General features: G+C 43.3%; 1 protein-coding gene across 11 annotated transcripts; it reads right to left on the reverse strand.

The window, feature by feature from the left end:
* Positions 1 to 10,761: 10,761 nt before the first annotated feature.
* Positions 10,762 to 110,488, reverse strand: LOC140714203 (NACHT, LRR and PYD domains-containing protein 3-like). Of its 11 annotated transcripts, none has more exons than XM_073025210.1 (12): positions 110,164 to 110,488; positions 82,712 to 82,880; positions 61,519 to 61,555; positions 39,041 to 39,129; positions 38,004 to 38,170; positions 36,915 to 37,086; positions 36,750 to 36,815; positions 14,306 to 16,043; positions 13,005 to 13,091; positions 12,679 to 12,849; positions 12,356 to 12,523; positions 10,762 to 12,190 (listed from the first exon to the last, which is right to left on the reverse strand). In XM_073025210.1, exons 4-12 carry the CDS (start codon positions 39,120 to 39,122, stop codon positions 12,103 to 12,105), a joined length of 2,739 nt encoding a protein of 912 aa, XP_072881311.1. In that variant the 5' UTR covers positions 39,123 to 39,129; positions 61,519 to 61,555; positions 82,712 to 82,880; positions 110,164 to 110,488; the 3' UTR covers positions 10,762 to 12,102. The 11 variants fall into 11 exon arrangements, with proteins under 11 accessions (XP_072881311.1, XP_072881295.1, XP_072881330.1 ...); XM_073025194.1 differs by having other exon boundaries at positions 39,041 to 39,132; XM_073025229.1 differs by lacking the exon at positions 61,519 to 61,555 and adding an exon at positions 100,995 to 101,082 and having other exon boundaries at positions 39,041 to 39,132; positions 82,712 to 82,876.
* Positions 110,489 to 144,179: the final 33,691 nt, after the last annotated feature.

A 144,179-nucleotide genomic window follows, 5' to 3' on the forward strand; every position in this document is an offset into this window, starting at 1 on the left:
TTGGCCTGGTGGAAGGAGCTGTCCCAGAGCCTGTTGGTCCTGGCTTTTATGCTGCAGTACTGTCTTTTGGATGGTAGAAGCTGGAAAGATGTAGTTGGGGTGACAGGCTGCTGGTACCCCTACGGGACATGTTTCCACACCTGTCCTTGTAAATATCCTGAATAGTGGGAATTTCACATCTATAGATGCCCTGGGCTGTCCGCACCACTTTCTGCAGAGTCCTGCGATAGAGGGAAGTACAATTCCCATACGAGGCAGTGATGCAGCCAGTCAGGATGCTCTCAATTGTGACCCTGTAGAAAGTTCTTAGGATTTGGGCCCCATTTCAAACTTCTCAATAGTCTGAGTTGAAAGAGGCGCTGTTGTGCCTTTTCTTCGCCACACGGCCAGTATGTACAGACCACGTGAGATCCTCGGTGATGTTTATGCTGAGGAACTTAAAGCTGTTCACCCTATCAACCCCAGACCCATTGATGTAAATAGGAGCTAGCCTGTTCCATTCATCCTGTCATCCACAATCAGCTCCTTTGTTTTTTTGCCAATGAGGGAGAGGTTGTATGTTGACACAAGACAGATGTTGTTCAGACATCAGGGAATGGAATTATATTGTAGCCATTACTGGAACTTGGTTACACCCAACAGTCTGAGGGATTTAGAGGAACATAGTTGTAGAGAGACAGCAGACTATGCCAAGAAACAATGCTTCATACAGTAAGTGATTTTAACATTCATATTGACTAGGACTCCCATAGTCAAGGACTAGATGGGGTAGAGTATGTCAAATCTGACCTTAATCAGTATAGAAATACAGAAAACCTACAGCACAATACAGGCCCTTCAGCCCACAAAGTTGTGCTGAACATGCCTCTACCTCAGAAATTACTAGGCTTACCTATAGCCCTCTGTTTTACTAAGCTCCATATACCTGTCCAAACGTCTCTTAAAAGACCCTATCGTATCCGCCTCCACCACCGTTGCTAGCTGCCCATTCCATGCACTCACTACTCTCTGAGTAAAAAAACTTACCCCTAACATCTCCACTGTTCCTACTCCCCAGCACCTTAATTCTGTGTCCACTTGTGGCAACCATTTAAGCCCTGGGAAAAAGCCTCTGACTATCCACACAATCAATGGCTCTCATCATCTTGTACACCTCTATCAGGTCACCTCTCATCCTCCTTCGCTCCAAGGAGAAAAGGCTGAGTTCACTCAACCTATTCTCATAAGGCACGCTCCCCAATCAAGGCAACATCCTTGCAAATCTCTTCTGCACCCTGTCTATGGCTTCCACATCCTTCCTGTAGAGAGGCGACCAGAACTGAGCACAGTACTCCAAGTAGGTTCTGAACAGGGTCCTATATAGCTGCAATATTACCTTTCAGCTCCTAAATTCAGTTCCATGATTGATGAAGGCCAATACACCATACACCTTCTTAACCATAGAGTCAACCTGCGAAGCTGCTTTGAGCGTCCTATTGTCTCGGACCCCAAGATCCCTCAGATCCTCCACACTGCCAAGAGTCTCACTATTAATACTATATTCTGCCATCATATTTGACCTACCAAAATGAATCACTTCACACTTGTCTGGGTTGAACTCCATCTGCCACTTCTCTGCCCAGTTTTGCATCCTAGCAATGTCCCGCTGTAACCTCTGACAGCTCTCCACACTATCCACAACACCTCCAACCTTTGTACCATCAACAAACTTACAAACTCATCCCTCCACTTCCTCATCCAGGTCATTTATAATAATTATGAAGAGTAAGGGTCCCAGAACAGATCACTGAGGCGCTCCACTGGTGACCAACCACCGTGTAGAATATGACCCGTCTACAACCACTCTTTGCCTTCTGTGGGCAAGCCATTTCTGGATCCACAAAGCAATGTCCCCTTGGATCCCATGTCCCCTTACTTCCTCAATAAGACCTGTGTTATGTACATAGTAACGAGTTAAAAAGAACCAGCAGAAATGGACACACCTGCAGACTGAGTCTTCCATTATAAACTCTATTTTATTAGTAACTATGTGAATAAAGTAATATAAAACAAGATAAGGTAAACAGGTTAGCAAGGTATATGTGTGTGTGTGTGAGGAAATAAGGTTCCCAAGCTTTCCCAGCTCAGATGATGAGGTGGTACAGTCTTACAATAGTATGGTCAGTAATCAGTTCAGTTCTGGAATTTGGTTTGAGTAGAGTTGGAGAGAGAGAGATAGAGTGTTGGCTTCTCTTCCAATTCCAATGCTGATCCTCCACGTTGTCGTCCTGTTCCCAAAACTTATTTAAAAGTCACCAACTTGTGACCACATAAAAGTGGAATGCCTGTCTTCCACGGTAACGCTATCAACCCAGGCCAGGGTTGAACACACCGATAGTGTTCCACCAGTCACTCTTTTGTCCACACTGTGAGCAAAGCAAAAACCCCAACCTTGTCGTGGGTACACAAAGCTCACCAGTGTCCTCCTTGCCTCTGGAGTCGTGTGTCTCCTGTGTGTCTTGTGTGTCTGATTAAAAAGTCAACTGACCTAGTATATATTTCAGTACTGCGGAAGATGCTGTCCATCATAGAGCTCAGCCTTACAGTCTCCAAGTAAACTCAGACTCTCTCTCCCTGCTGAATTAGTACACAAGCTGTTCGCTCCCTCTCTCTCTTTTTAAAGGAACAGTTGGCTTTAAAATAATCCTTCAGATCTTGTCACACCTTGCATGGGGTACCTTATTGAATGCCCGGCTGAAATCCATATATACCACATCCACTGCTCTTCCTTCATCAATGTATTCAGTCACATACTCAAAAAATTCAATCAGGCTCGTAAGGTAAATTAATGGAAAGTATTCTTAGAGATGGTATATATAATTATCTGGATAGAGAGGGTCTGATTAGGAACAGTCAACAAGGACTTGTGCGTGGAAGGTCATGTTTGACAAATCTTATTGAATTTTTTGAAGAGATTACGAGGAAAGTTGACGAGGGTAAAGTAGTGGATGTTATCTATATGGACTTCAGTAAGGCCTTCGACAAAGTTCCACACGGTAGGTTCAATCGTTAGGTATTAATATTGAAGTAATAAAATGGATTCAACAGTGGCTGGATGGGAGATGCCAGAGAGTAGTGGTGGATAACTGTTTGTCAGGTTGGAGGCCGGTGACTAGTGGTGTGCCTCAGGTATCTGTACTGGGTCCAATGTTGTTTGTCATATACATTAATGATCTGGATGATGGGGTGGTAAGTATGCAGATGATACGAAGATAGGTGGCGTTGTGGATAATGAAATAGGTTTTCAAAGCTTGCAGAAAGATTTAGGCCAGTTAGAAGAGCGGGCTGGAAGATGGCAGATGGAGTTTAATGCTGGTAAGTGTGAGGTGCTGCATTTTGGTAGGAATAATGAAAATCAAACATACATGGTAAATGGTAGGGCATTGAAGAATGAAGTAGAACAGAGTGATCTAGGAATAATAGTGCATAGTTCCCTAAAGGTGGAATCTCATGTGGATAGGGTGGTGAAGAAAGCTTTTAGTATGCTGGCTTTTATAAATCAGAGCATTGAGTATAGGAGTTCGGATGTAATGTTAAAATTGTACAAGGGATTGGTGAGAACGAATTTGGAGTATTGTGTACACTTCTGTTCAGCAAATTATAGGAAAGATGTCAACAAAACAGAGACATTACAGAGAAGATTTATTAGAATGTTACCTGGGTTTCAGCACCTAAGTTACAGAGAAAAGTCGAACAAGTTAGGTCTTTATTCTTTGGAGCATAGAAGGTTGAGGGGGGGCTTGATTGAGGTATTTAAAATTATGAGGGGAATAGATAGAGTTGACGTGGATAGGCTTTTTCCATTGAGAGAAGGGGAGATTCAAACAAGAGGACATGAGTTGTGAGTTAGGGGTCAAAGGTTTAAGGGTAACGCGAGGGGGAATTTCTTTACTCAGGGAGTGGTAGCTGTGTGGAACGAGCTCCCAGTGGAAGTGGTAGAGGCAGGTTCGGTATTGTCATTTAAAGTAAAATTGTATAGGTATATGGACAGGAAAGGAATGGAGCGATATGGGCTGAATGCTGATTGGTGGGACTAGGTGAGAGTAAGCGTTCGGTATGGACTAGAAGGGCCGAGATGGCCTGTTTCCGTGCTGTAACTGTTATATGGTTATATGGTAAGGCACGACATGCCCTTGACAAAGCCATGCTCATTACTCCTAATCATATTATACCTCTCCAAATGTTCATAAATCCTGCCTCTCAGGATCTTCTCCATCAACTAACCAAACACTGAGATAAGACTCACTGGTCTATAATTTCGTGGGGTATCTCTACTCCCTTTCTTGAATAAAGAAACTGAATCTGCAACCCTCCAATCCTCCAGAACCTCTCGGTCCCCATTGATGATGCAAAGATCATCGCCAGAGGCTCAGCAATCTCCTCCTTCGCCTCCCACATTAGCCTGGGGTACATTTCGTCCAGACCCGGTGACTTATCCAACTTCATGCTTTTCAAAATCTCCAACACATCTGCTTTCTTAATACCTATATGCTCAAGTTTTTCAGTCTGCTGCACGTCATCACTACTATCACTAAAATCATTTTCCATAGTGAATACTTAAGTATTCATTAAGTACCTCTGCTATTTTCCCCAGTTCCATACACACTTTCCCACTATCACACTTGATAGGTCCTATTCTTTCACGTCTTATCTTCTTGCTCTTCACATATTTCTAGAATGCCTTGGGGTTTTCCTTAATTCTGCCTGCCAAGGCCTTCTCATGACCCTTTCTGGCTCTCCTAATTTCCTTTTTAAGCTCCTTTCTAGTAGCCTTATAATCTTCTAGATCTCTAACATTACCTAACTCTCTGAACCTTTTGTAAGCTTTTCTTCTTGACTAGATTTATTTCAGCCTTTGTACACCACAGTTCCTGTACCCAACCATAACTTCCCTGTCTCATTGGAAAGTATCTATACAGAACTCTACACAAATGTCCCCTGAATATTTGCCACATTTCTTCCGTACTTTTCCCTGAGAACATGTTTCCAATATAAGTCTCCAATTTCCTGCCTGATAGCCTCATAATTCCCCTTACTACAATTAAACACTTTTCTAACTTGTCTATTCCTGTCTTTCAAATGCTATTGTAAAGCAGATAGAATTATGATCTCTATCTCCAAAATGCTCTCCCACTGAGAGATCGGACACCTGGCCAGGTTCATTTTGCAATACCAAATCAAATACAGCCTCTCCTCTTGTAGGCTTATCTACATATTGTGTCAAGGAACTTTCCTGAACACAGATAACAAACTCCATCCCATCTAAACCCCTTATTCTAGGGAGATGCCAATCTATATATGGGAAATTAAAATCTTCCATCGCGACAACTCTGTTATTATTACACCTATCCAAGATCTGTTTCCCTATCTGCTCCTCGATATCCCTGTTACTATTGGGCGGCCTATAAAAAAACACCCAGTAAATTTATTGACCCCTTTCTGTTCCTAACCTCCACCCACATAGACTCCGTGGACAATCCCTCCAAGGTGTCCAACTTTTCTGCAGCCGTGCCACTCTCTCTGATCAATAATCCCGCGCCCCCACCTCTTTTGCCTCTCTCCCTGTCCTTTCTGAAACATCTGAAACCCGGCACTGAAACCATTCCTGGCCCTGAGCCATCCAAGTCTCTGTAATAGCCACCACATCGTATCTCCAAGTACTGATCCACGCTTTAAGCTCATCCACTTTGTTCACAACACTCCTTGCATTAGACACAGCTCAAGCCTTCAGTCTGAGCACATCCCTTCTCTATCATCTGCCTATCCTCCTCCTCGCCCTGTCTGCAAGCTTTCTCTATTTGTAAGCTAACCTCCTCTTCCCCAGTCTCTTCAGTTTGGTTCCCACTCTCCAACAATTCTAGTTTAAACTCTCCCCAGTAGCCTCAGCAAACCTCCCCACCAGGGTATTGGTCCCCCGGGATTCAAGTGCAACCCATATGCAAGTATGCAACCCTTCTACAAGTATGTCGAATTCCCGACGTAGAAGTGCGCAATAAGTTATTAGCAAACGATCCAGGGCTAATGACAGAAATTAGTGTATGGGAACACTTTGTATCTAGTAATCATAATGCTATGAGATTCCAAGTAATTACAGAAAAACAGTGGCCCGGGCCTCCTTTGAGATTCTGAATTGGAGAAAGGTCAGTTTTAAGGATCTGACAAGTGTGAATTGGGACAGGATGATATTTAGTAAAAGAGTACTTGGTAAGTGGCAATTCTTCAGAAGTGAAATTTTGGTGGTGTAGAGTTTGTATGTGCCTGACAAAATAAAAGTTGAATTGTAACTGGTGCAGGGAACCTTGGCTTTCAAAAGATATTGAGGCCCTGGATATGTTGTTCCTCTAAATGGCTCAGGCAGTTGGGTGCAACCAACTCATTAATGACTACAAGATCATAATTCCACGCACTGAGCTCATATGACCTTTTTTAGTCATCTTCCGTTGGTTTCTCAAAGCTTTCCAACAGTTTTTGCTCTTGTTTGCCCTCTCTTTGGCTTCTCATTTCATCCATGGTTGTGTCTTCCTGCCTTTTGAAGGCTTCCACTTCTTTGGGATATGTCTATCACTCACCTCCCCAATTGCTCCCAGAAACTCCAGCCATTATTGCTCCATTGTTGTTACTACCAGTTTTCCCTTCCAGTCAAGTCTGGCCAGCTTTCTGTCATAGAAACATGGAGAAGGTCAGTACAGAATCAAGCCCACTCTGGAAGATCAGAATGGTAATCTGTACGAGGAGACAAAGTAGATGGGGGAGATTTTAAATATTATTTTTGCATCTGTATTTACTCAGGAGATGAACACAGTCTATAGAAGTGAGGCAAAGCAGCATCAACTTCATGGACCCTGTACAGATTACGGAGGTGGAGGTGTTTGCTGTCTTAAAGCAAATTAGCATGGATAAATCCTCAGGGCATGACAAGCTGTTCCCTAAGACCCTGCAGAAGACAAGTGCAGAAATTGTTGGGGCCCAAGCACAGATATTTACATCATCCTTAGTGACATGTGAGGTACTGGAGCATAGCCAATGTCGTTCCACTGCTCAAGAAAGGCTCTAAAAATAACTAGGAAATAGTACGTTGGTGAGCTTGACATCAGTAGTTGTAAAGTTATTAGAACATATGTGCTGTGCAGGAACAGGATATATTGTATAAGTATTTGGATAGATGTGGACTGATTAAGGACAGGCAGCAAGGCTTTGTGTATGGTACGTCATGACTAACCAATCTTATAGTTTCTCGAGGAAGTTATCAGGAAAGTGCTTGAAGGCAAGGCAGTTGATGTTTCAAGGCACTTGACAAGGTCTCATGTGGGAGGTTGGTCAAGAAGGTTCCATCATTCAGCATTGAAGATGAGATAGTAAATTGGATGAGATACTGTCTTTGGGAGAAGCCGTAGTGTGGTAGCAGATGGTTGCCTCTCTGACTGGAGGCCTATGACATACTAGTGGTGTGTCATAGGGATCAGTGCTGGATCTGTTGTTGTTTGTCATCTATATCAGTAATCTGGATGATAACATGGTTAGCTGGATCAGCAAATTTGTGAATGAAAACAAGACTGGGAGTGTAATGGACAACGAGGAAGACTATCATGGCTTGCAGTGCGATCTGAACCAGCTGGCAAAATGGGTCGAGAAATGGAAAATGCAGACGCAAGTGTGAGGTGTTGCACTTTGGTAGGACCTACTAGTGTGGGTCTTACACAGTGACTGGTCGGGCACTGAGGAGAGTTGTTGAAGAAAGGGGTCTAGGAATACAGGTCTATATTTCACTAAAAGTGGTGTCACAGGGACAGAAAGAAAGGTTTTGGCACATAGGCCTTCATAAACCAAATTACTGAGTACAGGAGATGGATGTTATGTTGACTTTGTACAAGACATTGGTGAGGCCTAATTTGGAATATTGTGTGCAGTTTTGGTCACCAACCTACAGGAAAGATGTAAAAGAGGTTGAAAGAGTTCAGAGAAACCTTGCAAGGATGTTGCCAGGTCTGGGGGACTTTGGTTATAAGGATTGAACAGGTCAGGACTCTATTCCTTGGAACGTAGAAGATTTAGTGGAGATTTGATGGAGGTGTACCAAAATTACATCAAAATTATAGATAGGGTAAATGCAAACTGGCTTTTTCCACTGAGATTGGGTGGGACTACAACCAGAGGCCATGGGTTAAGGGTGAAAGGTGAAGAGTTAAGGGGAACATGAGGGGAAACTTCTTTGCACAGACAGTTGTCTGGGTGTGGAATAAGCAACCAGCACAAATGGTGCACGCGAGCTCAATTTCAACATGTTAGAGGTCTGTTTAGGTACCTGGACGGTAGAGGTATGGGAGTAAAATTTTAAATAGTTCAGCACAAACTAAGTGGGCTAAAGGGCCTGTTTCCGTGCTGTACTTTTCTATGACTGTGACAAGAACCTTAAATAATACTGTAATTCCTTTTAACAGCTGTGCGGTGCAACCATTCATCTCAGCAGGAAATTTTTACGTGGCTTTAAAAATGTGGCACATTAGATTAACAGTATGTAAAAGAAAATCCAAGCTGCAGGACAACAAAGACTATTTGTGTGAGAGTGTTTCAGTTATTGTGGGGCCAGGCACCCATGCAGCTCAGTGGAAACAGGGAATAATACCAATGGAGAGAGACAGATTGAGCCAAGTCACAGATTGGAGAGGGCAGAAACATAGAAAAAAATCATACAGCACAATACAGACCCTTCTGACCGAACATGTTCTTACCTAAGAAATGACCTAGGGTTACCCATCGCCCTCTAATTTTCTAAGCTCCATATACCTGCCCAGGAGTCTCTTTTAAAGACCTGATCAGATCCGCCTCCACCACCGTCACCGGCAGCCCTTTCCCTGATATCTCCTCTGTACCCATTCTTATAGAGACAGGAAGAGCATCAGAGAATTTGATGGGCATTCCAGATACCCGCACTGTGCCCATTTAGAAGATAATTTCTCTCGCCGACTGGGGTTGAATTTTGTTGTAATTGATTTTTTTTATTGAAGTTCATCATCAAACAAATATTTCCATAAGATGTTTTCAGACATAGTACATATATATCATATAATCATATATATCACAATTCTCCACAAAGTATTTATCTGAGGTATAGACTTATAGAAAACAGTGGAAAGAAAAAGCAAGCAAAAGGCAAGAACTATGTACAAGTAGGGAGTGATCTTTTTATTTTACAACAGATTCATTGATTTGTGAGAATAAAATCAGGCCTATGAGGCATTATGTAGTTAAACCATTTTTCCCAATATGAATCAAATTGTTCCAGCTTATGGTTAACAGATGCTGTTACCTTCTCCATTTGAAACAAAGAGAAAACCAAAAAGTTATCATCTCTTAAAAAGAAACACCAGCGCCATCTTATATTTAACATTAAATCCCCTAAAAAATGCTTTAAATTCAGTTATAAGATGCTATAATATTCTATTATATAAAAAACATACTAATATATTGAAAAGAAAAAAAAACAAAAAGAGACATTAATAGCATACTAAATTTTCAAAAATACCAATAATATTATATAAATAATTGAAACCTCTGCTAAGTATATATAAAAGAAGGAAATAACCCCATTAGTAGGAAAAACTACCAGTTGGTTAATTAAGAAAGAAACAAAAAAAAATCAAACTACCGGTAGATATTAGGTTAAAGGAATAAGTCTACCTTCTTTTTCTCAGTTGAATGTCCGAATAACTATTTAAACAGACATACTTGAACCATAAATCTTCTCTCCAAAAAACCCCCAATGATATGCAATAATGAACAAGTCCCCTAATCTTCTTCTAATAGTCTCTCAATGAAATGTCCAAGCATTCATAAATCTTCTTTCTGAAATGCTAATATGCAGATAACCAAGCAATCTTCCAGACAGTTCAATCAGCAGTTGCAGCAGGTATAGTTTGAACAAACGCCAGTGCAACTTTAGGATCAAAAAATGTATAAGGAGGAGAATCAGGAGGAAAAACTATAATTCTTGTTGGGTAAAGCAAGGAAGAAAACAGTTTCTTATCATATGCCTGTTTCATTACCAGAGCAAATTTTGATCTTTTTTCCATTATCTCCTTTGGATAATCGTCATAAAAACGGAGCTCAGTTTTCTCAAATCTAAAAACTCTGTTTTTTTGCCTGTCGCATTATTTGATCTTTAATCGTAAAATGATGAAATCAAACCAGAACAGACCGTGGTTTATTTGAATCTTGAGATCTCAAAGTAAAAGTTCTATGTGCTCTTTCTATATTAGGTGGCTGTGATATATAGTAGGAAATAAAGTATGAAAAAGCTTACCAAAGTAAGCAGTTAAATCTCCATTTTTGACTCCTTTCTGCAGCCCATCAATTTGTACATTCCTTTGGTGAGACCTAGTTTCCAGGTCTATAATCTTATTTCGATATCTTTCCAAACGAGTTGTAGTTTCAAGAAGTTTTTGCTTAGTTATCTTCAATTCCTCTTTGTGTGTAGTGACTTGAGTTTCCAGATCTTTAAGTTTTCCCAGAAATGACATCATTTCATTACTGCAACACACACAAAATGCTGGTGGAACACAGCAGGCCAGGCAGCATCTATAAGGAGAAGCACCGTTGACGTTTCGGGCCGAGACCCTTCGTCAGGACTAGAGATCTCTTACTATCTTTCCTTTCAGTTAGTCCTGACGAAGGGTCTCAACCCGAAATGTCGACAGTGCTTCTACTTATAGATGCTGCCTGGCCTGCTGTGTTCCACCAGCATTTTGTGTGTGTTGCTTGAATTTCCAGCATCTGCAGATTTCCTCGTGTTTCATTCATGACTACTCTTTTCCAATTGGTCTTTAATTGAATTCAGTGTCCATGCCATATCTTCAGCCCACAATGGCATTTCATCAGATCTTTCCTTTTGCATCTTTCCTTTTCCATTGCCTTTATCAGTAGATTCAGACAAGTTCTTCCCACTCCTCAAAGACATATTGTTCCCCCTCAAGAATCAGCAAGTAAAGATTTTAAATTCAAAGTTTAAATTCAGGGGAAAGGAACAAAACTAGGAGCAGCACAGAAACTGCTGTTACTCCATTTGCAGACAGGCGCAGACACCCCATGTTGATTGCTTCTGTTCCATTCTCTTGTTTACAACCTTTGTGGACACAGGACCGATATTATACAGTATATCGGCTTCCAATCTCTTTTGTCATTTTTGTCTGCGAGAGCAAGGAGAGTGTGCAGGAATATGGGGGTCAGAAGAATGCACTTATCTGTGGTGTGAGGATGGGGGATGGGGAGTGAGGAGATCCTGGGAACCAGACACCATGAGACTGACATCCCTCAGACTGGAGATGAGACGCTGCTGTACCAGTGTGAGGAACTCAGACCCATTATTGCAGTTCACTGGGTTCGGGGGCAGCAGTATCCCAAGATCACTGTTTCTCTTCTAATGAGACTCAAGTCCGACACCAAGACAGGAAGTTACAGCGGTTTATTGATTTCATCATGACAAATGTAAATTAAACAATGTGTGAGCTGCTGATGTGCGGGAATAAATAAGCTGCTCCCGAATCACACACAGTCACACACAATTAACTGATTGGCAACAAAGAGTGACATCAGGGAACTGATGAATATAAAATCACATTTCACACATCGCTGCAGATCCAGGGTCACTGCTGAGGCATTTGTTAATTTAACATCATTATATCGGCCAGACTGCTGAATGCATCGTCCTTAGCAAAAGGATCAAATGGATTCTCTCCCTGGGATAATCCCACCCCGGGACACTAGTTTCCCAGACTGAGCCCCGGCCCCTGGGCTCTTCCTGTCTGTATAATTCCCTGGGGTCTCACGTGGAGAAGTCTTGAACACAAACATCCGGTGGAAGTAGCGTCTGTGGACAACAGGTGGAAATACGTCAGTATGGGAACGCTCTGGACGTCACACACAAGACTGAAGCCAGTTCCGTTAGAATTGTTGGGAATTACACCTGGTGCGCGACCATTAAAGGTAAGGGTGGCCGTTAAAGGGAGGGCGGGAAATCGGCCAAAATGTCCCCATCCCGCGGACGGGGATGCTCACACATTCATATGTTCATACAGTCACTCTCAGTCCGGGTCTGGGTTCCTGCAGAGATCTCAGTTCCATCCTCCTGGTCCCACTGAACCGATTCCCCCACACACTGAAAGAGATGGGGGGAATAAAGATGAAGTAAACAAATTACACAACAGTGTCAGTAACAGGGGACTGGGGTTAACATTTCAACAATACTCAGAGACAAATATCACCAGAAAACTCATGAGTCTGCTGATATTTTATCACATTGAACATTAACACAAACACTCACGCGATCCACTTCAGACTCGGGTGGGTCAATATGAGGCAGCGGAGAGCGGGGACAGATAGGTCTGTGAGCGAGTTGAATCCCAGGATCAGCTCAGTCAGTGATGGGTTTGTACTGACAGCGGAGACGAGATCCTCAGCACCAGAATCTGTGAGACCGACATTGACCAGCCTGCAGATGAGAGAGAGTGAGGGTGAAGGACACAGAGAGACAGGAGACGGTACAAACCCCCAGTGTTTATCAGTAACACAATTACTGATCACATTAATATTCAGTGTCAGACACCCAGTGATTGTAAACACAATCTCCCACAGTCTGGTACTTACCACAGTTTCTGTATTTTACACTCCCGGTTCCTCAGAGCCACGGACACCAGTCTCACTCCTGAATCTCCCAGTTCATTATCACTGAGGTCCAGCTCCGTCAGTGATTGGTTTGTACTGAGAGCAGAGACAAGATCCTCGGCACCAGAATCTGTGAGACTGACATTGACCAGCCTGGAGATGAAAGCGAGTGAGGGTGAAGGACACAGAGAGACAGGAGACGGTACAAACCCCCAATGTTTATCAGTAACACAATTAATGATCACATTAATATTCAGTGTCAGACACCCAGTGACTGTAAACACAATCTCCCACAGTCTGGTACTTACCGCAGTTTCTGTATTTTACACACCGGGCTCCTCAGAGATGCAGACACCAGTTTCACTCCTGAATCTCCCAGTTTATTCCGCCCAAGTCTAAACACAGACAGACAAATTGATGAACAAAGTGATTCAAACCGTGGGTCTGAGTGTATTTCTGTCACTCGGATATTTCAGGAAACATTAAACCCTTCAGTAAATCACTGATTGGAGTTCCCATCGCTGGGCAGTCCCTCACTGCCCAGCTCCAGCCCTCACTGCCCAGCTCCAGGGTCTTCATCGAATGTCAGTAATTTAGTCTGTCACTGTGACCCTGTAAACTCCACATATTCTGTCCCATTCCCCGATGGTTGGAAAAGTGTTCCTGACGTATGAGGGTCGGGAGGGGCAGGGTTGAAGGTTGGGAGAAAGTCCCACAGTGAGGAAGATTTGTAACTGGGAAAGTGTCGATGGGAGATGGTGGAAGGACCACAGCTGAGCAAAAGGGATAGGGAGACTGAACCTGCAGGAGGAAGGGTAATGGAAAACTGGGGTCCATCAGGAGGAAGGGAGATGAGGAAGAGAGATCCCACAGGAGTAAGAGTGATCCCACAAGAGGAAGGGGGATGGGGAAGAGAGATCCCACAGGAGAAAGGGGGATGGGGAAGAGAGATCCCACAGGAGGAAGGGGGATGGGGAAGAGAGATCCCACAGGAGGATAAAAATGGGAAATGATAATCCTACAAGACGAGAAGATGCAGAAATAGATTGCACGTGAAGGGTTGGCCTAAACTGAGCCCCACAATCGGGACAGGAGATGGCATAATAGAACCTGGGTATCTGGTGGTGAGCACAGCCACACAGGTGGACTGATGGTGATAGTCAGACACGGGGAAGGGCAGAGAGGACAATCTCACACTGGTATTTCTTTCCTTCTCACTGGGACAGTCTGCTGACCCTCTCTTGTCTGTCATCGAGGAGGGGCAGTGAAACTCTGACCCACCTGCTTCAGTCAGTGTTGGTCTGAGTGTCAGTAACATTGAGAAGGAACATTGTCAATGGACGTGTCACAGGGAGCTAGAAACACCACCATTGCTGTGATTTACTACCATTAAACAAATGGCTGTTGTTCATGATCTGATGAAGTCTCCAAATCCCATCAGAAAGAACCACAGAACCCTCTCATCCTTGGGGAATTACTGACCGATCCCTTGGGCATTTGTCACAATTCTTCACAATTTGATTTGCTACAGTTTTACCCAAATTCTTTCACAATGAAACAACACAATGGAACAGTTTCACAGCTCAGAGTGAGAGATAAATCAAAGTACCTCAAATTCTGGCACTTGTGCAGCCCGGGTCCCAGCCGCTGGATTCCTTCACACTGAATATGGCAGTTCCCCAGGTCGAGGTGTTTTATTGTTTCACAGAGTCCAATGACATGAGACAGGACTGCGCAGTCAATCGGGGTCAGTGTTATTCCACTGAATGAAACTGTTTCAACAGATCCCAGTGCGGTCTGAGCCAGTCCAGGATTCTGAGACTCAAACAGGTAGTGCAACGTGTTCAGGAGGCTCCTTCTACCAGCTTCACTCCATGTGTTTCCACTCTGGCGTTTAACCTCCCCCTTCACCCAGTCAAATACCCGGCAGGTGGTGTCATGAGGAAATGGACCCAGAAACTCCTCCAGACCCCGAGTTGTCATTGGGTTGGAGAGACCAACAACAAAACGGAGAAATACATCAAATCGCCCATCTGTCTTCATGTGGGCTTCAGTGAGGAATTTTAGGATATCCCCGGGATGTGGAGTCAGGAATGGTGCGAGTGCAGCTACAAACTCTTGGATGGTGAGGTGTGGGAATGTGTACACCACACTCCGGGCAGAATCCCCTCGCTCCAAAAGCTCCATCAGAAACCCGGATAGGAAATGGGAAGGCTGCAGACTGTAACTGATCAAATCTCTGTCTGTAAACACAATCTTCCTCTGGGACACTCCTGCGAAGGCCATCTGACCAACCCTGAGTAACACATCACGGGGGTTCTCAATCTCACAGCCGTGGTTTTTCAGGTTGTTGTAAATATAATAGCAATATAATTGGGTGATGGTCTTGGGAATTTGCTGCGGGTCCCTGACTCTTTGTGTGAAGAAGGGGCCCAGTGCAAGAGCAAGGATCAAGCAGCAGGAAGGGTTGTAGCTCATAGTGTACAGGACCTCGTTCTCCTCCACGTGTTTGAAAACAGCTTCAGCTACTGTCTTATCTTCAAAATGCCTGATGAAATATTCCTTCCGTTCCTCACCAACGAATCCCAGGATTTCAGCCCAGACACTGATCTCAGCCTTTTCCAATAAATGTAACACAGTGGGGCGGGTGGTCACCAGCACTGAACACCCTGGGAGCAGCTTGCCCTGGATTAAACTGTACACAATGTCAGACACATGACACCACGACTCAGGATCTGGGCACTGGTGCTTGGGTTCTGTTTCTCTCCGACTGTCAGCAAAATCGATTCTGTGTTTGAATTCATCCAAACCATCAAATATGAACAGCAATCCCTCTGGGTTCTTCCAGACCTCACTCAGGATATTCCCAATGTAAGGATATTGATCCAGAATCAATTCCCTCAGGTTTATTCTACAGTTAATGGAGTTTAAATCTCGGAATTTGAAACTGAAGACAAATTGGAATTGTTGGTATATTTTCCCCGTGGCCCAGTCATAAACAATCTTTTGCACCATTGTTGTTTTCCCGATCCCTGCAACTCCATCTACTGCTGCTGAACTCCCAGATGTGGATTTACTCTGGGAAAAGCTGCTCTGGAATAACTGATCAGTCCAAATTTTTTCCAGCTTTCCGCGGAGATGTTTTTCTCTCCACTCCTCATGGTCTCTGCCTCTTGCCAGCAGCTCATGTTCCACCAGTCTCCGATCTCGAACAGTAGAAGTGAGCGTGAGCTCAGTGTATCGATCAACCAGCTGGAAAACCTTCACCTCCTCTGTCATCAGGATCATGTTCACTCTTAGTGTTTGAGTTTGTGCCCGCAGAGTCTCCTTGTGTTTCTGTTGAACATCTTCAATGGGAACAGACTGTGCTCAAACTGTTGGATGCCTCAACTCAGAACTCAGTATTTAAGTACACAAGAGTTTGCTCAAAGCTATTGCATTAATCAATGGATGCTCATACAGTAAGGTAAATTTGATTAACAGACCCTGACTGGACAGAGAGGCGTGGTCTAGATGAACACCAGATCATCACATTTCCATATTAATCGCGCTGAGAAGTTGAGTATTTCCCTGGTAGTTTATTGACCCCTGACTGTCCCGTACTGGACAAACTCTCAACCACTGCTACAGCTATCATTGTTCCTGTGGAAGAAACTTTTAATTCCCAGTGCTGATGTGGTGTATGGAGATGGCGAAAAGGGTAGTGGGCATTCTGTCAAAGGAACAGGTCGGGGAATCACAGCTCCCCCTCCCACTATCACTGATTCAAAATACAAATGTAGGGTTCTCAGATTGTTAACTGCTAACTGCATATATAAAATGGCTTCTCTGTAACGTTATAATGAAATGGCTTCTGTGTGGGTAACTGATGAGGTACTGCTCTGTTTAGTTGGAATGTTTGAGTTATAATTATTGATAACAGAGAAACTAACCAATGGTAGCAATGTTGTTCTATCTGTATGTGTGGGAACCTGGGGTGAGTGGCAGGTTTTCGGGGAGGAGAACCGAAGAGGAAGGACGTGCTGGATGCACTCTGGTCGACCACCGAGGTTGGTCCCAGGCGGCGGGTCAAGGTCAGAGAAGATCGAACAGTGGACCGAAGACTTTGATAACTGAGCTCCAACGGTTGTGCACGAATTGACTGAACTCTGATAAGTTTTGGCACCTTTTCTTTTTTTATATATTGTAACGCTATTAATTACCTAGTTCTAGTAAGATTTATAAAGTGTACTCTGTAAACATACATGGTTTGATATTGTGTGTGCGAGTTTGTACCAGTGTGCATTTCACAGCATCCACGCAAACGGGAGACACTGTTTGGCGGGTGGACGGATTTTCCCCTAGACGTACATCAGCCGATAGCGTGGGCATTACATTTCTGGGATGCTTGTCCCGGGATTGAATTTGTAGATGCTGGTGACCACTCTGCTTAATTAAAATACAGTTGGGATGGCAGCTGCTGCTTTTCGGCGATAGTGTGCGGCTGCGAAGGTGGCAGAGAGCAATGCGTGTGTATTGAGGGGGGTTAAAACTTTTGGCAAAGTGGAAATTGTATCGCAGAACTTCGATTTTGAGACAGGTACAGATACAGTGTTAGTGCAGACAAGTGAGGACATAACAGAGCAGAGTTGCCAGAGGAGATTGGCGTCCTCGGGGAGGCGGGGACATGGCGCCTGCAGAGTGTCGGGGAGGGAGGGGCCACAGCTCAGTGAGCAGAGTTGCCTGCAGAAAGGGGAGGAGACCTTAGGGAGCAGATTCTTTCGGTGCTGGAGGATGAAGAGAAAGAGTGGTCAGATTTGGAAAAATTGGTCAGTTCCTGTACCACAGAGAAAGGCGAGAGCTTTGAGTTGGCCTCTGCACTTATCTCCTTAGCGAGGAGGGCAGAGGGGCCCCACCAGAAGATAAGAGTTTCCTCGGGGTTAGTGCCCACTCCAGAGGGTGAGGAAGATTAGGAGACATGGGTAGAGCAAACGTCACAGTTGTTGAGTGAGTGGCAGTGTTCGAATGAGGACAAGCGACAGAGATTAGTTTAAAGTTTGTGGGGAGAGGCGGCTAGGGTAGTGTGAGGTGTGAAAGTTAACCAGCCTTTGGTCACTCTGATGCACTATATAGAGGCTTTGGAAAGTGCTTTTGGGTTGACTGGGAGCTCCTCGGTGAGTTTCAAAATAATTATCAGGAGGAGGGCGAGAAGCTCTCTGTGTACCTTTCTAGGCTAGAGAGACAGCTTAATGGATTGTGGCACCGGGGGGGGTGTCATTCGGGCTGAACAGGCGGATCAGTTAAGGATGGATCAGGTATTTCGGGGTGCCCAGTCTGAGGACAAGGTTGCTTGGAGTCTCCATCTGTCTTATAAAACGCCTCCAACATTTGTTCAACTGATCAGAGTTGTGAGGGGGGATGAGCGCGCGTTGAGGCCACCGGAGGACTCTGTCAGCAGGGTGAGATCCTCAGTTGTAGCCCGCGGTGGGGACAGGAAAGGAGCCGGCTCCACCCTGGAACTGATAAAGGAGGTGGTGGCTGAGCTGAGGGCTGCGGGGTCGGGAGGGAGGGCTTCACCCCCCCAGAGGACAGACAGCACAGGATGCAGCAAGTGGCAGGAGGTCGGCGAGAAGAGGGGCGTGTGCTATAACTGTGGGAAAGAGGGACACTTCCGGAGAGACTGTGAGAGGCAGGGGGTGTGCTATAACTGCAGGGAGGGCCACTTCTGGTGGGAATGTGAGCGGCCGGATGGACCTAAGAGGGCGAGTCCCCAGGTATCCAAGAAGGGAGAGGTGTTAGGAAACTTAGAGGGGACCCAGTGAGGGAATGGCCTGGTGTGTCTAAGGGAACACGTTCCCAGCAATGTACCAAGGAACCCCTGAAAGCAAAAGACCCGATTCCAGAAGGATTAGCGGGACCCCGCTCCAGCGTGTCGCCACGGATAGAGGGAATCTCTGCTAAAGCCAAGCTCGACACCAGGTTGCAGGTCACACTACTATACCGTTCATTTTACAATCAGTACTTAAAGCATTTGCCATTGACCCCATTCGGTGCATTGGAGATTTGGGGCGTCAGTACTGGGGATTATCCGTATGATGGGTATTTGTCAGTGGGACTGGAGCTTCCAGAAGCCGATGTAGGAGTGTCCGAAGTTTTGGAGACGTTAGCGTTGGTTTACCTGGACTCAGCTGAGACGGTGGGGTGCCTCAATCCTGGTGGGGACCAACACCCCTGTGGTGCGAAGGCTCGTGGGGGCCTGCCAGGAGAGGGTGAGTGAGAACTGTTTGGGGGCCTGGGCCGTGCACCCAGCATTTTTGAGGAAGTGCGGCGCTGCCCTGAGCCGGAGACTGAATTTAAACGAGGGACTGTGTGGTGCACCTAGTCGAGGCCTGTGATAATAAGGCCCAGGGAAGTAGCAAGAGTGATGGGAACCCCCAGATTTCCCGGAGTGCCTGAAGGTGGGGCCCTTTTAGTGGACACCCCAGAAGACCTCAAGGGGAGACACGATTTCTGGCTGGGATGCTGGTGAGGCCCGAAGTGCGGAGGCCCTCAGTGGTACATGCAAGGTGGATAGCTGTGAGTGTCAGGAAACTACGAAGAGAGAAGTCACCTTTAAGAAAGGGATGCCGCTGGCAATTTGTTCCCAGTGACAGTAATGTCTAGCGCCCCTCTGAGGCCCAGTAGCGGGGGGGGGGGGGGGGGGGAAGGATTGGAAAACAGAAGAACACTGACCGCTGAGGCTTTCAACTTTGGGGACTCTCCTGTGCTGCCAGAGTGGAAATGCAGGCTGGTGGAGAAGATGTTGAAGCCAGAAGATGTTTTCTCTCTTGGCGAGTTTGATGTGGGCTGCTCCAAAAGCACTCGCCATACCATCCGAGTGACTGAGGACACCCCGTTCTGAGAGAGGTCACGGCGACTGGCCCCTGCAAATGTGGAAAACGTGCAGCAGCACTTGTGCAAGTTGAAGGAAGCTGGAATCATCACTGAGTCCCGAAGCCCCTATGAGTCCCCAATAGTAGTGGCCCAGAAAAAGAACGGAAGGGTACGCATGTGTGTGGACTATAGGACCTTGAACCGGCGCACTGTCCCTGACCAGTATACGGTCCTGAGGGTCGAAGATGCGTTGGCCTGTCTGAGTGGAGCGAAGTGGTTTAGTGTGCTGGACTTGAGGAGTGGATATAACCAGCTCCCGATGAGTGAAGTCGACAAAGAGAAGACGGCATTTATATGCCCTTTGGGGTTTTTACAGTTCGAAAGGATGCCCCAGGGCATATCGGAGGCCCCTGCCACCTTCCAGAGGGTCATGGAGAAGACAGTGGGGGATATGAATTTGCTTGAAGTGTTGGTGTATTTGGATGATTGGTAGTGTTTGGAGCCACCTTGGAAGAACACGAAGTGAGGCTACTGAAGGTGCTAAGTCGGCTGAAGGAGGAAGGGTTAAAACTCTCCCTGGACAAGTGTCAGTTCAGCAAGACGTCTGTTAGCTATGTTGGACACATAATCTCGCAGACTGGAGTAGGTACAGACCCGGCTAAGATAGAAGCGGTGACCATGTGGCCAAGGCCCCGGATAGTGAGTGCTCTGCGCTCGTTCTTGGGGTTCTGTGGTTATTATCAGAGATTTGTTAAGAGCTACGCCAAAGTGAGTCACCCCTTGAACCAGCTTCTGCGTGGTTACCCTCCCTTGGGGAAGAAAGGAAAAGGGGGACGGGAGGTTAAAGAATATCTCAACCCGTTGGAGCCCTTCGGACAGAGGTGGGATGCCAAATGTGAGGCGGCTTTTAAATCGCTGAAAGAGTTGCTGAGGTGCTGGCTTTTGCGGACCCCCGATTACCCTATGTACTACACACTGACGCCAGCCAAGAGGGATTAGGGGCTGTCTTGTATCAAGATCAGGGCATCAGGTTGAGACCTGTGGCATCTGTCAGCCGGAGTTTGTCGCCCTCCGAGAGAAACTATCCCACACATAAGTTGGAGTTCCTGGCGTTGAAGTGGGCAGTGGTGGATAAGCTAAGTTTGAGGTGAGGACGGACAACAATCCACTTACTTACATCCTGACTTCGGTGAAACTGGATGCTACAGGCCATCGGTGGTTGGCAGCTTTGTCAGTATATGATTTCAGCCTGAAGTACTGGCCGGGAAGTAGGAATGTTGATGCGAATGCTTTGTCACGGTGGGTGCATGAGGAACAGGAGACAGTTGAGGAGTCGGAGAGCATTCCTGCCCCTGGGGTGAAAGCCATGTGCCAGTTTGCTATCACCGTGAAGGCCGAGGAAAAGGGGAGGCCGGAGCGAGCAGTGGAGCCATTGGGGGCTTCTGATGACACCCTACCCCCAGTTTACTGTGACCTGACTGCGCTGAAGACTAAACAGTTGCCAGAACTAAGCCCAGGGGAAGTGGCAGCTGTTCACCGAGATGACCCGGGCATTGGCACTGTTTGGTGGGATGTGGGGGATGTGGCGTGGGCGGAGAAGACAAAACACGCTTCAGTGCCTCCGTTATTGAGGGAATGGCCTCAGTTGAAGTTGAAGAAACAAGTTTTATATCGGGTACATCACCCCCAGACTGACCTCAGCGTTGGCAGCTAGTCCTACCTGAGAAGTATTGGAAGACTGTGTTGAAGTCCTTGCACAATGATTCTGGACATTTGGAGGTGGAGAAGACCTATGGATTGCTCAGACAGGTTTTACTGGCCCCCAATGAAGGCGGTTGTCGAAGAGTATTGCAAGTCGTGCATTCGCTGCATACGCCGGAAGACGCTGCCTGTGCAGGCTGCTCCGTTGTCACACTTGCAAAGTGAGGGGCCTTTGGACCTGGTGTGTATGGATTTCTTGGCAATAGAATCCAATGCCAGCAATACCGCGAATGTCTTAGTCATCACAGACCACTACACCAAGTATGCTCAAGCATTCCCTACCAAGGATCAAAGGGTGACTACGGTGGCGAAAGTGCTATGGGAGAGACTTTGAGAGTAAGCTCATCTATGAGCTACTGGGTATGTTGGAGGTTGAGAAATTGAGGACTACGCCCTATCATCCGCAGGGCGATCCCCAGCCTGAGAGTTTAATCGGATGTTGCTAGACATGCTCCGAACTCTGGAGACTAGCAAAAAGAGCCAATGGAGTCAACATATTGGGCATCTGGTTCACTGTTACAACTGTACCCAAAATGAAGCTACTGGATACTCGCCCTATTATTTGATGTTTGGGCGTGAGGGAAGGTTGCCCATTGACCTCTGTTTTGGGACAAATGTGGGTGAACTATTGCAAAAGCCCTACTTGAAGTATGTGTCTGATATGAAGAAAGAACTACAAAGAGTTTATGAGCTGGCTAGGGAAGCGGTCGCCAAGCAGAATTGGGAAAATAAGAAGAGGTATGATCAGAAGGTGAAGTTCTCCCAACTCCTGCCGGGAGATCGAGTCCTCATAAGGAATTTGGGATTACCTGGGAAACACAAACTGGCTGATCGCTGGGCGGGCACACCCTATGTAGTAGAGTCAGATGCCAAATCTACCGGTTTTCCGAATGAGGCCCGAGGATGGGAGATTCTCAAGATTCAAGATTCAAGATTCTCCATCGGAATCATCTGTTGCCCCTGGGGCGAGATGTACAGCTAGAGCGGAAGCCTGTGCTGCCGGTTGTACCTCGTACCAGGACTCTGTGTCCACGCAGGGTGGAGGAAGAGCCCACACCAGGAGAGTCGGGCCCAGGCCCAGCCCCTGTGAGGGATACTGACTCGGAGGATGATGATTCGGACGATTGGTACATGCTGCCATTCTCTGATGCCCCTGTGGCGGAGGAGGTGGTTCCTGGCCCTTCCCCTACTGGGTTAGACGGGGTAAGAAGGGCTAGTGGTGGGCAGTCAGGGGTACCCCAGGGCTTTGGGGAGGAGGATGTGGGGCCCAAGCAAGAGATAGAGGGTTCCGAGGTGCAGAGGGGTTTGGGTGACCGCTCATGGGAGGGTTTACCTCTTAGTTCCCGTGAGTCTCCTGTATTGTCCAAGGTGAAGGAGGCAGAAGAGGCAGTGTGCCGGTCTCAGAGAAGTAGGCGTCCCCCAGATAGGTTGGCTTATGTGGCACTCGGGGAACAGGGTGTGATATCCACTGTTTTTGGGAGTTATGCCACTGCTTTCTGCACTTGGATTGGGTTGTGTGTTCTGCAGGAAGGGTTGGCGAATTATCTGCATGTCATGAGGGCATGACTTGATTCGGTGGGGGGAAATGTAGGGTTCACGGATTATTAACAGTATGTTAACTGCTAACTGCATATATAAAATGGCTTCTCTGTAGCGTTATAATAAAAAGGCTTCTGTGTGGGTAACTGATGAGGTACTGCTCTGTTTAGTTGGAATGTTTGGGTTATAATTATTGATAAAGGAGGAACTAACCAATGGTAGCAATGTTGTTTTATTTGTATGTGTGGGAACCTGGGGTGAGTGCGCGAGTTTTCGGGAGGAGAACCGAAGAAGGAGGACGTGCTGGATGCGCTCTGGTCGACCACCGAGGTTGGTCCCAGGCGGCGGGTCGAGGAGGTCAGAGAAGATCGAATAGTGGACTGAAGACTTCGATAATTGAGCTCCAACGGCTGTGCACGAATTGACTGAACTCTGATAAGTTTTGCCGCCTTTTCTTTTCTTTTTTTTATATATTGTATTGCTATTAATTACCTAGTTCTAGTAAGATTTATAAAGTGTACTCTGTAACCGTACATGGTGTGCGGTCTGATATTGTGTGTGCGAGTTTGTACCAGTGTGCATTTCACAGCATCCACGCAAACGGGAGACACTGTTTGGCGGGTGGACGGATTTTCCCCGTCAGCCAATAGCGTAGGCGTTAGACAAAGTATATTTGTTGATCAGCACGTGCATTGTGGGTGGGGGTTATTGGGGAAGAAAACGTCAATGCCTTGTTCAGGAGATTGAGACTGTCAGCATTTTGACACAAAACGCAGACATCCCCCCCCACCCCACTTCCATCATTACAGATGCTGCTCAGCTCACAGTGTTCCTCCAGAAAATGGTTTGAGAGGGCAGATCAAGAGTATGTGTTGCAAATACTCAACAGATTTATGATTCAAGATACACAAGTGTAAAGGAGAAGGGAATAATTGTTATTCCGGATCTGATGTAGCACAAAAAAAAAACTCTGATAAAGAAGGCAATGAAAAACACAAGAAATATAAATAGGGCTGAAATGGCTGCAAGGTGCTGGGGAGCAGGTACAGAGGAGATGCCAGGGGTAAGTTTTTTACTCAGAGAATGGTGAGTGTGTGGATTGGGCTGCCGGCAACAGTGGTGGAGGCGGATATGATAGGGTCTTTTAAGAGACTTTTAGATAGGAACATGGAGCTTAGTAAAATAGAGAGCTATAGGTAAGCCTAGTAATTTCTAAGGTAGGGACATTTTCGGCACATCTTTTTGGATCGAAGGGTCTGTATTGTGCTGTAGGTTTTCTATGTTTCTATAAATACATAGGATTGTTATGTGTGATGAGAAAACCAGATGGAGATGGGGTCCAGAGTTGAACCCCCTGTGAACTATGCTGCTAACGAGAGAGAGAGATGGGGTGGGTGGGGGGGGGGGGGGGGAGGCATCCTGTTCCAGATGGGAGAGAGAGAGAGACAAGGATTAAAATGGATGATTTAGTATTATGGCTTCTTTGCTAATTGTTGACTTTAACGCCAAGTTTGTGTGGATCCCTGCTGACACAGCAGAGTGATGCCAGGTGCCTGCTGCGACAGGAGGGAGTGGCCAGTTTGATGGACATGGACATGATCAGTTGATGGATGGCTGATACCCTGTCAGGGGAGATAAAAGATGGGTCTGCTGAGACACCGGCAGACACGCCACGAGACACTGTAAGAGTGCTGTGCACCCACAGGAAGGTGGGGGCTTGGAGGACCGAATCAGGAGATCGGTCACAAAGCTCACAGTGTGACGGCAGGACTGGTGGGGGCTTGTCTGTGTGTCCACTCACGCCAGAGTGACCAGTCCACCACGGAAGAATGGTCTAGCCGAGAACGGAGGAGTCATAACTGAATGACCACATCAGTACAACGGGACAAGAAGCCAACGGAAGGTTTGCCTGCTGCAGCTGCTCACATCTCGCTCACTCTCTCTCTCTCTCTCTCTCTCCAATGTCACAACAGCAACTACCTCAACTTAAACTGAACTGAACTCAGCATTACCTTAAGACTATTCATTTACCCCTAGACTACGATAGAGCTTGGTTTTGATTCTTAGTTCTACCCTTCTGTATTTATCATTGCTAACCTGTTTTATATGTATATTTGCATTTTTGATACTGTATTACTTAGTTTACTAATAAACACCTTTAGTTACAGTACCACTAGACTCCAACGTATCATTCCATTTCTGCTGGTTTGGTAACCCAGTCACGGGGTACGTGACAGGATACAGAAGTCACTCTGACCTCAGGTGGTTCTAACAGAAAATTTTCAAACCATGCTGGTGGTGGGGTGGGGGTTGTTAGTTGTGGAGGGGTAGCTTAGTCATTGGAGGTGTTGATCAGTCCTACTACTTGAGGAAAGTAACTGATTTTGAGTCTGGTGGTCCTGCTGTGGATGCTGTAGCCTCCCCCCTCATGGGAGAGGGCCAAACAACCCATAAGCAGGATAGGGGGGGATCTCACTGATATACAAGAGGCCATACCAAGATCATCTACACCTCCCTTTGGTGCTCACTCCACCTTCCTTTTCCCTTTCTTCCATGGCCTTCTGTTTCTTTCAGTAACCAACTTTCTAGCTCTTTGCTCATCCCTCCCCCTCCAAGTTTAGCCTATAATTTCAACTCTTTTGCCTTCATCCCTTCTTTATGTTTTTACCCTTCCTGACAAAGGGTCTCGGCCCGAAACGTCGACATCGCTTCTCCCTATAGATGCTGCCTAGCCTGCTGTGTTCTACCAGCATTTTGTGTGTGTTTATGTTTTTTTGTTGTCTTTTGTTAGATTCCCAATCAACTAACTTTTGCTACATTGTACTGAGTTTCCTTTTCTTCTATGCAGTCTCTAGCTGCCTCCTACAGGTTCATTTACATTAATCTCCCTGATAAGATCTGATCTCGCAGTGTGTCAGGACCCTGTCAGGGGTGCATGGGGTCTCTTACAGCGTGTCAGGACCCTGCCAGGGCTGTGTGGGGTCTCACAGTGTGTCAGGACCCTGTCAGGGGTGTGTGGTGTCTCACAGCATGTCAGGACCCTGTCAGGGGTGTGTGGGGTCTCACAGCGTGTCAGGACCCTGTCAGGGCTGTGTGGGGTCTCACAGTGTGTCAGGACCCTGTCAGGAGTGCGTGGGGTCTCACAGTGTGTCAGGACCCTGTCAGGGGTGCGTGGGGTCTCACAGTGTGTCAGGACCCTGTCAGGGGTGCGTGGGGTCTCACAGTGTGTCAGGACCCTGTCAGGGGTGTGTAGGGTCTCACAGCGTGTCAGGACCCTGTCAGGGGTGTGTGGTGTCTCACAGCGTGTCAGGACCCTGTCAGGGGTGCATGGGGTCTCTTACAGCGTGTCAGGACCCTGCCAGGGCTGTGTGGGGTCTCACAGTGTGTCCGGACCCTGTCAGGGGTGTGTGGGGTCTCACAGTGTGTCAGGACTCTGCCAGGGGAGTGTGGGGTCTCACAGCGTGTCAGGACCCTGCCAGGGCTGTGTGGGGTTTCACAGCGTGTCAGAACCCTGTCAGGGGTGTGTGGTGTCTCACAGCATGTTAGGACCCTGTCAGGGGTGTGTGGTGTCTCACAGCGTGTCAGGACCCTGTCAGGGGTGCATGGGGTCTCTTACAGCGTGTCAGGACCCTGCCAGGGCTGTGTGGGGTCTCACAGTGTGTCAGGACCCTGTCAGGGGTGTGTGGGGTCTCACAGCGTGTCAGAACCCTGACAGGGGTGTGTGGTGTCTCACAGCGTGTCAGGGCCCTGTCAGGGGTGTGTGGTGTCTCACAGTGTGTCAGGACCCTGTCAGGGGTGCATGGGGTCTCTTACAGCGTGTCAGGACCCTGCCAGGGCTGTGTGGGGTCTCACAGTGTGTCCGGACCCTGTCAGGGCTGTGTGGGGTCTCACAGTGTGTCAGGACCCTGTCAGGGGTGTGTGGTGTCTCACAGCGTGTCAGGACCCTGTCAGGGGTGCGTGGGGTCTCACTTCAATGTATTCGGCTGTGATAGGGAGCATAGAAAAACATTGATTGTGGACATATTTACTTTACAGAATGTGACAGTGGTAGAAATTATGTTCTTCAATAATCAGGGAGTGTGTCTGTTTCATATTCAGAAATGGCTGTGGGAATTTCATTGTTGTGTCTGTTCCCTTGGTAAACAACATGAGGAATAGTGAAGAAGAAGCTTACAGCGATTTACCAAAGCAATGGTGCAGGGGAGCTGAGGGGTTTCATTGACTGGATGTGGGAGACTTCACCTACTGTCTATGGAGTGACACACAGATTTGTGTGGCTGCAATTAATTCTTCCTTTTCCCCAGTTTAAACTTTGAATTTTTAACTTTTATTTGTCAGATCTTAGAGGGGAATAGTTGTAATTATGTCACAATCTTTAAGAAGTGGGAAGCAGCTTCCTGAATCCAGCAATGGAAAGGGGAAAAAGTCGGATGAAACACCAGCTTGGGTGAGCAATTAGAAAATTCGCTGATGAGTCTTGATAAGAAGATAAGACAACAACACGGTAAAACTTGATGCTACCTCTTCTGAGATGAAGTCGTTAAGAGAGAGTTTTCAATTTGTGCAGGAAAACATTATCTCCCTGAATTCTGAACTTAAAGAGGTGAAGCAGCAAATTGCAGAAATGTCAGCACGTTTGGAGAAGTCACAAAAGATGATCATCAATTTGGAAGCAAGAACTCATTGGAATAATATTAGAATTGTTGGATTTAAGGAAGGATCTGAGACTGGAGATTTATTAGACTATTTTGCTAACCTGTTTCAATCTCTGTTTCCGGATATTTTATCTCAACCTCTCAACATCGAAAGAGCGCACAGAATTTTTACTGCGACACCTCGCCAAGACAGGCCAAGGTCAGTTTTGGTCTCCTTTCTTAATTTTAAAGTTAAAGACCGAATCATAGAATATGCAAGGAAACAAAAAGTTTTTAAATTTAAAGGTTCCTAGCTTCACTTTTATGAAGGTTATCCAGGGGAGGCTAATGGCTTTGCGGTCTAAATTCGTCCCAACCATGAAGATAGCCTATGATAAGGGATTATTCCCATCACTTCAATATCCAGCCCGATTAAAATTATTTCCCAAAGATTCGACTCCACGTGTTTTTCTGGACCCCAAAAAGGCGTTGGACTATGCTAAGTCTATTCCGGTTGAGCCCAGGTTTGAATGGATTTAGGTCAGCTGAATAATCATTATTTCAGAAAGAAGATAAGCTTTGAATATTTTTGATTTGCTTAAGATGTCCTTTGATTGATTGATCATTTAAAGAAGATGTGAACCTTTGGATATGAATGACTTTTCGAAATCTGTTTGGTCTACTGAGTGAATTAAGACAATGGATAGACTGATTATCTGTTTTATTATTTTATTCTCCCTGCTTTTATTAATTAAGTGATAGTTTCCATAGTTCATAAGTTTTATATATATATATATATATGTATATATATATATAGTTGGGAGGGCTTAGTTCATAGATACCGTAGATTCCGGACTACAGAGCGCACCTGATTAAAAGCCGCTGGCTCTAATTTTAGAAATAAAATCAATTTTTTACTTGTAAAGGCCGCACCGGATTTTAGGCCGCACCGGATTTTCGGCCGCAGATGTCCCACGTTGTAATATGAGATATTTACACAGAAAGATATTACACGTGAGGATTTTTTAACTTTTAATTAAATCCATATGGTAACAAAAACAAATACATATTGCAAATGCTTTTTTTCGAACCGTGCCCGTAACGCGGCTACTTTTAAATATACGTTGCGTATACTTCTTTACTGAACAACATTCCAATATCTCCTAACGACTGGTAAAAAATATATATACTGCAGCCTACCAGGAAAAGTTATTGATCGCCTTTAACTTAAAAGCAGCGTTTTGGCTCCGCCGCTCCCCCCCTCCTTTCCGTTTATCGCAAACTGGTATCCCACAAGACGCGGCGAAACCGGGTGTGACGTCATAGCATCCCGCGATGTAGTACAGAAAACAAATATAGTTAAAACTCTTCTAACTTTAACTAGAAAATGAATTACTAAGCGAAAATATTATAAACTAAATAACTGCCATAAAGGCAGCACAATGCTTTTCTTCGAGTGTTTTCCATGTTGATGAGGGTGAGTACAAATGACTGATTTACAATAATTTAATTGTGAAAGTGCGCTTGATTTATCGTACAATTTCATTGGACCTCTGTGAACTACTCATCAATTTTATTGGTCTACTGTTACGAGGCAAAATGTTTACGAGGCGGCATGAAAAAAAAAAATGCATTAGCCGCTCCGTATTAAAGACCGCAAAGTTCAAAGCAGTTCAAAATGTGGGAAAAAAGTAGCGGCTTAAAATCCGGAATCTACGGTAATTAGTTTTTTCTAAAAAAAAGTTTTTCATTGGGCATGTCAGTTAAATGGAAAATGGTGCTGATTTTTCTTTACTAGAGATTACATAGGTCTTTTTCTCTGTTTAATTTTTAGCTTTGGCGTCCTTGAAGATTGGTTTGCATTCCCCAGTGTGTTTTTAAGGATTAAATATAAACACTTTTTTCTCTGAACTTTTATGTTGAATGTGGGGAGCTAGATGTTGTAGAGAAAAACAGAACAGTGCTGGCCTTTTGGCCCATATTGTTCTGCTTACCTTTCAATTTATTTTATGATTAATTTAATGCTTCTGTCCTCTAGAGAATTCTATTCATCTTTCACTATGAGCCTATTTAGGAGCTTCTTGAATGTCCTTGCTGTGACTGCCTCTATGACTACCCATGGTAGATCTTCCCACGTACCCACTGGTCTATGAAAAAAATATCTCTGAAATCCCAATACTTTCTTCTGACCACCATAAAATTGTGTCCTCTTGTATTAACCATTTCAGCTGGGAATCCGTTCCATGTTTTAATGATTACTTAGCCTTACCAGTTTCTAAGGTTTCAGTACAATAATACTCTGTAAAGGAAGGCATTAAAGCAAATTGATATTTAAATTGCATATATATCAGTTAGAAGTAAGGCCTGTAATTGGGCAGAAGAAGCAGTTAACATGACTTGATATGGTGCTTTGTAGAGTTAGGCTTTTTATATTTAGCAAAATATTTTTTTTTCCTTTGTAGGGCTTTTCTATTTTAGGGCCGTATGTTGTCTTTTTTTGTAACTGGGGGGAGGAGTTAAGGAAAGCTTTTTAAAACCACTATTATAAAATGGGCAGCTCATGGAGTCTCCCTCTCTTTTTTTATTCTATGGGGAAGCATTTCGGCTTTTTTTTGCCAAATTTCGGGCTTTTTGGGGTGGTGGGAGGATTGGGGTTAGTCTTGATTTACAGGATTAACTGCAAGATTAATTTTAGTTTTCTTTTTGGTATTTTTCCCACTATGGAGTTCCAGAGCATGCATATTTTGTGTATGGTTGTACTTATCACCGCCAGTTTTGGTTAGCCTGCGCTGGTATGCATTCATATATATGTTAAGTAAAATAATTTTTTAATGGCAATTAAACAGATAAAGGTTATAAGTTGGAATGTACATGGTTGGAATCATCCTATTAAGTGAAAGAAGACTTTTAAAATCATTAACCGATTCCAACCCAATATAATTTTTGTTCAAGAAATTCATATCAAAACAGGCAATCAAAATAGATTTTTTTAAAATGTGGAAGGGCCTTCAATTTCACGCTACTTGTCAAAATAAAACAAAGGGAGTATCTATTTTTATTAAATCTAATATTTTATTTATCCAGGAAGATATTGTGTCAGATATTAATGGTAGATTTTTAATTGTTAAAGGAATAATTTGAAATAGAAAAATTGTTCTGGTTAACCTATATGGACCTAATGTAGATGATTCTTCTCTTTTTAAAAACGTATTTGCTTTATCGCCGGACTTAAATGAATATATGTTGTTAATGGGTGGTGATTTTAACTGTTGTTTAAATCCTTTGATTGACAAGAGTTCAACCAATCAGCGGCTTCCGAGTTGTTCTGAATCACTCATTTACTCTTTTCTAATTTGATTTTGGCCTGGTTGAAATTTGGAGACATCTACATCCTAATGATAGAGATAATTCTTTTTTTCCCACACGTTCACAAAAAATATTCGCGAATCGATTATAGTTGATCCCCGATTTTTGTCCAAAGTCCAGAAGTGTGAATATGATGCTAAAGCTCTTTCGGATCATGCGCCTTTAAGTTTAGCTTTTGAATTGAATGATGTCGCTATTGCAAATTTGCCTTGGCGTTTTCCAGAAAATTTATTACAAAGTCCGGACTTTATCAAATTTATTGAGACTCAGATAAAAGATTTTTTTCTTTTTAACAATACAGGAGATGTATCGGAGATGTATGGGGACACATTTAAAGCATATTTGCATGGTCAGATAATTTCCTATTCAGCTAAGCTTAAGAAACTGGACAGAGTTAGATAAGATTTCCAAACAAATTAAAGACTTGGATAATATTTATGCAGTCTCTCCTAACATTTATTTATTTAAACAAAGAGTTGAACTCCAATCACAATATAATTTATTATTAACTTATCCTGTTGGATGTAATTTGCTTAAATTGAAAAGTCAATTTGATGTGTTTGGAGATAAAAATAATAAGCTATTAGCATCTCAATTAAAAGCAGCTAGAGCTAAAAGACAAATTTTAAAAATTCATAAGGGAGATGGTAGTTTAGCATGCAATTATGAAGATATTAATAACATTTTTCAAGACTTTTATATGGAACTTTATAAATCTCAGTTTCCAGTTGATTCTTCCAAAATGAATGCCTTTTTACAAAAGATTGATTTTCCTCAAATTTCTGTTGAAGATCAACAAACTCTTAATGCTCCTATTACTGAAAGCGAATTTCAGAAAGCTATTTCTTCAATGCAGTCTGGTAAAACTCCTGGACTGGATGGTTATTCTGTAGGATTTTATAAAAATTTGAAAAATTGCTCTCTTCATATATGTTGGAAATGCTTAAAGATTATTTTTTAATAGGAGAGTTACCTCCTACATTTTATGAAGCTTCTATTTCTTTAATTCTTAAGAAAGATAAAGATTCTACTGACTGTGCTTCATCTAGACCTATTTCATTATTAAATGTGGATCCGAAAATTCTCTCAAAAATAATGGCCAATCGGCTAGAGAACATTATAGCTAAAATTATTTCTCAAGATCAAACAGGTTTTGTAAAGGGCCATTATTCCTTTTCTAATGTTCGGAGACTGTTAAATGTTATACATTCATCCTTTTCTAAGGCTCCCCAATGTGTCGACCCTCTTGATGCTGAAAAGGCATTTGACAAGAGTTGATTGGAAATACTTAATTAATGTTTTAGAGAAATTTGGCTTTAGTATTAACTTTAATAAATGGATTAGAATGATATATAAAAGCCCCATTGCTACTGTTATTACTAACAATTGCAGATCTCCTTTTTATCGGCTTTCACAGGGTAAGAGACAAAGATGTCCGTTAAGTCCTTTGTTATTTAATTTGGTGCTGGAACCCTTGGCTATTGCACTTTGGGAAGCTAAAGATATTCATGGAATTCTTATAAATGGGACTGTTCATAAGATCTCCCTTTATGCTGATGATCTTTTAGTTTATATTTCGAATCCTGAAGAATCTATTCCTAGTTTATTGAAACTATTAAACAATTTTGGAAAGTTTTCAGGATTATAAACTAAACCTTCATAAAAGTGAACTATTTCCCCTAAATGATTCTGCTTCTATATATGATGACATTCCTTTTAGAGTTACGGACTCATTTAAATACTTAGTTATTATTATCACTAAAAATCATGAAGATCTTTATAAAGCTAATTTGGTTCCTTGGATTTTATGAAGCAATTATTTTGTAGATGGAATCCAGTTACACTTTTGTTAGTTGGCTGAATTCATGCAGTTAAAATGATGATTTTAACAAAATTTTATATGTATTTCAAAATATCTCTATTTTTTTAACTAAGAAGCTCTTTGATCAGGTTGACTCCATTATTTCATCTTTTGTTTGGAATAATAAAAGACCAAGAATTGCTAAATATCATTTACAAAAAATAAAAGAAGATGGAGGTCTTGCTTTGCCTAATTTAAGAATGTATTATTGGGCTGTTAATATACATTATACGCATTTCGTTATATTGGGCTGATAGAGATGAACAACCTCCGTGGGCTGATTTGGAATTGAATGCTGTGAAACAGTTTCACTTAACCTCATTATTAGGAGCTTCTCTGCCTGTACAACTGGCCAAAATTACTAATTTAAATTTATATCCTGTGACTAAATAGTCATTACAAATTTGGTTCCAGTTTCGTAATTTTTTGTTATGACCTCAGCCCCCTCCTTTGTGAGAATCGCAAGAGCCCTAGTCAAGGGGGGGGGGGGTCAACTGACCCAAGAGGGGGAGAGACGTGCTGAATAGACACAGGAAATGGGAGAGAGAGGGAGGGAGACGTGCGGAAGACCACGTTCTCCCGAGAAGCAGAATAAAGTGACTCTGACTATTGTCTCATGAAGACCACTTGTAAAGCCCTAGGGCAACGTGGGCTGGGTGATGGGGGAAGGATTGCCTCACCCCCCACCCTGATTGACATCTACAACCCTGCCAGTCCAGATAAAAGGTGGGCTGCCGAGGTGGGGCCTGAGACGCACCAGAAGACACGCTAGAAATCCTGCAACATCGTTTTGATAGCGATAGCCGGTGGTGGGGTTCGTGTGCGTCTTTTCCTTGCCTGGGATTGGCGACCCCACAACGGAAGAACGGCTTAGCTACAGGGGAGGCCACAGATGAGCGTTCATTCCCCCAACGAGGCTCCGACAAACCGAACTCCTCCAGGTTGGAAAACCGGTCGGGTAACTGTTTCATTCAATCTCTCTCTTTCTAACAAAAGTGCACCAACGCGACACCACAACCGACGGCAGCTGGTGGAACTGCAGTGACCGTAAAAGACTTTTAGATATCCAGCAAACAATATATAACTACATTACCCCTAGACAACGATAGAGCTTATTTCTGATTGATTATTACTATACCTGTGCTTTAGATTGAGTTGTGACGACGTATACAATCTGAATGTTTTGTATTAACCATACGTTTGTGCCCCTTTATAAATAAAAACGTTTGAAAATAGTAGCACCAGGCTTCAGCGGACCTATCTATCTTTGCTGGTAAGTCACCCGGTTACTGGGGAACGTAACACTAAACAGTCATTACAAATTTGGTTCCAGTTTCGTAATTTTTTTAATCTTAAAAAATTTAAACTTTTTAGTTTAATTTATCAAAATTATTTATTTAAACCTTCATTAAGTGGTCCTACTTTTCTTCTTTGGAGGAATAAAGGAGTTTATTCCTTCATGGATTTGTTTCAAGATGGCCGACTGATGTCTTTTGAGAAATCAGTAACGAAATACTCTCTCTCATATTCACATTTCCTGCAATATCTTCAGGTCAGACACTTCTTACAAAAATACTTAAGTAATTTTCCATATATACATGATTCTGACCTGTTAAAGATATTATTTTTAAAATGAATCCTTTAGTGAAGGGTTTTATTGGTAAAATTTATGATTTATTGTTACAACAGCACAATTAATCCTTCACTTAAGATTAAGCAAGATTGGGAGACAGAGCTTAACATGAATGACCCTGATAACAGATTGGTTGCGGATTTTGAAGTTGGTCAATTCTTCTTCGATTTGTGCCAATCACTCTTTAATTCAATTTAAAAGTGTACATTGTTACTATCTGACAACGGAGATACTGTCAAAAATGTTTCCTAATGTTGATAGTGTGACAGATGTAAAACTGAGACAGCCACATTAACATAGAACATAGAATAGTACAGCACATTACAGGCCCTTCGGCCCACAATATTGTGCCGACCCTCAAACCCTGTCTCCCATATAACCCCCCCCACCTTAAATTCCTCCATATACCTGTCTAGTAGTCTCTTAAACTTCACTAGTGTATCTGCCCCCACCACTGAGTCAGGCAGTGCATTCCACGCACCAACCACTCTCTGAGTGAAAAACCTTCCTCTAATATCCCCCTTGAACTTTCCTCTCCTTACCTTAAAGCCATGTTGTCTTGTACTGAGCAGTGGTACCCTGGGGAAGAGGCGCTGGCTGTCCACTCTGTCTATTCCTCTGTCTATTCCACATTGACACATGTTTTGGTCGTGCTCTGTATTGAAGCATTTTTGGAAGTCTATTTTCTCTACAATTTCTAAAGCTTTAAACATTAATTTACAACCTAATAAATTGACAGTTTTATTTGGTATAATTCCTCAATATATTCATGGTATTTCTCCATCAGACCAACATGTAATTTCATTTTTACATTGTTGTCCAGAAGGGTTACTTTGTTGAAATGGAAAGATGCTTCTGCTCCTACTTTGATACAATGGTTTTCTCAGGTGATGTTATGTCTTAGTTCGGAGAAAATCAGAAGTCGAACTTTTGAACGTCGATTTGATTTTGAGAAAAGGTGGGGTTCATTCACTGGCTACTATCATCTGATTTGAGTTAATTAATATGGTTACCTTCCGATTTTTCTTTAAGTCGATTTGAGTTGGCGGATTGATTTTTTTTCTGTAAGCTTGTATGATGTATAGCTCCGGGGTTGTGCTCCCAATGGGTTTATTTTTGTGTATTTTTCAGTTAGCAGGGTTTTTTTTTTCTTCTTTTTCTTTCAACAAAATATTCTTAACACTTAATTTTTTCTTATTATTATTGATATATTGCTTAGCTTTGTTAATCAGTTATTTGCTAATTTAATTCTTTATTGTACATAATGACATATTGACTTAATATATCTTTTTTTGTTAATCTTCAATAATAATTAATAAAAAAGATTTAAAAATGAAAATGATTGGATGTGGACTGGAACAACATTGACAGAGCTGACAGAGACGTGAGTAGTTTGTAAACTTCCTGATTCGTCTATCTCTGTTCCCATATTTAAATTATCATCTTTGGGATTTGTTCTTGTAAATGAGAGACTGAACCAGGGTTCTGGCCGAGATTCCTTATATTTCTGTTAAGAGCTTTGAATAATCAGATAAAACATGGGCTGATGCAATATTAGTAAGTTTTCTGATATTTGTCTTTCCTGCACTCTCTCCTCTGTTAAATGTGCAGTTGAGTGATCCTGAGTTGGTTTCTGCGATGATGAAACCTTACAATCTCTAGAGCCCATGCACTGCCCGGGCTCCATTTTCACAGACGTGATGGGCTTATGGATGTAGTGAGCTTCCCATCCAGATGGTCACAATTTAACTGATTGCAATTTATTTATAGATATTTTCAGTCCTTTCCACCTTGCTTGCCGCAATCCCACAACCCTCGATTTCCCTGAACTCTGCTTCAGCCTCATCTGGGCTACTGCATACCATTCCGATCACCCCACTACCGGAGGGATGTGGAGGCTTTAGAGAGGGAGCAGAAGAGGTTTACTAGGATGCTGCTTGGTTTAGAGGGCATGTGCCATCATGAAAGGCTGGATAAAATTAGCTTGTTTTCTCTGGACCTGGGAGCTCTGACACAGGTTGACAACATTATGAGAGGCATGGATAGAGTGGACAGAGAGAATCAGTTTCTCACGTTGAAGTGTCTATTACCAGAGGGAATATATTGAAGGTGAGAGGGTGTACAGTGAAGGGGGATGTGAGGGGTAGTTTTTTTAAATCAGAGAGTCATGGATGCCTGGAATGCACTGCCTGGAAAGGTGGTTGAGGTAAATTATTAGAAGCTTTGAAGAGATGTTTAGATAGGCACATGGATGTAAGGAAGATGGAGGCATATGGACATGGTGTAGGAAAGAGAGATTGGAGTTTGGGTGTGTTTGATTTACTTCTTAGCTGGACGGCACAATATTATATGCCTAGTGGCTGATTCCTGTGTTATACTCTTCAATGTTCACTGCACGTTCACTTACCGTTCAGCGCACTGAGAACCGTCAGTAAAAGTTGAGCAGGAATTGGTCGATGGGAAGGATCACAACCTGATTGAATTTAAACAAATTGAGGAAATCATTTTTGTAAAATTTTAAAGTGTGCTGTGTTGCAATACAAATTTAAATTAATCTCTGATATAATCTCACCATATATCTGTATTTCCTTCAGTATTTTGTCCAAATTGGGGACACCAATCCGCATTTTCACAAACGTTTCCCACATCACCCTCCGGGTGCGGGAGTCTTTCTCCATCACCAGGCTCAGGAGGAGTTTAGAACTGTCCACCCGCTCTCCCTTAATAGCGAGATCGGAGATTTTCTGTGAAGAGTAACAGTGAACATTTTGGGGACTGACAGATTCACATAGGGAATGTGAAGTAACTGACGTGCTCTGTAACGGGGTCACACTGAGTAGTCACCCGGACGGGTGCTGATCCTGTCTGGACATGGACTGTACATTCTGAGTGCAGAGCACACGGAGGGACATTTACTGTGAACCTGGTCCACCAGTCAATGAGATCCTGGCTGGTCTGTGACCACTTCACTGACATGGCTCCCAATCCATAAATAATTCCTCACTGGATTTGACTGTGTAGAACAGAAATCAGAAAATAACAATCACAGATGAAGAAAGAAGTCAGGAAGGTTTTTATATCAGAGCGAGCAGTCTTAGAGAAACTGCAGAAAAGATGATATGATTCATCTCTTCAGTCCGCCAGTGTCCAGCATGCCAATGGACTACCGGCTGACACCTGATGCCTTTCCTTTGCCTTTTCCATTGGAGGTTCATTCAGTGATTACACATTATAACATGGCAGTATTCCCCGATTCACACTGTTTGTGGTTACAGATTATTACCTGATCACCTCCACCCAGAACAGAATACACTTGAGCTCCTGTGACACCTGCAGGTGAGGTGATGCCCCAGTTTTCACTGACATCCTGCCATCACGCTGTACGATCCTCCCAAACCAAAACCTCCCATCATATTTCCATTTAATACTGTAAGCCCACACAACTGTTACCTGCTCAACTCACTCTGAACACTGAGCAGCTACCCACCAGTCCGCAGAGTCTTTTCACCCCTTTCTATCACCTGTTCAGATTCATAAGTTCAAGATTGCATGTACAGTATTTACTTCCCAGTTGTTCGTTTATCTAATTTAATATTCGATGAGTCAAGGTTCCAACACCTGTGATGTGTGAAAAGTCAAACCCATTCTCCCTCCCACTCACCCGATGTTCCTCTCCACTGAACCGATTCTCAGCCGTTAACGCCAGGCTCACTCCGTGTACCTTTCCTTCGATCGCCTGCTCCAGCCTGTCTCGGTAGAAGTCAGTTAGGTGAAGCAGCTGGATATCATCCAAGTTTGTCAGGAGCTCGGTGATCACTGAGCTCGGACCTGTGAAGGAAAATGAGGAGCATTTAAGAAATTACTGATCCCATATTGGGCAGTAACATTCTCTCTGGAACCTAAAGATCACCAGACACAGTCCAAAATATACATATGGGGACCGGGGGGGGGGGGGAGGAATGGGCTTGGGCTGGGGGGTGGGGAGTGCCGACGGTGTAGCAGGGGGTATAGTCCTATCTGTTGAAGGCTGCTCTTTCATGTCCCTGGGAATATACCTCTCTGTTTGGAAAGGACTCTGCTTATTCCTGAGAATATGGTAACTCATCACCATCACTCTCCTGGTGCTGCCCATCACCACCGCTTTGCTCTGGGTTACTGCCTGCCTGCCTGGTCAACCCCTTCCTCAGCAAATCTCTGGGATATCTCACAAAATGCTCAGCATGTCAGGCAGCATCTATGGAGGAAAATAAACAATCAGCGTTTCAAGCCAAGGCCTTTCATCGGACTGGAAATGAGGGGGACAGAAATCCTCGATATTATCACATTACTTTCTATTCCTTGTGGTCCTGATCCAAAACATCAAATGTTTATTCCCCTCCATGGATGCTGCCTGACCTGCTGAGTTCTGCCAATCTTTTGTGTGTCTTTTTGTTGCCCAAAACTTTCAGCATCTGCAGAATGTCTGGTCTTCTGGAGTAACTCGCTATTTTAATGTGCATCACAATCTGTTAGAGGAGCAGGAGGAGACGGCAATTGTAATCCTTCCATGAGTGACTGTGATTCCGCCAGATGTTAACTCTGTCTCTCTCATCTCTCTGCTCAGTTTTCACAAATATTTCATGAATTGCCAATATTAAATTAAACCCAGACATAGAATCCAGCAGATTATTTATAAATTAAAATAATTTGCCAACATACCCGTGTCCTTTCCCGATGTTGACGTCACTGGAACTCCTCCACTGCTCACACCTGGAGCCATTTTGAGGACAGGTGTGATCATTTTTTTGCTGCTAACAAAAAAAAATAATAGCAGGGTTAAACATTAATTAAAGGAGAACACCGTTTTGTTTTTAAACCTAGGCAAACACTTCCAAACACCTTGGGCCTGTCCACTGAAGCCTTGACATGGCCTGGTCCACCTGCGCCCATCCACCCACAGTCACACAATGTCCATTTCTGCTTTCCCCATGGATTGTACACTGGGCTAGGATTCTCTGGGATATCTACTCACTGTATTGCAGGCAATTCCCTTTAGGAACCAATCTTGTGTCCTGGACCAGGAGTGACCTGGCAATGGAATGGCAAGGCAGGTTGAGCAGACAGCACCCACTGCTTTGGTCCTCCTACCACTGGTGGCGCTATGGTAATTAATGGACAGCTGTTACAGCAGTGTGGAGTGAAACATTTTTGCTGACCAATGGGACATCTATTCCTCTCATCACTGGATTATACAGATTTCTCAGTCACACCTGATTCTCACCATCTCCTTTCAGTTTAACATCCCCTGGCATTGACACCTATGGCAATATATGGTTCGGGTCTATATAGAATCACTCTGCCATCCTGAACAATGCAACGTCACACACAGCATCACGACATCTTGTCCTGAACCACTACATTTTCTCCGGCAGGACTTTAAGATCATTATTTATTATCACCTAAATTTGGTCAAGATATCTTTGAACATATCACCGGGCTATTATCAGATAGTTACATGGCACCTTGTTAAGCACAATGTAGACCATATATGTCAAACTCAAGGCCCGCGGGCCAAATCCGGCCCGCGGTGGAATTATCTTTGGCCCGCGAGATAATATCTAATTACTATTAAAGCTGGCCCCAGTAATCGAAGCGCCTATGGCGTATGATATGGCTAATGCTGAGTTTATTCAGGTACCAGGTTTTCAGGGTTTTTAGTGTTTATTCGGCAGTCTTCTTCATAAGAAACGGAATTTGTAAAGTGAAACACTTTGTAGTTATAGCAGAGACTGAGACACATGAGAGCAGGCTGAAAAAACTGAGGCAACGAAAGCTGCGTTCGCACGTGTCCGACTGATCCAGCCCGCATGAAGCTGCATTTTGCTCAATCCGGCCCGTGACCTAAAATGAGTTTGACACCCCTGATGTAGACTATTCAACAAGACAGTTGAGTATGTTAATATTTCAGGTGGAAGACCTTGTATCAGAGCTGAACCTGTATGTCGGAGCCATATATCTAACCTCTATCTGCATTGCATTCTGCGTTGTGTATTTATGATGCTTGTTTATGGTAACAAGTCGCATCAGTGGTGGTGTGGTAAATGTGAAGGGAATCAGTTATACATTTTGTGCTTTGTTCTGTGTGGTACACAGCTGAGGACTGACAGATGTCATATATTTTGTTATTATCCTCTCAAATACGCTGAACTTACACTTGGGTACACTTCAGTTTCATCGCTTCAAGATTGTATGTTGGCTGATTGCTAATAAAGGATCGAATACATATCACCGACATTTGTAACAATAATCACTGAAGCTGAGGGAACACCATGAAAATATAACAAATCCGTGGGGTCGCCAGCAACGGCAACTTGCTTTGGTTAGAATTCACCGCTACATTCTCAACAGTTGTTTCTCAATCAGCCAATCATTTAAAATACTCTGATGTACTTAATGAGGTTGTGATGTTCCACGCCATTACGTCCTCCTGCTTGGACTACTCCAACTCCCCATATACTGCGATTAGTCAGTCATCCCTGTCCCGCCTGCAACTGGTCCAGAACGCCTCAGCCAGGCTCCTGACAGGTGCCCGGAAGAGGGACCATATTGTTCCTATCCTGGCCTCTCTCCACTGGCTACCAGTACATTTCAGAATTGATCTTAAGGTTCTCCTGTTTGTTTATAAAGCCCTAAATGGGCTGGCCCCCTCCTATATCGCAGACCTTCTAACCCCTTATTCTGTGCTGGGACCCCAGTTGTTTACAATATATATTAATGATTTAGACGAGGGAATTAAATGCAGCATCTCCAAGTTTGCGGATGACACGAAGCTGGGCGGCAGTGTTAGCTGTGAGGAGGATGCTAAGAGGATGCAGGGCGACTTGGATAGGTTAGGTGAGTGGGCAAATTCATGGCAGATGCAATTTAATGTGGATAAACGTGAGGTTATCCACTTTGGTTGCAAGAACAGGAAAACAGATTATTACCTGAACAGTGGCCGATTAGGAAAAGGGGAGGTGCAACGAGACCTGGGTGTCATTGTACACCAGTCATTGAAGGTGGGCATGCAGGTACAGCAGCAGTGAAAAAGGCAAATGGTATGTTGACATTCATAGCAAAAGGATTTGAGTACAGGAGCAGGGAGGTTCTACTGCAGTTGCACAAGGTCTTGGTGAGACCACACCTAGAGTATTGTGTGCAGTTTTGGTCCCCTAATCTGAGGAAAGACATTCTTGCCGTAGAGTGAGTACAAAGAAAGTTCACCAGATTGATTCCTGGGTTGGCAGGACTTTCATATGAAGAAAGACTGGATCGACTAGGCTTATACTCACTGGAACTTAGAAGACTGAGGGGGGATCTTATTGAAACGTATAAAATTCTAAAGAGTTTGGACAGGCTAGATGCAGGAAGATTGTTTCCGATGTTGGGGAAGTCCAGAACGAGGGGTCACAGTTTAAGGATAAAGGGGAAGCCTTTTCGGACCGAGATGAGGAAAAACTTCTTCACACAGACAGTGGTGAATCTGTGGAATTCTCTGCCACAGGAAACAGTTGAGGCCAGTTCATTGGCTATATTTAAGAGGAAGTTAGATATGGTCCTTGTGGCTAAAGGGATCAGGGGGTATGGAGAGAAAGCAGGTACAGGGTTCTGAGTTGGATGATCAGCCATGATCATACTGAATGGCGGTGCAGGCTCGAAGGGCCGAATGGCCTACTCCTGCACCTATTTTCTATGTTTCTATGTCCCTCAGGTCGACTGACACCAGGCTCCCGGCTGTCCTGCGATCTAAATTTAAGTTCAGGGGTGACCGCGCCTTTGCTGTTGCAGCCCCTAGACTGTGGAACAGATCTGTCCCCTCCATTGACTCTTTTAAGTCCAGGCTCAAAACTTACCCTTATTCACTAGTGTTTGAATCTTCCTGATGTGGCTGATTTTTGGCTTGTGCCTAGGCTCGAGCCTATTTATTTTGTGCCTATTAGCTGTGTGCCTTGTTGTTTATATTTGTGTTTCTTGTATTTATGATTTTAGCTTCCTGTTATGGCTTGTATAACACTTCGGTCAACATGGGTTGCTTTGAAATGTGCTTTATAAATAAATTTGACTTGTCTTGACTGAATGAATATTTTGCTTCAGTATTCACAAGTGAAAAGGACCTTGGAAATTGTGGGGATGACTTCCAGCAAACTGAAACGCTTGAGTGCACAGACTTTAAGAAAGAACATGTGCTGGAGCTTTTGAAGGTCAATAAGTTCAATAGGTCACTAGAACTAGATGATATATACCCCAGGCTACTGTAGGAAGCGAGGGAGGAGATTGCTGAGCCTCTGGCAATGATATACCTGATAGAGCTGTATAAGATGATGAGAGGCATTGATTGTGTGGATAGTCAGAGGCTTTTTCCAAGGGCTGAAATGGTTGCCACAAGTGGGCACAGGTTTAAGGTGCTGTGAAGTAGGTACAGAGGAGATGCCAGTTAAGTTTTTTTATGCAGAGGGGGGTGAGTGCGTGGAATGGGTTGCTGGCAATGGTGGTGGAGGGTCTTTTAAGAGACTTTTGGATAGATACATGGAGCTTAGAAAAACAGAGGGCTATTCGTAAGCCTAGTAATTTCTAAGGTAGGGACATGTTCGGCTCAACTTTGTGGGCCGAAGGGCCTGTATTATTGTTACGTACCCGTGGGTATCTTGTACTTGTCACGTGACACAGTGGTGTTGAAGCTATACTAGACTTAAGGTAATGGTCTTGCAATGGTGGAGTGACGTCATTTTCCAGCAGTAGAGGTCATGTGACAGTTTTTTTAAAAACAAGGTATAAAAGGAGCACCCCTCCCTGTGAGGAGGGGCAGTTCGTGGCTGGATTTGCCATTTTGACTCCATGCTCCTGCGTGGTCCAATATTATGACGCAGTTCCATTGAAAGGTGGAGTTTTATTTTCTGCCTAAAGTTTAAAAGGTCATTGCCGGCAGTTTCATTACAATACTGCCAGTTAAAAATCAGTGCAGAGTGAAGATTGGAGTTCGGGAGCTAAAAGATCGAGGAAAGTTGATTTCAACGTTGAAACAAGTTCGACCTTGTTTGATCCTCATTCGGAAGGAATTCGTTGGCTGTGCCCGTGCTAACCCCTGCAATAATAGCAGAAAGGGTTGGGTACAGTTTCGTCAAGGAAAGGTCAGTGCCTTTAAGCTGTTTCATTTTCATCTTCGTAAAATCTCCAGGAAAAGTATAGTTCGACTGGGAACCACAACAACACGACGTGAAAGAGAACTTAAATAGTCTTAAAATGTATCTCCTTTAATGGACTGTATGCATTTTGAACTTTCGCAGTACTACTTTGAAGAACTGTTTTTGCAACATCGCTTTAAGAACTGTTTAAGCTGCCGCACAGCAGCTGATTTTCGGTTGCGTTAGCTGTTTGTTTACTTTTTGGGGTTTGTTTTTCAGTGTTTAATAAATGTTTTATGTTATTAAAAAAAAACCTGCCTCACTTATATATTTATTGTTGTTGAATCCGTAACAATTGTGCTGTCGGGTTTTTATGTTTCTTTGCATCATCAATAGGGACCGGAGAAGTACCAGAGGATTGGAAGGTTGCAAATGTTGTTCCCTTGTTCAAGAAAGGGAGTAGAGATAATCCAGGAAATTATAGACCAGTGAGTCTTACTTCTTTGGAGAAGATCCTAAGAGACAGGATTTATGAGCAGTTGGGGAGATATAATCTGATTAGGGATAGTCAGCATGGCTTTGCTGAGGGCAGTTCATGCCCTATGAACCTGACTGAATTCTTTGAGGATGTAACGAAACACATTGATGAAGGTAGAGCAGTGGAAGTACTGTATATGTATTTCAGTAAGAGGTTAGCTAAGGTTTCCCATGGAAACCTCATTCAGAAAATAATGAGATATGGCATCCAAGGAGACATTGTTTTGTGGATCCAGAATTGGCATGCCCACAGAAGGCAAAGGGCGGTTGTAGATGGTTCGTATTCTGCATGGATGATGGTGACTAACAGTGTTTCGTTGGAACCCCTTCTCTTTGTGATTTTTACAAATGGCCTGGATGAGGAAGTTGAAGGTTGGGCTAGTAAGTTTGCTGATGACACAAAAGTTGGGAGTGTTGTGGATCATCTGCAGGGTTGTCAGATGTTACAGTGCAACATCGATAGGATGCAGAACTGGGCAGAGAAGTGGCAGATGGAGTTCAATACTGATAAGCGTGAAGTGGTTCATTTCAGTAGGTCAAATTTGAAGACAATACAATATTAATGGTAAGACTCTTGGCAATGTGGAGGATCAGACAGATCTTGGGGTCTGTGTCGATAGCACACTCAAAGCTGCTGCACACGTTGACAGTGTTGTTAAGAAAGCATATGGTGTGTTGGCATTCATCAACCATGGGATTGAGTTCAAGAGCCTGAAGTAATGTTCAGCTATATAAGACCTTGATTAGACTCCACTTGGGAGTACGGTGTTCAGTTCTGATCACCTCACTGCAGGAAATTATATGGATGCTATAGAGAGAGCGCAAAGGAGATTTATAAGGATGTTGCCTGGATTGGGGAGCATTCCTGATGAGAATAGGTTGACGGAACTTGGCCTTTTCTCCTTGAAGCAATGGAGGTTGAGAGGTGACCTGCCAGAGGTGTATAAGATGAGAGGCTTTGATTGCATTAGTTGTGTCGTTAGCCAGAGGCTTTTCCCCAAGGTTGAAATGACAAACACGGGGGACATAGTGGTGGTAGAGGCAGATACAATGGGGTCTTTTAAGAGACTCTTAGATAAGTACATGGAGCTTATAAAAATAAAGGATTATGCAACAAGGAAATTCCAGTCAATTGCTAGAGTAGGTTACATGGTCGGCACAACACTGTGGGCTAAAGGGCCTGTAATGTGCTGTAGATTTTTATGTTCTTCACATGTCACCTACCAAGCTGCCAAGATGATCATCACTAATCAAATCTCACTGAGTTTTCACAGGTCCTCTTGAATTTGTTGCCAAGTGAGCAAGTACGGGAAGATGCAGGTACAGAGAAACACTGACCTGTAGCAGCACCACAGGCAAGTACATTCAGATAATTCACAAAACAGCAATTACAGTCGGCCCTTTACAGGAAAATGTGTTATTAATATTTAATTGTGTTTCTTGCTGTTTGTACGCTCAGTAACCTGTTGCACATCTTCAGTCGTGCCATCTGAAACTGGAAGCCACTCTGTCACTGAGTGAGCTGCAGAAGTCAATGACTGCAACTGGAGATGATGCTCATGTCTTCCCCAAAAATGGTACTTATGGAAAAGAGACAAGGAAGAAGCCTTGGCTGAAGAAAAACATACCCTTGCCCACAAAACTCAGAGAGACATATCCTAAAAGACTACTGCCTATCTCAAACAGGAGAAAATCTGAAGATGCTGGAAATCCAAGCAACACGTACAAAATGCTGGAGGGACTCAGGCCAGGCAGCATCTATGGAAAAGACCTTAGTCAACAGTTCGGCCGAGACCCTTCGTCAGGACTGCAGAAATAAAAGATTAAGAAGGTGGGGGGAGAACAGGAAGAAATACAAGGTAGTATGTATTGGAGTATAAAAGTTGCATTGTTTGCTGTGTAACCAAAACTATGTAGTCAGCTTTGAACTTGCTATTTGCTATGCATGTATCCAATTTAGTAGGAGAATGAAATCTTAAGAATGTAGAAGACAATGGTGTGTTAATGAGAGGTAGCTAAGAGATGTAGATTAGAACATGATTAAGTCAATAGGTAGAAACAATAGTGGCGGATGTACTTGTGATACACAACTATAGACCGATTGGATATGCTAATGCAACTAAACCAGGAGATTGCTATAAAAAATGCTATGTACAAGGATCGGTGGGCAATCAGCGACTAGCTCAATAACTGTCTCAGCTTTGATTTGCAAATTAAAGTTTAATACTTCTTGAAGAATCATCTGCGTCTCCTGGTCGTTTGTGGGGCACGAGAAACCACAACAAAAATTGGCGACTGTGACAGGACCGGAAAGAGACGCGGAAAGGAAACGGCAGATTGGGGACGCTTCCCAGTCCTCTAGGGACCCCCACAAGGCGAACAGAATTAAGGGTGCACCCAAACAAAAGGTAAGCGCTTTTTGCAACAATTTGGACTAAGAATTCTGTTGGTTTTGGGGAGGTCTTGGAGTCTCAGAAGTGTGGAACCACTGCCGAAGGGTCTCTCCGGTCCAAAGAATCTGGCAGAATTGGGGGCTAACAGGAGGCTCAGAGGATTGATCACGAACACTGCAGTGAGGGTAAGTACAAATAAGCTAATAAGAAGTTAAGTGAAGAAAAATTCCACGTGGTATTGGTAAGTCCCTGTGGATACCGCTTTGTATAAAATGAAGGTCTGAATGGGCAGGGAAAGGGAAAATAGAGAAAATCCTCGTGGATACCGCCTTAAGAGATAAGGGTCTGAATAGACGAGGTGCATAGAGAAAATCCCTGTGGATACCACTTCGTATGAAACAAAGGTCTGAAAGGGCAGGGAAAGGGAAATAGAGAAAATCCTCGTGGATACCGCCTTAAGAGATAAGGGTCTGAATAGATGAGGTGCAAAGAGAAAGTTCTGTGGATACCGCTCTGAATAGAGGTCTGTACGGGCAGAACAGAATAGCAAACAAGGACAGTCCAATATATACCGTAGATTCCGGATTTTAAGCCGCTACTTTTTTCCCACATTTTGAACAGCTTTGAACTTTGCGGCCAATAATCCGGAGCGGCTAATGCAAGGTTTTTTTCATGCCGCCTCGTAAACATTTTGCCTCGTAACAGTAGACCAATAAAATTGATGAGTAGTTCACAGAGGTCCAATGAAATTGTACGATAAATCAAGCGCACTTTCACAATTAAATTATTGTAAATCAGTCATTTGTACTCACCCTCATCAACATGGAAAACACTCGAAGCATTGTGCTACCTACCCTCTTAGTTTAAACTATATTTGTTTTCTGTACTACATCGCGGGATGCTATGACGACACACCCGGTTTCGCGGCGTCTTGTGGGAAAATGCCGTTTGCGATGAAACGGAAAGGAGGGGGGGAGCGGCGGAGCGGCTTTGGATCCGAGCGAAATCTGCTTTTAAATGCCGTTTGCGATGAAACGGAAAGGAGGGGGGGAGCGGCGGAGCGGCTTTGGATCCGAGCGAAATCTGCTTTTAAATGCCGTTTGCGATGAAACGGAAAGGAGGGGGGGAGCGGCGGAGCGGCTTTGGATCCGAGCGAAATCTGCTTTTAAGTTAAAGGTATCAATAACTTTTCCTGGTAGGCTGCAGTATATATATTTTTTACCAGTCGTTAGGAGATATTGGAATGTTGTTCAGTAAAGAAGTATACGCAACGTATATTTAAAAGTAGCCGCGTACGGGCACGGTTCGAAAAAAAGCATTTGCAATATGTATTTGTTTTTGTTACCATATGGATTTAATTAAAAGTTAAAAAAATCCTCACGTGTAATATCTTTCTGTGTAAATATCACAACGTGGGACACCTGCGGCCGAAAATCCGGTGCGGCCTAAAATCCGGTGCGGCCTTTACATTTAAAAAAATGATTTTATTTCTAAAATTAGTGCCAGCGGCTAAAAATCAGGTGCGCTCTGTAGTCCGGAATCTACGGTAGTTTAAAGCGCTGGTAGATAGACGATAGACTAGGCATAGAATTAGAGTAAATAATATTATCCAGTAAACGAACTGTGAATCTCTGAAATACCTTAAAAAGAGAGAACAACATGACAGGTAAAGGAACAGCAGTAGAGATTCTGAGCAAAAAAATCCCGGGAAATAAATATGAGATCACAAAAACTTCAGAGAAATGGGAAAAGAGAACCAAAAACCTGCTCACAAAATGGCCAAGAGAAGGAACGCTTGATGTAAGCTTGTGCGAAGAAATGGAGGCACTAATTAAAAATTACAAACCAAAAGATAAATCTAAGAAAAGAGGGCAAAAAAGAGAACGAGAAATGGAAGTGCTAAAACTCTTCAGAATGGAGGGAGAAAGGCTGAGGAGGACAGGTAGAATATTGATTACAAAGCGAGGAAGACACTAAGGTGCTGGAGAAACAGCCTGTTAGAGAGGGAGGAAGGTACAGTGAGAAGCTGGCTTCAGCTCCGTACCCGGATGCGAAAGAAACAGAAAAGCCCCCTCCCTATAATGAGGAAGGAACCCCTAAGCAGTGCCCTCTGCTGACGGGAACAGTAAACATGCAGGGAGAAGTACAAGTTTGGGATAATGAGGAGGAAAAAAGACAATACGAGAAGGAAAAAGCGGTGATATGGAAGGAGATACAGGCAGAAAGGATAAAGGTGGAACAGGCAGAGAGAGAAATGAAAGAAGAGATTGAACGGATGAAATACTTGAGAGAGGAAAAGGAGTATGAGGAGTATCGGTTATACCATAGAAATAAACAGACTAGAAAAGAAAGTGGCTCATCAGGGCAGGAAGAGATGAGGCATTCAAGAGGAAGTGGAAAAAAGATAGGAGATGAGAGTCTTGGAGAAACACAAGAGAGAAGGGAATCAAGCACGAGTAAGGATCATGAGGAGTCCCTGCCACAGGTGTACAGACAAGGACAGGAAGAAAGAGAAGGTGACTCATTGGAGGAGCAAGAGTTAAGTGGAGAGAGAGAGGATGCGAGAATTTGTGGGGAAGAGGTAGGAGGCAGAAGCCTAGAAAAGCAGAAGCAGGCGGTAGGGGAGCGACTTGCGGAAGTAGAGAGCTAGATAAGTTACTGAGAGGGGATTGCCAGAGGAGATGCGAAAAATACTCCAGGGGCCATCCAAGTATTGAATCAAGACAGAAAAGAAGGACTCCATAGGGAGACTGAGGGAAGAAGAGGACCCCGGAGAAATTTGTGTGGGAGGCAGTAAAGACATACCCTGAGACAGATGGTGAGTCAGGCGAGGAGGAGAGCCAGGGCAGGTGGGAAGAAGGAGGAAGAATGATGCCGTTGTTAGTTAAAGGATCAGGACAAGTGCAGTACATCCCTTGGGGATCCCAGGACCTAGAAGGGCTGAAAAACACTCTGCCCAATCTACATGAAGGAGCAGGGAAATGGATTAGAGCCTTTGAAGAAGAAACGGCAGGACGATTATTGGCTATGGGAGATTTGAAGGCACTATTGATAAGGTTGATGGGAACCTCCAAATTTAACGAACTAATGGAAATGGCTGGCATAGTAAACGCGAACGACCCGAGAACTGATGGAGATGGGTTTGACAGAGTGAGGCAGAGGGTATGGCAGGCCCTCAGAAAGCTTTACCCACCCAAAGTGGATCCCAAAGCCTTAAAGGGGGATCCACTGGGAGACACTGAAAACCCAGCAGCCTATGTAGAAAACCAGTTGAAAAGATGGAGACTGGAGACTGAGCAAGAGGTGGAAAATAGCTTATTTATCACCACACTGTTCCGACATAGCATTTTGGATGCAATGCCTCCACAAGTAAAATCCAAACTGGAGGAAGTGGTTGGGCTGACGTCAATGACCCCACAAGAATTTAGAGACCACGTAGTCCATGCGGTTGAGAAATACCGGAAAGACAAACGAAGGTTGGCTGAGCAGCAGGAAGAGGTGCAAAGAAAGTTAATACAAATGCAGCTCGAAGAACACAAAAAGAAGGAAAAAGAGAAAAGCAAAAAGATGCTGCCAGCAACCACATCCATCGAACAGCCATCGAACTGGATGAAGCACCACTATACGGAGGAACCGATCATACTGTAAGACAAGGGCCGGAAAACCCCATGCCAATAATCAACATCTTTGGAGGAGCATTCCCACAAATGCCCTATCAGAAACAGACTAAATTCAAACAGCCCAGACAGGACTGGAAGTCCCAATGAGGGGGACAGAGGAGCTATGGGCAGAGGGGACCAGTGAGGAAACAGGGGGAAAGAGAGGTAGAGAGACTGTGCTGGGGATGTAATCAGCCAGGTCACATGAGAAGAGATTGTCCATTTACACCATGGCCTGTCACACACCAGCAGGAACCGATAAGAAGGGAACAATAGTTTAGCCAAGGACCAGCCCCACAGGCCCAAGCGGACCTGTGAACCCCTATGCGAGGTATTAGGGGTGCCCCAAGAACTCGAGTGGGAAGGGACATTACCCAATGATAACAAGGGAGGCAGACGAGGAACCCATTGTTCAGGTTATGTTAGAAGGGCAACTGACACCAATGATGATAGATACTGGAGCCACGTACACTTGTGTACAGCCACAGTATGCCCTTCACCTTCCCATGTCAGGAAAGTTTATTAAGACGGTAGGGTTCTCGGGGAAAACACAGTTGACACAGTGCACGGCTCCAGTGCAGTTGAGAATGGGAAATAAAGGAATTGTTTTGCCGGTGCTAGTATTTAAAGGAACTCCGATTAATTTGTTAGGCAGAGAAGCCTTATTGAAACTGGAATTAAAATTAGAATGCACCAGAAATGGGCTGAGTGTGGAAAGAGCAGGGGCTCAATTGATAGTGCAAGAAGACAAGAAGGCTAATGTCTTTTGGATAGGAGACATCGCAGATCAGATTCAGGAAACCTGGGAAAAATGAAAAAAGGGCGTGCAAGCTATATTACCCAGGGCGGTAATGCCCAAATCTGAGCTACATTGTACAGTGATTTTTGATGAGATTCAGAACAGGGAGTTAGAGGAGAGATGGCACCTGGAGGCATGTACCCAGCAGCACCTGGAAGGGGAGGCTGTGATAATTGGAAAGCAAGGGGCAGCTTTACAATTTAAGTGGAACACCTTTTTAGAAAAATGGTACAGGATACTGGAGGCTGCGCCCCACGTAACGTTGTTGGTAAACAAGGGATATCAGTCTAAAGACTTAGGACCCTTAGTTAAGAGTGCTGAAACCGTAACAGTGTGGAGGAAAATCACGCCAGAGGTGTGGATATCAGAAGACAACGACAGTGAGAGAGGTCGAAATAACTCCCCAACCACACATGCCATTGCTGAGAAAGGAAAGAGGCCAGCAGAAAGATAGAAGGTTAGATGAGTTGCCATCTATTCTGTGGTCACAGCATGACATGGACGTAGTGAAAATAAAAACAGCTAGTCCAGTGGAAATAAGGCTGAAAAGGGGAGCAATTCCACCCAGGAGACCACAATATCCTCTAAGACCAGAAGCAGAAGAAAGAATAGCATCAACAGTGCAGGGGTTGCTTGAAATAGGAGTGCTTAAAAGAACAAACAGTCCATGCAATAGCCCCGTTGCTGCCGGTCTTAAAAGCAGATAAATCTAAGTGGAGATTGGAGCATGATTTGCGAGCGGTAAATGATGTGGTAGAGGACTGGCCAGCGGTAGTCCCCAACCCACACACACTTTTGACTAATGTTCCACCAGAAGCAAGTTACTTTTCAGTGATTGATTTGTGTTCGGCTTTCTTCAGCATTCCTCTGGCCGACCAGCATCAGTATCTGTTTGCATTTACTTACAGAGGTGCTCAGTATACCTATACCAGAATGCCGCAAGGGTTTAAACATTTACCACACGTTTTTAATCAGGTGTTGAAGGCAGACCTAGAGGGCATACCATTGGAAAGTACCTTGTTACAGTATGTGGATGACCTGTTGATTTGCTCCCACAGTAAGGAACAGTGTGAGCAGGACACTATAACTCTGTTAGAGAAGCTGGCACGGAGGACATAAAGTATCCAAAAAGAACCTGCAATTTTGCACGCAGCAAGTGGAATACTTAGGCAGGGTAATATCCAAGGGAGTAAAGGTGATAGCACCAGATCAGATTGAGGCAATAACTAAGGCCCCAAAACCCCAGACTGTAGGGCAGATGATGACGTTTTTGGGAATGGCAGGGTACAGCTCAGATTGGATAGGAGAATATGCTGAGATTGTGGCACCTTTGAGAAAGATAATGAAAGAAGCAGGACATCCAAATTTGAAGAACAGCTTACAGTGGAATGGAGAGGCGGAGATAGCTTTCAATACTATTAAGCAGGAATTGCAGTCAGCACCAGCATTAGCTTTGCCTGACTATGAGAAGGTTTTTCATTTGTATGCATCCAACCGACAGGAGGGTTATGTCACAGCGGTTCTAACACAAGAGACAGGCACAGGAAAAGCAAAGCAGCCGATAGCATACTACAGTACAAGACTAGATGAGGTGGCTCAGGGGTATCCACCCTGTTATCAGGGATTGGCAGCACTGTACTATGCTATGCATATGAAAAGGCATCATCTGTAACCATGGGCTATCCTGTGACTCTGTACACACACCACAAAGTAGCAGAATTGCTGGAAAGAGGGAAATTTGTGCTGACGCCAGCCAGGATAGCAGCATATCAGATGCTATTCACATTTCCAGACATAACTATACAGAGATGCACTACCAGTAATATAGCTGATTTTGTCCCTTTGGGCTATGAAGGAGAACCCCATGATTGTGTAGGGAAGACGACGGCATTTGCCAAATTGAGAGCAGATTTACGGTCAGAACCACTAGAGGATGCAGATAAAAAGGTTCTGTTCGTAGATGGCTCTTGTTATAGGGATTATGATGGAAATCATGCAGGGTTCTCAGTAGTGCAGCAGGATCAGTCAAGCTATAAGATTATTAGGATGGAGTCCTATCCCCAACCGTGTTCCGCCCAACTAGCGGAAATCAAAGCCCTGACAGCTGCGTATGAAATGATGGAAGGTGAGAAAGTAGACATCTATACTGATTTGGCATATGCTCATGGAGTATGCCATTTGTTCGGGGCAGTGTGGAAACAGAGAGGTTTTAAAAAAAGCAGTGGAGATCCCATACAACATTGTCAGCGAATTCTAGACTTAATAAAAGCCATAATGCATTGGCTATAGTAAAATGCCAGGCACATAAGAAGGGAAATGATGTAATAACAAAGGGAAATCAAGCTGCGGACGAGGCAGCCAGAAAAGCGTCTGGATGTACATCAGCTGTCATTGCCCCCCCAGGTAAGCCTAGCTCCAGAACCTGTGGTAGAGGACCTAATTGAAATACAAGGCAACTTTGGCAGAACAGACAATGTGGAGACGAAGGGGAGCCAAGCAGAACCCGGAAGGCTTGGAAGATGGTTTGTTGGTAGCGCCCACCCCTCTACTGACGATTCTGATTTCAGAAGCGCATGGGATTGACCATTGTGCAAGGGGGGGAAGTGATAAAGAAAATAAAGAAGGATGGTTTTTGGTCACCTTATTTACAGGCTTCAGTGGACTTTGTCTTGTCACAATGCGAGGTATGCGCACATGCAGGGTTCAGATATCAGTTATTTGACTGGTTAGAAAGTAAACTCAGAGGATGGGGTGCATGGCTGACTAAAATGGCAATAACTCAGTATTGTATTGTTGAGCTGTGCGCTTGTTCTGTGCTGTTTTCTTCCTTGTCTCAAGTCTCTTGTAATGCGTGCTGCAACCAAACAATTTCCGATGCTCGTGGCAATTACTGAAGCAAGCTCAGTGGAGAAAGAAACACCGAAAATGTATCGTTACAGCCTACAACACCTGCAGGATGAACAACAGCAAAACGACAGTGTGGGAGTAGATTGTAAGGGCTTCTGAGTTTTTTTCCCCCTGTCTCAGGTACAAAGGGACAGGTTTTTGGCTCAGCGGCCCAGGGTAACAGGGAGAGAATACTTTGAGGTCTTGGCGCAGAAAATTATAGTTTAACCCGAGATTTGGGAATAAGTGCTTGAGTTTATTGGGGCTCTTAGTCTTTCTCTGTGTTATGGGTCTCAAAGGGGGGATATATTGGAGTATAAAAATTGCATTGTTTGCTGTGTAACCAAATCTATGTAGTCAGCTTTGAACTTGCTATTTGCTATGCGTGTATCCAATTTAGTAGGAGAATGAAATCTTAAGAATGTAGAAGACAATGGTGTGTTAATGAGAGGTAGCTAAGAGATGTAGATTAGAACATGATTAAGTCAATGGGTAGAAACAATAGTGGCAGATGTACTTGTGATACACAACTATAGACCGATTGGATATACTAATGCAACTAAACCAGGAGATTGCTATAAAAAATGCTATGTACAAGGATCGGTGGGCAATCAGCGACTAGCTCAATAACTGTCTCAGCTTTGATTTGCAAATTAAAGTTTAATACTTCTTGAAGAATCTTCTGCGTCTCCTGGTCGTTTGTGGGGCACGAGAAACCACGACATATGTGAAATCAGGCATGGGGGCGAGGTGAAGTGAAGAGCTGGGAAGCATGGCTAGAAAAAAGGGTATCTGATAGGGGAAGACACCTGGCACGTGGCCAGGGCGTCTGACGGCGGGCAGGTGGGAGGCTGCAGTTCAGGCCGGCAGGCTGTCCGAGGCAATGAAGCCCTCAAAACGGCTTCGGCACCTTGAGTCCAAGCAACCTGCACTTAAAAGACAAACGCGTTGAGATTTTTCAGTGGAAAAAACGTGAGCAAGCGGGACGGAAGTTAAGTGCCGAGAGCCACGAAAACTAAATTGCAGAATAAACTGCTTAAGGAACCTGCTTCGAGTATCGCTGTATTCCGGTCGTGTTTAACACCAACCCCTCACCCCCGTCAGTCGGTCCACAAGAATATTGTCAATATTAAACAGGTCTGCGGTGCAAAAAAGGGTGGGCATCCCTGGTGTTTATACATTATTTCTACTTCCGGGTTACGGGGTTTTACTTCCGGTCTTTTCTGCCCCGGTGTGCATCCGTGTAATTAATCGATCTCGCCTTTCACTAAGGCCGAGGTAGGGGATCTTGGGCTTAAAACAGTTGGTGACCACTAATCTACAGCATCGGGTGCTCTGGTGTTGCCTACTGTGTATGGTGAGACCCAACGCAGACTGGGAGACAGCTTCAGCAGGAAAGGCAGGTTGTCCTGCAGGCCACCTATTTCAATTCTACTTCCCATTTCCATTCTGACATGACAGTCCATGGCCGCCTCTACTCCCATGTATGAGGCCACACTCAGGTTGGAGGAGCAACACCTTGTATACAATCTGGGTAGCCTCCAGCCTGATGGCATGAACATTGATTTCTCAAACTTTCAGAAATTGCCCTCCCCCCTACTCCTTCACCAGTCCCCATTCCCATTTCCTTCTCTCACTTTATCTCCTTATCTTCGTATTAGCTCTCTCTTGCACTCATCCCCCTTCTGTTTCTTCAATTTGTTGGTTGGGGACCACTGAATTACACTGTGTGTTGCGGGGGAACTACACGCATGCGCACTGGGCAGAAAGAACGGAACTAAAACTCCGCAACCCGGAAACAATCTCTCAACAGTATTTGTGTATTTATTTTTCATTTTTTTCCGGGATCTACTGGGAAAGTCTCAAAGATCAACCTGTCGATCGCGATCGATGGGTTGGCGACCACTATTGTAGATGGTTCCAACAGACTCTTGGGTGAAGTGTCGCCTCACCGAATGGCAGTGAGGGAGGAGCAGTATGGCAGGTGCCTCCTACCCAACGGTCTGAATGAGTTAGATGGTGAGGACAGCTCCTCCTGCAATGGAGTGGTGGCCCAGCTTGAAGGGAAGGGGGAAGGCCTTTTCCTCCTAGTATGTTGTATTCTTACATAATGAGGTGGAGGGGTCTCAGGAGGTTGTCTAGACAGTGTTCTGGTTTTGTTCCACACACTGATCAGGAGACTAAATGACCACAGGAAACGGCCTCTAGTGTAATGTAGAGACAATGACATGGGATTAATGTAGGATCAGTGTCAAAGTTATCAATGGCCAGCACACACTCAGTGGACCAAAGGGCCTGTTTCTGTGTTGTATGACTTTGTGACTCTCTCACCCTTCCACCCTCAACTTCGCTGCCTTGAACTTTCATGTCCTCTACATTCTCCACAACCCCTCCCCTTGACACCTCACACTGTACCAATATCTCATGCTTCGAACTGAGACAAAGGTAACATTCAGTGGAAGGTCAATGCTGTGAAAATTCCCCTGATTTCAATCTGTTTGTATCTGGTGGTACACAGAGACAACAGAACAGGCCAGAATTCACCAGAGGGATGTTCCTATTAGATATGGAATGACCACAGAAGCAAGAGTGAATCATTTGGAATGTTTTGCAGAGAAACAGAATATTCAATCCAACAAACTACATGGCCATCCCTCTGCGTCTTGCAAGTGCCCCCCCCCCCCCATTTCTGTTTATTATTATTGCTTTCCCTGTACCAGCTCACCACACTATTCCAAGAACACTGGATGAATGTGCATTGTGGCTTTCAACATGTGATACCTACATGACTGAAATGAACAGCCCTTTGTTCTCAATCTGTGGGTTTCCTGTTGCCTATAATTTCCTGTCTTTTGCCTCCCTCCCTTCCTAAGGAGTGGAGTGACATTTGTAATTTTAAACTCCTCTGAAACCATCCCAGAATCTAGTAATTGTTGGAAGATCATTCCCAATGTCTCCAAATTGTTCCAGCCACCTCTTTCAGAACCCTGGAGTGTACTGCACCTGGTCCAGGGACACCTACTTTCAGAACTTTCAACTACACAAGCAACTTCTTCGTAATAGCAACTGCACTCAGTTCTGCCTCAACACTCGAAATTCTGGCACAGTAGTGGTGTCTTTCACAGTAAAGATCAAATACAAAATACTTATTATGTGTGTCTGTCTTTCTTTATTCCCGATTACAACCTCTCCAGAGCATTTTCCACTTCCGTCCCTATTTTACTCTTTATATCTCCAAACAAGCTTTTGATATCTTCTGTTCTATAATGCACTAATTAATCTTCATATTTCATCTTTTCTCCTTATTGCTTCTTCATTGCCTTCACTTGTTTTTTTAAAAATCCTCCAGCTTCCCACTTATTTTTGCTTTATTGCATTCCCTCTCTTTTGATTTTAGCCTGTCTTTGACTTCCCCTTTTCAGCCACAAGTGACTCATCCTCCCTTTACAGTATTTCTCCATCTGTGGTATTTATCTGTCCTGCAGCTTACAAATTACTCCCAGAAACTCCATTGCTGGTCTGCCATCATTCCTGCTAATGTCCACTTCCAATCAACTTTGGCCAGGTCCTCTCTCATGCCTCGGTAGTTCCTGATATATCTGATTTTAGCCTCTCTCTCTCAAACTGCAGGGTGAATTCTGTCATATTGTAATCACTGCCCCATTATGCAATACCAAATCCAGCTATCTTTTCCCAGGTGGGCTCAAACACAAGCTGCTTTAAAAGCCATCTGTTAGGCATTCTACAAATTCCTAATTTTGGGATCGGTACCAAGATGATTTTCCCAATCTAACTGCAAATTTAACACGCACCTTCCCCCCCCCCCCCCCCCCCCATGGCTATCATATTGACCTTTTCACATTCCCTTTCTATTTCCTGCTGTAATTAGTAGCCCACATCCTAACGACTGATCCAAGGCCTGGATACAACTCCCATCAGGGTCTTTTTATCCTTGCAGTTTCTTAATACTACCCACAAGGATTCTACATTTTTGACACAGGTAGGAAAAGGGAAGGGGTCCTGAAAACAGACTACAGGGAGTTTGGAAGGAAGTTGAGAAGCAGGACCGCAAAGGTAGTAATCTCGGTATTACTGCCTGTGCCACATGACAGTGAGTAGAAGAATAGAATGAGGTGGAGGATAAATGCGTGGCTGAGGGATTGGAGCAGGGGGCAGTGATTCAGATTTCTGGATCGTGATCTCTTTTGGGGCAGGTGTGACCTGTACAAAAAGGACGGGTTTCTCTTGAATCCCAGGAGGATCAATATGCTGGTGGGGAGGTTCGGTAAGGTTACTGGGGAAGAGTTTGAACTAGAATTGTTGTGGGAACCAAACTAAAGAGACTGGGGAAGAGGCGGTTGGCTCACAAATAGAGAAAGCTTGGAGACTGTGTGAGGGAGGATAGGCAGGTGATAGAGAAGGGATGCGCTCAGACCGACAATTTGAGATGTCTATTTTAACGCAAGGATTATTGTGAACAAAGCGGTTGAGCTTGGAGCATGGAGATATGATGTGGTGGCCATTAAAGAGACTTGGACGGCTCAGGAACAGGATTGGTCACTTAAAGTACCGAGTTTTAGATGTTTCAGAAAGGGCAGGGAGGGAGGCAAAAGAGGTGGGGGTGTGGCACTATTGATCAGAGATAGTGTCACAGGTGCAGAAAAGGTGGATGTCATGGAGGGATTTGCCTACAGAGTTTCTGTGGGTGGAGGTTAGGAACAGGATGGGGTCTATAACTTTACTGGGTGTTATTTATAGGCCGCCCAATAGTAAGAGAGATATCAAGGAGCAGATAGAGAAGCAGGTCCTGGAAAGGTGTAATAATAACAGAGTTGTCATGATGGGCGATTTTAATTTCCCAAATATCGATTGGCACCTCCCTAGAGCGAGGGGTTTAGATGGGGTGGAGTTTGTTAGGTGTGTTCAGGAAGGTTTCTTGACACAGTATGCACAGTAGGCTATCAGGCAGGAACTTGGAAGCTTAAATTGGGAACAGATGTTCTCAGGGAAAGGTATGAAAGAAATGTGGCAAATGTTCAGGGGCTATTTGTGTGGAGTTCTGCATAGGTACGTTCCAATAAGACAGGGAAGTTATGGTAGGGTACAGGAACCGTGGTGTACAAAGGCTCCAATAAATCTAGTGAAGAAGAAAAGAGAAGCTTACAAAAGGTTCAGAGAGCTAGGTAATGTTAGAGATCTAGAAGATTATAAGGCTAATAGGAAGGAGCTTAAGAAGGAAATTAGGAGAGCCAGAAGGGACCATGAGAAGGCCTTGGCGGGCAGAATCAAGGAAAACCCCAAGGCATTCTACAAGTATGTGAACAGCAAGAGGATAAGACATGAAAGAATAGGACCTATCAAGTGTGACAGTGGGAAAGTGTGTATGGAACTGGAGGAAATAGCAGATGTACTTAATGAATACTTTACTTCAGTATTCACTATGGAAAAGGATCTCGGTGATTGTAGCGATGACTTGTCACGCACTGAAAAGCTTGAGCATGTAGATATTAAGGAAGAGGATGTGCTGGAGCTTTTGGAAAGCATCAAGTTGGATAAGTCTCCAGGACCGGATGAAATGTAAGCCAGGCTAACGTGGGAGGCAAGGGAGGAGATTTCTAAGCCTCTGGCAATGATCTTTGCATCATCAATGGGGACAGGAGAGGTTCCAGAGTATTGAAGGGTTGCGGATGTTGTTTCTTTAATCAAGAAAGGGAGTAGAGACAGCCCACAAAATTATAGGCCAGTGAGTCTTACTTCAGTGGTTGGTAAGTTGATGGAGAAGATCCTGAGAGGCAGGATTTATGAACATTTGGAGAGGTATAATATGATTAGGAGTAGTCAGCATGGCTTTGTAAAGGGTGCCTTACAAGCCTGATGGAATTTTTTTGAGGATGTGACTAAACACATCGATGTAGTGTACATGGATTTCAGCAAGGCATTTGATAAGGTACCCCATGCAAGGCTTATTGAGAAAGTAAGGAGGCATGGGATCCAAGAGGACATTGCTTTCTGGATCTAGAACTGGCTTGCCCACAGAAGGCAAAGAGTGGTTGTAGACGGGTCATATTCTGCATGGAGGCCAGTGACCAGTGGTGTGCTTCAGGGATTTGTTCTGGGACCATTACTTTTCGTGACTTTTATAAATGACCTGGATGACGAAGTGAAGGGATGGGTTAGTAAGTTTGCTGATGACACAAAAGTTGGGGGGTGTTGTGGATAATGTGCAGGGCTGTCAGAGGTTACAGTGGGACAATGATAGGATGCAAAACCAGGCTGAGAAGTGGCATATGGAGTTCAACCCTAATAAGTGCGAAGTGGTTCATTTTGGCAGGCCAGGTATGATGGCAGAATATAGCATTAATGGTAAGACTCTTGGCAGTGTGAAGTATCAGAGGAATGTTGGGGTCCGAGTCCACAGGACGCTCAAAGCAGATGTGTATGTTGAGTCTGTGGTTAAGAAGGCGTATGGTGTATTGGCCTTCATTCTATCGTGGAATAAAATTTACGAGCTGAGAGGTAATGTTGCAGCTATATAGGAGCCTGGTCAGACCCTACTTGGGAGTACTGTGCTCAGTTCTGGTCACCTCACTACAGGAAGGATGTGGAAACCAAAGAAGGTGCAGAGAAGATTTACAAGGACGTTGCCTGGATTGGGGAGAATGTCTTATGAAAACAGGTTGAGTGAACTCGGCCTTTTCTCCTTGGAGCGACGGAGGATGAGAGGTGACTTGATAGAGGTGCATAAGATAATGAGAGGCATTGATGATGTGGATAGTCAGAGGCTTTTTCCCAGGGCTGAAATGGTTGCCACAAGAGGACACAGGTTTAAGGTGCTTGGAAGTATGTACAGAGATGTCAGGTTTTTTTTAATGCAGAATGTGGTGAGTGCGTGGAATGGATTGCCAGCAACGGTGGTGGAGGCGGATACAATAGGGTCTGTTAAGAGATTTTTGGATAGGTACATGGAGCTTAGAAAAACAGAGGGCTATGGGGAGGTCTAATCATTTCTAAGGTAGGGACATGTTTGGCACGACTTTGTGGGCCGAAGGGCCTGTATTGTGCTGTAGGCTTTCTATACTTCTATCTTCTCAATCCCATGCCAACTCTGTCATAAATCAATTTCGACCTCAAACCCACTACTTGCCCTCCCATCTATTCAATACAATGTGTATCCTTGCATGTTCACTTCCCAACTATGATCTTCTTTCAACCATGACTCACTGATGCTCACAACGTCATACCTGTCAATTTCTAACTGTGCTATGTCATTGCCATTACTCAGTGAGTATTCAAAGATAACACTTGCAGTGCTGTGTTCATCACCCTTTTCAATTTTGCCCCCATGTTACCATCAGTTAAATTTAAATCCCTTTCTGAGCTTCTTGCCTTTTTAACGCACTCTCCTTTCCTTTTGAAAGGTTCATTCATTATCAAAGCATGTCTGAAACTCTGAAATTTGTCTTCTCCAGAGAGCCACAAAATGAAGACAGAACATGGAAATCATTCAGAAAGAATCATCCCAGCCCCCATACAAAAACGAACAACATCCCGATCAACCCCCAAAACACATTTATCGACCCCACAAAAAAAATTAACAGAACACAAAGAACATTATCCCCCAAAACCCTCCCTTCACATAAAATGGAAAAGGAACGGGTGATAAAAGACAAAGAAAATTAAAACCATAAATCTAAAGAATTCAACAGTCCAAACCATAACATCCTAAGATACCATCAACACCACACAAGAGAGGCCTACTCACCTGCCACAGCGAGCTAGGCTGCTCACAGATTCCTTCTCTGTTAGAGAACAAAAAGAAAGCAGTTGGCGCTTAAGTCTTGCTCATCTTCCACATTTGCCATGACTGTGTCTCAGGCTACGTCCACACTAGACCGGATAATTCTGAAAACGCCGGTTTCCCGTAGAAGCGGTAGGTGTCCACACCAGACGTTTTTGAAAATACCTCCATCCACATTAAAACGGGCACCTGGGCAAATCTCCTACTGGGCACGCGTAGGACGCATCTACAGAAAACAAGCGACGTGTTTGGTGTCGAATCTCGCCGTGAAAGACTTGATGTGAGTATGTTCGGTTACAAACTAGAAAAACTTAAAAGGAAATTGCCAAACAACAGACAGCTGTTGGCTCTCACGCAGGAGGACTTAAAACTAACAAATACTGGAGCAAATGGAGGCAACCGACAGGCAGTTCACGTACAGTATGACCTGGCTGACGATGAACACTGAAAAACTGACTTACCCTGGAAACATTTCCTACAGCCATAGTCTCTTCACCGCTGAAAGGGATGACAGCTACAACTAAATGCAATAAGGCTTGTTACTGGGCAAAAGTGAAATTTGCTGTTGCCTCATTTGTTTGCCTTTACTTTTACCATGTCTTTCTGTATTATTTTACTGTACTTAACGTGCAATAAAACAAGTTACTGGGCAAAAGTGATTTTATTTTTACCTGAGTAAAAGTGAAACTTACAATTTTCCTTTTTTGGCCTTAACATTTTCACGTTTATGCCAAACATAAGCTACTACTTAAAAATGACATTTTGGAACTAATGACATCTATTGAATGTTTGCACAAGAAATACATTTAATAAAGCACCTTGTTAAATGTATAAAACATGTCTGCATCAGTGTTATCTTGTATTTCCATACAATGTTACATTAGGCTGTTACACATCTATTGTCAGAGAAGTACTTGCATAAATAGGTAAACCACCTTCATACCAGCAAGAAGAGAAAACGGGGCAAAGTGAGTATGCTTATTTATTCAGTAAGTTATGGGTCTAAGTATTTGGTGAGTACATATCTAACTCTTCTAGATTCAGTCGCGTTGCCGTCTGTTCTGAAATTGTCAGGTTGTGTGGGGGGGGGGGGGGGTTGAAATTCTCTGTCATACTGCAAAGCTGCAGTAACATTCTGCTCAGGGACAGTCTCCTGAAGCCGTCCGCCATTGTTGTTGTGTTGGAGAAAACAATGAAATGCTGTGCTGCTGCCATCATCTGTTCTGGCACATCATGACAGCGTTTTTAAAAAGCTCCAGTTACCCCAGAGCGTTTTTAGATTTACACACTCTGGAGAGAGTTTTAGAAAAGCTCTGTTTTCAGGGGAGGAGAACGCCGTTTCAGTGTGAATGGAGGGTCAAAATGAACAGAAAAAGCTTTGGTTATGGATTTATCCGGTCTAGTGTGGACGTTGCCTCAATCTTCAATGCTTTAATTGGTGAATCCTTAACCAGCAAAATGGAGCTGTACATCAGCCCACCACAAAGCCCTTTTCTCGGAGTACGCATTCGCTTCCTGGAATCTTCTCAGAGACAGCAAAGTGCTGCATCACTCAAACAACTTCCAAACTGTAAATTACAGGCTCTAACAACCCCAGGAAAACATTTATGGTGAAAAACTGATGTAAAGGAAGTAAGAAAATACATTTCCATGAGCTATCTGGAAGTTGTCAACTGAGGAAGTATTGTACATTGGACACATCTTGATCAAACTGTTCCAAACTCTTCCGAGTTGCTGAAATGTTGAACCTAATACTTAGGCTACGTCCACACTACACCGGATAAATCCATAACTGAAGCATTTTCTCTTCGTTTTTACCCTTCGTCCACACTAAAACGGCGTTTTCGTCCACCAAAACTGGAGCTTTTCAGAAACGCTCTCCAAAGTGTGTATTTTTGAAAATGCTGGATTGGCTGGATCAGTGTGGATGGGGTAACCGGAGAAATCTGAAAACACTGTCAGACGGTAGCGTGCTATTTCATTGTTTTCTTGAACGCAACCTAACAATTTCAGAACAGACGGCAACGAGACTGAAGCCAGAAGAGTTAGAAATGTACTCACCAAATACTTTGACCCATAACTTACTGAATAAATAAGTATACTCACTTTGCCCTGTTTTCTGTCCTTGCTTATATGAAGGTGGTTTACCTATTTATACAAGTACTTCTCTGACAATAGATGTGTAACAGCCTAATGTAACATTTTATGGAAATACAAGATAACACTGATGCAGACATGTTTTAATACATTTAACAAGATGCTTTTTTAATGCAACAGACTTAGTCAGTTTTTCTATGTTTGTCATCAGCCGGGTCAATCTGTCCGTGAACTCCCTGTCGGTTGCTTCCGTACGCTCCAGTATTTGTTTTTATTTTACTTTTAAGTTCTCCTGCGTGAAAGCCAACAGTTGTCCGTCGTTTTAAGTTTTTCTAGTCTGTATCTACACAAACGCGCACTTTTACAGCGAGATTCGACACCAAACATGTTGCTTGCTTTCGGTAGAGGTGTCCTGCACATGCGCAGGAGAAGAAGATTCGCCGAAATCTCTGTTTCAATGTGGATAGAGATATTTTTAAAAACGCATAGTGTGGATGCCTATCACTTTTATGCGAAACCGGCGTTTTCAAAATTATCCTGTCTAGTGTGAATGTAGCAGTTTAAAGACAAACTTCAACCTATCCCACTGACTGCAGCTTTGATCATTGATCTGCCTAAATTCTCACCCTGTTGATTTTGCTACCAGAAGTGAAAATACCCTTGATCTGGTTTATATTAACATAGCAGTTGCAGATTAAGCAGTTCCTTATCTGTTATCACAAAGTGCACTGCAGATGCTGTGGTCAAATCAAGATGTACAAAAAAGCTGGATGAACTCAGCAGGTCGGGCAGCATCCGTTGAAAGAAGCAGTCAACGTTTCGGGTCGAAACCCTTCGTCAGGACTAACGAAGGAGGGGGCAGGGGCCCTATAAAGAAGGTGGGGAGAGGGTGGAAAACCAATCAGAGGAAAGGTCAAGGGGTGGGGGTGGGGAAGCAGGGAGGGGATAGGCAGGAATGGTGAAGAAGGAATCTAAGGGGAAAGCACTATGGGTAGTAGAAGAAGGCAGAGTCATGAGAGGTGATAGGCAGCTAGAAGAGGAGACAGAGTAGAGGTGGGATGGGGAAGGGAGAGGGAGGGAATTACCGGAAGTCGGAGAATTCGATGTTCATACCAAAGGGCTGGAGTCTACCCAGACGGTATATGAGATGTTGTTCCTCCAACCGAAGTTTGCCCTCATCATGGCAGTAGAGGAGGCCATGTATGGACATATCCGAATGGGAATGAGAGGGAGAGTTGAAGTGAGTGGCAACCGGGAAATCCTGTCTGTCGTGGCGGACAAATCCTGTCTGTAGGTGCTCGATGAAGCGGTCCCCCAATCTGCATCAGGTCTCGCCGATGTAGAGGAGGCCACACCGGGAGATTACCCCAACAGACTCACAAGTGAAGTGTTGCCTCACCTGGAAGGGCTGTTTGGGGCCCCGAATGGTGTTAAGAGATGAGGTGTAGGGACAGGTGTAGCACTTACGCTTGCAGGGATAAGTAACTTTCACCCAGCCCTCAAATTCACTTCTCTCCCCTTTCTCGATCTCTCGGTCTCCATCTCTGGAGATAGACTGTCCACTGACATCTTCTATAAACCCAATGACTCCCATAACTACCTTGATTATAGCTCTTCCCACTCTGCCAATTGCAAAAATTCTATTCCCTATTCCCAGTTCCTCTGTCTCCGCCGCATCTGCTCCAAGGATGAAGCTTTCCATTCCAGGACATCCCAAATGTCCTCATTCATTAAGAATCGTGGTTTCCCTTCTGCTGTCATCAATGATGGCCTCATCTGCATCTCCTCCATTTCCCACACTTCAGCCCTCACCCCATCCTCCTGTCACCACAACAGGGACCGTGACCCCCTTGTCCTCACCTATCACCCCACCAGCCTCCGGAAGATCCAGCATATTACCCTCTGCAACTTCCGCCACCTTCAACAGGACCCCACCACTAAGGACATCTTTCCCTCTCTACCCCTCTCTGCTTTTCGCAGGGATCATTCCCTCCACGACTGCCTGGTCCACACGTCCCTCCCCACAGATCTCCCACCTAGCACTTATCCGCCACAACAGACAGGATCTCCCGGTTGCCACTCACTTCAACTCTCCCTTTCATTCCCATTCGGATATGTCCATACATGGCCTCCTCTACTGTCATGATGAGGCCAAACTTCGGTTGGAGGAACAACATCTCATATACCGTCTAGGTAGTCTCCAGCCCCTTGGTATTGTTACGTTCCCCGTAACTGGGTGGCTTACCAGCAAAGATAGAGAGGTCCGCTGAAGTCTGATGGTACTATTTTCAAACGTTTTTTATTTATAAAGGGGCACAAACGTATGGTTAATACAAAGCATTTAGATCATATATGTCGTCAATACTCAATCTAAAGCACAGGTATAGTAATAATCAATCAGAAATAAGCTCTATCATTGTCTAAGGGATAATACTGAGTCCAATGGAATATAAAAGTCACTCAGAAATCTGCAGGCTTTTCCGTTTGGGAACCGCTGGCATTTCACGTGTTGGAGAGAGAGGATTTGTGAGAGAAAGGAACACTTGCCCGTTGTCTTTGCGAAGCAAATCCCTGTTGTTAGTTAAAAACGGTTTTTCCTTTGGTTTCAGCCACAGACTCCCGATCCGGAATCTAACGCACGTGGCTTCCTTCAAAATGGCTTCCCGCTCTGACGGGAAACGCTATCGTGTCTTCTTAGTATGTCTCCTTGGTGCGTCTGAGGGACCACCTCGGCAGCCCACCTTTTATCGGGACTTGCAGGGTTGTAGCTGTCAATCAGGGTGGGGTGTGGCAATCTTTCCCCATCACCCAGCCCACGTTGCCCTGAGGGTTTGCACGTAGTCCAGTCCCCATTTCACAAAGGTGTCTCCAAGAGACAATGGCTATGTCCGTGGCTTTTGTCTGGCTGAGAGGCCAGACCACATTCCAAACCTTAAGGCTTCTCTCTTATTTTCCTGAGTCCAACTTCAGCACGTCGCTCTCTCTCTCTTGCGATTCTCACAAAGGAGGGGGCTGGGGTCATAACAGTATGAACATCGAATTCTCCAACTTCTGGTAATTTCCTCCCTCTCCCTTCCCCATCCCACCTCTACTCTGTCTCCTCTTCTAGCACCTCTTCTACCACCTCTCATGACGCTGCCTTCTTCTACTACCCATAGTGCTTTCCCCTTAGATTCCTTCTTCACCTCTCCTGCCTATCCCCTTCCTGCTTCCCCTCCCCCACTCCTTGATCTTTCCTCTGATTGGTTTTCCATCCTCTCCCCACCTTCTTTATAGGGCCCCTGCCCCCTCCTTCTTTAGTCCTGACAAAGGGTTTCGACCCAAAACGTTGACTGCTTCTTTCAACGGATGCTGCCCGACCTGCTGAGTTCACCCAGCTTTTTTGTATGTCCTTATCTGTTATGCTAATTCCAGCATAGAAACCACTGATCAAACTGGCCAAACTAGTTCTGGGGGAGCAACCTCAGCATTGCAAGACTGCTCTGAAAACATGAACTGGAGTATGTTCAAAAAGGATGCTACCTCTGGCAACCACGTTAGCATCGACAATTATGGATAACTCTGAACATCCTCTACATAGCACCATCCAGAGACAGAGAAGCAGTTTCAGCGACAGATTACTATCGATGCAATGCTCCTCAGACAGGATGAAGAGGTCAATACTCCCCAATGCCATTAGGCTTTACAATTCTACCGCCAGGACTTAAGAACTTTTTAAAAGCTATTATTAATGCTTTTTGAGATAGTGATTTAGATGCATATCATATTTTTTACTGAGTTAAGTATTGTATGTAATTAGTTTAGCTACAACAAGTGTATGGGACATTGGAAAAAAGTTGAATTTCCCCATGGGGATGAATAAAGTATCTATCTATCTATCTATCGAGGAATATGTGGATTCCATTACCAGATGTTTACTGAGAATGTTACCATCACAAAGCACATCCACGTGAGGACAAATCAGAGGCCATGGCACACTGCAGAGGTCCATCAACGGATGAGGGATCGTGTTGCTGTATTTAGATTGGGGGTGGGGGCGTAACAGCTTTCGGAGAAACTAGAACTGTTCTTTCCACTCCATCAAGGTGGTAAAATGGGAGCATTCTCAGAGAATATAGAACCTTTTATGTGATAACAAAGTAAAGAGGCTTATGTGGCAGTGAATTCGGAGGATCACAGACAAATCTACCCTGCACATCAGTGACCAGGACGACTCAGTCCCCAATACGCTAATTGTCTTTTATTTTCATGCACAGAACAGAGTGTTGACGAGAAAGACACAGCAGGGAGCAGATACTCTGTCTGGCAGAAGCTGAGGTGAGGAAGACCCTGGCCAGTGCCAACCCACGCAAAGCTGCAGGGCCCGGTAATATACCAGGACAGGTTCTGAAATACTGTACAGCCCAACTAACTGAGGTGCTGATAGATATATTTAGCATCTCTTTGGAGGTATTCCCTCAGTTTTCAAGAAGTAAACATCATTCCTGTGTGTAGCCTGTTTACATTACCCTCGTCAGCTGGCATTTAAATCAACCACTATGAAATGCTTTGAGCAGCTGGTCATTAAAGTCTTTCTCTCGGCAACATTAGGCCCTTTGTAGTTTGCTTATCACTCAACCCAATCTATTTACAATGCAATAGTCTCTACCTTCCAATCTGACCTGTCCCACTGGAAAATGGGGTCTCACATGCAGACTGCTGTTTCTTGACAACAGAAAGACTGCAGATGCTGGAAAAACGAGCAACACACAAAATGCTGGAGGAACTCAGCAAGCTAGGTAGCGTCTATGGAAAAAAAGCAGAGTCCACGTTTCGGACCAAAAGATGGGTTTTCTGCTGCATTCCTCCAGCAATTTGTGTGTGTTGCTGTTTATAGACTTCAGTTTGGCCTTTAACACCATCATGCCGAAGAAACTGGTGGGGAAACTGTCCTCAGTGAGTCTCAACACCCCCTTCTGTAACTGGATCCTGGACTTGTTAACAGAAAGACTACAATTATTCTGGGTGGGTGGCAACATCTCTAGTCCCATTAGCCTGGGCACTGTCGCTCCCCAGGGCTGTGGTCTCAGGTCACTGCTGATGCATTTCTGTGTTGCAGGATTCAGCTCAAACCATGTCATCCAGTTTGTGGATGACACAATAGTGGTTGTGTCCTCATCAGCAACAATGAAGAGTCTGAGTATAGAGAGGAAGTGGACTGGTGTGAGAGCAATGAGCCAAGACTGAATGTGAACCAGAGAAATGACTGGGCACTGATCCCTCTTGGGTGTTTGCCGTGCACACATCTTTTGCTACTAGCGCACAAAGGAATTGCACAAAGAATTTCCATCATCACGATGAAGGGACGTAACGAGGGAGCCAGGAAGCTCAGTAACCACCAGCCGCAGCTGTTTCTGTTCCGTTCACTGATGCCAGTAACACATATAAAGTTAATGCATCGATAATCCTCAATTCATGTTCATTTCACACTCTGTAAATTTATATTTAAACAGACTTACTCCTGACTCAGGACTAAGCAGTAGTTGTGGGCGGTGGTCCCTGAGCTCCACAGCTCCACCGCTCCACCCCAGGAGCACTGGCATCTGGTATGGGAGCAGCAGAGCATCAGACCTGAGGTCCCTACAAAGGACTGTGAGAATGGCAGCGATAATCATAGGGGTCTCCCCACCATCTGTTGGGGACATTTATCAGGAGCGCTGTGTAGACGCAACCCTTAGAATGCCACCCATCCATCCAACATCCTCTTTGACTGACTTTCTATCATCAGATAAGAGACTCTGATGCATTAAGACAAGAACAGTCAGGATGGGAAACAGTACCTTCCCTCAGGCCAGGAGGCTTCTGAACTCCTGGCCGTACCATATTCAAAGTGTCACTGGTTCATTGGTTCAATACTTAATTTATGCAATTTACTTTGTTTATTTATACATAATTCATTTGCAGATTTTATTCTTAATTTGAATTGAATTGAATTGAATTTCGGTTTATTGTCATTTAGAAACCACAACTGCAATGCAGTTAAAAAATGAAACAACGGTCCTCTAGAATGATATCACAAAAAGCACATGACTACACCAGAAAATCCACATAATGTTTGGCAATCCCCAAATCCAGAGTCCGGAGAGACTGCTGTGTATTAATATCGCACTACCATAATTTCCTAAATTATTCTGTGTTGTGTGTTACTACAGGGCTTTACACCCTGGGCCTGAGAAATGTTGCCTCCTTTAATGGTATATACAGTCGGCCCTCCTTATCCATAGATTCCGTATGCGCGGATTCAACCAACCGCGGGTCAGGAAAACCCGGAAGTTCTCTCTCCAGCACTCGTTGTTTGAGCATGTACAGACTATTTTTTCCTGTCATTATTCCCGAAACAATACAGTATAACAACTATTTACATAGCATTTACATTGTATTAGGTATTATAAGTGATCTAGAAATTACTTAAAAGTACAGGCAGTCCCCAGTTATGAATGAGTTCCATTCCTGAGTCAGTCTTTATGTCAGATTTGAAGTCGGAACAGGTACATCCGGTATTATTTAGCGCCAGTCAAACGTTTTTCTTAGTATATAGTACATATTTTACCTTTCTATGCATATAAAACACTTAAGAAACGTATGTATTTCAGTAATTAAACCACTGCGTTGTTTAGTAATAATTGTGGCTTTCATTGGGGCAGGGCCTTTCACATTCTCCATTAAAATTGTTCCGATCGTTGACCGACTGTAGCCTAACGCTTTTCAAATGACCAACGGTGTTTCACCTCTTCCTGATCGCTTTATTACTTCCACCTTATTTTCAATCGCAATCGTGATTATTTTTGTGAACAGAAACACTACAGATTCAGAGCTGCGCCGCCAGTTCCTAATGTACACCGTACGGAGACATCTTAAATAAAGTCCGGGGTTCCGCTGGGTCCTAAAGACCACCGCACTGATACATGTTAAATAAGGGACTTCAGCATCCGCGAATTTTGGTATCTGCGGGGGGTCCGTCCTTCCTAATCCCCCGCGGATAAAGAGGGCTGTCTGTATGTACATGTCTCAATGACAATAAGGTTGACTTGACGATCCTTCATCATCATCTCAGTCATACACTGCATCTACCGATATTCCAACTGCTCTGTCCTCAGCTCCATCATTCCAGTTTTCATTCCCCTGCCAAAGTAGTTCAAACCCTCCACAACAGCTCTAGAAAACCTACCCTCAATGATGTTGGTCCACCTCGGGTTCAGGCCTGAAATGTCAACTGTTTATTCTTTCCATAGATGCTGTCTGACCTGTTGAGTTCCTCCAGCATTTTGCATGTGTTCCTCTGGATTTCCAGCATCTGCAGAATCTTGTGTTTATGATTTGCCAGGTACCGTCTTATTATCATTAATTAATTTGTTTGCCCTCCCCCTCCAAATTGAAATTCTGAATGTATATCTTTTTCCTAAAGCACCTTGAATTGAAAGTCTATTCTGCTGAACCACTGGTTATTTAGTTCTGTACCCTACAGTGTTTAACATATGCACTTTACATTATGTATTCGTAATTCATTTGTAGATTTTATTCTAACTTAGTTTATTGTGACTATTTTTCACCCTGGTTCGGAGAAACGTTGTCTCATTTTACAGTATACATGTGCGTAGTTAACTAACTTAACTATTGTTCCTCAATGTCTCAACCATACACTGTATCTATCTTTATACCAACTGCCCTATCACAACAGTTTCCATTCCCTCATCGTTAGTACCAAGGTGACCTCTAGCTGTTCTCACTTGCCTTTCACAAGGCCCAGCAGCTGACCCTCAGATGTCACCAGTGGCCATTCTCATACTTATCCCAAAAGACTGCCAACTCCAATCGACATGAGAGGTGGGACTAAATAATGAGCAAAGGGGGGGTGAATACTCTGGCACTGCTAACATTTCAGTTTTTGAATTTTAGTTTTTCATGCATTAAAATTTCCTTGTTTTGTTTCCAGACTTACTGTGTAAAAAGGAGCATGTGATTTACAAATAAAAATTCTAAGTTGAGGTTGTAATATTTAAGTGAACAATAGGTTGAGGCTGAATACTTCTACAAGGCACTGTAGGTAGAGATATTAATATATAATTTGAGAACAGAACATGTAGAGTCTTTTAAAGTGAGTCCATAGGTTGTGGAATCAGTTCAGTATTGAGGTCAGTGAAGTTATCCACGCTGGTTCAACTGCCTGATGGTTGAAGGGTAATAACTTTCCTTGATCTGATGGTATGAAACCCAAGATTCCTTTGCCTCCTGTTCAATGGCAGCAAGAAGAAGAGAGATGATGGATGCTGCTTTATTGAATCAATGCTCCTTGTAGATGTTCTCAGTGGTGGGAAAGTTCCTCCTGTGATGGACTGGGCTGTATCTACCACTCTTAATAGACTTGGGAATTGGTGTGGGACTGGAACAAATGAACCAGTATTAGGCCCAGGCTTGATGGATCAAGGTCACTTTGCTCCCAGTGTGTTGCCTTCTTGTATAATGAGTAGAGGGGCCTCAGTAGGTGATCCAGACAAGGATTCATTCTGGTTTCATTCACCACACTGATCACTAGATTAAATGACCACAGAAAAATGCCATTGGGTGAATGTGGAGACAATACCATGGGATTACTGCAGGATCAGTGTCAATGGTGTTGAAGGGGGGGGACGACATGTGATGACGTAGGATCGAGACATGGAAATCCAGCTCTCCCATAAAAAACCAGTAAAATAATGTTTAAGTGAAGAAAAGTTAGTAAATATTTTTTTTAATTACTTATAAACTACTCAGGATTGTCTTAAGATATGTCTCCTAAACAGAAGCAGAAGAAAACTACTAATTTGAAGACAACACAACTTGGAAAAGAATCAAGGCCAGCCGCCATCAAAGAGCCATGGCTCAAGTGCATTTTACCTCCGGCGATACAGAACAGAAAACGGCGGCAACATCAACCATCTCCAAAAAAAAAGAGCAACAGGAATTGCGCATGCGTGAAGGAAGGGGCATGCGCAAACACGAGCAACCCAAACTACAAATCCCAACTATGATCGGAACTGAAAGCGAAAATGAAGATGAGGTGGAATCAGATTCTCTGGATAAATCAGATGAAGATGAAGAGACAAATAAACAAGAGCAACAGGAAGAGGTTGGAGGTGATATTGGAGACATAAAAAAATCTTTGGTGCAAATAATGTATGAATTAAAAGTAATAAAAAAATATTAAAAATTTGAAGATTATGTTTGATAAAATGATGAAAAGACAGGACAAAATGGACAAGAAAATTAAAAACGGAAGAAACAATGGGAGACACCATTGATAGAGTGAATAAAATGGAAGATAATATTTCTGCCTGGACATCAGAAAGAAAACGGTTGTTGGAAAAAGTGGATGTACTTGAAAATTTTAGCAGACGAAATAATATTAAGATTGTTGGACTTAAAGAAGGTATGCAGGGGTGTCAAACTCATTTTAGGTCACGGGCCGGATTGAGCAAAATGCAGCTTCATGCGGGCCGGATCAGTCGAACGCGTGCGAACGCAGCTTTCGTTGCCTCCATTTGTTCAGCCTGCTCTCATGTGTCTCAGTCTCTGCTATAACTACAAAGTGTTTCACTTTACAAATTCCGTTTCTTATGAAGACGACTGCCGAGCAAGACTGCCGAATAAACACTAAAAACCCTGAAAACCTGGTACCTGAATAAACTCAGCATTAGCCATATCATACGCCATAGGCGCTTCGATTATTGGGACCAGCTTTAATAGTAATTAGATATTATCTTGCGGGCCAAAGATAATTCCACCGCGGGCCGGATTTGGCCCGCGGGCCTTGAGTTTAACATATATGGTATAGAGGGAAAGGATTCAATAATTTTTTTTCAAAAATGGATTCCAGAAATTTTGGAAATGGAAGAAGGAAGCCAGTTAATTGAAATTGAAAGGGCTCACAGAGCCTTAAGATCAAGACCTCAAGTTGATCAAAACCCACGATCAATCTTGATAAAATGCTTAAGATATCAAGATAAAGAAAAGATCCTGAAGGCGGCTGCCCAACATGCCAGAAAGAGAAAGGGGCCATTGATGATAGAAGGGAAAACAGTTCTTTTTTATCCTGATGTAAGTTATGACATTTTGAGAAGGAAGGAAGGAATTTAACCCAGCAAAAAAAGTTTTATGGGAAAAGGGTTATAAATTTATATTGCGCCATCCGGCAACCCTGATAATTTTTTTGGATGATGGAAAAAGATGATTTTTTACTGATTATCAGGATGCGGAAGAATTTGTACAAGAACGCCCAAATATTCGCTAATTACAGCCAAAGATTTAAAAGTGAAATGGATTAAAGATGAAGATAAGGACAATGAATGGAGTTGATGGATGTTTAAGGACAGAAGAATATTTAAATAGATTCTTAATTATATGATACAGGGGGAGAAAGGTATAAATTTGAGAAATATTAATCGAGAGTAGTGATATTATTTTTTCTTCTCTTATATATACTTTTTTATGTTACGGGGGAGCTGGAGGAACTTCAGATCGATTGCTACGGGATTCACGTGTGTAATCATGGCCATTGCCATGACCCGTACAACGGAGGGGGGTATTTTGTTATTTTTTTCTTTATAATCTATTTTTCTTTAATCTTTCTTTCTTTGCCTGGACAATCGGGGGGGGGGGGGGGGGGAGACACATAGCAACACAGAGAATTTTAAAAAGATTCCCCAAGGTACTACAAAAGTTGAAAAGTTAGGTATTACTATAGACTGGAGTAACCCTGTTAAAAATAATGACTAATTTACTGAATTTTTTAAGTTTTAATGTTAATGGGCTTAATGGACCGGTGAAAAGAAAAAGAATTTTAACATACATTAAGAAAATGAAAATAGATATAGCTTTTTCACAAGAAACACACTTAACAGAGATAGAACATCAGATATTAAAGAGAGATTGGGTCGGAAATGTTATTGCAGCTTCATTTAATTCAAAGGCAAGGGGAGTTGCAATTTTGGTTAATAAAACTTTACCAATTAAAATACAAAATGTATTAATTGATTCTGCGGGGAGATATGTAATTATACATTGTCAAATTTTTTCAGAACTATGGACTCTTATGAATATTTATGCACCAAATGACTATGATGTAAAATTTAAACAAGAGGCCTTTTTGAATTTGGCTAACGCACATGACAAAATATTAATAGGTGGAGATATTAATTTTTGTCTAGACCCAGTTTTAGATAGATCAACAAAGGTTGTTACAAAATCAAAAGTAGCAAAATTAACTTTATCATTGATGAAAGATTTAAATTTGATTGATATATGGAGAAGAATAAATCCAAAAGAAAGAGATTACTCATTTTATTCAAATAGACATAAAACTTATTCAAGGATAGATTTTTTCCTATTATCAACGAATATTCAAGACAGAGTGAAAAATATGGAATATAAAGCAAGAATATTGTCAGATCATTCCCCCTTGACAATGACAATGATAATGATGGATAAAGAGGAATCGATTTACAGATGGAGATTTAATTCAATATTATTAAAACATCAAGATTTTTGTGATTTCATGAAAAAGCAGGTTCAGTTTATTTTTAGATACAAATTTACATTCAGTTGATGATAAATTTATAGTATGGGAAGCAATGAAGGCATATTTGAGAAGCCAGATAATAAGTTATACTTCTAAAATTAAGAAGGAATATATGGTAGAAATAGATCAATTGGAAAAAGAGATTACAAAATTAGAAAAAGAATCTCAAAGATATATGACAGAAGAAAAACGAAGACAACTTGTTAACAAGAAGTTACAATATAATACACTTCAGACATGCCAAACAGAAAAAGCAATTATGAGAACTAAACAGAGATATTACGAACGAGGTGAAAGATCACACAAGATTCTTGCTTGGCAGTTAAAAACAGACCAGATTTCTAAAACGATAAATGCAATTAGAACAAGTGTAAATAAAATTACTTATAAACCTTTAGAAATGAATGAAACTTTTAAGAATTTTTATTCTGAATTGTATCAATCAGAATCACAAAATGACAATGTCGAGATAGAAAGGTTTTTTTTAATCACAAATAACTCTTCCAAAATTGAATTCAGAAGAACAGAAGGAATTAGATATGCCTTTTACATTAAAAGAGGTCGAAGAAGCTTTAGGATTACTTCAGAGTAATAAATCCCCAGGAGAAGATGGTTTTCCGCCCGAATTTTATAAAAAGTTTAAAGATTTACTAATTCCTCCTTTTATGGAGTTAATATACCAAGCGGAAAGAACGCATAAACTTCCAGAATCTTTTTCAACAGCTATTTTAATAGTATTGCCAAAAAAAGATAGAGATCTTTTAAAGCCAACATCATATAGACCTATTTCTTTGTTGAATACCGACTATAAAATAATAGCAAAAATGTTATCTGATAGATTATCTAAATACTTACCAAAATTAATACATATGGATCAAACAGGATTTATCAAAAATACAGAATCGGCAGATAATGTATCTCGGTTATTTAGCATAATTCATTTGGCACAAAAGAGGGAGGAAATGAGTGTGGCAGTTGCCTTAGATGCAGAAAAAGCATTTGATAGATTGGAATGGGATTTTTTGTTTAAGGTATTGGAAAAATATGGATTAGGAGTATCTTTTATAAAATGGATTAAAACCTTAAATACTAATCCCAAAGCTAAAGTAGTGACAAATGGTCAAATTTCAACATCATTTCAGTTAACAAGGTTGTCCATTATCACCTGCTTTATTTGTGTTGGCAATAGAACCATTAGCTGAATTAATTAGAACAGACCCAGATATTATGGGTTTCAGAGTTAACCAGGAGGAATATAAGATTAATTTATTTGCTGACGATGTTTTGCTTTATTTAACAAACCCATTGTATTCGCTGCGTAAATTATCTTCCAGATTGGAAGAATATGGGAAAATATCAGTCTACAAAATAAATAGGGATAAAAGTGAAATTCTATGCCTTACTAAAGGAGATTATAGTCAATGTCAACTAATAACTCAATTTAGATGGCCGATAAATGGTATAAAATACTTAGGTATAAGAGTTGATAATGATATAAAGAATTTATATAAATTAAATTATTTACCATTATTGAAAAAAATTCAAGAAGATCTTGATAAATGGATTACATTACCAATAAATGCTGTAAAAATGAATATATTCCCTAGATTACAATATTTATTACAAACACTACCAATACAATTACCACAGAGGTTTTCTCAAGAATTAAATAAATGTGTGAGGAAGTTCCTTTGGAAAGGCAAGATGTCAAGAATATCGTTGGAAAAATTGACATGGAAATTTGACCTAGGAGGGTTACAACTTCCAAACTTTAAGAATTATTATAAAGCAAATCAACTTAAATTTATTGCATCTTTTTTTGATGAAGATAAAGCGGCACGGATTAGAATAGAATTAGATAAAATAGGAGAAAATATACCAGAAGATTTTATATATAAGTGGGAATCTAAATGGATACGGGAAAAGAAAGAATCTCCTATATTAAAACATTTGATTGATTTATGGGATAAGATAAATGTTGATGATGAGATAAAGAATCTTTATTAGCAAAGAGACCTTTAATTCAAAATAAACTTATTCCTTTTACAATGGATAACCAACTTTTATACAACTGGTTTCAAAAAGGGATTAGATATATAGGAGATTGTTTTGAAGGAGGTATATTAATGTCATTTGATCAATTAAAGAATAAATACAAAATATCAAAAAACACTCTTTTTTGTTATTTCCAATTAAGGGCTTATTTAAGAGATAAATTGGGTTAAACAATGTTATTGCTGAAACCTAATGAAATAGAAACTTTAATTCAAAAAGGAAAAATTTAAAAATTTATTTCTTGTATTATAGTTTGATTCAAAAACAGACAATTAAACAAGGAATTCATAAGTCAAGACAAAAATGGGAAACTGATTTGAACATTAAAATTGAAGAAACAAGTTGGTCAAGACTATGTCTTGACAGTATGACAAATACAACAAATGTTCGGTTAAGATCAGTGCAATATAATTTTTTACATCAATTATATATTACACCACAAAAAATGAATAAATTAAACCCCAATTTATCTGATCAATGTTTCCGATGTAATCAAGAAATTGGTACTTTTTTACACTCTACTTGGTCTTGTTTTAAAATTCAACCTTTTTGGACAAATTAAGAGTTTTATTGGAACAAATTATTGGAACACAACTTCCACATAATCCAACATTATTTTTACTAGGCGATATTGAAGGGATAAAACCAAAATCCAAACTGAATAAATATCAGAAAGAATTCATAAAAATTGCATTGGCAGTAGCCAAAAAGTCTATTGCAGTTACTTGGAAATCGGATTCATACTTAAGTAGAGATTGTTGGAAGAATGAAATTTTCAGCTGCATTCTACTTGAAAAAAATTACTTATAATTTAAGAGATAAATATGAAATATTTCTGAAAATTTGGCACCCTTATTTACAAAACATAGGATTAAATATATAGGTGCTCCGAAGATAAAATTATTGGTTATTTGGGGAAAGAAATAAATATATATACTAAAGCTATTATGAACTCCAAGGAGCATGTGGGGATATTCCGATATCCAGGCATTCTTTTTCTTTCTTTTTTCTTCTCTCTTTTTTTTCTCTTTCTACAGGGATATGTTAGGGGGGAGGGGTTGAGGGGGGAAGGGTTGATTTTTTTTTTTCCCTTCTGTAACTATTTGAAAATTCAATAAAAAAAAATTATTTTAAAAAATGGTGTCGAAGGCTAGCACGTACTCAGTGAGCCAAAGGGCCTGTTTCTGTGTCGTAAGACTTGCTCTCTCCCTTCCACTCTCACTTCTACTGTCCTTCATTTTCTTGCTCTCCCCATCCCAACCCGAACACCTCACGTCGCCTCGTGTTTCAAACTGAGACCTTTTATCAAATATCACCTATGTCTATGAAGTGGAACCCCTCCGTTCACATCCGGTGGCAAACAGGAGAACAGAACAGGGCATCATGGGATGGAGGAGCCTGAGGTGACTCTCGAGCACGATGTCCTGTTTTCATTCTGCACACGGACCAGTAGATTAAATGACCACAGAAAACTGTCTCAGGGGGAATGTGGAGGCAATAACCTGGGATCAGCGCAGGATCAATATCAATAGTGTTCAATGGTTGGCACCTACTCAGTGGGCCAAAGGGCCTGTTTCTGTGTTGTATGACTCTGTGATACTCCCTCCCTCCTCTCTCTATTGTCTTTCACTTTCATGTCTTCCCCATTCCCCCCAACACTTCACAATGTACCAAAGCCTCATGATTTGAACTGAGACATAGGTGACATTTAGCGAAAGGTCAATGCTGTGAATACCATTCCCTTCTCAGCCTGTTCACTTCCAGTGGCAAATGGAAGAACAGAACAGAGCAGAATTAAACAGGGAAATGTTCCTATTAGATCCGTAGTGGCCACAGAAGCAAGAGTAAATCACTTGAAGAGTGAAACAGAATATTCAGCCCTACAAACTGCATGGTATCCCTGACTCTCTCTCGTCCCACCACCTCTCTTTCTGTGTATCAATCTCTCTCTCTTCCTCTCAGTATGACCTCAGCACCACATTCCAGGAAATCCAATCACTTATGTCTGTGGGTAAATTTGCATCTGTGGCTCTCAACACGTGATACCTGCGTGAGAGCAGTGTTCTCAGTCTGTGTGTTATCTATTGTGAACGTGGTGTCAGAATGAGATAGGATGAAAACATGCAGTGTTTCTATTATAAAGCCTCAGCATTTTATCCTTGCTTTTATATTCTAGTCCTCTCGAAATGAATACTAACATTGCATTTGCCTTATTTATCACCAACTCAACCTGCAGGTTAACCTTTAGGAAATCCTGCAGAAGGACTCCTAGGTCCCTTTACACCTGATTTCTGATTTTTCTCTCCATTTAGAATATACAGTCGGCCCTCCTTATCAGCAGGGGTTTGGTTCCAGGACACCACACGGATACCAAAAAATGCGGATGCTGACGTCAGTGAACTTTAGGACCCAGCGGAGCACCGGAGCTTATTTAACCTGTCTCAGTGCGGCGGACTTTAGGACCCGGCGGAGCTTGGGACCCACTGCCCGCAGTGTTTCTGTTCCGTTGACGGAAAACAATCACGATTGAAAATGAAGTGGAAATAATAAAGCAATCAGAAAGAGGTGAAACACTATCGGTCAATGGAAAAGCATTAGGCTACAGTCAGTCAACTATCGGAACAATTTTAAAGGATAAAGTGAGAATAATGGAGCATGTGAAGGCCCTGCCCCGATGAAAGCTACAATTATTACTAAGCAACGCAGTGGTTTAATTATTGAAATACATACATTTCTTAAGTGTTTTATATGCATAGAAAGGAAAAATATATACTAAGACAAATGTTTGACTAACTGACGCTAAATAATACCGGATATACCTGTTCCGACTTTGAGAACTTCCAGTTTTTTTTTGATTCCCGATCCACGGTAACCTATTCACATCCTCTCGTATACTTTAAATCATCTCTAGATTACTTATAATACCTAATACAATGTAAATGCTATGTAAATAGTTGTTATAGTGCATTGTTTAGGGAATAATGACAAGGAATTAAAAAGTCTGTACATGCTCAAACAAGTGCTGGAGAGAGAACTTCCGGGTTTTCCTGATCCGCGGTTGGTTGAATCCGTGCATCTCAAACCTGCGGATAAGGAGGGACGACTGTGTATAATTCTGTGTCACTAACAATATGAAAATACAGTCTGCCAGTGTTTGCCCCCCAAAGTGGTGAATATCTCTGCTCACCACCACCGTGGGCTCAGACATTTCCATAGACGAGCCCCTCATGTCCCCTGCCCCCTATTATATGGGTTCCTTCCCCCATTCTGCTCCCAGGCCAAACAACCTCTCAGACTCCATCCTATTCAACCCCTCACACCATATTTATCCTCTTAGTTAATTCCCTGTCCGTCCTCCTTCTGCCAGGATCCATCCATCCCTCCCTAGGGAGCCGGCATCAAGCCGATGGGCCGAGCAGTCTCTTCCTACCTCTCAGCGATATATCAGACTCCGGCCACAGGAGATGCTTCACAAACACCCCCAACTTCCCTCGGAGGGAAGTGGAAATAATCCAAAAAGCAGGACATTTACTTTGACAGGGAGTTCAGTGCAGGAGCGGGAGATGGAGACGTATCAGCGGGGGTATCGCCCTCTCGGCTGGTCCATCTCCACTATTGGGTGTAACCAGTGACTGACATGGATTCACACCAATGGGAAGAGTGTAACTCCTCTGTTGACAGTGGGGTGGGTGAGTGGGTAAGGTAATTGTTACCTTAGCCGGTAAAGTTCAACCAGCTCAGCACCAATGTGATGTAAGGAACTCTACATATGATGTCAGATCCTGGTGTGGTGAACCCACACGTGTCATCAGGCATGTGGGGGCGCAGAGTGATGTCACAAATGGGTGATAACTTGTTTTCAAAAGCTGTTCAATAGATGTTTTTAATGATTTCAGGGGGACAATGAACGTGCTTCATCACTGAATCCAGTGTTTTGTGAGGTAAAGTCCCCAGCTATGTGCCCGGATTTGCCATCTTGTTGATGGAATGGGCAGTGTGACCTATGTCTCAAGTTGGGTCACAAAATCCCTGATGTTTCCAGGGTGATCTGGTCTGGGGTGTAGTCAGTGTAGTGTCCTGTTGTTACTATTTTCATAAACAACGGTTTTATTGATGTAAACTGGAGTTGCTAGCAGGGAAAACATAGATTCGTATCAGTTAACAGAAGACCTCTCATCCCTGAAGTTTTGTCTCCTGGGAAACTAAACACTCAGACACAGTGGAACTGAAAGTGAGTGTATCATTCAGACAGCTGATCGCTGAGAGGAATTATATTTGTTGCTCATCAAATTTCACCCAGAGTCATTTGGATGGAGTTGATGTAAAGTTCGAGAGTGTCACAGTGAAAGGACCAGATGACCAAACTCTCTGCGTTGTCCCTCTGACCCCTGGTGACGCCACAGGGACCTACTGCAAATCGCCGTACAATGTCAATCCCAGCTGATGCTGGTGTTCCTCCTGTTCAGGTGGCAGAGAGGAAGGGGTTGATCCGATTTGTGTAAATTGGGGGCAGATTGCAGTGGGAAAGGGCCGGGACTGAGCTCACCCGGACAGCTGGAGGCTCTGGGTTCTCCAGTCTTGCATCCCTGGTTTTAGTTTTGGGCCTGAGTTGGGATTGCAGAATCAGTTTGTTGTGGTTCCCCAAGCTGGGAGGGTGGATGTGGGTGAAGGGGACCTGTCTATGTGTCGGCGTGGGGTGAATGGTAAGAAGGGTGTGGGGCCACTGGTGGGACGGAGGATGGTTGGGGCACTGTGGGTTATCGGACGCAACATGACCTGGGTGGATGGGCATGGGGTAAATTAAGTTGTCAACGAGGGAGGATCTGGTCCACTGGATCAGACAGCTCAGCTCGCATGTCCTTTCAGGAGGCCACAATTCTCTTGTCATCTTAATTACTGGCCAATCTTCCTGTTAACATTGAGTTTGTTACAGAGCACCACAGAGAGGCTGTTTCTTGGACTCAAGCCCGTGCTTAGTGACATTCCCTGGGGTTACACCCATTGCTGCTTGTCATCTAAGTCAATAATTTGGTTGAGAAAGTACAGGGTATGGGTAGAGAGTTTGCAGCAAGTTCAAACAATTACTTTTTTTGAAAGATAGTAAGTATAAAAACTCCCCTCTCTTTCCCTCTCCGTACTCAGAAATGATCAAAAGCTACTTCAGAAGAACTGCAACTTCTTCTTTTCAGAAGAAAAGCTACTTAAGAACTGAGTAAACACTGTGAGGGAATGGGAGTGGTTTTAAAGGGCTGGGCTGCCGGAAGCACATTACCAGATCTGGAGTGATTGCAGCTGGGTCTGACAGAGGCATAACTGGTACTTCTGGGCACATTCAGTCTCACTCCAACTATTTCCTACCTTCTCTTGTGCAGTTATGTAATGTCTAAAGGACCAGAGTTTAAGTAGACTCACCAAATTTCCTCCTGACTGAATCACTGAAATCTCCGAGTCAGATGGGTTCTCTCCAGTTGATGCTCTCAATCTTCAGGCTGGTTCACTTGTTGCTGTTCCCTCGTCTTCAGTCGTGGTTTGCTTCCAGTTGTGGGCTTTTCTTCCAATAAATCTCTCACCACAGGTCTAACTTTAACATGAAAGATAATGAAGCACATTAACGATAAAAAGGAGAACCGAACATTTCTGATTAATGTTACTTAGAACAAAACTCACTAAAATTTAAACGTTGAAGGCAAGTATAATGATCTCAGTGAACAATCTTTTATTGTCCCTCATACATCCAAAACGATATGGGATAAGGAGCCATCACTCAGTCATGGTAAGACATAAGACACAGGAATACAATTAGGTGATTTGATCCATCTGGTCTACCCCACCACTGATGGGGTAGATCACCCCATGGCTGATTGTTATTCCAACACCATATTCCTGCCTTCCTCCTGTAACCGTGAAACTACTTAGCAACCTACCTCTGGAGCAACAAATTCCACAGATCAGCCATCTTTTGGCCAAAAAGTTTTTCTCATCTCAGCTTTAAAGGGAAGCATCTTTATTCTGAGACTGTGCTGTCAGATCACAGACTCTCCATCTAACGGAAACATCCTCTCCATGTCCACTGCATCCAGGCTTTTCAGCATTTGGTAGGTTACTTAATCATACATCCCCCCCCACAACCCCCACTGTCCCTCTTAACTCCGTTGAGCACAGGTCCATGTGCTGATAACGCATGTATTGTACACAGCAGTCTTGGTCTTTGTAGTGAGTTTCGGACTCTCCCAGACCCACAAGGAGTGCTGAGCAAGGATCGATGTTGCTTTACCGATATGCCTACTGATTTCAGCATCAAGGGAGAAAGTGTCGCTAATGGTTGACCCTAAGTATGTGAACTCGTGGACCACTTCTAGATTGTAATTGTTGATGGTAATGACTGGTGTCTCCACTACGTCCTGGGCAATGATATTTGTTTTCTTTAGGCTGATGGTAAGCCTAAAATCCTTACATGCCTTAGAGAAGCTGTTCATGAGAGTTTGTAGTTGCTGTTTTGTGTGTGAGGTTACAACAACATCATTGACAAAGAGCATGCCACATATTAAGATCTTTTACACCTTTGTTCTTGCTCTCAGGTGCACAGGGTTGAACACAGCAACAACTGTACTGAACACATTTCCAGGAATAACAGACAAATTGGTTCCAGGATAATTTACAGAGAAAGATGTGGTTTCTTTACTGTTCTACTATCACAGAATGAGCCATTTCTACTCCCCGGTTAAAACAGGTCCATTTCAGGGAATATAAACCATTCCAGGGTGAATGTAACAAAAACAAACTGGAATTACCAGAAACACTCAGCAGGTAAGGAACAGCTATGGAGAGAGGAAACAAACTTAACAATTCAGGCTAATAATGTTTCATCATAATGTCTTCAAACATTTTCAGTTTTTAATGCAGATCTCCAGCAAATTGAGATTCTGCCTGATTCCCACCAAGTGACAGACTGGTGACAGTGAGGGGGGGGATTTCCAAACACAGTTTGAACAGCAAACTCACAGGTCTATTTCAACTGTTGTAAACACAGAACAGCCCATTTACTCATACCCTCTCCCTGTGAGGATGGAATGGGAACACATCCTCTCCACAGATTAGCAGTCATTGCTTCCAAAGGAACTCCATAAACATCTGATCCCAGATCAGAAATACTCACTCAACACCTTATAAACCTGGAGAGCTCGATCCCCGGGTCCATTTTACCTGGATCAAAAACTGTGATATCCCAGGACCCAACCTCACAGGGTCACATAGATGAATCTGCCACTCACCGACCCCGAGAGTCTCACACATCGTCCCCGCATCTCACACTGGGTAGCGCAATCCAGGATTTCCCCATAACCAATGTCCAGCTGCTCAAAATTTCTGCTTCATTGCAAAAGGACAACCATCCAGCCCCATCTGTAGAAAAATAGAAAACCTACAGCACAATACAGGACCTTTGGCCCACAGAGTAGTGCCAAACATGTCCCTACCTTAAAAATTACTAAGGTTACCCATAGCCCTCTATTTTTCTAAGCTCCATGTACCTATCTAAAAACCTCTTAAAAGACGCTATCGTATCCCCCTCCACTCTACTGTTGCCAGCAGCCCATTCCAAGCACTCTGCATAAAAAAAACAAACCCCTGACATCTCCTCTGAACATACTTCCAAGCACCTTAAACCTGTGTCCTTTTGTGGCAACCATTTCAGCCCTGGGAAAAAGCCTCTGACCATCCACACAAACAATACCTCTCATTACCTTGTACACCGCTATCAGGTCACCACTCATCCTTCTTCACTCCAAGGAGGAAAGGCCGAGTTCACTCAACTATTCTCATAAGGCATTATCCCCAATCCAGGCAACATCCTCGTAAATCTCATCTGCACCCTTTCTATGGCTTCCACATCCTTCTTGTAGTGAGGTGACCAGAACTGAGCACAGTACTCCAAGTGGGGTCTGACCAGGGTCCCATATAGCTGCAACATTACCTCTCGGCTCCTAAATTCAATTCCACGATTGATGAAGGCCAATACACCATACGCCTTCTTAACCACAGAGTCAACCTGCTCAGCTGCTTTGAGCGTCCTATGGACTCAGACCCCGATATCCCTCAGATCCGCCACACTGCCAAGAGTCTTACCATTAATACTACATTCTGCCATCATATTTGACCTACCAAAATGAAACACTTCGCACTTAACCATATAACAATTACAGCACGGAAACAGGCCATCTTGGCCCTTCTAGTCAGTGCCGAACGCTCACTCTCACCTAGTCCCACTGACCCGCACTCAGCCCATAACCCTCCATTCCTTTCCTGTCCATATACCTATCCAATTTTACTTTAAATGACAATACCAAACCTGCCTCTACCACTTCTACTGGAAGCTCGTTCCACACAGCTACCACTCTCTGAGTAAAGAAATTCTCCCTCGTGTTACCCCTAAACTTTTGCCCCCTAACTCTCAACTCATGTCCTCTTATTTGAATATCCCCTACTCTCAATGGAAAAAGCCTATCCACGTCAACTCTATCTATCCCCCTCATAATTTTAAATACCTCTATCAAGTTTCAAGTCATCAGCAAACTTACTAACCCATCGCACCACTTCCCCATCCAGGTCATTTATAAAAATCACGAAGAGTAAGGGCCCAGAACAGATCCCTGAGGCACTCCACTGGTGACCGACCTGCATGCAGAATATGACCCATCTACAACCACTCTTTGCCTTCTGTGGGCAAGACAGTTTTGGATCCACAAAGCAATGTCTCCTTGGATCCCATGCCTCCTTACTTTCTCAATAAGCCTTGCATGGGGTACCTTATTGAATGCCTTGCTGAAATCCATATACACTACATCTAAAGCTCTTCCTTCATCAATGCGTTTAGTCACATCCTCAAAAAATTCAATCAGGCTCGTAAGACACGAACTGCCCTTGACAAAACCATGCTGACTACTCCAAATCATATTATACCTCTCCAAATGTTCATAAATCCTGCCTCTCAGGATCTTCTCCATTAACTTACCGACCACTGAGGTAATACTCACTGGTCTATAATTTCCTGGGCTATCTCTACTCCCTTTCTTGAATAGAGGAACAACATCTGCAATCCTCCAATCCTCGGGAACCTCTCCCGTCCCCATTGATGATGCAAAGATCATCACCAGAGGCTCAGAAATCCCCTCCCCCACCTCCCACAGTAGCCTGGGGTACATTTTGTCGGTACCGGCGACTTATCTAACTTGATGCTTTCCAAAAGTTCCAGTACATCCTCTTTCTTAACATCTACATGCTCAAGCTTTTCAATCTGCTGCAAGTCATCACTACGATCACTAAAATCCTTATCCATAGTGAATACTGAAGTAAAGTATTCATTAAGTACCTCTGCCATTTCCTCCAGTTCCATATACACTTTCCCACTGTCACATTTGATAGGTCCTATTCTTTCATGTCTTATCCTCTTGCTCTTCACATACTTGTAGAATGCCTTGGGGTTTTCCTTAATTCTGCCCACCAAGGCCTCCTCATGGCCCCTTCTGTCTCTCCTAATTTCCTTCTTAAGCTCCTTCCTAGTAGCCTTATAATCTTCTAGATCTCTAACATTACCTAGCTCTCTGAACCTTGTAAGTTTTTCTTTTTTTGACTATATTTATTACAGTCTTTGTACACCACAGTTCCTGTACCCTACCATAACTTCCCTGTCTCATTGGAACATACCTATACAAAGCTCTATACAAATATTCTGTACTTTTCCCCGAGAACATCTGTTTCAAGCCTCCAATTTCCTGCCTGATAGCCTCATAATTCCCCTTACTCCAATTGGACGGTTTTCTAACTTGTCCGTTCCTATCTCTCTCCAATGCTATTGTAAAGGAGATAGAATTATGATCACTATCTCCAAAATGCTCTCCCACTGAGAGATCTGACACCTGACCTGGTTCATTTCCCATCACCAAATCAAGTACAGCCTCTACCTCGTGTAGGCTTATCTACATACTGTGTCAAGAAACCTTCCTGAACACACCTAAAAACTCCACCCCATCTAAATCCCTCACTCTAGGGAGATGCAAATCCATATTTGGGAAGTTAAAATCTCCCATCACGACAACTCTTATTATTATACCTTTCCAGGTGTAATAGAAGTTAGAAGCACTAACCAAAGTCAAAGCCAAAACATCGACTGTTCCATATGCCTGGAATGCCGATCGCAGATTATAGCCCAAGCACCAACTCTCCCAGTACTCTTTCCTGCCAGTACAATGCCGCAGTGTGTTAGCCAGTCACAGTTCAAAAACGAGCACCTCCACACCAATGCACAACAGAATGCCCTCTGGCATTCCAGCGAACAAAAACCGATTCTGGTAGTAACTCAGCAAGGCCAAAGGTGCAAAAGGACACTTCACAATGAAGACAAAGTTTAGAAGAAAGATAGCTGATATATAACATTGGCATGGTGGGATTCAGGATGGACCGAGGTTGACCCAGATGATTGATATACATCACTGAAGTTGTGGGGAGAGAGACTGGACAGAGGTTGAACAAAATGGGCAGGGATGAGCAGATGGAACCAGATGGGAGAAGTGATCAAGGACAATCACTGATGGTTCTCCAGCAATACACAGATACTGAATTAATAGTTCATACTACTGTATAATAGATTCTAAACGGACAAAGTTAGAATAAACAATAAGAGCTTTGCCATACATACTTCCACCCTCAACAGATTTTTATCAACACACCTTCGACACTGGACACTTCACACTTTGCATGGTAACTCCTCTGCCCGTGACTGCGAGGAACGGCAGAGACCTTTGGATACAGATCAGCACATCACAGAAACCATTCTCCCCCCTAGTCTTCCCAGTCCCTCGGTAAAGCAGGCAGTGAAATCAAAGATCCCCACAACCTAGGACGTTCTCCTTTCTCACCCACCCCAATCCGGGAGAAGACAACAGACAGAAAGCTCCAGGACAAATGCCAGGAGCCTCAAGAAGCGAGGCAAGTTCGGGGAAGTTAACGGGACTCAGTGGCCAATATCAGATTTCCCCAACACAACATGGAGGAAGCATCACCACCCATCTGGGGACTGTCAGCACACGCCACCTGATCTTGCGTCACAAAGCGGAAGGTGGGGCAGATCTACAGCAACAGCCTCCTGTGACCTGTCAGTGGGTCTCCCATGATGGTGAAAGGATTCCCCATTTCAGTGCTGTGTAAATAGACAGCCTGGGTTCCTGGTTTGGATCATTCAATGCAGATTAAGTGAAGTTGACACATTTTTGACAAGCCCAGATAATTGGAAAATAAATGAGTAATCGGCCCCGAGTTCGGGGCTCAAGGTCAACATCAGATCTCCCCGTTCAGGATCGGCCTCAATATTCACCAATGGGAAAGTGATATCTTCGGCCCGCAGACAGTGATTCTGACCCAGGAAGCCAGGATCCTTTACCAACCCCGCAGTCGAGCCACTTCAGCACTGAGCGGAAAGAAAAATACTGCCTATCCAGAGACAGTGAGCATGCTTGGAGTGATTGGTGCATCAGGGGTCTCGGAAACAGACGCGCAGATGCTGCCCATCTGCAGTTAAATGGGAGGGGCAAACGGGATCACGTGACCAGTGGGGTTCCCCACCCCAGGCAGACAACTCCAGCTACCCACCACTCTGTGAAAGAAACAAACTTGCCCCTCACATCTCCTCTCACCTTAAATGTACTAGACATTTCAATCCCCGGGAGAAAGATATCGTCTGTCCACTCAGAATCAGAATCAAGTTTATTATCACCAGAGTGAAATTTATTAACTTTGCAGCAGCAGTTCAGTGCAATATATAACATAGAAGAAAAAAAACACAAAATAAAAAAAAATAAATAACTAAATCAATTGCAGTATATGTATATCTGGGACCCTTACTCTTTGTGATTTTTATGAATGACCTGGATGAGGAAGTGGAGGGATGGGTCAGTAAGTTTGTGATTCACCATTTTGCAGCGCATGGAGTAAGTCACATCTTCAGCGGCTCTACTTTTTTTTATACTTTATATCCCGCTGATAGACTCCTTTTAAGTTTGATGATTTATTACCTCTGAAAAAGGCAAATGGTGTGTTGGCATACATAGCAAAAGGATTTGAGTACAGGAGCAGGGAGGTTCTAATGCAGTTGTACAAGGCCTTGGTGAGACCACACCAGAATACTGTGTGCAGTTTTGATTCCCTAATCTGAGAAAAGACATTCTTGCCATAGAGGGAGTACAGAGAAGGTTCACCAGATTGATTCCTGGGATGGCAGGACTTTCATATGAAGAAAGACTGGATCGACTAGGCTTATACTCACTGGAATTTAGAAGATTGAGGGGGGATCTTATTGAAACGTATAAAATTCTAAAGGGATTGGACAGGCTAGATGCAGGAAGATTGTTTCCGATGTTGGGGAAGTCCAGAACGAGGGGTCACAGTTTAAGGATAAAGGGGAAGCCTTTTAGGACCGAGATGAGGAAAAACTTCTTCACACAGAGAGTGGTGAATCTGTGGAATTCTCTGCCACAGGAAACAGTTGAGGCCGGTTCATTGGCTATATTTAAGAGGAAGTTAGATATGGCCCTTGTGGCTAAAGGGATCAGGGGGTATGGAGAGAAAGCAAGTACAGGGTTCTGAGTTGGATGATCAGCCATGATCATACTGAATGGCGGTGCAGACTCGAAGGGCCGAATGGCCTACTCCTGCTCCTATTTTCCATGTTTCTATGTTTCTACTGAAGGATTTACGATTTAAGTCAAGCTGGTATTGAACTGAGAAGCGGCAAGACTTTTCCTGAAACGGAGCAAACTGAACAAATCAAGAAAGCGGAGGAACCTGTTACTTTAGCAGGAATATTTTCTTCAATACAAGACATGAAGTCGGAATTCGGATCGCTTAACACTAAGATTGATAAGCTGACGGACTCCAATGGGAATCTTGAAAAATCTATCTCTACTGTTCAAGATTCTCTGAAAAATCTGGACTTTCAACTTCGAACAGAACGAACATGGTCTATTCAAGCAAACTATTAAAGATCAAGGAATGAAGATATCTTCAATGGAAAAGAAAATCAATGAAATTTCCTCAGAACTATCTAAAACGAAGAAAAAAATGGTTGATTTAGATAGTAGAGGGCGTCGGAGGAATTTGTGTATTCTAGGACTGCCTGAAAATACTGAAGCTGGCGATCTGTTAAAGTTCTTCTCAGATATGTTGAGCTCACTTTTTAGTGAGACCCTGGAAGCTAGCCCTTTAATTGATAGAGTCCATAGAATTCCATTTTCTTGGCGTTCGTCTGAATTACATCCTCGACCAATTGTACTTTGTCTGCATTATTATACAACCAAAGAAGCCATATTTCGAGAAGCCAGAAAAAAAGCGAAAGATAATCTTTAAATCGACAGAGATTCAGAGTTGAACAGATAGTTGAAGATTATTCCCCTGAGATCTTTGCCGAAAGAAAGAAATACCAAGAAGTCATGAGTGAAATGTATAAATTAAATTTATACCCCTCCCTTCGCGATCCAGCACGGCTGATAATTTTTCCTGAAGGGTCTCAGTCACTGAGAACCTACTCTCCCCCAGGAGGGATGGAAGTACATTAAAAATCTTAAAGTTAAGCCAATTACTGAATAAAATCTTAAAGCTAAGCTGATTACTCAATAGGTAATTCTGAAGTATTTTGATGTACGAGATGTTTATGGATCCCCTGAGTCAAGTTTATTCTATACTTTTTTAGTCTCTGGTATGGGATGTGGCTGATCAATTTTTTTTACTTATTAATAATTAGTATATACATAATTGTTTTGTAGGGAACTCTTACAGTATTGTACTCTAATGGTCCGTACAGGACCTGAGGTGTATGAATCTTTTTATTTCTTTTGTCTGTCTCAATACTAATATCGTTTCAGGGGACGGACGGACACACACACACATTCTTTTTTTTCTTTTTTGAGAGACAGAACTTCGTAATATTATTTGCTCAGATTTATTTCTCTTTGAATATGTGATTAAGATACTTTAGCTGACTTTAAGATGGCCGTTGCCGATTATGTTTTTATTACTGTTAGACATAACATTGAAGTAGTTGAATTTTGTTTGTTCCTTTTATTATGGCTATTTTGGGTGGGATTTTTACTTTAATATACGTAGCTGCAAAATGGAGAATAGGGTCAAGGGTTATTAGTTTAACATGTGGCCAGCCTATTGGTTACTGTCTTTCTCACTTTTTGGGAGGGGGGAGGGAGCTATTAGAATAGTTTTTGTTTCTCGATTGGGCAGTTCTTTTGATGGATTTTTTTCTCACAAATACATCACTCCTTCTAGTTGTATCCATGCCTTTTGGTTCAATCTGTGCTTGCATAATAGTTATTTTATAAAATATTACATCAAATTTTAAACATGGATATTAATAAAATTAATATAATATCTTGGACTTGGAACGGTGTGAATCACCCAATTAAGTGTAAAAAGATTTTTAAGAAATTAAAAACACTTAATGCAGGTACTATTTTTGCACAAGAAAATCATATATGGAAACAGGATGAGGACTGATATTTCAAATTTTGGGAAGGCCCTTTGTATCATTCATTGTCGACTAATAAAGTAAGAGGTGTATCTATTTTTCTTAGCCCCAAAATCCCTTTTGTACACTTTAATACTATTACTGATTCGATTGGAAGATACTTAATTGTTACTGGTCTATTATGTGAGCAAAAGGTAGCTCTGGTGTGTGTATATACAAACGTAAACATTTCTGATTCTTTTAAGAAACTTTTTTTTGAGCTACCGAATTTGAATGAATATAAGTTGATCATGGATGGTGACTTGTTGTCTGAATCCAGAGATTGACAGATCATCAACCAATCCGTCGCTTCCCAATAAAGCAGCAGCGTGTATTAATTCTTTTTTACTAGAATATGGCCTGGTCAATATCTAGAGATATAAACACCCCAACGACAAAGATTTTTCTTTTTTCTCACACATTCATCATAAGTATTCTCGAATTGATTACTTTTTTTTTTAGACACACGTTTGCTAAACTCCATTGTTGAGTGTGCGTATTAACATCATTGCATTGTCAGATCACGCGCCCTTAAAGTTAATCCTGAAATTTTCAGATCGCTTTTTGAAAATGTCACAGTGGAGATTGAATCCTGTATTGTTACAGGATCCAGCTTTTGTTAGTTTTATTAAGGAGCAAATTTTTATATTTTTTGAATTTAATACAACTGAAGGACTGTCAAGCCTGATTATATGGGACACGTTGAAATCTTTTCTTTCTTTTCAAATCTTTTTATTATTATTATTATTATTCAAAAATACACAGGTACATCAAAGTAACAACACTTACAATGCCTCAAAAAAATTTTTTAATTATCTTAAAGATTGAAAATTTTCGTGAATAAAAAAACCCTACTAAGCAAGAAAAGTGAGAAAAAAAAAGAACCCATTGAGGGCACAACCCCGGAGCCATGCGTCATATAGAAAGCTTCTAAAAATAAACATCAAACCGCCAACAAGAAGAAAAAATATGTCAAAACAAAATTAACTGAATTTTTAACTGAAATGATAGTAACAAGCAAATGAGCCCCATCTCTTCTCAAAATCAAATAAAGGTTCAAAGGTTCAACTTCTAATTTTCTCCAAACTGAGATACAGCATCACTTGAGAGAACCATTGTAACAAAGTAGGAGCAGATATATCCTTCCATTTCAACAAAATGGCCCTCCTAGCTATCAATGTAACAAACGCAATAACATGTTGGTCAGATAGAGAAATACCATGAATAATTTGAGGAATTATTCCAAAAAGCACAGTCAATTTATTAGTCTGTAAATTGATTCTAAGTGCTTTAGAAATTGTCGAAAAGACTGACTTCCAGAATGGTTTTAATATAGAACATGACCAGAACACATGTGTCAGTGTGGCTATCTCCGTTTTACATCTATCATAATACTTGTCAACATTGGGAAATATTTTAGAAAGTCTCTCTTTAGTCCAATGGTAACGATATACGATTTTAAATTGAATCAGTGAATGACTAGTACAGACCGAGGAAGAGTTAACCAACTTCAGAATCCGCGTCCAATCCTCCCATATAAAAGTCAAATTGAGTTCTTTCTCCCAATCCTGTTTAATCTTAAGTAAAGGACGCTTATCCCATTGTAATAATAAATTATAAATTCTTCCAATAGAACCTTTCATCAAGGGGTTCATATTCATAATAGTATCTAAAAAGTCAGCCTCCAATATATAAGGAAAATTACTTAAATATTTTTGTAAAAAATGTCTAACTTGAAGATACTGTAAAAAGTGTGAATATGAAAGAGAATATTTATTGACTAATTGTTCAAAAGACATCAATCTGCCTTCTTTAAATAAGTCCAAAAAAGACTTAATACCTTTATTTTCCCAAAGTAAAAAAAATTGGATCACTCCAGGAAGGTTTAAAACAGTAATTACGATAAATTATACTACAAAGTTTAAATTTTTTAAGATTAAAAAAATTGCGGAACTGAAGCCAAATTTGTAAATAGTGCTTAACCACAGGATAAAAATTTAAATTAGCAACTTTAGCTAATTGTATAGGTAGAGCAACTCCTAATAACGAAGTTAAATAAAACTGTTTCACAGCTCTCAGTTCCAGGTCTACCCAGATTGGCCAGTCATTCCTATCACTCCAATATAACCAAAAGGACATATATCGCAAATTAACAGCCCAATAATACATTCTTAGATTAGGCAAAGCGAGACCTCTGTCCTTTTACTACTTTTGTAAATGATTTTTATTGATCCTTGGTCTTTTATTATCCCAAATAAAAGATAGAATAATAGAGTCAATCCGATCAAAAAACTTCTTAGTCAAAAAACAGGAATATTCTGAAATAAATATAAAAACTTCGGTAAAATCATCATTTTAACTATATGAATACAACCAACAAGTGAAAATGTAAGTGGGCGCCATCTACTAAATGAGTACTTCATAGAGTCCACTAAAGGAAGAAAATTAGCTTTATAAAGATCCTTTTTTTTGTAATTCTGACACCTAATTATCTAAAAGAATCCGTAACTTTGAAAGGAATATTATCATATATAAAGACAAATTCATTTAAAGGAAGTAATTCACTTTTACTAAAATTTATTTTATATCCTGACAATATTTCTAGCTTCACAAAGAGCAATAGCAAGGGGTTCTAATATTAAGTTAAATAACAAAGGACTCAATGGACAACCTTGTCTTGTCCCCTGTGATAGCTGAAAAAGGGGAGACCTACAGTTATTGGTGACAACAGGAGCTTTATATATCATTTTAATCCAATTATTAAAATTAATACCAAAACCAAATTTTTCTAAAACATTAAATAAATATTTCCATTTGACTCGATCAAATGCTTTTTCAGCATCCAAAGATATAACACATTGTGGAGTTTTAGAAGAGGGCGAATATATAATGTTAAATAATCTCTGAACATTTGAAAAAGAATAACAACCCTTTATAAAGCCTGTTTGATCTTTAAAAATGATTTTACCCAAAATACTCTCCAACCGATTGGCCATTATCTTTGCGAGAATCTTAGCATCAACATTCAGTAAAGAAATAGGTCTGTATGAGGCACAACCAGTAAGATCTTTATCCTTTTTGAGGATTAAAGAAATAGAAGCTTCATAGAAAGTAGAAGGTAAGTCGCTTTTCACAAAAGAATCTTTAAACACCTCCAACATATATGGAGAAAGCAGTTTTCCAAGTTTTTTATAAAATTCTACAGGATAACCATCAAGTCCCAGGGCCTTACCAGATTTCATTGAAAAAGCTTTATGGATTTCGGATTCAGTAACTTGGACATCAAAAGATTTTTGATCCTCAGCAGAAATTTTAGGGAAAACAATCTTTCATAAAAAAGCATTCATTTCAGAAGAATCTACTAAAGATTGAGATTTATAAAGTTCAGTATCGAAATCTTGGAAAATCTTATTGATCTCTTCATATTCCCGAGCCAAGGTACCATCCTTTCTATGAATTTTCAAAATTTGCCTTTTGGCTCTAGCCGATTTTAATTGAAATGCAAGTAATTTATTATTTTTATCTCCAAACATATAAAATTGGCTCTTTAACTTAAGTAGATAACCTTCGATTGGATGAATTAATAATAGATTATATTGTGATTGAAGTCCCACCCATTTTTAAAATAAGGCAATATTAGGGGAAACCGCATACACATTATCTAAATCTTTAATTTGTTTTGAAATTTTATCTAATTCTGCTTCTGTCTGTTTTTTGAGTTTAGTTGAATAAGAGATTATCTGACCACGTAAAAATGCTTTGAATGTATCCCATATAATTAATTTGGACTGTTATGAGTGATGAACAGACCTGATGGACAATGGGGTGAAGAGTTAACCATTCCCCCCCCCCCCCCCCGCGCAAAACACAATCTATTACTGTTGCTATGCTGACCATGAAAAAGAGATGAAAAACAGGCAAGAACATCTACGACAGGTAAGAGAGAGGGGGAAATCGCTAATTAACCTTATTGTGACTCCTTTTTGAATTATTTACTGTTTCACTGCAAGGACAATAGTTTGCTCATAAACATTCCTCAGTGGCCTTATTTGATGGTGTTATGAACCCCATAACTGGGTCACTTACCAGCAAAGATAGAGAGGTCCGCTGAAGTCTGATGGTACCATTTTTAAATGTTTTTATTTATAAAGGGGCACAAAAGTAAGGTTAATACAAACATTCAAATATACGTCATCAATACTCAATCTAAAGCACGGGTATAGTAATAATCAACAATACGAAGTAGCTCTATCGTTTGTCCAGGGGTAAAACTATCGTCAGATGGAAATATCAAAGTCTCTGAAGTTCATGCAGGCTTTTAGCCTTTCGGAGACCGCTGGGGCTCACGTGTTGGAGAGAGAAAATAAACTTGCCAGCCTGTTGGACTCAAATCGTGGAATCGGGAACGTGAGTTCCCCGTTGTCAGTTCGGAATCCTTTTCAGGGTTATCAGCCACTCGATTCCCTAGATAGGGGAACCAAATCACACGTGGCTCCCGAACAGCTTCCCATCCTTACGGGAGTGATGAGCGATGGTGTCTCTGTCTGGTGCGTCGCTGGAGTACTGCCTCCTGCAGTCTCCTTTTTATCATGACTGGCAGATTTGTAAATGTCAATCAAGGTAGGGTGATACAATCCCCACCCCACATTGCCCGAGGGTGTCCATGTCCCTGATAGCTGGCACGTACTATAGAGTTGCAATTCACACAGGTGCCTCTAAGAACAATGGTCAAATCCATTGCATTGTCTCTCATTTCCTGGGTCCAAGACCCGAATTAATAGCGATCTTGCGATTCTCCGGAAGGAGGGGGCTGGTCCCGCACCCTTCGGCTCCTCAGAGCTGTGGTACATTCATAACAATGGACACAGTCATTCAGGAGTGATGGATAGCTGAGTCCCCGTTAGTATGGATAAAAAGACAGGTCTGGAGAGACACTGACTGAGTGTTGGAACCTACAAGAAAGGTGGGGGCTTCGACGACCGAACCAGGTGGTCGCTCATTAAGGCTATCAGTGTAAAAGCAGGGCCGGTGGGGACTTGTGTGTGTGTCCACTCATGCCAGAGTGACGAGTCCACCACAGAAGAACGGAGAGGTCATAACTGAATGACCACACCGATACGACAGATTAAGAAAGCAAAGGAAGGTTTGCCTGACTGTAGCTGTTACATCTCGCTCGCTCTCTCTCCAACGATTATAATACAACCATAACTACATCAGCACTCGTGAACTGAACTGAACTTTATACTTTTCTACGACAATTCATTTACCCCTAGACATCGATAGAACTTGTTTATTATTGATTATTATTATTCCTACACTTTTAGGTTTATTACTGCTAACTTGTTTTATATGTATATTTGCATTATTGATATGGTTTTTGTTTATTTTTATTAATAAACACCTTTAGTTTGGTACCACCAGACTCCAACGGATTCTTCTTTCTCTGCTGGTTAAACACCCAGTTATGGGGTACGTAACAAATTGGGGCCTCGTCTCGAGATTTGATTACCAAATTAGGGGACCAGTGAATCGGGATAAAAGTCCCTTATCTGATCTGGTTGTGAGATTAATCAGACGGGAAACCAGCAGAGATGGACATTGTCAAATTTTTAAAAGATCCGACTGCGGTTAAAGGTTGCCAGGAAGTCTGAATTGGTGAATGTTGCGAAACGATTAGATCTCCCAGAGGTGAAATCGTCAATGAGAAAGGTGGATATACAGAGAGAAATAGCTATGCATTATGTATCCAAGGGTTTGTTCACACCAGATGTATTGGACCTGTTCTCTGAGAGGAAACCAGCCGAGGGGGAGGTTCAGTTAGAGATGGAAAAATTAAGGTTGGCTGAGGAAAAGGAGAAGAGGCAGCATGAACTTTGGATAAGGCAGCTGGAAGCAGAGAGAGAAGCTGCAGGGCGAAGAGAGGAAGAAAGGAAAGAAGAAAGGAGGAGAGAGGAGGAAGAAAGGAAAGAGGAAGCTGAAAGGGAGAAAGAGAGGCAGCATACGCTGGAAATAGAGAAGTTAAAGGTACAGCAGGGAAGAGACCGGGCAGCAGACCCAAATGAGGGGTTCAAGATTGGTCGGGAGATCCAGTTGGTACCTCCATTCAAGGAGATGGATGTCGATAAGTTCTTCCTCCATTTTGAGAAAGTGGCTGTGAATCAGAACTGGCCTGATAGAAAATGGGCTGTACTGGTACAGAGCGTACTTAGGGGGAAGGCTCAGCAAGCGTATTCGGCATTGTCCATGGACGAGTCTAGGAATTATGAGGAAATAAAAAGGGCTGTACTGAGGAGTTACAAGTTGGTGCCAGAGGCATACCGGCAGAAGTTCCGGAACTTGAGAAAGCCGTGGAACCACACGTATTTAGAGTTTGCCCGTGAGATGCAAATATATTGTGAGCATTGGTGCGCCTCAAAAGGGGTTGATGAAGATTATGATAACCTGTTACAGTTAATACTGATACAGCAGTTCAAAAGTTGTACCCTGAGAGTATGAAGACGTACTTGGATGAGAACGCCTTAACCCACAAGTCAAAGTTTTCCTCAAATAAGAGTTACCAGAGAGGCAGTAGGGACAGTAGAGAAAGCCCACCGGCTAAGGCAGAGAATAAGCTGGGAGCAAGTGGAAAAGGTGAGGAGGAGGAAAAGCAGGCTGGCAGGAAGGTTCCTAGCTTTACGTGTTATAATTGTGGGAAAGCTGGTCATATAGCATCTAAGTGCTTTGCTCCGAAGAAGGAGACAGGAAAAGGGAAAACAGCAATCCTACAGGTTGCATTGAGTCGGTCAGCAGATCAATGAGGAAGGCAAAGGTAGATAGAGCACAAGAGGGGCGTGAGAAGTTTATCTTGGAAGGGACGGTGTTTGTGAAGGAAGGAAAAACCCCAGTTCCAGTGCGGAGAGATACTGGGGATGTGTATTCAGCAGTGAAGCTGACAAGTAAGCCTGTGAGTGCTGAGGACCTGCCCATAGATTCCAAGATTTATCCCGCATGCGCAATCACTCGCAGCATGTCTAGAAAGGTGGCTGAGAAAGGAGCCAGTTTAAATGAGTCCAGTGTTGATTTGGCGGAGACGTTTTTACCGACCCTGTACCAAGAGGGTGGTAAAACGGAGGATAGTGGGGTGAAAGACAGTAAAGGAGAAGAGGTAGATGTCCCGTTTGAGTGTGTTCAGGATGTGAAGGTTGTGGATGCACAGGGTACTGAACTTAGTATTGAAACTCAGGAAAAGTCTGAGATATCTGATTTAGTTGAAAAGGAATGCAGTTCTTTTGGGTCAGATGGACTTGGTTTAGTGAAGAAAGGGTTACCTTGGTTTGTGTTAGGTGTGTTACAAGGTAATGATGAGACGAAAGCTGGTGATGTGAATGTGATTGAAGGAGAAGGGAAAGGTGTTGTTCCTAAATTGAATTAAAAAAATTTAAAGTCTGAATTGGTTTTAGAAGGATTGACTAAAGGGATTAACTGAACAATGGCTTGTTAACAAGGTGCTGTGAATCAATTACAGTTTGTTTGGAAATTTAAAGATAAACAACTTGGTGATGTTGTTCAAGTATGTGATTTGGAGAGGCAGAACTTGAAATGTTGTTTTGACCAAGAGGGATCATCTGCCACTGTTAAACTGAAAACAAATAGAATGAAAGGTCCTGAAGATAAAATTAATGACTTGCTTAAAATTAACGAATTGTGTGGAAGTTCAGCAACTGGGCTTAGTTTGGAAAACATTGGTGATAAGATAGCTCCTGTGAAAGTTGTCTGTGAAGGCCTATTCCACACTGGTGAGCAAGCTAACCACATGAGATTTAAGTGGAAAAGGGACAAAGGTTGACCAAATGCCACTTTGAATAACAGGATCTGGTTTTGAGGGAATTTGACAGAGCATGTGAAAGATAAAAACACCATGGAAGATTGACTGTTTAAATGTTAAGTTTAAAAGTAAAATAGAGATTAGTACTTGCACAAACTTTTATAATATACCACAGTAAGATCACACATGTATTGGTTCACACTTTTATACACCTAAGCTAAGAACATAACACCTTTAGTATTTTTTTTTGCTAACATGAACAATAAAAAATAGGTGGTTATTAAATTGGAGTCTGTTGTTACAGGAATTTGATATTAAAATACAACATGTAAAGGGGAGTGACAAAGTAATTACTGATTGCTTATCTAGATGTTAACTTGAACGTCTATCTATTATTCTTGTAGTTCAGACAACTTCTGTATTTTGTTAAACTCTGTAATTCAGTGCTTTATTAGTTAATTTTCCCCCTGGTGAAAATTCCCAGAAGGATGGGGGTGTTATGAGTGATGAACAGACCTGATGGACAATGGGGTGAAGAGTTAACCATCACCCCCTGAGAAACACGAACTATTACTGTTGCTATGCTGACCATGAGAAAGAGACGAAAAACAGGCAAGAACATCTGCGACAGATAAGAGGGGGAAATCGCTGATTAACCGTATTGTGACTCCTTTTTCAATTATTTACTGTTTCGCTGCAAGGACAATAGTTTGCTCATAAACATTCCTCAGTGGACTGAAGGAGTGGCCTTATTTGATGGACACAGTCATTCAGGAGTAATGGATAGCTGAGTCCCCGTTAGTAGTATGGATAAAAAGACAGGTCTGGAGAGACACCCTCCAGACACGCCAGTGGACACTGACTGAGTGTTGGAACCTACAAGAAAGGTGGGGGCTTCGACGACCGAACCAGGTGGTCGCTCATTAAGGCTATCAGTGTAAAAGCAGGACTGGTGGGGACTTGTGTGTGTGTCCACTCATGCCAGAGTGACGAGTCCACCACAGAAGAACTGAGAGGTCATAACTGAATGACCACACCAATATGACAGATTAAGAAAGCAAAGGAAGGTTTGCCTGACTGTAGCTGTTACATCTCGCTCGCTCTCTCTCCAACGATTATAATACAACAACCATAACTACATCAGCACTCATGAACTGAACTGAACTTTATACTTTTCTATGACAATTCATTTACCCCTAGACATCGATAGAGCTTGTTTATTATTGATTATTATTATTCCTACACTTTTAGGTTTATTACTGCTAACTTGTTTTATATGTATATTTGTATTATTGATATGGTTTTTGCTTATTTTTATTAATAAATACCTTTAGTTTGGTACCACCAGACTCCAATGGATTCTTCTTTCTCTGCTGGTTAGACACCCAGTTACGGGGTACGTAACAGGACATACCTCTATATCATTAAAAAGAAAAAATTATTTTATCTGGCTTTCAATAAAACTGATAAAATCAGAGTTTTGCAATAAAGTCTGAGACATGGTGGACGAACAAAAATGACATCGTCAAATTCAAAGGACAAACTCAAAGGCACATGATCAGATATAGCAATAGCATCATATCCACAGTTTTTAACATTAGGCAAAAGGCGGGGATCAATTAGTAGCAGTAATTCCGTGCTGCTCTTAGCTTTCTCTCTTCCCCCCCAGCTTAAATTTTGAATTTATAATTTTTAATTGCTGATTCTTGAAGGGGAGTAATAGGTCTACCAGAAGTGGGAAGAATTTGCATGAATCTACTGACAAAGGGAATGGAAAAGGTAATGGAAAAGGAAAGATGCCGAAGGAAAGATCTGATGAAATCCCATCATGGGCTGAAGACATCGCTCGGACATTGAATTTAATTCAAGAACAGAATACGGTAATTAAAGATCAACTGGAAAAGAATAATAATGAAATGAAGTTATTTCTGGGAAATCTTAAAGATGTGGAGACTCAAGTTACTCAACACGAAGAGGAATTGAAGTTAACCAAGCAAAAATTGTCTGAAACTACAACCCGTTTGCAAAAATATCATGATAAGATTATAGATTTAGAAACCAGGTCTCGCCGAAACAACATACGATTTGTTGGATTGCAAGAAGAAGCTGAAGATGGAGATTTAACAGTTTACTTTGGTAAGCTCTTTCATACTTTACTTCTGACTATTTTATCAAAGCCGCCTGCTATTGAAAGAGCACACAGTCTTTCGAAATTTAAAAATTCAAGCAGACCAAGAGTTATTTTGGTTTGTTTTCATCACTTTAAAATTAAAGATCAAATAATGCAGCAGGCAAGTGTTATGATACCAGCCCCCTCCTTTGCGAGAATCGCAAGAGCCCTAGTGAAGGGGGGGTCAATGACCCAAGAGAGACGTGCTGAATAGACACCGGAAATGAGAGAGAGAGAGGGAGACGTGCTGAATACCACGTCCGGGATGCAGAATAAAGCGACCCTGACCATTGTCTCATGAAGACCACGTGTAAAGCCCTCAGGCAAAGTGGGCTGGTTGAGAGAGAGATTGACACCTGCGATCCCGTGAGGAAGTATAAAGGAGGGTCTGGGGGGGGGAGACGACCCCTTTAGACGCACCAGAAGACACGCTAGAAATCCTGCGACAGCGTTTAATAGCGACAGCCGGTGGTGGGGTTCGTGTGCGTCTTTTCCTTGCCTGGGATTGGCGACCTCACCACGAGAGAACGGCTTAGCTACAGGGGAGGCCACCAGCGAGCGTCCATTCCCCAACGAGACAAAAGACGGAATCGAACCCCTAAAGGTTGGACAAACCCGGCGGGTAACTGTTTCATTCAATCTCTCTCTCTCTCTCTTTCTAACAAAAGTGCACCAACGCGACACCACCAAAGACGGCAGCTGGTGGAACTGCAGTGACCGCAAGAGACTTTCAGATATACAGTGGACAATATATACATTACCCCTAGACAACGATAGAGTTTATTTCTTAATTGGTTATTACTATACCTGCGCTTTAGATTGAGTAGTGACGACTTATGGTATCTGAATGTTTGTATTAACCTTACTTTTGTGCCCCTTTATAAATAAAAACGTTTGAAAATGGTACCATCAGACTTCAGCGGACCTCTCTATCTTTGCTGGTAAGTGATCCAGTTACAGGATACGTAACAACGTGGGTGTCTCGTCTCGAGATTTGAAACCTAATTGGGAGGGCAGTCCGTGAAGGGGGGAGACCCACCCATTCCCGTCCGAATCTGGCGAGACACCGGGGCGGAGCTGTCGTTGATCTGCCGTGAGATACTAGATTTCGGTTGGAGAAGGGGAATGGTCGCCGTGAAGGAGATAGGTACAAGAATAGAAATGGTGCCCCTACATCAGGTAATTATGGATTGTGAGCTGGTATCTGGACCAGTCGAAATAGGGGTGCCAGTAGAATTCCCGAGAACTGACGCGGACGTCCACCTCGGAAATGATTTAGCCGGGGGACAAGCTTGGACCCGGCTCAAACCGCCTGTGAGGATTGCAGCCCCGCCCCTCGCATCTCCAGTCTGTACCACAGGCGCGAGCATTCGCAGCCTGTCGAGAAAGGCAGCTGAGAAAGCGAGCAGTTTATATCTGGCCAGTATTGATTTGGCCGAGACGGTCCTACCGACCCTGTACCACGGGGGTTCTGAGGGTGGTAAACTGAAGAGTAGTAAAGTAAAAGGGGTTAAGGGAGAGGAGCGAGATCTTCCCTTAGCGAAGAGAAAGGTCCTAGAGGTAGGAAATAAAGATGAGAGACGGGAGAAGCTGTTAAAAGGTCCAGAGTTGGACATGGATGATCTGTCGGGGGTGGCAGCCCTGTTTGAGGAAGTTGAAAGTTATCAAGGTGTTCCCGATAATGAGATGAAGGCAGTCCTAGATGAAAAGGATGCCATTACCTTGGAGAGGTCCGCTGGGTTGGCAGACGAGGTTGTTTCAGCCTGCGGGGTTGAGTTTACTCCGGAAGGGAGTTGCCCAGAGAGGAACTGGGAGGATCAGGGGAATTTAGAATCTGAAAAGGGTACGGGTATTGAAAGCCTGGAAGAGGCAGATGTCCCATTTGAGTGTGTCCAGGATATGGATGCACGTGGTACTGAACCTAGTAATGGAGCTCAGAACAAGTCTGAGGTATTTGATTCAGTTGAAAAGGAATGCAGTCCCTGTGGGTCAGATGGACTGGGTTTACTGAAGACAGGGTTAACCCTGGTAATTGGGGGAAGGGAGGGTTCCCAGGTGTTGGTACACGAAGGGGTGGTGAACCTTAAAGTGGAACTCGACCATGGGGGAATAAACATCATTATTGAAGGGAACGGGAAGTTTGTAGTTCCCAAATCGAATGAAGAAAATTTAAAGTTTAGATTGGTGTCAGAAGAAGCAACCAAGCTACAGAAACGAGGGCTTGGGAACGCGGTGCCTGCGCATCGATTACCGGTTGATTTGGAATGTAAAGGTGCCCCACACGCTGTTGTTATTCAAGAGCGCGCTGTGAAAAAGCCGGAATTTAAATGCGGCCTGAGGGAAAGGTTCGAACTGAAACCCATCAGCCTGCATGGTCCTGACAAAAGGGCTAGCCGCCTGGGTAAAATTACAGAATTGGGTGGAAATGGCCTAAGTGGTGTTGATACGATGACCCCGATGAACGAGACGGGCGGGAGTTCACCACGCCAAATAACTCAAGTTCCCCACGGGGGGGGGGGGGACTCCCCGGAAAAGAGGCGACGGTTAATTGAAGTCTGATGCTACAAGATTTTCAGTACGGTACGCGGTGTTAAGATATTAAAGCAAGGGACACTGTAATCGTTAACTGTTTAGATACTGACTTGAATGTATAACAGTAGTACTCTGTGAAAAGAAAAGCTTATGTATGGTGGTAGGTTCCAAAAATCCTGTAAGACGCTATACCACTGTTTTTAACCGCTGGTAAAAAACGTTTAAGAGGGGAGGTGTTATGATACCAGCCCCCTCCTTTGTGAGAATCGCAAGAGCCCTAGTGAAGGGGGGGGGGGGGGGTCAATGACCCAAGAGAGAGAGAGACGTGCTGAATAGACACCGGAAATGGGAGAGAGAGGGAGACGTGCTGAATACCACGTCCGGGATGCAGAATAAAGCGACCCTGACCATTGTCTCATGAAGACCACGTGTAAAGCCCTCGGGCAAAGTAGGCTGGTTGAGAGAGAGATTGACACCTGCGATCCCGTGAGGAAGTATAAAGGAGGGTCTGGGGGGGGGGGGGGGGACGACCCCTTTAGACGCACCAGAAGACACGCTAGAAATCCTGCGACAGCGTTTAATAGCGACAGCCGGTGGTGGGGTTCGTGTGCGTCTTTTCCTTGCCTGGGATTGGCGACCTCACCACGAGAGAACGGCTTAGCTACAGGGGAGGCCACCAGCGAGCGTCCATTCCCCAACGAGACAAAAGACGGAATCGAACCCCTAAAGGTTGGACAAACCCGGCGGGTAACTGTTTCATTCAATCTCTCTCTCTCTCTTTCTAACAAAAGTGCACCAACGCGACACCCTCAAAGACGGCAGCTGGTGGAACTGCAGTGACCGCAAGAGACTTTCAGATATACAGTGGACAATATATACATTACCCCTAGACAACGATAGAGTTTATTTCTTAATTGGTTATTACTATACCTGCGCTTTAGATTGAGTAGTGATGACTTACGGTATCTGAATGTTTGTATTAACCTTACTTTTGTGCCCCTTTATAAATAAAAACGTTTGAAAATGGTACCATCAGACTTCAGCGGACCTCTCTATCTTTGCTGGTAAGTGATCCAGTTACGGGATATGTAACACAAGAAAACAGAGGTTTTTCAGATTCAACGAATCTGAGCTCCGTTTTTATGAAGATTACCAGAAAGAAGTAATGGAACAAAAATCAAGATTTGCTTCGGTAATGAAACAAGCATATGTTAAGAAATTATTTCCCTCTCTGAGATATCCAACAAGAATGAAAGTTTCTCCTCCTCATTCTTCTCCACGTACTTTCTTCGACCTCAAAGCCGTGCTGGATTTTGTTCAAGCTATACCTATCACCATCACTGATGTTACTACCGAATAAACTATCTGAAAAGCTGTTTGATTATTTGTATATTATTCATAGTTTAAAAAGATATATGAAGGCTAATTGGATATTTTATTGAGAGATTAATAAACGAAGATAAGAAAACCTGCTCATTATTATATCCTATTGGATTTTTTTTTGGAAGGAAGATTTACGGCTCAAGTTTGACTGTTTAAATAGCTAATTAGATATTTGACTGAGAAAAGAGGATAAAGGGATTTGTTCCTTTTATTTGGTTTTGAGTTTGATGTTTGATTTTGAGATTTGGTTTTGATGTTTCTTTTTGTTGTTTCTTAATTTACTAACTGGTAGTTTTCTTTCCTATTAATAGAGTTTATTTTTATATATATATATCCGGGGGGTTTAGTTACTTATGATATTACTACTTAATATTTCTTTAAACTTAGTTCAGATAAATATACTATTAACCCTTCTTTTTGAAATCTGTTTTATTATAGCGATATATAACTGAATTTAATAGTTTTCATAGAGATTTACAGCTTAATTTAAGATGGTGCTGGTTTTTCTCTAAGAGATTATATTATTTTGGTTCTTTTTTGTTTCATACATGACAGAATGTAAACACTCGCCTTTGCTGAGACGTTACTGTCTTTCTTGCAAAGTCATCTTATTTTTTGTGTACAGGCACTCGTTGGGGGTGGAGGGAGGGACAAGACCGACAGAACGGCCCATGGCTTCACATCTATCTTAGTTCCATTGCCTTTTTTTGGGCTTTTGGGAGGGTGGACAGGTTTAGAGTTAGGAGATTTTTTCCCATTGGGTGGTTCCGGAGCATGCGTGTTTTCTATATGGTTGTATTCCTCATCACTGCCATCATTGATAATCCCGTATTGGTATGTGCTCTGCACATGTATAAAGTAAATTAGAATAAAATTATACTATGGCGATCAAACGGATTAATGTAATAAGTTGGAATGTACGTGGTTGGAATCGCGCTATCAAAAGAAAAAAGACTTTTAAAATTATTAATCGATTCCAACCTGATATAATTTTTGCTCAGAAAACACATATCAAGGCGGGAGATCAAAATAGGTTTTACAGATGGTGGAATGGCCTGCAGTTCCATGCTACTTCACAAAGTAAAACTAAGGGCTTATCTTTATAAAATCTAATATATTTACTCAAGAGGATATTGAATCAGACTCTAATGGTAGATCTTTAATTGTTAAAGGAGTGATTTGTAATAGAAAGGTTGTTTTAGTTAATTTGTATGGTCCCAATTAAGATGATCCTTTTTTTTAAAAAAGTATTTGCTTTATTGCCAGATTTAAATGAGTATATGTTAATAATGGGTGGGGATTTCAACTGTTGTTTAAATCCTATGATTGATAAGAGTTCAACTAATCAGAGACTTCCAAACCGCATCAGTTATCAACTCTTTGATCGATTTTGGGTTGATCGAATTATGGAGGCATTTACATCCTGATAATAGAGAATATTCCTTCTTTTCACATGTCTACAAAAAATATTTGAAGATTGAAATCTTTTCTTAGGGGACAGATAATTTCATATTCAGCAGCTTTGAAAAAGAAAACTAAAGCGGAATTGTCAGCGCTTATTAATAAATTTAGAGAGAGAGAGAAATTGTATTCAGTTAAACCTACTGAAGACCTATATAAAGAAAGGGTTGAACTTCAATCACAGTATAATTTGCTTCTGACCTTTCCCATTGAACAGCAAATTCTTAAATCTAAAAGTTTATTTTATATACTTGGGGATAAATCTGGTAAACTTTTGGTGGGTCAGTTAAAGGCTGGTATGGTTAGAAGACAGATTTTAAAAATTCATAGACCAGATAGAATGGAAACCTTAGATCCTTATGAAATTAATAAGACACATCTTTTAATTTTGAGCAAGTCTGGCGACCCTTTATTCAATATTTTCATATGATTTAATTTGTATTTATTTATTTATTTTTCTTTATTTTCTATAGGGAAATTTTTTCCTTATCCACAAAGGTTCAGAGGTGACTGGAAGGATCTTTTCTCTCCTCCTTTTTCTCTAATTTTATCCTCAAATGGACTGCCCAATCTTTCTTTTCTTTTTTTTTGTTTTAGTTTAGTTTAGTGGGTTCTTTCCCTCTTTATATAATAAAATTTCCAATCTTTTTTTATGATTTGTTAACAGGAGTTTATATTATATATATATAAAACAGCGTAACATCGTACTTATCTGATTTTGACAATATATACTTTTTTTGCTGTTTATACGTCTTCTGTATTATGTGTTTACTAAAACTTCTACTCTGATTTATATTTTTTTACAGGAAAATCAATTAAAAAAAAGATTGAAAATGGAGTAAGTTTGCTGACGATACAAAGGTTGGGGGTGTTGTGGATAGTGTGGAGGGCTGTCAAAGGTTACAGCGGGACATTGATAGGATGCAAAACTGGGCTGAGAAGTAGTAGATGGAGTTCAACCCAGATAAGTGGTTCATTTTGGTAGGTCAAATATGATGGCAGAATATAGTATTAATGGTAAGACTCCTGACAGTATGGATCAGAGGGAGTTTGGGGTCCAAGTTTGGGGGCCTTCATTAATCGTGGAATTGAATTTAGGAGCAGAGAGGTAATGTTGCAGCTATATAGGATCCTGGTCATACCCCACTTGGAGCACTGCGCTCAGTTCTGGTCACCTCACTACAGAAAGGATGTGGAAGCCATAGAAAGGGTGCAGAAGAGATTTACAAGGCTGTTGCCTGGATTGGGGAGCATGCTTTATGAAAATAGGTTGAGTGAACTCGGCCTTTTCTCCTTGGAGCGACGGAGGATGAGAGGTGACCTGATAGAGATATAGATGATGATGAGAGTCATTGATCGTGTGGATAGTCAGCGGCTTTTTCCCAGGGCTAAAATGGTTGCCACAAGAGGACTCAGGTTTAAGGTGCTGGGGAGTAGGTATAGAGGAGATGTCAGGGGTATGTTTTTTATGCAGAGAGTGGTGAGTGCGTGGAATCCGCGTGGAGGCGGATACGATATGGTCTTTTAAGAGACTTTCAGATAGGTACATGGAGCTTAGAAAAATACAGAGCTATGAGTAACATTAGTAATTTCTAAGGTAGGGACATGTTCGGCACACCTTTGTGGGCCAAACGGCCTGTATTGTGCTGTAGGTTTCCTATGTTTCTATAAATAGGTTAAAACTCATGCAAAAAAACAGAAATACTATATATTTAAAAAGTGAGGTAGTGTTCAAGGGTTCAATCTCCATTTAGCAAATGGATGGCAGAGGAAGAAACAGTTCCTGAATCACTGAGTGTGTGCCTTCAGGCTTTTGTACCTTCTATCTGATGGTAACATTCAGAAAAGGGTATGCCCTGGGTGCTGGACGTCCTTAATAATGGATGCTGCCTTTCTGAGACACTGCTTCTAATCCTCTAGTAATCTTATAAACGTCCATCAAGTCTCACCCCAGCCTGCACGGCTCCAGAGAAAACAACACAAGTTTGTTCAACCTCTCATTATAGCTCATGCCCTTGAATCCAGGCAATATCCTGGTAAAACCTCTTCTGCGCCCTTTCCAAAGCCCCGACATCCTTCCGAGAATTAACTGTATGAAACACTCCAGATGTGGTTTAACTCGAGTTGTATAAAGCTGCAGCACAAGTTCCCGACTTTTGAACTCAATGCATCAACTAATAAAGAGAACCATGCCATTTGCCCTCTTAACCACGCGATCAATCTGCGCAGTCTCTTTCAGGGAGCGATGAACGTGGATCCCTCTGATAATCAACATTGTTCAGGGTTTTACATTTATCAGTGTACTGTCCTCTTTACATTCGACTTATCGAGCTGCCAAGATGATCATCGCTACTCAAATCTCACTGAATTCTCTCAGGTCCTGTTGAATTTATTGCTAAGTGCACAAGTATGGGAAGATACAGGTACAGAGAAACACTGACTTGTGGCAGCATCACAGGCAAGTACATTCAGATGACTCACAGAACAGAAATTATACAATTCTGTCAGTAACAATATAGAATATGTTTTACGCCATCCTGCTAATAGGAGCAGAACAACAGGGGCTGAGCTCATCTCAAGACGGTTCGGTGTGAAGGTCTCGACCCCGACAGATTCTGTGAAGGAGGCGAGGCCGCCAGTTCGAGAAAGTTCATCCCCTCCACCTTCAGGTTTCACTTTGTGTTTCTCTCTCCCTTCCCCATACGCACCTTTTAATCTCCGGTCCTGCCGAAGGGTTTCGGCCGGTAACGTCGACTGTACTCTTTTCATAGGATGCTAGCCGGCCTGCTGAGTTCCTCCAGCATTTCGTGTGCATTGCTCGCATTTCCAGCATCTGCAGATTTTTGCTTGCCTGAGTTCGGGAAAGTTTAAGGGACTCTCTGCCCAAAATCTGACACCCCTCTCCCCACCCACCCCCCCCCCCCCCCGGCTCGGCCGGCTTGAACACTCACCGATGGAAAGTCGTTGGTGTCGTCCGGCAGAGATTAATCCGTCCCCGGATCCCCGCCCCAGGGGGCAAAGACTATCGACCTCTCCAGATCCCACCAGCGAATTGCTTCAACAAAGAACGAAAAACATCGCCCATCCAAGACTGAACATGCGCGATTTCGTCAGCGCGTCATCAGGTCAGTGGGCGGGGCTTCGGAAACAAACCTGTAGATGCTGCGTAAACACAAAGTACACTGCTGATGCTCTGGTCAAATCAACACGTACAAAAGCTGGATGAACTCAGCAGGTCGGGCAGCATCCGTTGAAATGAGCAGTCAACGTTTCGGGCCGAGACCCTTCAGGCCCGAAACATTGACTGCTCATTTCAATGGATGCTGCCCGACCTGCTGAGTTCATCCAGCTTGTGTACGTGCAGATGCTGCGGATCTGCGATAAAACGCGATCACGTGACGGGTGAAGCGTCTCCCACGTGACCCGGTGACTCCGCTCCTCGCCCCTGACACGCTGCCTGACCCACCACCGCATTTCAAACATTATTTCTTTGTTAACCCTCTATGGAATTAATTTCCATCTTCTGCAGCCCCGTGTTGCCCTCAACCACTCACCTTCCACCCCGTCACTATTTCACCTTTCCATCTCCCCCTTACCTGGATCCACCTCTCACTCCCCAGCTCTTGCCCCATCCCCACCCCTCACCTCTTTTCTCTGACTATTTCCTGTCTACTCTCAGTCCAGAGGGAGGGTCTTGGCCCGAAATGTTGACGATCCATTTCCCTCCACAGAGACTACCCGACCCACTGAGTTCCTCCAGCAGTTTGTTCTTTGGTCTGTATAACCCGTGTTAGTATGAGGGAGCGGGATTTTACACCATATTCCAGGTACAATCTCAACAAAGCCAAACTAATTGTCACTTTGCCCGGACCATTGGCCCTGCTTGCAGGTCAACAGTCTGCCGGTGTATGCCCCCTAATGTGGTAAATCCCTCTGCTCGCTACCACCATGGACTCAGACATTTCCACAGATGAGACCCTCCTGCCCCACTGGGACAAACATCCTGTCCTCCCTCTCTCACACCATCTTCATCCTTTCAATAAAATTCCCCCCTCTCCATCCTTCTTCTGCTGGGATCTCTCCCTCTCCGGGGAGCCGGATCTCTGACGGGCCAAGCGGGAAGTTCGTTCCCAGAGCAGGAGATTGATTCAGTGGGGGTAACGCCCTCTCCGCTGGTCCACTTCCACTATTGGGTGTAAGCAGTGATTGACATTCCTGCCTACCAATGGCATTAGCGTAGCTCCCAAAGCGTTGGTTGCCAGTGATGGGGGAGGGGGTGGTCACGTGATTCGTAGTTCAGCCGTTAAATTGATAAAGCTCGAGCACAGCAGCGCATGTGACTTAAGAGATACCGTGCACATAAGGGCAGATCCCAGTGTGGGGAACCCATGTGTGACGTCACCTGTGAGAGAGCGCTCATATTCAAAACCACCTTACTGGATGTTTCTTATGATTTCAGTGGGACAACATTAATCACGGTTTTCGTCACTGAATCCAGTGTCGTGGGATGTAAAGTCCCCTGTTATGTACCCGGCTGTGCTGTGTTGTTGGTGGAGTGGGCAGCGTGGTATTTGTCTTGATTCGGGTCACAACACCAGAATTGCCAGCAGGGTCCACACAGTGGATTAGTCAACAGAAAATCTCTCGTCCCTGCAGTCTTTGTCTCCTGGTAAACTCAACATCACAGGTACCCCTTCCTCACCCACCTCGTTTTTATTCAGATATTTCTCCCATCCTTCTCAGTCCTGAAGAAGGGCCTCAACCGGAAACGTCGACTGTTGACTCTTTTTAATAGATGCTGCCTGACCTGCTAAGTTCCGCCAGCATTTTGTGTGTGATACTTTGGATTTCCAGCATTTGCAGACTTTAAAAGGCAAACATAAGGAAATCTGCAGATGCTGGAAATGCAAGCAACACACACAAAATGCTGGTGGAACGCAGCAGGCCAGGCAGCATCTATAGGGAGAAGTGCTGTCGACGTTTCGGGCCGAGACCCTTCGTGTTTGTGATTTACCTCTCCATTGTCCCTCCGGCCTCCGGCCACTGGTGGCGCTGTATGGACCTCCGGCCACCGACGGCGATGAGGCGACCTCCAGCTACGCGTGGTGCTGCCATGAACCTCCTGCTAAACGCAGACGCGATGCCGACCACAGCTCTCACCGGTGGTTCTCATATTTGGGCTGCAGTGAAGAAGGGGCTGATACCGGGATTGTGTAAATCGGGGGCCAGTTGCATTGGGAAAAGGCCGAGACCGAGGTCTCCTGGGCGGTGGGATCAAGTCAAGTCAAGTCACTTGTATTGTCATTTCAACCATAACTGCTGGTACAGTACATAGTAACAATGAGACAACGTTTTTCAGTGGGGGGCCCTAACCCTAACCCTAATGCGTTCCCCAGTAACCGGGTGACTTATCAGCAAAGATAGATAGGTCCGCTGAAGCCTGATGCTACTATTTTCAAACGTTTTTATTTCTAAAGGGGCACAAACCTATGGTTAATACAAAACATTCAGATCATATATGTCGTCACAACTCAATCTAAAGCACAGGTATAGTAATAATCAATCAGAAATAAGCTCTATCGTTGTCTAGGGGTAATGTAGATATATATTGTTTGCTGGATATCTAAAAGTCTTTTGCGGTCACTGCAGTTCCACCAGCTGCCGTCGTTGTGGTGTCGTGTTGGTGCACTTTGGTTAGAAAGAGAGAGAGAGATGGGATGAAACAGTTACCCGACCGGTTTTCCAACCTGGAGGAGTTCGGTTATCGGAGCCTAGTTGGGGGAATGAACGCTCATCTGTGGCCTCCCCTGTAGCTAAGCCGTTCTTCCGTTGTGGGGTCGCCAATCCCAGGCAAGGAAAAGACGCACATGAACCCCACCACCGGCTGGCGCTATCAAAGTGCCTTCGCAGGATTTCTAGCGTGTCTTCTGGTGCGTCTGTGGCCCCGCCTCGGCAGCCCACCTTTTATCTTCCTCACGGGATCGCCGGTGTCAATCTCTCTCTCAACCAGCCCACGTTGCCCGAGGGCTTCACACGTGGTCTTCATGAGACAATAGTCAGAGTCACTTTATTCTGCTTCCCGGGGGAATGTGGTCTTCCGCACGTCTCCCTCTCTCTCCCATTTTCCTGTGTCTATTCAGCACGTCTCTCCCCCTCTTGGGTCATTTGACCCCCCCTTGACTAGGGCTCTTGTGATTCTCACAAAGGAGAGGGCTCAGGTCATAACACAATGAGACAACGTTTTTCAGGACCATGGTGTTACATGATACAGTACAAAAACTAGACAAAACTACGTAATATAAAATACAAAGAAAGCTACTCTAGACTACAGACCTACACAGTTGTGGTTCCCAAGCTGGGAGGGGGTTTGGGGTGAAGGGGGTCTGCCTGTGTGTGTGTGGGTATAGGTTATGGGTGGACTGAGGCTGTGGGGTGAGTGGAGGGAAGGGTGTGGAACGGTGGTCGGGGGGGGGAGGGAGAGTGGGGGTTCTGTTGTGAGAAAGTGGGACAATCGGACATTCTGTGACCCGGGTCAAATAAAGTTGTAAACAGGGGAGGATCTGCTCCGTTGTATCGGACGCTCGCATGTCCTTTCAGGAAGCAACAATTCTCTCTTCATATGAATTACTGATTAATCTTGTTTGTTACAAAGCCTCAGAGTCTGGGAGGAGCTCTCATCGTCATGGATTGTTAGTGCAGATTGGGAAGTGGGGTGTGATGTCAGTGACTTCTGTATCAGAGAACGACATGGGTTTGTCCAACTTTCTGTGGGATATAAATGTCCTTACAGTGGATTCGGATCAGCTGGCATATCTGGAGTTTGCAAGGGGAAAGGGAGAAAAGTAAGGGGCTTAGGAGAGAGAGTTTTAAGCAGCGAAGCATGGTCAAGGGTGGAGGGAAACGAGAGCTGTCTTATAGAGCATTTTAATTGTTTTGTTTTATAATCTCACAGATGGTGACTGAACAAGAAGCTTGTTGAGGGAAGATACCCAGAGGTGAGCAGGTCACACACGGTATCAGGAGAGTGACAGGGATGTGATTTCCTGTGTCATGGTATAGACAGACATCTCAAGTGAGGAGTTTGTGTGGAGATGCAGCTTCCCTGGAGATGGAGGAAAGAGAACACACCAACAGTTGGAACCAGCTGTGGGAAGACATGTTTTGTCGGGACTGATGATGAGTTGAATGTACCATAACCTTCAGACTGAATCAGAAAACCATTGAGGGTATTTGAAATGTCAGAAGTAGGGGAGATGAGATCACAAGTGCAGAAGGCAGGGGTTGTGTCTCCATCAGATCCTCAGTGAGATGGTTCAAGTTACAATGAGCAGGGATGAAAGCATAGTGTTTGGGGCCGGATTCTGACACAGTGCGAGGGTTAGTTTTGCTGTAAGGAAGCAAGATTAATGGAAGAAGACACAGGTCTTTATCAATTGCCAGTTGTTTAGCAGAAGTGACCAATCTGTATGTTACCTTGGTCGAAACAGATATTCACATTGGCAACAAAGGGGTGCAGTCTGGTTTATTTCAGGTTGGAGAGGGGTGTGGAGTTTTGAAATCAATGCCTTGCGGTGCCACCATCGTTAATTTAGCATGTCCAGAGTGGTGGATCACACAGCACGGAAACAGGCCTTTGGCCGGCCATACCTGTTCTGACTATCCATTCACTGTCTACACTGGTCCCATTTGTTAGCACTTGGTTCATAGCCAACTGTATCTCAGCAGTTTCAATGCTTGTCCACTTCGTAAATGTTTTGAAGGGACCTGCCTCCACCAGTATCTTGGGCAGTGTTACAAATTTCAACTACACTCTGAGTGACAAATCTCTTCCTCAGATCCCTCTTAACCTCTGTCCTCTGCTTAAATCTCTGCTCAGACAATAGACATTTGACACCTCTGACCCAGGATCATGGCCTATGTAGGCATGTTGCTGCTTATTGTCTATTGTCGTTTGGTTGAGAATGTCCAGGGTTTGTAACTTCCCCTATGATACTGTATCTGCCTCTGCCAAACCCCAGGTGCTCATTCCAGGCACCAACAAATCTGTGTAAAAGAAAAAGAAAAACACAAAATGCTGGCAGAACTCAGCAGGCCAGACAGCATCTATGGGAGGAGGTAGTGACGATGTTTCGGGCCAAAACCCTTGTCTGGCCTGCTGAGTTCTGCCAGCATTTTGTGTTTTTATTTATCTCCAGCATCTGCAGATTCACTCGTGTTGCCTGTGTAAAAGAACTTGCCTTTCACACAGACGTTGCCTTTCTCCTTTTAAATTACCCCCTCTCACAGTGAATGCATGCCCTCTGGTACCGGACATTTCAACTCCTCAAAAGAGATACTGTCTGTCTACTCTATCTATATCTCTCCTAATCTTATAAACCTCTATCAGATTTCCTCTCAGTCTCCACCGCTCCAGAGAAAACAGCCCATTTGTCCAACCACAAGCCCTCTAATCCAGGCAACATAATCGTAATCTCTTTTGCACTGTCTTCAACTGTTTGACTTTCTTCCTAGAACGGGACAACTGGAACTGTTTGAAATACTCCAGATGTCATCTAACTAGAGTTTTTTAAGTTGCAACATGACTTCCTGACTTTTGAACACAATGCCTCGACTAATAAATGTAAGCATGCCATTTGCCTTCTTAACCACCCCATCAATCTGTGTAGCCTCTTTCAGGGAGTGATGAACTTGGACTGTAAGTTCCCGCTGCTTATTGACACTGTTGCATTTAACAGTGTACCGTCTGTTTACATTTGACCTGCCGAGGTGCAACACTTCACATTTGGCCAGGTTGAGCTCCATCTACCATTTCTCTGCCCATATCTGCAGCTAATTTACAGGACATCCCACTGTGTTCTTTGACTGTTATCTATTCTATCCACACCCATGTACATTTTCATCTGGGTTGTTTACATACATCACAGACAGCAGAGTTCCCAGTACAGATCCTCACAGAACACACTAACCCAGACGTCCAGTTAGAACAGCTCCCTTCAGACATCACCTTCTGTCTTCAATGGGTAACCCAGTTCTGAATCTAGTTCACCATGGATCCCGTAGATCTTAATCTTTTGGATGAGACTCCCATGTGGAACATTGTCAAAGGCCTCACAAAAGTACTCCTTACAAACCTCAGCCACATCCTTTGTATCCAACCAAATGTTCCCCTCCCCCTTCGTCCTTAGGTGTCCCACGCTCTCCCTTGTTATCCTCTTGCTCCTGATGTATGTATAGAATGCTTTGAGATTCTCTTTAACCATACTTGCCAAGGAGTTTTTATGGGCCGTCATGGCTTTCCTAATTCTCCTCAACCTTTTTGTTATTTCTTGGAGTTCTTTTTTGGTTTCATATTAATCCTCCAAGTCTCTGTTTGATTCTAGCTTCCTAAGCTTTACCTACTTTCCATTTTATTCTGGACTACATTCATGAAATCCCTCAACATCCATGGTTCTCTTCCTTGCCATCCTTGTCCTTCCTTCTGATTGGAACATACCTGTCCTGTACTCTGTGTAATTAGACTTCAAACACCCTCCACATGTTGGAGGTGGACTTGCCTCAAAAACAGCTGTTCCCGTTAACTCTCCCTCCTTCCTGCCTAATCTCTCACAATTTGCCCTGCTCCAGTTTAATACTCACCAACAAGGTCTGTGCTTATTCCCCTCTGTACTTTTCATTCTCCCCATACTTTCCTCCATTCACCATAAAATTATTTCCAGTCAGAACCACCATTTCTGCCCTGGAGAAAAGTCTCTATCTGTCCACTCAATCTACTGTTTACCTCTGATCATCTTGTACACCTTTATCAAGTCAGCTCTCATCCACGTTTGCTACAAAAAGAAACACCCTCGCTCGCTCAAAGTATCATCAGAGCACATGCTCTCTAATCCAAGTAGCATCCTAGTAAACCTCCTCTGCACCCTCTCTATCGTTTCCACATCCTTCCTATAATGAGGCGCTCAGGACTGAACACAATATTCCAAGTGCAGTCTCAGCAGGATTTTTAGAATTACAACATGACCTCATGGCTCCTGAACTCGATCTTCCACCTTCTCAATGCAAGTCTCTGCCGCCGCTATTTTTTGATTAATGCTGGCGAGCTCTGCCTTAATATCACGGAGCTGCTGCTTTATATCTTTCTGGACCTTCATTATTTCTTTCAGGATTTCGAAGATATTCGCCGCTTCGTCTGAACGAGGCCCGGCGGCCGCCTCGCCAGCACGCGATCGGGTCGGAGATCCGCTCGCTGCACTCCTCTCCGACGCAGGCTCCGCAGTATCGCTTTTTTATTTCCATTTCTTCTCCCCATTCTTGCCCTTCTTTTCAGTTCAAATATTTTTCAAAAAATATTATATTTGACGGATTAGTGGGGCTTAATACGCGTTTTTCCGTTGGAGCTAGTGACTTAAGCTGCCATTCTCGACGATGACGTCACCGGAAAATATATACCTGTATTTTTCAGTGGAAAAGAATTACTTCAGCTAATTTTCTGCACAGCGGGCCTGAACTGACCACCTCATCTCAGTCAGTTTGCTTATATACTGCCGAAACCTCTTGAAGTTATCATTATACGAAGTAGAAGCAAGTTGTGTGATTAACACAATTGGAAATGTTGCATTAGCCACGTTGGTGATATAGACTGGCAAAAATTGGGGACTTACCCTGCACAAGACAACAGTCTATTAATATAGACCGAAAAGACTCGAAGTGCTTAGGAGAAGATAAGAAGCATAGTAGTAGTAGTAGCCTTCGTTAGTCTCGATAGACCACGGATTTGCACCTTGGACGAAGGGTCTCGGCCCGAAACGTTGACTGCTCATTTCCACGGATGCTGCCCGACCTGCTAAGTTCCTCCAGCTTGTTGAACGTCTTGCTTTGACCACAGCATCTGTAGTGTACTTTGTGTTTACTCATCATGATCCATTTTCCTCTCCTGGCTTCCCCCCTGATCCCTTCATGCCCTGAGTAATCAATAATCTATCAACCCTAGTGTCTTATACGCCCTCAAAATTACATTTTTGCTTTACTTTCTAGTCGTCTCAAAACGAGCGCTAACATTGCATTTGAGTGCCTTACCACTGACTGAACTTATAACTCTATAGGGAATCCTGCACGAGGACTCCCCAGTCACTTTACACCCCAGAGTTTTGAAATTTTGTCCATTTAGAAGATGCTCTGCTTTTTTATTTATTTGACCTAAGTGCATGACCATACATTTTCCGACATTGTATTTCATCTGCCACTTCTTTGCACTGCGTACTGGCTTTATTTGAAAACTCCGCTGAATTGCGATTAAAGGCGGGCGATATCTGCACGGATGGCCATTTAACGTAAACACATACGCCATTCCATTCCTCAGCTCTTCTCTGAACTTCCTCTGTGTTTCCAAAGCAAGTATTTGGGGCTTATTTAATTTTTTTTATTGAGGAATAAAGTTAAAGAAATTTCATTTAGAATTATCCAATAAATGTTTATTTGACAGGGTTTAATTCTGATCTTGAAACTAACTGTTCTTTTTGTAGTTTATATCCAGCGCATGTATTTCATCTGTTTTGGGACTGTGAATATGTTAACATATTTTGGGTTGATGTTTGTCAATTTATAGATCAATATATTAATGTGGATTTTACTTTTTGTTTTGAAAATGTTTTATTTGGGTTTATTAATAATACCAAATCTCATAGGGATTATTTCTTTATCATAAATCTTTTGTTAATTTACACCAAATTTTATATCCATAAATGCAAATACAGCAAAAAGAAACCTTCATTAATATTTTTACGTCAGTCTTCAAACAATACATTAATACGCTGAAAACTTCCCATAACCAGAAAGCTGTAAAGACTACAAATTTGTCAGCGTTTCGGGTTAGTTCTGTAATTTTGTTTTTGTTTTGTGACTCCTTTTAGATGTAGTTCCTTCTGTCCAACAGTACTTAGAGTGGATTTTCTTTTTTATTTGTATATTTAAAGTTAATGGTTATATATTTGTTGCTGCTTATGTGTGATTCCCTGGCTTTGTTAGCATATGTTCAGTGTTTTTGTCTTTGTGTTCAATAAACTTAAAAACTAATTCCTCTGTATTAGTGTATAGATACAAGTATTGGTGCACATGCTGAGAATTCGAAACATGAACTCAAATTGTTGTAGGATGTACCGGGGAACTCAAATATCTGTCCTGATAAAAACAGTTTTGTGCTTGCCATTTCAGGGAATGGGCTACATAAGGCATCCAAAATAATATGAAATTAGTTGATACAGAAAACAGCAAAATAATCGTTTTTCTGCGTTTTTCCACCTCGGCATCTTTCTGATTGTCACTGCTGTGCCGAAGCCTTCTGCTGACTCTATTTGCCAGAAAGATATGTCTTAAGGTTAACCCTTAAACTCCAGGATTAATCTGATTGGCAGCAATAGTGTTAAAATACTGTTCAGTAATTCGTATGCTCTCCGCACGAGTGAAGCAGCGTATTCATATGAGCCAGTGCACCGCCACGACCTGTTGTCAATGATGACGTAAGGTTCAATGGGAAAGTAAACGGGACACATCTCCCGCAGCTCATTATAGCCACGATCACGATAACCACTGTTGCTGTTTTCTCGGTGCAGTATCGGTCCCGGAGCTTTCGGCAACATATTGCGATGAAGTGATCGAAGGTAAAACTGACCACGAACCCAACAGTCCATGGTTACAACCTTAAGTACAAGTGTCAGAGCGCATACAGGAGTGATGAGCAGGGATCCGGAATAAATGTAGATATTGTTGGTCTGTTCTACTAAAGCGACAACGATAACCACCATCACATCCTCTGTAGCCATTCCAACCAGGTAACGGGTGATGCATTTGGAGAGACCGCATTTTCCCCGAGATAGGATCACAATCATCGTTAAGTTAACCGCAAGAAATTTGACAGTAAAGTAGAAATATGGTCAACAGCAACTCTCTTGGATTCCCCAGGTATGTTCTGTTCGGAAGTGGAAAGCGGGTATCCAGTGTGTGCGGTCTCGGTCGCTGCACTCCGGCTGGAGGACAATGACGGATGTGTCAGTGAACTGACGACCTTCCGACAGTTCAGAGCGAGGCATCCGAATTCCACGACTCACGTACCGGTGAACGGACGATCGTCCCAGTATAACAACACCATTTCCATTATTAAGAGTTGAAGGGATTGTTTGCAGTGGTGACAACGTGGAATCAATCAATACAACGTACAATTTATCATTTACTAACTTACAGAAGAACAGACCAACGTGTCGTAAATAGACTGGACAGTCATTTATATAAGCTGCTACGTTGTGATAAGGTCGAAGTGTTTACACTGATAGAAACTCGGACCTAGAAAAGCACAGACCGGCTTCACTTCAGAAATCCTAGCGGGGTGAAATTATGAAACAATGTCAATATCGGCACGAACATAATTGACAGAAGAAAAATCACTTCGATCAAAGTATGAAAATGAAAATAAAACAATCAGATAATTGAATCCTCCAGTCCGAAAACACGTTTCAGCCAATAGTAGCATCTGTGCTTAGTAACAGTGCGGATACCGCAGCAGGGTAACAGCAAGACGTCGGCACCATACAAAAGTAACCAGCCTCGGCATTTAACCGGGGGCACCTACCGATACAAGTGTGGGATAGAAAATGGCCGCGATGTAGTAGATCGTCGGATATGCCATATTCGGTCAGAAGCAACGTTCAGTTGTACGGAGCGTTGCTGCTGCTCAGATGAACTTGTGATCGGTTTAGCAGACTTTTATTGAGGTGATAGCAATTAGCGTGGCTATCATGTCAGTCACATTAGTGACAGCCAACTGCACAAACACTTACGTTAAATTGTTTGTACCCACCTAATCACCGTACCATGAATTTGACTCCTCAAGAGATATTGCAATCTATTTCAATTAAAACAAAATATGGTGTGAATTTTGCCAGTTTAATTTCCACGACACCTGATCTCAGCTACTTAAACATTTTTGTATCAGAGTTGTTTTTAACATAGGCGTTCATAATGAAGCTGATTTATTTTGTAATATTCAACGGAGCTCATTCGCTTCTAAAATTGAGCGAAGGAGTTGAGTCTGGCAGGTGGAACGGAGAACACTTCTTTACTAAAGGGGACATTCGTTCATCTTTTCTTTCATTCGTTCCAGTCATTCCGAGAGGTTTGAGTGTTGGAAAACGCAGTACAGCTGATATGTACTACAATAAAATACATTGCACTTATATTCCTCGAAACACTTTTAAAGATCCACAGCGATATTCCAGAGACCTGGGATCAAAAAGGGAACCTGTCTTCGGGAGATCAACGAGGGCTCTGAACAGTTTGAAAGACAATGTTTTCCAGCGCACACATGGGCCGTTTGGTAGGAACCTGACCTCTGCCAGTGAATGACTTAACCACCTCATACCCGTGACGCGCGATGCTGTCTATTTAACTTTAAAGATATTCACAAACCTGCCACAGTTCTACCACTATATCTCCATCCATTCTCTGTTTGAACAAAAGTAGCAAGTGAAATCTGTGAAGAATCCACAGGTTCCCAGGCTGTTCTGTTATTTGCCACGAAGTTGTATTTTTTTCTCCTGATTTACTTTCAGATATATTGCCTTTCGAGCGTCACTATAAGTATGTGCAGAACAGCGGAAGTGTTCAAGCTCCCCTGTCAATCATTCTTCCTTCTGCTTGTGGCACTCATACCAATGAGCGCCCTCGGCTTATTTGAAAAAGTCTCATCACTCTGCTTCCATTGTGGAACTCGTACTAATGTGTGGCCCTCGGTTGACTTGAGAAAGTATCACCTCTGACTTCAAATTCATCCTTCCAAAGTGAATCATTCTGTAACGTTCTGGATTGAACTCCATCTGTAACTTCTCAGCGCTGTTCTGCGTCCTGTCACTGTCCTGTTGTAATCTGTGACAAACGTTTATACTATCCATATTTCCACCAGCTTGCACATCATTGCAAATACAACAACCCACCATTCCACTTGCTTATTCACATCATTTTTAAAGCACAAAAAGCCTTGGGGTCTCAGAACAGATCTCTGCGTGACACCACTGGACCAGCATACAGAGAGAAAACACTCCATCCACAACTATCCTCTGCCTTCTCGGGCGTCAGCCCTGAATCCACAAGCCAACTTTCCCAGCATACCAAGCCTTCCGACGTTCTGAAAGGTCCAGGTCCTACCATGGTTAACCATAAGTATAAGCGTCACATCCTCACAGAATTGAACCAGGCCTGTGAGGCATAATCTGCCCCTCACAAAGCCATACTAATTCTCCCAAATCAGGTAATGCTTCTCCAAATTCTCGTAAATCTTGTTTCTAAGAATGCTCACTAATAATTTGCCCATCGCTGAAGTAGGACTCACTGCTTCCCGCAGTTTCCCAAGGTTTCTCCCGACTACACAAGAGGACTTATTTATCCTAATGTTCCAGTACATCCTTCTCTTAACCTCGATATTTTGTCGTACATCGGCCCGTTTAACGCTCTCCTCACAAATGTCCCTCTGACTGGTGAATACTGAACTAAAGTCTTCATTCAGGACCTGCCCTTCTTCCCCACACTTCAGAGGTTTGTTTCATCTTCTATCTCCGACCGGTCCTACACTCATCCAGGTCATCTTCTTCTTCACATACATCTAGAATGGCTTGGGTTTTTCCTTAATCCTCCTGCAGACCTTCTGTAGAATTTTATAGCTCTGCTAATTCCATTCTTCAGTTTGTCCCCGGCTACTTTGTAAATCTACAGTCATGTCTGATCCTTGCTTTCTAATCCTGAGGTCAGCTTCCTAAAGCTTCTTTCTTCCTCATGACCAAATGTTCCACATCTCCTGTCAACCATGGTTCCTTCACCCTACCATCCTTTCCCTGCCTAAATGGGACAAATATATCCAGAACCCCATGTAAGTGCAGCCTAAAATACCTTCACATTTCCGTTGTGCATTTCCCAGAACATATCCATTCCTGATTTATGCTTTTCCATGACGTTCCAGCCTAATATCATCATAATTCCACTTACACAATTAATTACATTGGTAACTGACACAGGGCTGTGGGGTGAGAGTGGGTAGTGTGATTACTTTGGACCCTGACACGGGGCTGTGGGCAGAGAGTGGGGCAATAGGGTAAGTATGGTGAATGGCACGATGTTTTGGGGACACAGCGGAGCATTCAGATTACTTTGTGACTGACACGGGCATGTGATATTGTAGCTCTTTTATGAAAGGAGGGTGCTGGACCCCTTACAATTTGCCTACCGACACCACCGATCGACAAACGGCGCAGTAGCCACTGCTCTACGCACCGTCCTAAGACACCTGGAGAAGAAAGATGCTTATGTGAGAAAGCGATTCTTGGACTACAGTTAGTATTCAACACCATAATTCCCTCCAGGTTCGACAGGAAGCTTAGAGACCTTGGCATTGACCCTGCCTTACAGATCACCAGCAGGTTGTAAGAGTGGGCTCCCTCACCTCCACCCTTCTAACTTTCAACACAGCAGCCCCTCAGGGCCATGTACTGAGTCCCTTCCTTTACTCCCTGTATACTGTTACATGCTCACAGTTTGAACACGGGACAGTGGGATGATGTAATAGTCTTGTGAGTGGGATAATGTAATGGTCTTCTGAGTGGGATGATGTAATTGTCTCTTGACCGTGGGGCGATGTTATGTCGCATGATGGCATTTTCCAATCTGTATTTAAACCACCCCGCGGTTTGTGACGCAGTTCTCATTTTTATTTTTGTGCAACTTTGTTGCTGTCAGTCGTAGGTGTGGAAGCTTCACTGGTTTTGTTTGTTGCATGTTTATTTTTCTCTTGAAGTCCAGTATCAAAGAGTGAATGAAGGCATTACCGGAGTCACCCGAGTTCAAAGGATTGGATAAAGTTAATGCCGTTCAGCGTCTTAGGAATAATCGACATTTTTTTTTACTTCGTTCAGGAATTGTGGCATGCATATTTGAGTTAAACCCCTGCAAAGTCGGGAAGGTTTGTGATGTGACCACCTTCCACTCAACAGGTCAATTCCTTTTATTTCCTCATGATTTCTGCGAACAAGGCATCTCCCAGCTGTCGGATCGGCAGATCATCGTTATTTCGAAGGAGTCGTTTGTTTCTGGGAAGTCTCTCCTTACTGACTGTATAAATCACATGAACTTTTGAATTTATCACTTTAAGTCTGTGCTTGGATGAGAACTCGTTAAGAACAGTTTCCAAGTTTGAATGTTTGTGCCACCTAACTGTTAACTTCCAGTTAAGTTAGTTGTTTGTTTACTTTTCCAAGTTTGAGCAGAGGTTAATAAATATCGGTATTTGTTTTAAACCCTATCTCAGTTTCATATATATTGCTGCTGCATTCATAACAAAATATATGACTGTATTGCCACCCACAATTACAATCTGTTAAATTAAATTTGCCGATGACACAACATTGATTGGCCTAATCTCAAAAAATAACGAAGTGGCCTACAGGGAAGAAGTTATCTCTCTGACACAGTGATGTCAAGTAAATAACCTCTCCCTCAATGTTGCAAAAACAAAGGAGCTATTTGTGGATTACAGGAGAAATGGGGACGGGCTAACCCCTATTAAATCAATGGATTTTGGGTTGAGGGGATAAATATCTTTAAGTTCCTCGGCATCCGCACCACCAAGGACCTCACGTGGTCTGTACACACCAGGTGTGAAGTGAAAAAGGCACAGCAGCGCCCCTTTCACCTCAGAAGGTTAAGGAAATTTGGTAAGGGCCCCGAAATCCTAAGAGAGCATCCTGACTGGCTGCATGGTACCATACAGCATGGTATGGGAACTGTACCTCCCTTAATCGCAGTACTCTGCAGAGAGTGGTGTAAACAGGCCAGCGCATGTGTAACCATATAACAATTACAGCACGAAAACAGGCCATCTCGGCTCTTATAGTCCATGCCGAACGCTTACTCTCACCTAGTCCCACCGACCTGCACTCAGCCCATAACCCTCTGTAGTTGTGAACTTCCCATGATTCAGGACATTTACAAAGACAGGTGTGTAAAAAGGGCCCGAAGGATCATTGGGGACCCTGGTCACCCAAACCACAATCTATTCCAGCTGTTACCATCCGGGAAGTGGTACCGTAGCATAAAAGCCAGGTCCAACAGACTTCAGGACAGCTTCTTCCACCAGGCCATCAGACTGATGAACTCATGCTGATTTGAGTGTACTTTATATTACATTGACTGTTCAATTTATTATAAATTATTATGATTGCACATTTAGATAGAGACGTGACATGAAGTTTTGTACTCCTCGTGTATGTGAAAGATGTAAGAAATAAAGTCAAATCATTTCAGTGTGAAGCACAATAAAATATAAGTTTTATGTTTTTCCAAGGCTCCTTTTTGTACTATTTCATAAATAGCTAAATTGATCTACCGAACTACAGTAAATTAAAACTATCGAAGAGCTCCCCCTAATGATATTGGAGTATAAAAGTTGAAATTTTGCTGTGTAACCAAAACTATGTAGTCAGTTTTGAAACTTGCTATTTGCTATGCATGTATCCAATTCTGTAGGAGAACAAAATCTTAAGAATGTAGAAGACAATTGTGTGTTAATGGGAGGTAGCTAAGAGATGTAGATTAGAACATGATTAAGTCAATGGGTAGAAACAATAGTGGCGGATGTACGTGTGATACGCAACTATAGACCGATTGCATATGCTAATGCAACTAAACCAGGAGATTGCTATAAAAAATGCTGTGTCCAAGGATCGGTGGGCAATCAGCGACTAGCTCAATGACTGTCTCAGCTTTGATTTGCAAATTAAAGTTTAACCCTTCTTGAAGAATCTTCTGCGTCTCCTGGTCATTTGTGGGGCACCAGAAACCATGACAAAATTGGCGACCGCGGCAGAACCGGAAAGAGACCCGCGGAAAGGAAACGGCAGATTGGGGACGCTTCCCAGTCCTCCAGGGACCCCCACAAGGCTAACAGAATTAAGGGTGCACCCAAACAAAAGGTAAGCGCTTTTTGCGACAATTTGGACTAAGAATTCTGTTGGCTTTGGGGAGGTCTTGAGTCTCAGAAGTGTGGAACCACTGCCGAAGTGTCTCTCCGGTCCAAAGAATCTGGCAGAATTGGGGGTTAACAGCTCAGAGGATTGATCAAGAACACTGCAGTGAGGGTAAGTACAAATAAGTTAATAAGAAGTTAAGTTAAGAAAAATTCCACGTGGTGTTGGTAAATCCCTGTGGATACCGCTTCGTATGAAATGAAGGTCTGAACGGGCAGGGAAAGGAGAATAGAGAAAATCCTCGTGGATACCGCCTTAAGAGATAAGGGTCTGAATAGATGAGGTGCAAAGAGCAAGTTCTGTGGGTACCGCTCTGAATAGAGGTCTGTACGGGCAGAACAGAATAGGAAACAAGGACAGTCCAATATATAGTTTAAAGCACTGGTAGATAGACGATAGACTAGGCATAGAATTAGAGTAAATAATATTATCCAGTAAACGAGCTGTGGATCTCTGAAATACCTTAAAAGAGAGAATAACATGACAGGTAAAGGAACGGCAGCAAAGATTCTGAGCAAAAAATTCCCGATAAATAAATATGAGATCACAAAAACTTCAGAAAAATGGGAAAAAAGAACCAAAAACCTGGTCACAAAGTGGCCAAGAGAAGGAACATTTGTTGTAAGTTTGTGCGAACAAATGGAGGGACTAATTAAAAATTACAAACCAAAAGATAAATCTAAGAGGGCAAAAAAGAGAACGAGAAATGGAAGTGCTAAAACTCTTCAGAATGGAGGGAGAAAGGCTGAGGAGGACAGGTAGCATATTGATTACAAGCGAGGAAGACACTAAGGTGCTGGAGAAACTGCCTGTTAGAGAGAGAGGAAGGTACAGTGAGAAGCTGGCTTCAGATCCATACCCGGATGTGAAAGAAGCAGAAAGACCCCCTCCCTATAATGAGGAAGGAACCCCTAAGCAGTGCCCCCTGCTGACGGGAACAGTAAACATGCAGGGAGAAGTACAAGTTTGGGATAATGAGGAGGAAAAAAAGCAATACGAGAAGGAAAAAGTGGCGATATGGAAGGAGATACAGGCAGAAAGGATAAAGGTGGAACAGGCATAGAGAGAAATGGAAGAAGGGATTGAACGGATGAAATACTTGAGAGAGGAAAAGGAGTATGAGGAATATCGGTTATACCATAGAAATAAACAGACTAGAAAAGAAAGTGGCTCATCAGGGCAGGAAGAGATGAGGCATTCAAGAGGAAGTGGAAAAAAGATAGGAGATGAGAGTCTTGGAGAAACACAAGAGAGAAGGGAATCAAGCACGAGTAAGGATCATGAGGAGTCCCTGCCACAGGTGTACAGACAAGGACAGGAAGAAAGAGAAGGTGACTCATTGGAGCAGCAAGAGTTAAGTGGAGAGAGAGAGGATGCGAAAATTTGTGGGGAAGAGGTAGGAGGCAGAAGCCTAGAAGAGCAGAAGGAGGTGGTCGGGGAGCGACTTGCAGAAGTAGAGAGAGAGCCAGATAAATTACTGAGAGGGGATTGCCAGAGGAGATGCGAAAAATACTCCAGGGGCCAACCAAGTATTGAATCAAGAGAGAAAGGAAGGACTCCACAGGGAGACCGAGGGAAGAAGAGGACCCCGGAGACATTTGTGTGGGAGGCAGTAAAGACATACCCTGAGACAGATGGGGAGTCAGGTGAGGAGGAGAGCCAGGGCAGGTGGGAAGAAGGAGGAAGAATGATGCCGTTGTTAGTTAAAGGATCAGGACAAGTGCAGTATATCCCTTGGGGATCCCAGGACCTAGAAGGGCTGAAAAACACTCTGCCCAATCTACATAAAGGAGCAGGGAAATGGATTAGAGCCTTTGAAGAAGAAACGGCGGGACGATTATTGGCTATGGGAGATTTGAAGGCACTATTGATAAGGTTGATGGGAACCTCCAAATTTAACAAACTAATGGAAATGGCTAGTAAACGCGAACGACCCAAGAACTGATGGAGATGGGTTTGACAGAGTGAGGCAGAGGGTATGGCAGGCCCTCAGAAAGCTTTATCCGCCCAAAGTGGACTCCAAAGCCTTAAAAGGGGATCCACTGGGAGACACTGAAAACCCAGCAGCCTATGTAGAAAACCAGTTGAAAAGGTGGAGACTGGAGACTGAGCAAGAGGTGGAAAATAGCTTATTTATGACCTCACTGTTCTGACATAGCATTTTGGATGCAATGCCTCCACAAGTAAAATCCAAACTGGAGGAAGTGGTTGGGCTGACGTCAATGACCCCACAAGAATTTAGAGACCACGTAGTCCATGCGGTTGAGAAATACTGGAAAGACAAATGAAGGTTGGCTGAGCAGCAGGAAGAGGTGCAAAGAAAGTTAATACAAATGCAGCTCGAAGAACTCAAAAAGAAGGAAAAAGAGAAAAACAAAAAGATGCTGCCAGCAACCATCGGTTCGAGTCCAGCCATCGAACTGGACGAAGCACTGCTATGGAGGGATCGATCATACTGTAAGACAAGGGCTGGAAAACCCAATGCCAATAATCGTCTTTGGGGGAACATTCCCACAAATGCCCTATCAGGAACAGACTAAATTCAAACACCCCAGACAGGACTGGAAGTCCCAAGGAGGGGGACACAGGAGCTATGGGCAGAGGGGACCAGTGAGGAAACAGGGGGAAAGAGAGGTAAAGAGATTGTGCTGGGGATGTAATCAGCCAGGTCACACGAGAAGAGATTGTCTGTTTAAACCATGGCCTGTTACACACCAGTAGGAACTGATAAGAAGGGAACTAAAGTTTAGCCAAGGACCAGCCCCCACAGGCCCAAGCGGACCTGTGAACCCCTATGCGAGGTATTAGGGGTGCCCCGAGAACTTGAGTGGGAAGGGACATTACCCAATGATAACAAGGGAGGCAGATGAGGAACCCATTGTTCAGGTTATGTTAGAAGGGCAACTGACACCAATGATGATAGATACTGGAGCCACGTACACTTGTGTACAGCCACAGTATGCCCTTCACCTTCCCATGTCAGGAAAGTTTATTAAGACGGTAGGGTTCTCGGGGAAAACACAGTTGACACAGTGCATGGCTCCAGTGCGGTTGAGAATGGGAAATAAAGGAATTGTTTTGCCGGTGCTAGTATTTAAAGGAACTCCGATTAATTTGTTAGGCAGAGATGCCTTATTGAAACTGGAATTAAAATTAGAATGCACCAGAAATGGGCTGAGTGTGGAAAGAGCAGCGGCTCAGTTGATAGTGCAAGAAGACAAAAAGGCTAATGTCTTTTGGATAGGAGACATAGCAGATCAGATTCAGGAAACCTGGGTGTTACGTGCTCGTGACATGTGACAGTGGTACCCTTGTCATGTGACTGGGGTTGAAGCTATACTGGACTTGAGGTAATGGTCTTGTGATGGTGGAGTGACATCATTTTCCCGCCAGTAGAAGTCATGTGACAGGTTTTTTTTACAGGGTATAAAAGGAAGACCCCACCCTGTGGGGAGGGGCAGTTCGTGGCTGGATTTGCCATGTTGACTTCATGCCACTGCGTGATTTAATGTTATGACGCAGTTTAGTTGAAAAATGAAATTTTATCTAATGCCTAAAGTTTAAAAGGTCATTGCCAGCAGTTTTGTTACAATACTGCTAGTGGAGAGTGAAGATAGGAGTTCGGGAATTAAAGATCGAGGAGATTCGATTTCCGACGTTGAAACGGGTTCGACCTTGTGTAATCCTCATTCGGAAGGATTTCATTGACTGTTCTCGTGTTAATCTCTGCGGGATAGCAGAAGATTGAGGACAGAGTGATAAAGGAAAGGTCAGTGCCATTAAGCCGTTACGTTTCATAAAATTATTCGTGGGAAGAGTTCGACGCCAGGGATTGAAGGAAAACGACATAGAAGAGAATTTAAATCGCCTTAAAAAGTCTCTCCTTTTAAATGGACTGAGCATTTTGAACTTTTGGCAATATTGCTTTAAACAAATGTTTTTGCATCGCTTTAAGAACTGTTAAGCTGCCGCACAGCAGCTGTTTTCCGGTTACGTTAGTGTTTGTTTACTTTTGGGGGGTTTGTTTTCAGTGTTTAATAAACGTGTTATTTGTTATAAAAACCCTTGCCTAACTCACATATATTTATTGTTGCCTGAATACATAACATGGGAAAAATGGAAAAAGGGCATGCAGGCTATATTACCCAGGGCTGTAATGCCCAAATCAGAGCTACATTGTACAGTGATTTTTGACGAGACTCAGAACAGGGAGTTAGAGGAGAGATGGCACCTGGAGGCATGTACCCAACAGCACCTAGAAGGGGAGGCTATGATAATTGGAAAGCAAGGGGCAGCTTTACAAGTTAATTGGAACAACTTTTTAGAAAAATGGTACAGGATACCGGAGGCTGCGCCCCACGTAACATTGTTGGTAAACAAGGGATATCAGTCTAGACTTAGGACCTTTAGTTAAGAGTGCTGAAACCGTAACAGTGTGGAGGAAAATCACGCCAGAGGTGTGGATATCAGAAGACAATAATTGCATTAAAATAATGGTAAGTGTAGATATGGTAGGGACAGTGAGAGAGGTCGAAATAACACCCCACCCACACCTGCCCTTGCTGGGAAAGGAAAGAGGCCAGCAGAAAGATAAAAGGTTAGATGAGTTGCCGTCTATTCTGTGGTCACAGCATGACACGGACGTAGGGAAAATAAAAACAGCTAGTCCAGTGGAAATAAGGCTGAAAAGGGGAGCAATTCCACCCAGGAGACCACAATACCCTCTAAGACCAGAAGCAGAAGAGGGAATAGCATCGACAGTGCAGGGGTTGCTTGAAATAGGAGTGCTTAAAAGAACAAACAGTCCATGCAGTACCACGTTGCTGCCGGTCTTAAAAGCAGATAAATCTAAGTGGAGATTGGTGCATGATTTGCGAGCGGTAAATGATGTGATAGAGGACTGGCCAGCGGTAGTCCCCAACCCACACATGCTTTTGACTAATGTTCCACCAGAAGCAAGTTACTTTTCAGTGATTGATTTGTGTTCGGCTTTCTTCAGCATTCTTCTAGCCAACCAGTGTCAGTATCTGTTTGCATTTACTTACAGAGGTGCTCAGTATACCTATACCAGAATGCCGCAAGGATTTAAACATTCACCACACGTTTTTAATCAGGTGTTGAAGGCAGACCTAGAGGGCATGCCATTGGAAAGTACATTGTCACAGTATGTGGATGACCTGTTGATTTGCTCCCACAGCGAGGAACAGTGTGAGCAGGACACTATAACTCTGTTAGAGAAGCTGGCGCACGGAGGACATAAAGTATCCAAAAAGAAACTGCAATTTTGCACGCAGCAAGTGGAATACTTAGGCAGGGTAATATCCAAGGGAGTGAAGGAGATAGCACCAGATCAGACTGAGGCAATAACTAAGGCCCCAAAACCCCAGACTGTAGGGCAGATGATGACGTTTTTGGGAATGGCAGGGTACAGCTCAGATTGGATAGGAGAATATGCTGAGATTGTGGCACCTTTGAGAAAGATAATGAAAGAAGCAGGACATACAAATTTGAAGAACGGCTTACAGTGGAATGGAGAGGCGGAGATAGCTTTCAATACTATTAAGCAGGAATTGCAGTCAGCACCAGCATTAGCTTTGCCTGACTACGAGAAGGTTTTTATGTATCCAATCAACAGGAGGGTTATGTCACAGCGGTTCTAACACAGGAGACAGGCACAGGAAAAGCAAAGCAGCCAATAGCATACTACAGTACGAGACTAAATGAGGTGGCTCAGGGGTATCCACCCTGTTATCAGGGATTGGCGGCGCTGTACTATGCATATGGAAAGGCATCATCTGTAACCATGGGCTATCCTGTGACTGTACACACACCACAAAGTAGCAGAATTGCTGGAAAGAGGGAAATTTGTGCTGACGCCAGCCAGGATAGCAGCGTATCAGATGCTATTGACATTTCCAGACATAACTATACAGAGATGCACTACCAGTAATATAGCCAATTTTGTCCCTTTGGACTATGAAGGAGAACCCCATGATTGTGTAGGGAAGACAATGGCATTTGCCAAATTGAGAGCAGATTTACAGTCAGAACCATCAGAGGATGCAGATAAAAATGTTCTGTTCGTAGATGGCTCTTGTTATAGGGACTATGATGGAAATCATGCAGGGTTCTCAGTAGTGCAGCAGGATCAGTCAAGCTATAAGATTATTAGGATGGAGTCCTGTCCCCAACCGTGTTCCGCCCAACTAGCAGAAATCAAAGCCCTGACAGCTGCGTGTGAAATGATGGAAGGTGAGAAAGTAGACATCTATACTGATTCGGCATATACTCATGGAGTATGCCATTTGTTCGGGGCAGTGTGGAAGCAGAGAGGTTTTTAAAAAAGTAGCGGAGATCCCATACAACATTGTCAGCAAATTCTAGACTTAATAAAAGCCATAATGAAACCTAAAGCATTGGCTGTAGTAAAATGCCAGGCACATAAAAAGGGAAAAGATGTAATAACAAAGGGAAATCAAGCTGTGGACGAGGCAGCCAGAAAAGCATCTGGATGTACATCAGCTGTCATTGCCCCTCAGGTAAGCCTAACTCCAGAACCTGTAGTAGAGGTAAGGCAACTTTGGCAGAACAGACAATGTGGAGATGAAGGGGGGCCAAGCAGAACCCAGAAGGCTTGTGAAGCATGGAAGACGGTTTGTTGGTAGCGCCCACCCCTCTACTGATGATTCTGATTTCAGAAGCGCTAGGGATTGACCATTGTGCAAGGGGGGAAGTGATAAAGCAAATAAAGAAGGATGGTTTTTGGTCACCTTATTTACAGGCTTCAGTGCACTTTGTCTTGTCACAGTGCAAGGTATGCACACAGAATAATGTTCGGAAGGGAATTACAACCCCAATAGGTCACATTAATGTACCCGAAGGACCATTTAAACATCTAGTGATCGATTACGTAGACATGATAAAGACAGTGAGAGGGAAAAGATACATGCTGGTAGTAATTGATCGATTTAGCAGATGGGTGGGGGTGGTACCTTCAAGAGATCAAGGGGCAAAGACAGTGGTAAAATTTCTGACAAATGAAGTGATCCCAAGGTTTGGAATACCTACAGAAGTTAGCTCAGACAATGGTTCAGCTTTTATCCAGAAAGTGGTCAAACTGGTACTACAGGCGCTGAGGATAAAGCAAAGATTTGGATGTGTATACCACCCTCAGTCACAGGGCATGGTAGAGAGAATTAATGGAACCCTGAAAGCCAAACTAAACAAAATTTGTGCAGACACTAAACTTAATTGGGTCGATGCTTTACCGTTAGCACTGATGAGTTACCGCATGCAAACTAATCGAATAACATGCCTGACACCGCATGAGATGCTCACTGGGAAGCTATCATACCTGTGATAGGGGTAAGCAAAAATGTTGAATGGATAAACTATATATACTACAATCAACAGAGATTCATCAACTACACCGATGATGCACTGGAGGCCTTAGGGCAACAGCTGGATGCAACTAGCAGGGTGGCGTGGCAACACAGACAGGTACTGGATTGGCTATTGGCAGAAAAAGGGGGGGGTGTCTGTAATGTTTGGAGAACAATGCTGCACTTTCATACCGAACAATACTAGCCCAGAAGGGTCTTTCACCAGAGCAATGAATAAATTAAAGAATCTGCGGGACGGAGGTCAAACAGAATGCAGGATTTGAACATCAGTTCTTTGATGATTGGAAAGTAGACTCGGAGGATGGGGAGCATGGCTGACTAAAATAGCAATAACTGTCAGTATTATATTGTTGAGCTGTGCGCTTGTGCTGTGCTGTTTTCTTCCTTGTCTCAAATCTCTTGTAGTGCATGCTGCAACCAAACAATTTCCAATGCTCGTGGCAATTACTGAAGCAAGCTTAGTGGCAAAAGAAACACCGAAAATGTATTGTTACAGCCTACAACACCTGCAGGATGAACAAGAGCAAAACGACAGTGTGGGAGTAGATTGTAAGGGCTTCTGAGTCTTTTTCCCTGTCTCAGGTACAGAGGGACAGGTTTTTGGCTCAGCGGCCCAGGGTAACAGGGAGAGAATACTTTGCGGTCTTGGCACAGAAAATTATAGTTTAACCAGAGATTTGGGAATAAGTGCTTGAGTTTATTGGGGCTTTTGTGCGCAGACTCTTAGTCTTTTCTCTGTGTGAGACCCTCTGGGTCTCAAAGGGGGGATATATTGGAGTATAAAAGTTGAAATTTTGCTGTGTAACCAAAACTATGTAGTCAGTTTTGAAACTTGCTATTTGCTATGCATGTATCCAATTCTGTAGGAGAACAAAATCTTAAGAATGTAGAAGACAATGGTGTGTTAATGGGAGGTAGCTAAGAGATGTAGATTAGAACATGATTAAGTCACGAAATCTTAAGAATGTAGAAGACAATGGTGTGTTAATGGGAGGTAGCTAAGAGATGTAGATTAGAACATGATTAAGTCAATGGGTAGAAACAATAGTGGCGGATGTACGTGTGATACACAACTATAGACCGATTGCATATGCTAATACAACTAAACCAGGAGATTGCTATAAAAAATGCTGTGTCCAAGGATCGGTGGGCAATCAATCACTGTCTCAGCTTTGATTTGCAAATTAAAGTTTAACCCTTCTTGAAGAATCTTCTGCATCTCCTGGTCATTTGTGGGGCACGAGAAACCACGACAATGGCCTAACCCCGCATTTCCGCGCTCTGACGCCACCCTTCCTTTGGCCTTAAGTCAATGGAATCCCCGAGCTTAAGAGCAGGAAGAAACCCACAGTGCCAGAACTACAGGGCTCTCACCTACCGTGTCGCCGCTCCCCCTTGGATCAGCCCCACGGAGGTGAGATAAGTCTCTAACTTTCCCCCACCATCCCACAGCCCCTTCGGTCTCAAGACCCTGTTGACTCCAAACGCCTCGCAAGCGAGCATCAGCACCTCCTTGGCGGGGGAACGAAAACCCACCGCCTACCACTCCGGCGGACTGGAAGTGGGAGAGTGTCCTGCCCCCTCCTACAAAAGCATCCGTTACCACCTGAGGGTCAGAGGCTGAAGTGAACGCCTACCCTCGACTCAGCCCTTGCTGGGCCCGAACGGGAAGCAAGACCCGAGACATTCCCGCTCCTATGGGACAAACCCATGCGGTAGGTCCGACAGTCCAGGCAGGACATTGAGGCCCTTTTGGACCGCAAGACAAGGCTAAGACCCGGTGCTTCTCCCCTTTGAAAAGGAGGTAGAAGGGAACTGACCAGTTAGTAGGGTACTGCAAGTTATAGGCGATTTCGTCTCTGACCTTTTTTTTTAACTCAGGGAGGGAACATTTCCTTTCAGCCTCTCCCAACCTCAAATCTTCACACTGTCATGAACCCCCGCTATGACTACAGACAGGAAGAACAATTAAACAAGAAATAAAGAAAGGGAAGATAGAGTATGAAAGTAAATTAGGACAAATAGAAAAATAGATAGCAAAAGTGCATTGAACGTCTATTTTGTGTCAGTCTTCACAGTGGAGGACACGTCCTATATGGCAAAGAATAATGTTATGAACGAAATGGGAGGTGAGGACCTCGATAAAATAACTGTCACTAACGATACAGTGATGAGAAAACTAGAGTGCCTGAGGGTAGATAAGTCCCCTGGTCCTAATGTGATGCATCCCAGGGTGCTGAGGGAATTGGCAGAGGTTATAGTAGACATATTGGTAATCATTTAACAAAACTCTTTAGACTCCGGGCAGGTCCCAGCGGATTGGAAGACAGCAAATGCCATGCCACTTTTTTAAAAAGGATGTAGGCAAAAGACAGGCAACTATAAGCTACCCAGCTTAACATCAGTTGTCGGGAAAATGCTTGAAGCTGTCATTAAGGAAGAAATAGCAAAATATTTAGAAAGGAATGGTTCCATTAGACAGATGCGGCATGACTTCAGAAAGGGCATGTCCTGTTTGACAAACTTACTGGAGTTCTTTGAGAACATAATGAGTGTAGTGGATAGAGGGGAACAGGTGGATGTCCTATAATTGGATTTCCAGAAGGCGTTTGATAAGGTACCGGACAAGGGACTTATAAATAAGATACGGATGCATGGAGTCGGAGGAAGTGCATTGGCATGGATAATGGATTGGTTAAGCAATAGAAGGCAGAAAGTTGATATAAATGGGTGTTTCTCCAATTGGCAGTCAGTGGTTAGTGGGGTGACGCAGGGGTCGCTGCTGGGACCGCAGTTGTTTACCACTTACATTGATGATTTGGAAGAGGGGACTGAGCGTAGTGTAGCAAAGTTTGCTGATGACGCTAAATTGAGTGGAAAAGCAAATTGTACAGAGGATGTGGAGAGTCTGCAGAGGGACAAACATAGGTTAAGTGAGTGGACCAAGGTCTGGCAGATAGAATACAACATTGGTAAATGCGAGATCATAGAAGAGATCATGCGAGAATAATAGAAGAACAGATTATTATATAAATGGTGAAAGTCTGCAGCATGCTGTTGTTCAGAGGGATTTGGAATTGCTTGTGCATGAATCGCAAAATGTTGGCTTGCAGGTACAGAAGGTTATTAAGAAGGCAAACAGAATGTTGGCCTTCATTGTTAGAGGGATTGAATTCAAGAGCAGGGAGGTCATGCTGCAACTATACAGGGTACTGGGAGGCCGCACCTGGAGTACTGTGTGCACTTCTCGTCTCCATACTTGAGGAAGGATATACTGGCTTTGCAGGCAGTGCAAAGGAGGTTTACCAAGTTGATTCCAGAAATGAAGGGGTTAACTAATGAGGCGAAATTGAGTTACCTGGAACTATACTCTCTGGAATTCAGAGGAATGAGAGGAGATCTTCCAGAAACAAACAAAATTTTGAAAGGGATAGATAAGATGCAAGTAGGGAAGTTGTTTCCATTGTTCGGTGAGACTAGAACTAGGGGACCTTGCCTCAAGATTCGAAAAAAGTGGAAGAAATCATGGCACAACCAGAGGTGGTTCAGTATGACATTGTGGGCATTACTAAGTCGTGGCTTAAAGAAGGCCATAGTTGGGAGCTTAACATCAGATTTATACTTATATCAAAATGACAGGCAGGAACATATAGACAGTGGTGTGGGTCCGTTGTTCAGTGAAGGTATTTATTACATGTTTAAAAAGATGTGCATAGGGTCTGAGAATGTTGACACTTTGTGGGTAGAGTTAAGTAAGTGCAAGGGTTAAAGCAAAGACATTATGGAAATCATATCTAGGCCTCCAAATATTAGCCAAGATGTCAGGTTGAGATTGCAAAGGGAGCTGAAAAGGCATGAAACAGGCTCAACAGGCTCAGGCTGCCACACACCACCTAGAAGAAGCAGACGAGGAGGCAGCGTGTGCCTACAACATGTTTGGAGTGGAAACGGATGAAGAACCATCTAAACCATATTATGCTATAGTTACTGTCAGGGGAAAGGACATTAGGTTTGAGAATGATTCAGGGGCTACTGCATCGGTCATTAATGCGGAGATGTACAGGAGGACATGGGGGTCCAATCTGCCTCACATTAGACCGTCAAAGCTCAAATTCAGAACCTATACGGGGTAGCCCATACCTCATGTAAGGGTGTTATATGTAGACATTTAAGCCGGGGGCCAGAAGGCTGAAGCCAGGCTAGTGATAGCTAAGGGCAGTGGGCCCAGTCTTTTGGGCCACGCTGGGCTTCGCAAAATCCAGCTCAACTAGCATGAAATTAAGTATGCACACACGACGGAGGACATTCTGCAGTGGTATAGTGATGTTTTTAGGGACGAGCTGGGCACACTGAAGGGCGTGACTGTGAAACTCCATGTCGACCCTGAGCCACATCATGTTTTTTTAAGCCCAGGTCTGCCTATGCAATGAAAGGCAAAGTCAAGGAGGAGCTGGAACATTTACAGAGGCTGGGCATCATCGGTGCGAGCAGCGGAGCGGGAGTAAGGAGTGCTCGTGATCGACATACGACTGGAGATCGGAGGATCAGCCGTTGTAGGTAGGCCAAGACCCTCAGACCTACCTGGAGAATACCTGAGGAGGAAGGTAAAGCTGCGCAAGTGTGGGTGACGTCAGTGGCGAGCGCGGGCTTTAAAAAGCGACCCACTTTCGGGAGCGGGCAGCGGAGTGCGCAGGAGCAGAGTGCTGGGCTTTGGCTCAGCGGGCTTTGGCGCAAGAGGACTTTGGCAAGAAGCCTGCTTTTCATTTATTCTGACTAGTCTGGGATCAGGTAATGGGGGAGACGGTTAGAGCAGTGGTGTGCTCCGTATGCAGTATGTGGGAGGTCAGGGTCAACACAGTTGTTCCTGATGACCACACCTGCAATAGGTGCATCCAGCTGCAGCTCTTATCAGACCGAGTTAGGGAATTGGAGCAGGAGCTGGATGAACTCCGGATCAATCGGGAGGCAGAGGCAGAGATAGATAAGGGTTATCGGGAGGCAGTCACACCGAAAAGACAGGAGGTAGGCAAATGGGTGACAGTCAAGAGAGGCAGGGGGAGCAGACAGAGAGAGAAGAGTACCCCTGTGGCCGTTCCCATCAAAAATAAGTATACCGTTTTGGATACTGTTGGTGGGGATGACCTACCAGGAACAAGCTGCAGTGGTCCTGTCTCTGGCACTGAGGTTGGACCCGCGACTAGGAAGGGGAGGAGGGAAGAGAAGAGAGCGGTAGTGATAGGGGATTCTATAGTCAGGGGGGCGGATAGGAGATTTTGTGGGGAAGATCGGGAGTCTCGGATGGTATGTTGCTTCCCTGGTGCCGGGGTCTGAGACATCTCAGATCGGGTGCAGGTTATTCTTGAGAGGGAGGGCAAGAATCCAGATGTTGTGGTCCATGTAGGGACCAATGACGTGGGTAGGATGAGTGAGGGGGTCCTGCGTAGGGAGTTCAGGGAGTTAGGTGCGAAGCTGAAGAGCAGGACCTCCAGGGTAACAATCTCAGGATTGCTACCTGTGCCACGTGCGAGTGAGGCAAGGAACAGGAGGATTATAAAGATTAATATGTGGCTGAGAGGATGGTGCAGGAGGAAGGGCTTCAGGTTTGTAGATAATTGGGCCTTGTTCCAGGGAAGGTGGGATCTGTTCCGAAGGGATGGTTTACACCTGAACTGGAGCGGTACTAACATTCTTGCAGGGAAGTTTGCTAGAGCTTCTTGGGGGGGGTTAAACTAAATTTGCAGGGGGCGGGGATCCAGAATGTGAGAGAGGATAGCGAGGGGAAGAATAAAGGACAGGTGGGGACTACACGGTTCCGGAATATTAAGTGTGTAGTGGAGGAAGGTGGGGCGGAACAAGTGATAAGGAGGACTCATGTACAGAGGGATGGTCTGACGGAACATGGAGTTAAATGTGTTGAAAGAATAAGTAAATGTAGGAAGGACAACAAAATTCTAGGGGCGTATAGCCTGATGGGAGTTCGGGGAGCTGGGTTAAGCACAATAGGCAGCGATTCAAACAGAGAGAGAAGAAATGGGTTAAAAATTCTATATCTGAATGCACGAAGTGTCAGGAATAAGGCGGATGAGCTTGAAGCCCAGGTGCGAATGGGTAACTATGACGTTGTTGGGATAACGGAGACATGGCTGCAGGGAGATCAGACCTGGGAAATGAATGTACAAGGGTATACATGCTATCGTAGGGACAGAAATGTGGGCAGAGGGGGTGGGGTAGCCCTGTTGGTGAGGAATGAGATTCAGTCCTTTGCAAGGGGGGACATAGGGTCAGGAGAAGTAGAGTCTGTGTGGATAGAACTGAGGAACAGTAAGGGAAAAAGGACCCAAATGGGTGTTGTCTACAGGCCACCAAACAGTAGCATGGATATTGGGTGCAAGTTGAATAGGGAGTTAACATTGGCATGTGGCAAAGATAATGTCGCAGTAGTTATGGGGGATTTCAACATGCAGGTGAACTGGGAGAATCGGGTTGGTGCTGGACCACAGGATAGGGAGTTTGTAGAGTGCCTACGGGATGCATTCTTGGAACAACTTGTACGAGAGCCGACCAGGGACAAGACTATTCTGGATTTAGTGTTATGTAATGAACAGGATTTGATAAGCGATCTCGCAGTAAAGGAGCCATTAGGAGGTAGAGGTCACAATATGATAAGCTTTTATCTGCAATTTGAGAAGGATAAGGGCAGCTCGGAGGTGTCAGTGTTGCAGATGAACAGGGGAAACTATGGAGCCATGAGGGAGGAGCTAGCCAAAGTTGACTGGACGGATAGCCTAGCAGAAAAGACAGTGGAACAGCAATGGCATGTATTCTTGGGAATAATGCACAAGGTGCAAAATCAGTTCATCCCCCAGAGAAGGAAGGATTCAAAGGGGGGAAAGGGGCCTCAGTGGTTGACAAAGGAAGTCAGAGACTGCATAGCATTAAAAAAAAGGAAATATGACAGAGCTAAGGTGAGTGGGAGGACAGATGATTGGGAAGTTTTTAAGGAACAACAGAACTTAACTAAAAAGACAATACGGGGAAAAAAAATGAGGTACGAATGCAAGCTAGCCAGGAATATAAAGGAAGATAGCAAGAGCTTTTTTAGGTATGTGAAGAGAAAGAAGATAGTTAAGAACAATGTTGGGCCCTTGAAGAATGAATTGGGTGAAATTGTTATGGGAAACAGAGAAATGGCAGAAGAATTTAATGAGTACTTTAGATCTCTTTTCACAAGCAATCTCCCAGATGTATGGATGGGCCAAGGACATAGGGTATCAGAGGAAATGAAACAAACAGATTGACATTCGGAAGGAAACGGTGATGAGAAGACTGATGGGACTGAAGGCTGACAAATCCCCAGGTCCAGATGGTCTGCACCCTAGGGTACTAAAGGAGGTGGCCCTGGAAATTGCGGATGCATTGGTAATCATTTTCCAATGTTCCTTAGATTCAGGATCAGTTCCTGAGGATTGGAGAATGGCTAATGTTATCCCACTTTTTAAGAAAGGAGGGAGGGAGAAAACAGAGAACTATTGACCTGTCAGCCTGACATCAGTGGTGGGAAAGATGCTAGAGTCCATTATTAAGGATGAAATAGTGGCATATCTAGATAGCAGTGATAGGATTGGGCCGAGCCAGCATGGATTGACCAAGGGTAAATCATGCTTGACTAAACTGTTGGGAGTTTTTTGAGGATGTAACCAGGAAGTTAGACGGGGGAGATCCAGTGGATGTAGTGTACCTCGATTTTCAGAAGGCATTTGATAAGGTCCCACATAGAAGACTGGTGGGTAAAATCAAAGCTCAGGGCATCGGGGGGAAGGCATTGACATGGATAGAAAACTGGTTGGCAGATAGAAAGCAAAGGGTAGCGGTGAATGGGTGTTTCTCGGAATGGCAGGTGGTGACTAGTGGGGTGCCACAGGGCTCGGTATTGGGACCACAGCTGTTTACCATTTATGTTAACGATTTGGATGAAGGCATAGAAAATAACATCAGCAAATTTGCTGATGATACTAAGCTGGGTGGCAGTGTGACATGTGATGAGGATGTTAGGAGAATTCAGGGTGACTTGGATAGGCTGGGTGAGTGGGCAGATACTTGGCAGATGGTGTTTAATGTGAATAAGTGTGAGGTTATCCACTTTGGGAGTAAGAACAGGAAGGCAGCTTATTATCTGAACAGTATAGAGTTGGGTAAGGGAGATCTCAGAGTCCTTGTTCATCAGTCACTGAAGGTGAATGAGCAAGTGCAGCAGGCAGTGAAGAAGGCTAATGGAATGTTGGCCTTTATTACAAAGGGAATTGAGTACAAGAGCAAGGAAATCCTCTTGCATTTGTACAGAGCCCTGGTGAGACCACACCTGGAGTACTGTGTACAGTTTTGGTCTCCAGGGTTAAGGAAGGACATCCCGGCTGTAGAGGAAGTGCAGCGTAGATTCACGAGGTTAATTCCTGGGATGTCTGGACTGTCTTACGCAGAGAGGTTAGAGAGACTGGGCTTGTACACGCTGGAATTAAGGAGATTGAGAGGGGATCTGATTGAAACATATAAGATTATTAAGGGATTGGACAAGATAGAGGCAGGAAATATGTTCCAGATGCTGGGAGAGTCCAGTACCAGAGGGCATGGTTTGAGAATAAGGGGTAGGTCATTTAGGACAGAGTTAAGGAAAAACTTCTTCTCCCAGAGAGTTGTGGGGGTCTGGAATGCACTGCCTCGGAAGGTAGTGGAGGCCAATTCTCTGGATGCTTTCAAGAAGGAGCTAGATAGGTATCTTATGGATAGGGGAATCAAGGGATATGGGGACAAGGCAGGAACCGGGTATTGATAGTAATTGATCAGCCATGATCTCAAAATGGTGGTGCAGGCTCAAAGGGCCGAATGGTCTACTTCTGCACCTATTGTCTATTGCCTATTGTCTATCATTGAGCCCATCCAGTTTTCAAGGTGGGCGGCTCCCATTGCTCCAGTTTTGAAGGCAGACAAAAAGGTGAGGATATGTGGGGACTATAAGTTTATGGTGAGTCAAGTCTCTAAGCTGAAGGAGTACCCATTGCCACGAGTAGATGACCTGTTTGCGACCCTGTCAGGGGGTAAGCTGTTCTCAAAGCTAGACATGAGCCACGCCTACCAACTGCTCGACGAGGATTCAAAGGAGTATATCACAATCAATACACAGAAGGGATTATTCAGATACAATCGCCTGGTATTTGGAATGGCGTCTAGCCCCGGCATATTCCAAACACAATGGACAGGGGATTCCGCACGTATCAGTGTATCTTGATGATATTTTGATCGTGGGGCCACGGAGGGGAACCATCTGACTAACTTAGAACAGGTCCTGAAGAGGCTCTCAGATGCAGGGCTGCGATTGAAACGCGGAAAATGTGTGTTCCTGGCACTGAGTGTGACCTACCTGGGACACAAGATTACAGCTGAGGGGCTCTGTCCAGTGGAGGACAAAGTCAGAGCTATCAAGGAGGCCCCCAACCCCAAAGAGCGTAACTGAACTCAGATCACTTTTGGGCATGGTGAATTATTGTGGCAAGTTTCTTCCTGACCTCTCAAAGGTTTTAAACCCACTGTACAAGCTGCGTCACAGTGACACTAAGTGGCAGTGGGGTGAAGAACAGGAGAAAGCTTTCAAGGAAATGAAAGAACTCCTCCACTGACCTAAGCTGCTTGTTCACTATGACCCAGACAAGGAGATCGCCCTTTCATGTGACACCTCATCGGGGCAGTTCTCTCACATGTAATGGAGGATCATATTGGTTATGCTTCACGTACCCTGACGGCTGATGAGAATGAATATTCACAGTTCGACAAACAAGGTCTTGCCATTGTTTTTGCGGTCAAACGCTTTCATCAGTACCTCTATGAACGTGTTTTCATAATTTATATGGACCATAAACCACTGATGAGCCTTTTCAATTAGACCAGATGCATCCCACCGTTAGCCTCAGCCAGGATACAGCGTTGGTCTCTCACATTGTCAGCTACCAGTACACTATAGTGTACAGAGCGGGTGGGGATAATGCAAACGTCGATGTGCTGAGTCGATTATCTTTACCTGAGACCCCTGTTACCACATATGTGCCTCCAGAGACAGTGTTTTCATTGGAAAGGCTGTTAGAAACACCTGTAAAGGCGACCCATATCAAACAGTGGACAGAGAAGGACCCAGTCCTGTCCATCGTCAAGACTTTTCTTTTACAAGATTGGCCCAGTGTCTGAGTCTGCAGGATGGTTGCATTTTCTGGAGGGCGAGGGTCATCATGCCTCCCCCTGGCCGTTCACAGATTGTGGAGGAAATTCATGAGACTCATCCAGGAGTGTTTCGAATGAAAAGCCTTGCAAGATCCTACAATCCTACATCTGGTGGCCAAGAATGGATCAGGATCTGGAGAACATGGTAAAATCGTGCACACAATGTCAGATCAATCAGAACATGCCACCACCAGTTCCTTTGCACCCGTGAGAGTGGCCAGACCACCCATGGTCTAGGATACA

This window comes from Hemitrygon akajei, chromosome 2, assembly GCF_048418815.1.
Source record: "Hemitrygon akajei chromosome 2, sHemAka1.3, whole genome shotgun sequence".
NCBI classification, from domain to species: domain Eukaryota; kingdom Metazoa; phylum Chordata; class Chondrichthyes; order Myliobatiformes; family Dasyatidae; genus Hemitrygon; species Hemitrygon akajei.

Bases quoted from the DNA above. Each gene is read 5' to 3' on its own strand.
- LOC140714203 (XM_073025237.1), bottom strand. From the start codon at position 39,122: ATGATCACACCTGTCCTCAAAATGGCTCCAGGTGTGAGCAGTGGAGGA. The intron at 37,087-38,003 runs GTGAGTGGGAGG...TACTCTTCACAG, and splicing joins TCAGTGGAGAGGAACATCGG to AAAATCTCCGATCTCGCTAT. The intron at 36,816-36,914 runs GTGAGATTATAT...AAATTCAATCAG, and splicing joins GAAGGAAATACAGATATATG to GTTGTGATCCTTCCCATCGA.